The sequence below is a fragment of the Helianthus annuus genome, chromosome 17 (assembly GCF_002127325.2).
Source record: "Helianthus annuus cultivar XRQ/B chromosome 17, HanXRQr2.0-SUNRISE, whole genome shotgun sequence".
NCBI classification, from domain to species: domain Eukaryota; kingdom Viridiplantae; phylum Streptophyta; class Magnoliopsida; order Asterales; family Asteraceae; genus Helianthus; species Helianthus annuus.
In genome coordinates this window covers 179693685-179837863 of record NC_035449.2, presented here as the reverse complement: position 1 = coordinate 179837863, position 144179 = coordinate 179693685, and the positions used below count along the sequence as shown (strand labels likewise).

General features: G+C 36.3%; 3 protein-coding genes, 4 long non-coding RNA genes and 1 other non-coding gene across 8 annotated transcripts; 4 read left to right on the top strand and 4 right to left on the bottom strand.

The window, feature by feature from the left end:
- Positions 1 to 59240: 59240 nt before the first annotated feature.
- On the top strand, positions 59241 to 60233 carry LOC110923544. Its single transcript, XR_002584150.2, has 3 exons — positions 59241 to 59569; positions 60003 to 60109; positions 60203 to 60233. It is a non-coding gene; the product is annotated as an uncharacterized LOC110923544 (long non-coding RNA).
- A 4671-nt stretch (positions 60234 to 64904) lies between these two features.
- On the bottom strand, positions 64905 to 67060 carry LOC110922911. Its single transcript, XR_002583563.2, has 3 exons — positions 66989 to 67060; positions 66422 to 66488; positions 64905 to 65091 (listed from the first exon to the last, which is right to left on the bottom strand). It is a non-coding gene; the product is annotated as an uncharacterized LOC110922911 (long non-coding RNA).
- Positions 67061 to 71229: 4169 nt separating this feature from the next.
- LOC110923120 lies at positions 71230 to 73471 on the bottom strand. The gene is made up of 3 exons (XR_002583755.2): positions 73330 to 73471; positions 72764 to 72830; positions 71230 to 71433 (listed from the first exon to the last, which is right to left on the bottom strand). It is a non-coding gene; the product is annotated as an uncharacterized LOC110923120 (long non-coding RNA).
- Positions 73472 to 75037: 1566 nt separating this feature from the next.
- On the top strand, positions 75038 to 76329 carry LOC110925304. Its single transcript, XM_022169260.1, has 2 exons — positions 75038 to 75715; positions 76306 to 76329. The coding sequence occupies exons 1-2, from the start codon at positions 75038 to 75040 to the stop codon at positions 76327 to 76329; spliced, it is 702 nt and encodes a 233-aa protein (XP_022024952.1).
- A 1128-nt stretch (positions 76330 to 77457) lies between these two features.
- Positions 77458 to 78140, top strand: LOC110921863. Its single transcript, XR_002582701.2, has 3 exons — positions 77458 to 77616; positions 77698 to 77776; positions 77849 to 78140. It is a non-coding gene; the product is annotated as an uncharacterized LOC110921863 (long non-coding RNA).
- A 2061-nt stretch (positions 78141 to 80201) lies between these two features.
- On the top strand, positions 80202 to 88699 carry LOC110926315. The gene is made up of 10 exons (XM_022170063.2): positions 80202 to 80847; positions 84006 to 84143; positions 84334 to 84522; positions 85151 to 85288; positions 85379 to 85500; positions 86269 to 86401; positions 86961 to 87090; positions 87184 to 87263; positions 88029 to 88163; positions 88252 to 88699. Exons 1-10 carry the CDS (start codon positions 80392 to 80394, stop codon positions 88486 to 88488), a joined length of 1758 nt encoding a protein of 585 aa, XP_022025755.1. The 5' UTR covers positions 80202 to 80391; the 3' UTR covers positions 88489 to 88699.
- Positions 88700 to 89568: 869 nt separating this feature from the next.
- On the bottom strand, positions 89569 to 103416 carry LOC110926316 (phosphoglucomutase, cytoplasmic). Its single transcript, XM_022170064.2, has 18 exons — positions 103262 to 103416; positions 103072 to 103170; positions 99740 to 99877; positions 98258 to 98371; positions 98121 to 98183; positions 97907 to 98026; positions 97233 to 97333; positions 97086 to 97145; positions 96902 to 97001; positions 94929 to 95083; positions 94739 to 94834; positions 93596 to 93659; positions 93431 to 93512; positions 91791 to 91966; positions 91189 to 91265; positions 90840 to 90972; positions 90621 to 90737; positions 89569 to 89846 (listed from the first exon to the last, which is right to left on the bottom strand). The coding sequence occupies exons 2-18, from the start codon at positions 103150 to 103152 to the stop codon at positions 89775 to 89777; spliced, it is 1749 nt and encodes a 582-aa protein (XP_022025756.1). The 5' UTR covers positions 103153 to 103170; positions 103262 to 103416; the 3' UTR covers positions 89569 to 89774.
- Positions 103417 to 119529: 16113 nt separating this feature from the next.
- Positions 119530 to 119636, bottom strand: LOC118489572. The gene has a single exon (XR_004887594.1). It is a non-coding gene; the product is annotated as a small nucleolar RNA R71 (small nucleolar RNA).
- Positions 119637 to 144179: the final 24543 nt, after the last annotated feature.

Genomic DNA, 144179 nt, shown 5'->3' with positions numbered 1-144179 from the left:
TTCCACGGTGCTTCTTCCCTGATCTTCGTGAGGTATCATCCTCACGTTTTCTCTTCTCAGCCTCCTTGTTCCTTAGTGTCCTCAGACGGACAACGTCTAAGGTAAGAGACAAGGAAAGGTCAGTAACTGACCTGAAGGTCGTCGGCCGAGAGGCCTTTACACTCGCCTTTATTGCGGGCTCCAAGCCCCCAATAAAACGGGCGATTCTTCGGGGTTCTGGTGTCACAAGGTATGGGACCAGACGAGACATTGTATTGAAACTCGTCAGATATGCCTGGCAGTCCAGGTTCGTCATCACCAGTGACACAAAGTCAGCCTCGATCTTCTCAACCTCATGCTGAGGGCAGTAGTTTTCCTTAATGAGAGCAATAAATTCCTCCCATGTCATCTTGTACAAAGCAGACTTACCCGATGCCTGCACCAACGCTCTCCACCACGCCAGGGCCTCGCCCTTGAATGATTGGGACACATACTTCACCACATCCCTCGCTGCACACCCGCTGATGTCCACAATAGTGTCCATCTCATCTAGCCAGGTGATACAATCCACGGCACCTTTCTCCCCTGTAAATTCCCGGGGCTTACAAGATACAAAGTATTTGTAAGTGCAACCCTTAGCATTTGATGCATCAGTATATTCTCTATCGCGATGAACGCTGTTCTCAGTGGACGAGTGTTTGTCGTCATCTTTCTTGGGTTGAGAGGGTGGTTTGGAGTGTGTCTTTGGTTTAGAGGGTGGTTTTGACACGGTTCTGCCTTGGGACTCAGTATATTGACGATTAGAGCTGCCTGAACAGCATTGTCAATTAGAGCCTTCAGTTGTGCGCCTGTCAAATGCACTGGCGTATTGTCGTAGTCATCTTCATTAGTATGGCTATTCTCTCCGTTGGGATCCGCCATTGTAACTTGAATCTGTTACAGAAGGTAACAAAATTTTATTCAGGAGATTATTATATAATTGTCTTTTATGACAATTTGTCGACCATGGTACAGAGACCATATTTGGTTAACTTATTATTTCATTACATATTAGGATTTGAATATATCCTATTTCAGCTATATAAATAGTATTGGCGGCATAAAGCCTAATCACGAGGATGTTTTATAATTTTTGCCGAGATTTCTGAGAATCAAAGGCATAGAGATTTGAACCGTAGTTATTTTATCTCTTTCTGACAGAGAGTCATAGACTACCACTGCCTTTTGTCTTTATAAGACAATTATTACGGCCCATAGGCACTACACCTCTAATGGATGTTTTTTAATATGGTTGGCCCGTAGGCACTACATCTCTAGTGGATGTTTTAATAAGGTTGGCCCGTAGGCACTACATCACTAATGGATGTTTTTTATAAGGTTGGCCCGTAGGCACTACATCACTAATGGATGTTTTAATAATACTGGCCCGTAGGCACTACATCACTAATGGATGTTTTAATAATACTGGCCCGTAGGCACTACATCACTAATGGATGTTTTAATAATACTGGCCCGTAGGCACTACATCACTAATGGATGTTTTAATAATACTGGCCCGTAGGCACTACATCACTAATGGATGTTTTTATTAATATTGATCACCTTCATTGGTGATTTAACCCACGATTTATAAATCATTTAGTGGGGTTTTGAAATCCTTAAAGGATTATTGTATAAGAATGATGTGCGTGATTTTAACGAATCACATCTGCCATGATTGTTAACATGCGTACAGAGGTTAACAGGGAATCAGAATCTTTTCAACTAGGTCGTACCATCTTGACTGGATCTTAAAAGACACCAAGCTAGGTTTCACCTTTTAAGATTCTTTATATAGGCAGATTAATATAAAAGGAATGGTTTTGATTTATTTTGTACATATTAAAACAAAACTCATAACATACATTCCAAAATCTCAAATACAATTACATATTGCCCTAAACGGGTCTTTCAAATAGTACATACCTCCATAGAGGTTTAAAAATAAGTGACAAGTCCACGCAGGGACTAATACAAGATAAGTGTCCATGTAAGGACTTAAAAGATAAGTCCACGTAGGGACTGAAATACGATAAGTGTCCACGCAGGGACTTATTTCAAAGTAGAAATTACATTAGTACCACTATTAAGGGCTAGTGGTCACGTTTCTTCTTTTTGCCCTTTAGTAGGTTCGCCAAGCCTTTGAGAAATCCTCGGTGGCTTTTCTTCTCTTCCTCGAACTCTCTCTCCACACGATCTAGTCGATGGAGTATTTCTTCCTGTTCAGGAGGAGAGAAACGTGGCTGTGACGCTTGATGCGGAACTGGAGGTCTGGGAGGTATTGGATACCCATGAGCTGAGTAGTCCGGTGGTCCCATGTTTCCATGTGCTCCGTTAGGGTAGCGCGCATTATATCTTGCCGACACCACATATGGGTCGAGCTCATAGCCGTAGTTGTATTGTGCTTGTGATGGTTCGAACGGGTTGTAAGCCGTTGGACCCGTATAAGCAGGTATGGGTTGGTCATACCCAAATGGTGGCGAATTTTGTGCAGCTGGTGCGGAGTTCGCCTCCTGTATAGGACTTGAAGGTCCTTCTTCTTGTAGTGGCGGATAGTGGCTACTACTAGAATGTCGAGGAGTGCTGAAGTGGATACCCCCTCCTCCTCGTGTAGACATACGAGCATTCGTCCTCCTACGCCTTGGCGGATCAGGTATTACTGGTTGCGCCGGTGGCGGAGGTGGTGGCGTAACTGCCTCAAAGCGTGAATCCTCAGAGGGATCCTGTGGATGTCGCGGTTGTTGAGATGTCTGTTGGGGTGGCGTGTAGTACCACTCATGTCGGTCAAACAACGCTTGGAAACTGTCTGGTCCCTGATAGGGTGTGCCATGGAAGGATGACCCATCAGAGACTTCTATCGGATGCGTGGGCGTACCACGAGCTGGTTCAGTAGGATCCTCATCTTCCTCCATGGGATCTTCAGAAAAGTGGTCTTGTGGCCCTAGTGGAACAAAACCTGAAGGTTCCTGTATGTAGTCAGCCGGATTAAACTGACCTATGTAGTATGGAGTAGGGTTGTCATAATTCCGGGTCGATACCGAACGTTGTAGAGGTATGAAGGAAGGTTGTGGGTTGTTGGGATCATTCTCTGAGTTCGGTCCAAAGGAGTGCCGATAAGATGGCATCGAGCTGTGTGAGGTGGAATGCCTCGCGGGTTCGTAGAGATCTCTTCGTCGTTGTGGTTCTTCGCTCCTTGTCATTGAAGGATGTCTTGTACCAGATGGTCCAGCTTCGTTATCGTGATGTGTCACGATTTCTCCTCTGCCTCTTCTTCCCCTTCCTCTTCCTCGGAATATAACAGGTGGCATTTTCCTGCTCCAAAACTTATTAAAAATTGAATTGAAAATAAAGACAAAAAGGAGTATTAATCCGAATTTGTCCTAAGTTCTTGTCTAGACTCAAGTATGTGCAATTGTGTCATTGAGATTAAACACATTTAGGATAGTGTTTAACTCGCTCAATGTTGGCTCTGATACCAACCTGTCACACCCCGATTTCCACGTGTCTCACCGGTGGGCCCGGTGGGGGATTACCGTGACGATGTTGGGGCAACATTATAGTCAAACCACACAATTATATAATGCACAGCGGAAGCTTAAGATAAATATATAAACTTCAACCTCTGGTTGTAATATCAAATGTATTACAGAAGTTGAATATATCCATAGCGGATCAAAAAGTAATAAATATTGTTCATTCAGATGCAGCATCGAGTTTGCGAGACTATGTACGATGCTTAGGACGCCTAAACCAGCCCATTTCGTATAGTACCTGCACTTAATCTTTTTGGGGAAAATACGTCAGTTTACACTGGTAAATACATTCAACTGACACATTTGAAAATGTTTATTAAAAATTGATTTGAATGCACAAGGCACAAACTCTTTTATAACTTGGGAAAATTATAATAAAATCTTGTGAACGTTTTACATGTTCTTTTATGCGTTCAGTAGCCCGGGTCGTGCCGGGTTAAAGATTTATAGACACACCACATTGCGTAAAACCGTAGTATAAAAACCAACGGCTACGTCTTTTAGTTTAATGTCGACACTTTATACCGGGTGTACGCCTACACCGGGATGTCGATGGTCGTGGCCATTTCGTAAAATGATGCCGAGGATATCCGGGACAACGGTCATTAAACCCCCCAAAGGCTTTTAAGCAACAAAACTGTTTAAATGAGCCGATCATATTATTTAATTAACCACCTAAGCGATGGAAGAATATAATGCTCAATCAAGCGGTATTAATATACCGTAACCCAAGCCCATATAGGGGAAATAAGTTAAAGTATTTACCTTTGCAAGTATATTTCCTTAATTTGGATTAAATCACCGATAGCTTTTACTGGGGCTCCTAATCTGGAACGAAGGTTTTAATTAACCTCTTAGAATCCTAACGAGTCTTTATAATGGCCGTAGCCTAGACCGGTTGGTTCCGATATATATAGATATGGTTTAATCGCGTGAAAAGGCGAAAACCGAGAATGGAGTGTGATTCTGACCCAACAAGTTCAGAGACTTGTTTTATATGGGTTTACGGTTCACACTCTGGAATTTGGGGTTCAAATAATATAATTTGACCCGTATCGGCTAATTTATGAAAACTAGTTTCATAAGCCGAACCGTGCGCGCAATAGGCGAAACGGTTAACCATGAGAGTCGTACGCTTATTTCCTAAGTCAATATGCCTTAAATGGGTTGTGGTATCAGTAGGATACCTTCCGCAACGCCCGTAACGAGTTTAAGTTAATATTATGCCCCGTAGGGGCTTTTCGGTCATTTTAAAGACTTTTAAAGAGCTTTTCGAGTTCTACAGGAAATCTGAGTTTCCCGAACAGTTTATAAAGTCTAAAATACTTTATTTATTATTTAAAATCAGTAGCAACTGGAATCGGGTCAAAAGACCTTGTAGAACTCATGTTTTGGCCGAAAAGGGCATATTCGGTATTTACCGAACCGTAGCCATAACCGCAGGTTATGAGCAAGGTAAAAATTATTAAAAATCTTTAAAATTCCCAAAATATTATTTTAATATAGTGGGTAAAAGTTTTGGTGACGAAATCTTGGTTTAGATAGGTGTTATGCTAATTGCGCCGTTAATTACTAAAGTTTACTTTAAATGCGTCATTTAGCATAACTCTCATTCTAGACCTCGGATTGACGTGAAGCTTTAAGGACATGCTTATAATTTAATAAGCAAGGTTCTGGTCCGTTCACGCGTCCGAATTACTCGTTCTAATTTCAAAAGGCCATTACGGTCAACTTTTAGGCGAATGACGGAAATACGTAAAAGACTCGGATAACTCATGAACCGATCACAGAGGTTCATACCAACATGTGACCTGGTCCTAAGAGAGTCCTAAGGCATATCTATACCTCACTAAAACGGGTCAGAACTGAAGTCAATGCAAAAGTCAAACTTTTGCGACATTCGGCTCCGAACCGGTTCAATATAGCAAATGATCGATTCAAACGAGCGCAAACATGTTTATATACTTAATATCATATTTTACGAGTGTCAAAACAGGTTTCATAACATATACATTACAGATTATGCATAAATCGCTAAAATAGCTTTCTGTTGACTTTTTAACCGCACGTTTGACTCGATATTTGACATAGTTAGAGTGGTGATTAGGGGGAACCCTTTTAGGGGTTTATTACGCTCATTGATACCAACTTATAACCACCTTTGATTCGTCATAAGACAGAACCATTATGGATTTAATTTAAAGTCAAACCGTATTTACGACGGTTTGTTTTCTAGCTATTTACTAAGCATAAACTGAATTATAAATGATCTAGGCAACTTACAGAAGTTGAGAGCTGATTATAGAGCAGAGAAGAGGACTTGAGGGCTCTTGCAATGACCAGAGATGTGTGTTTTTGGTGTTGTGAATGTTATGTGCATAATGTGGCTATTTATAGCCAATGCCAAGCATCTATGATCATTACAAACACCTACAACAGTCCAGAGATGATGGGTAGGTGTCCCAGAGGGCTATGGGTCGAGTAGGGGGCGCCCATGCCTCATTTATTGGAGATTGATCGTTCATAATGCTCAAAAGTCAAGAAAACACCAACTTTCTGCATCTGGGCGTCTCACGCGACCCGCATGAGAGTTCCCATGCACTTTTACGCGGGTCGCCTGAGTTTAAGAAATCAGACGCGTAATTGAGGTGGCTCGCGATCCGCCTACACTTAGGCTATTACTTAACGCGGGTCGCGAGAGGTTTGTTTTTCAGATTTTTAAAATCTTTTGTCATGATTACGAAATCCTGGTAATTAATAACGAAATCTTTCGTAATGATTTACCTGACCTTTCGGGTTTGAAGGGGTAACTTTGCGGTTTGGCCCTCGGTTATTTACCGATAGGGGCCTTGTGTTATTTACCCGTATTTATTAAGTCCCCCGGTTAGTTTATTAGTTTATTGGAAAGTCTTAACTTTCACTGTTGATGCTTTTAACCCTTCTCATACGAGTTTGAGTATAACTCTCTCGTTTTAAGACGGAACTTCGCGGAATTTATACAGTATATTCTTAGTGAGCGTATAATACTGTTACGAAGCCTTGGGAACGTTAAAGGGTCACTCAGAGGTATAATTAAACATGTTGACACAGTTAACCCCTGTAGCTCGTAATCTCTCACTTTCTTCCGCGTTCCGCTTCCGTACGATCTATGTTTTATTTGTTTGAAGGTACAAGCGTTATTTAGGGTTACTATACAGTATATTTACCCTAGTTGACATTTATAACCCTCGAATTTATGTACTTTCAAGGTTTGTCAAAATTAGTCCTTTATTTATTATAGATGCCACGTGTAATCAAATGACACGTGTTAACACATCATTGGACACAAAAATTCGAGGTGTTACACAATGATACCATTTACATTTCATAATCATGGTGTAAGACACACACATACATAAGTACATGATCAACTAATTACATATATGCACATGTATCATCAATTCAACTCATACTAACATATTCATGATTCTATGGTTGACAATCATATTCAAAGCTAGAATTTTGACATAATCTCAACACCATTCTTTACTAGTAAGTCCATAAGTTATCCATTTAGTACACATACCAATCCAAATTACTATTAAGCCACTAATCCATCATATGATGTGCACCTCATTATTCAAGCCTAGAATACAAGTTCTAATTCATAATTTCACCCAATCATTCCATCAACTAGACCTTCTTATGAAATCCTTCTACAATTTATCTTCTCATGATTAATTATTATCAATCATGTCATTATCAACTCTACACATGTTCATCCGGTGTTGAGCATACAATTTCACATACTAGCTTGTACGAGGCATTTCATCAAACACTTGGTGTGCGTACACCATTTAATGCACAACGTACAACTAATTCATGCATAATATTACAAGTTCATGTCAAAATCATCAAGTTCCACTAGAATCATATAATTCTCATAATATACCCAAATTAACTAACAATTACTCATTACATACAACATCATACATAAACTTTACACAACAATTAAACATGCATGATTATCCATATCATCGTCTTCACTATCACAAGTGGGTTTCATCTCTAATCATCTAATTAACCTAAACCATGTGTAATCTATGCTCTATATCATGATATTAATACATTCTCATGCTCAATTTCATACAAATTCGTGGATTGATCAAAACTCACTTCATATCAAAATCACCAAATCAAAAATTACAACTTACCAAGTGATTTTTAGGGCTAGATGACTAAGAATTCGGGTACATGCATTAGATTTGGGTTGAATTCCCCTTTCAATTTGAGCAAATAAGCTTGATCTAGGGTTTGGCTCCTTTGGGAGCTTCTGATCGATCTAGAACACACACGAATGTGTGTTTGTGTGTGTTGTTAGTTTCTTATAATATCCCAACTTTCCTTTTAACCCACATTAGTCCCTCATGATTGTTAATTAAACATAGTTGGCCCCATTGTTTTCCACTCTCAATCTATAGCCAACACTATCTAACCAAGTTAGGTAACTTGGTTGTTAGTGAAATAACCCACTTAACCAATAGATCCTACTTACTTATGCCAACCTAATAAAATGTCCAAATAAAATATTTAGACCCGAGTTTTGGGGCGTTACAATACTACATTGTATATGGTATTCTTAAAAAAACTAAGGAAGTTTTTATTTAAAAAATAAATAAATATTTTTTTAGAAAACTTTGTTAAACCCATAAACAAATGTATAAAAAATTGTAAAAAAAAACTTAACCAATACGACCCGTATAGACCTCTACGACTCGTATAGGTCCAGTCAAATAGACAAAATCTGACATATCAGTCTTTATTGGAAATGAAAAGGTAATACGACCCGTATAGGCCTATACGACTCGTATTAAATGTGTTGATTTAAGAAGTCAGGTGTGCCAATAATACGAACTTTCAAATTGATCCTACGCACATAGCCAGCCACCTATGTAGGAATCAACACAAAAAAAAAAAAGAAACTTCAATTAATGTCTCATTAAATTTGTAAATTAAGTCCACCTCAATAATTGTAAATTTTAAGTGTTAACCTGTTGACAAAATTTAACACAGTTTAAATATGATCTAGTTATTAGTCAATGGATATAATTGTTGTTATTAATAAAACATAACTTTCAATGAAAACTAATAAAAAAAACTATTTAAATTGTAGAAGATTTTTTTTTAACGGTGATTTTCTTTTTGAGTGACTCAATGTCACACCGTCTAATCGGCGGCCCTAGCCAAGTCTGCCCAGACTTACGTTGTCTTAACCAGGCCCGCGCTGGGTTGGCCAGACTTGGTTACGGCGTTCCCCCGGAAACCGTACTGCCTCCACACGAGTTGCCTCGCTGAAGTAACAGCCGGATGAAAACCGGGGTGCGGCTCAGGATATCCGTTGAATGACAAAGCCGGTGTTGTATAGTGACGGTGGTGACGATGTCGACGGTGAAGAGATTAAGCAGCGGCTCTAGGGTTTTGTAGACGGGCGACGGCGGTGGTGGAGCTAAGGTTTAGTTGGTTGCCAACAATGGTTGTTGTTTATGTGAAGGTGAAGAAAATAATCGTTGGATCTAAATTGGTTTTCCTTTGTTTATTGAAAGCAATAAAGATTAAACTAGAAAAAGAGTAAACAAAGCTTGTCAAAGAAGGCTGAAGGTGGGGCGTCGGCGGCCAGCCGGCTGCCCCGCTGGTAACGTTTTCAGATGGTTGTTTCTTGTGCCCCGATACCAAATTGAGACTTATAAAGTGATTGTATTTGATTAGGTTGTGATTTAGTGTTACAATGGTGTGGTGTGGTTCATACAAACCACGTATTACATAAAGTCCCTACGCTATAACTAAGGTTGAGGGTGTGGTTTAAAACCCCTAGGGGTTTTATAATGTCACGTCAGATTCACGTCAGCACCATATCACATAGGGGGCTTTAAAACCATTCCCCTTGACTTGCATGCAATGGTTTAAACCCCAATATTAAACAAAATAATAAAAATATATTAGAAAGGAAAAGATTTGATTGGTTGAAAAATTGGCCCCACCTGCACACCTCCTTTAGCGCTCGTTACTGGGTTGACGGAGCTTCGATGGCGCCCCCATTTTGGCGCACAGGGGACGGGGTGGGGGCGCTATAGGGCGCCAACAAAGCTGATGTGGCCTGGGGCGGTATACCACACCCCCTGGCCTAATAACATTTGGTCTAATAGTATGAATATGCAAGACACTTTGTTAGTGCTTATACCTGTTGGGTTGTGGAGGATTTGACTAGTAGGGGTGTTCTTTGTTACACTCCTTCTGCATCTAGCAGGGGTGTTATGTGTTATACTCCTTCTGCAGCTAGCAGGAGTTTCTCTGTTAATGTAGTAAAGTCAACAACCCTAATTGTAATCCCTATATATACTTCTTATTCATGTCTGTAAACCTGGTGAGCACCTAATAAAGAAGAGAACTAGTTGTGGGAGTGGATGTAGGTCAGATTAGACCGAACCACTATAAATCTTGTGTTCTTGTTCTTGTGATTTAGAGTGTGTGAGTGTGTGTGCTTGCTGCAGATTGTTCTTGTGCTTGTGTGAATGGTGTTCTTTTTCCTAACAACTGGTATCAGAGCTCAGGCTCTTGATCGATTCACACAAACTAGGTAAGAGGTGAAGAAGAACACTTACCTGTTGAAGAACAAGCCGTGGTCTCGGGTTTCAGTCACATTCGCAGACATAGCATCTAGGGTTTCTGAACCAGCCGCCGCTAGCACAGCCGCCACCGCTGTCAGTTTCTAACTCCGATTAGGGCTCCGATTTGAAGACATCTTCAGCATATTGCGACTAGGGTTCGACAACCCAGCAGCCGTCGCCGCCGCCTAGGGTTACAAAATTGAAGGCCATCCTTGCTAGATATCTAGGGTTCCAAAATTGAAGACCTAGGGTTTCAATTCTGCACTTGAGTTGCTTGATTTTGTGGAAGTTTGTGGGAGCAGGTCGTAGGAAGAAGAAAGAACTGGGCGTTCTTTTTTTTCTTTGTTTCTTTAAGAGAAAATCAGCTTTCTCTTATTTGCAAAATGGCCCCTCAACTTTGACCAAAGAGATAAGTACTGAGATACAAGTGCTAAACCGTCTGTTTGAAGATCAAAGAAACTTGAATCGGGTGTTTTCTGTTTGTATTTGTTTCAGTGTTGGTTTTCTATTTGTTTCGATTTCAGTTTCATTTTAGTCGTGCTTGTGTTATCATGGTAGAAGACGGGAAGGTGCAAATCGAAAAGTTTGACGGGAAAAAGTTTGGTTGGTGGAAGATGCAGATTGAAGCATTACTTTGTCAGAAGGACTTAGATGTAGTGCTTGAGGATGAAATGCCAGAAAAAATGGCACAAGCAGATTGGGATAGGATGGATAAGAAAGCCAGAGCAGTGATAACGCTTTCTCTATCGGAGAATGTTGCATTCAACCTCCAGAAGGAGACCTCAGCTAGAGGAATGATGGCAGCATTATCGAATATGTATGAGAAGCCTTCTGCAGCGAACAAGGTTTATCTTATTCGAGAGCTTGTGAAATACTAGGATGAGGGAAGGTGATTTAGTCACAGCGCACATCAATAACTTAAACTCGATATTGTCTCGGTTGGTGTATGTGAACATCAAGTTTGATGATGAGGTTCAAGCCCTATTGTTATTGTCCTCATTACCCGATAGTTGGTCCGGAACCGTAACTGCTGTTACGAGCTCTTCAGATACGAGCAAGTTTACGTTTGTGAAGATGCGGGATCTTATTCTGGGCGAAGACGTCCGAAGAAGAAATTCAGGTGGATCATCGGGTGATTTAATGCATGTTGGCAGAGGAAGGAAGAAAAACAGATGTAGTGGCAGCAAGAACAGAAAGAGGAGTCAGTCTAGGGCTCGAAATGATGTGACCTGTTGGAACTGTAAAGAGGTTGGACATTTCAAGAATCAATGTCCAAATGAAAAGAAAGAAGTTAATGCTGCAGTAGACCACTCAGATGATGAAGTTTTGATCTGTAATGTGGAGAGCAGTGTGGATTCCTGGATTATGGATTCGGGTGCTTCATTTCACGCTACCCACAGCAGTGATGTCACACCCCGATTTCCACGTGTATCACCGGTGGGCCCGGTGGGGGATTATCGTGACGTAGTTGGCAACAATATAGTCAAACCACAATATATAAATGCACAGCGGAAGCATAAAGATAAATATTATCCAACCATTTATTGTAATATCGATTGTATCACATATAGTTGAATAGTATCCACAGGAAGGATCAAAATAAATAAAAATGTTGTTCAACAGATAAGACATCAAGCTTGCGAGACTTCTTAAGATGCTAAGGAGCTATTGCCAGCCGATTTCGTGTAGTACCTGCACTTAATCTTTTTGGGGAAAATACGTCAGTTTACACTGGTAAATACATTCAACCGACACTTTTGTAAAATGTTTATTTAAAATTGATTTGAATGCACGAGGCACAAACTCTTTTATAACTTGGGAGAATTATTTAAAATTATAATCTTGTGAACGAATTACATGTTCCTTCTTTGCGTTCAGTAGCCCGGATCTAGTCCGGGTTAAAGATCAATAGACACACCACATTGCGTAAAACCGAGGTGGGTAAACCATCGGCTACATCTTTTAATAATATAGACATAATACCGGGTGTACGCCTACACCCGACTGTCAAGGTCGTGGCCATTTCTTCGAATGATGCCAAGGATATCCGGGACATGGTCATTAACCCCCCAAAGGCTTTTAAGTAACAAGACTGTTTAAATGAGCCGATCAAATTATTCAATTAACCACCTAAGCGATGGAAGATTTGATGCTCAATCAAGCGGTATTTTATATACCGTAACCCAAGCCCGTATAAGGGAAAATAAGTTAAAAGTATTTACCTTTGCAAGTATTGTCCTTAATCGATTAAATCACAGATATCTTTTACTGGGGCTCCTATTCTGGAACGAAGGTTTTAAAATAACCTATTAGAATCCTAACGGGTCTTTATATTAGCCGTAGCTTAGACCGGTCAGTTTCAAGGGATAGATACGGTATAATCGCGTGAAAGGCGAAAACCGAGAATGGAATGTGATTCTGACCCAACAAGTTTGAAGACTTGTTTTATATGGGTTTAATATTCACATTTTAGATTTTTTTGGGGTCAAGATAATATGGTTTGACCCGTTTCGGCTAATTTATGTAAACTAGTTACATAAGCCGAATTGTGCGCGCAATAGGCGCAACGGGTATCCGTAGGAGTCCTACACTGTTTTCCTAAGTCAATATACTTTAAAGGGGTTGTGGTATCAGTAGGATACCTTCCATAATGCCCGTAACAAGTTTTAGTTCATTATATGCCCCGTAGGGGTTTTCCAGTCATTTTAAAGACTTTTAAAGGGCTTTCTGAGTTCTACAGGAAACCTGAGTTTCCCGATCAGTTTAATAAGTCTAAAATACTTTATTTATTAATTAAAATCAGTAGCAACTGGAATCGGGTCAAAAGACCTTGTAGAACTCAAGTTTTGGCCGAAAAGGGCATATTCGGTATTTACCGAACCGTAGCCATAACTGCAGGTTATGAGCAGGTTAAAATTAATTAAAAATCTTTAAAAATCCCAAAATATTATTTTAGTACAGTGAGTAAAAGTTTTGGTGACGAAATCTTGGTTCAGGTAGGCGTTATGCTAATTGCGCCGTTTATTACAAAAGTTTCTTATAAATGCGCTATTTAGCATAATTCTCATTCTAGACCTCGGATTGGCGTGAAACTTTAGGGACATGCTTAGAATTTAGTAAGCAAGGTTATGGTCCCTTCACATGTCCGAAATACTCGTTTTATTTTAAAAAGGGCGTTACGGTCAACTTTTAAGTAATTAACGGAAATGCGTAAAAGACTCGGACAAACAACGAACCGGTCACAGAGGGTGATACCATCACGTGACCTGGTCCTAAGAAAGTCCTAAGGCATATCTACATTGCACTAAAACGGGTCAGAACTGAAGTCAAAGCAAAAGTCAAACTTTTGCGACATTCGGCTCCGAACCGGGTCAATATGGCAAATGGCCGAATCAAACGAGTTTAGACAAGTTTATATACTTAATATCATGTTTTATGAGTGTTCAAACAGGTTTCCTATCATCTATATTACAGATTATGCAAGAATCGCAAAAATGACTTTCTGTTGACTTTTTAAGTATACGTTTGACTCGACATTTGAACTAGTTAGAGTGGTGATCAGGGGGAACCCTTTTAGGGGTTTATTACCCACATAAATACCAACACATAACTACTTTCAATTCGAGATATGACTGAGCCATAGAAGACTAATCTCGAAGTCAAACCGTAATTACGACGGTTTGATTTTTAGCTAAATGCTAAGCAAAACTAAACCACAAAAGGGTTAGACAACTTACAGAAGGTTAGTGCACGACTTAGAATGATAGAGTAAAGCTTGAGAGCTCCAAGAATGATCAGAAGGTGAGTTTTTGAGGTGTGTTCTAATAGTGAACTATGAATGGCCTTTTATAGTGCAAGATGGGCCTTTAGATCATTACAACACATCCTATAAATGAGTATGGATCAATGGCAGGTGTCCTAAGGTGCTATGGGTCGAGCAGGGGACGCCCATACCTCTGGGAAACCCATTCATATATGTTTTACCGCTTTAAACAGCCAACAGCCAACTTTCTGTCGCTGGGCATCGCTTACGGACCGTATGGCTGGGGCCTTGCGGTCCGTAAGCTTGTGGCGGAGACAAGCTTAATCATTCACCCCTTTACGGTCCGTAAGGCAGGACCCTTGCGGTCCGTAAAGGTTGTTTTTAAATCTTTTTCAATCTTTTGTAATGATTAACAAAATCCTGGTATTTAGTAACGAAATCTTTGGTAATTAATAACCTGACCTTTCGGGTTTGAAGGGGTAACTTTGCGATTTGGCCCTCGGTTAATTACAATTAAGGGCCTCGTGCCTTTTACCAGTACTGTTAAGCCCCCGGTTAGTTTAATTATTATCCGAACAGCCTTAACTTTCATTGTTGACGCTTTTAACCCCTCTCATACGAATTTGATCATAACTTTCTCGTTTTAAAACGGAACTTCGCGGAATTTATATAGTACATTCTAGTGAGCGTGTTTTACTGTTACAAAGCCTTGGGTACGTCAAAGGGTCACTCAGAGGTATAATTAAACATGTTGACACAGTTAACCCCTGCAGCTTGTAATCTCACACTTTCTTCCGCGTTTCGCTTCCGTACGATCCATGATTTATTCGTTTGAAGGTTCAAACATCGTTTAGGGTTACTATACAGTATACTTACCCTTGTTTGATATTTATAACCCTCGAATTTACATACTTACAAGGTTTGTCAACTTTAGTCCTTTATATAATATTAAATGCCACGTGTAAACTCAAGACACGTGTCAATACATTATTGGACACAAAATTTTCGTGGTGTTACAAGTGAAGCACTACGGAATCTTAAAATTGGGGATTTTGGCAAGGTACGTGTCACACCCCTAATTTCCACGTGTCACCGGTGGGCCCGGTGGGGAGTATAGTGACGTAGTTGGCATCATCATAGACAAACAACACAATATATAAATGCACAGCGGAAGCAAAGATAGATTCCTTTCAACTTTAATAAAATGTAATATTAGATATCACTGATAGTTGAAACGGATCCACAGGCGGATCAAAATAAAATAAGATATTGTTCAACAGTTTTATTGTCATCCAAGCTTGCGAGACTTATTGTGGACGCTCTAGAAGACAGCCAACCTATTACGTGTAGTACCTGCACTTAACCTTTTGGGAAAATAGGTCAGTTTACACTGGTAAATACAAATTAACTGACTCATTTTGAAAAGATTGAAAATTTATTTAAATGCACATGGCATAAAATATTTTTATAACTTGGGATAATTATACAATATAATCTTGTAAGGGATTTATATGTTACTCCGCGTTCAGTAGCCCGATCCGTAGACCGGGTTAAAGATTAATAGACACACCACAATATAGAGTTATACACTGACGGGTGTACGCCTACACCCCGTGCTCAGGTCGTGGCCATCTCGTAAGATGATGCCAAGGATATCCGGGACATGGTCATTAACCCCCCAAAGGCTTCAAGCAATAAAACACCTTCAAAACAGGGTCATCTCAATAAATTTAACCACTATTCGATTAAAGAATTCGATGCCGGACCAAGCGGTATATTATATACCGTACCCCAAGCCCGTATAGGGAAAATAAGTTAAAAAGTATTTACCTTGGTAAGTATGAATCACAATTAGTAGGTATAACCTTATACGCCTAATATGGTTATATTACATACTATGCGTTAAAATGCTTAAAAAGGCGATTTAGAGCCGTTTCCGGGTTTTCAAAAGAAAGCTGCTATTTTTATATTTCCAGAATGCTCAAAATAATTTATTTAACAAATAAAATCAGTAGAAAAAGGTTTGGGGTCAAAAAGATTTATAAAACTCATTTTATGGCTTAAAAGGTCAAAACCGGTATTAACCGAATCGAACTTAGAGACCTATGATACGATCAGCCAAAAATTAAATAAAAATCTTCAAAAATCCCAAAATATTATATAACATCAGTTGGTAAAAAGTTTGGTACCAAAAAGTGGGCTTAAATAGGTTATATGCTAATTACGCCGTTTATTCAACATAAAGCTTTAGATTTACGATATCGGACATAACTCTAAATCTGGACCTCCAACTGATATCAAATTTTCGGTGCAAGTTTATAAATCAGTAATAAAGGTTTCTACTCTTTCACTTTTCCAAAAATCACGTTTTATAGCAAAAAGGGCAAAATATTCATATTTAAGCATAACCGGTAACCTGCATATGAATCGGACAAGTGTTGAATCAAGTTGTAAAATCTCAGAGAGTTGCACATAATTAAAAATGGTCCAAAATAAGCTCTAAGGCAGATCTCAAACATGCATGCACGGATCCGAATCGGGAGTCAAAGAAAAAGTCATTTTATAAGACTTTCGGTTCCGATCCGGGTTCAAACTGAAAATTTGTCGAGTTGATCATGATGAAACATATTCTTACATTATTTACAAAGTTATTTTGATGATCAAACAGGTTGCATGTGATCTATACTGTTAATTATGCTAACTTTTGCAAAAACCCATTCTGTTGACTTTTTAAGAAACGCTTTGACTCGACAATCATCATGCTTAGAGTGGGAATCTGAAAATACCCTTTTAAGGGTTTGTTACCCACATAAATACCTACTTGTAGGTACTTTCAATTCGAAAAATGACTGAGCGGATTTTAATTAATCGCAAAGTCAAATTTAAATTACGACGGATTGACTAATAGCTAATTAACTAAGCTAAAACGAAATCGAAAGGGTTATAAACACTTACAAGAGTCCTAATTGCAATTTGAGATCACTAGAAGGCCTGAGGTTGCTTAGAGAGCTTCAGAATTTATAATGCAAGTGGAGTAACAAGTGAACTCATCACCTATTTATACTTTTCGGGACTTCGTATGATCGCGACAAGTGTCGGGGACATGAAATCAGATTAGGACAGGTGTTAAACCACCTTTCAAAACCTGTGGGCAGCCCCTAGAATCAAGTTGATGGTATTAGAAACCAGTTTGCATGTGAAGACAGCTGGAAACAGGCTGTTATCTGCTGTTTGCAGGTCTGATCAGGCCATGCGGCCCGCGTAGAGGGCACAACAGACTCATGCGGCCCGCCTGACAGGTCTGGTCTGCACAAAACAGTTTCAAAATCGACAGGATTGGTCCCTGTCAGCTTATACGGCTATTTTAAGCACGTTCAAGGCCCGTTAACCTCGTATAAAGGCCCCACTATGATGTTTAAACTTAGGGGACGTAAAACACGTTCAAAAACATGTCAGATGTCGGTTCGTTTGGCCGTACGGTCACGTTATGCGTCGAATTACGACGAAACACGGACGGGCGCTAAAAACGAACCAAACGACGCGACGAAAGGAAATTTATCATGGCGATCACTAAAATAAAATATTTTAGTGCTTACATAAATTTTTGGGTGTCCGGGGATATTCAGAATGCGAGATATGCGCAAAAGTGCAAACTTGTGCACTTTTTGACACTTTTAGTCCCTACATGACCTTAAAGTTTATTTTTGCGCACCAAACACCTCTAAGCCTGAATATAAGCTATAGAAATGATAATTAGGGCATTTTTAACTCATGGACACTTTCCGGAAGGTCCGTTACCATGCGAATCGACATACTTTTACAGTTTGACGCAATTAGTCCTTAAATTGCGCAAAGTAGCGCGAAATGCCGTTTAATGTTATTCAAGCCTTCCATTACCCATATTCATCCTTACCAAGCATATACTTAAATATTAATACGCTCTCGCTCGCTTAGATGGTCACCGAAAGGCATAGATTCAAAAGTTGACGCTTTAGGCCCCTCTATTGCGCAAACTTGCGCATTACAACATCTAATAGCATTTAAGCCTCATCTAATCCATATTAGCCATTCTTGAAAGTATTATTAAACATCACGATGCTTCGGGTTCGCTAAAAGGTCATTCAGAGGTATAATTAAACATATTGACACTTTTAGCCCCTCTAACTTGCAAAGTTGCGCGTAACTTTACTTATAGGCATAAAAACCTTAGATGGCCATTATTTGGCATTCCCGAGAGTATAATTAAATATTATTAAGCTCCCGTTTTGTTAGAAGGTCACTCAGAGGTAAGAATTAACATGTTGACGCTTTTAACCCCTTTATTGCGCAAACTTTCAATTAATTACGCAAACGACTACACTTATTCATCAAGTGGCACATTTGTGAATATAAACATCGTGAGAGGTTATTTGGAAACTTATTTTAGGTATGCTAACACTTCCAGTCCTTTTATTATCAAAGTTTTCGATTTTTCAAAAAATTAGTCCCTTAAATTCAACATTGGACTTTATTAGGGTTTATTACACGTGTCAATATATCATTGGACGTGATTTTACGAGGTGTTACAGTACGCCTTGCAAATGATGAAGTCTTAGATGTCACAGGCATGGATGATATTGACTTAGTTACTCCAGTCAGATCTACGTGGACTTTAAGAGACGTGAGAATTATTCCAGGCTTGAATAGGTTTCAGCTCATAAGTTATTTGATCTTGATATATTCGATTACTTCGAATGATTTCATATATTCAGAGCTTACTAGCCTGACAATTAACAGATTGGCACACCTTTCCAGGGTGATATCTTTTGTTGAACTTATTTCTTAATACGAACTTAGGAGGTTTGCTATCTCCATTAATCTCTGATTCTATGCCGGATGCTGGCAACTTATAGATGATTATGGGTTTGCACGATCTTATCCGTTGTTTCCAAGGCAACTTTCAGATCCTGATAATTGGACTTACCAATTTTCTGTCTAGCAATAGATGCTTAACATCTTATCTATACAAGGTCTCTCAAGGAGCAGCCTTGATACTTATATAACAACTATTACAGAAAAGCTTATCTTAAGGTGAGATGGTTATTCCAATCACTGCTTAAAACTAATCTTAAGGGATAGCTAATCCCTTCAGTCAGTCGAATAAATCGACGATCCTGGGCGGCTGATGGAAATTCTTAATTGTTGCCTAATTAGGGTTGCGATAATCAATGCATAAGCAAAATGAACCGTCTTTCTTAATTAACTATATCGAATTCTTAGAATGTAGGGTTAGGCTATATGAATCCTTTATTTTCAAAACTTATTTAATTGGGTTTTGATTCTTCCAATAATGGCACCAGCCGTCTTGGAGATTTCATGAGAATACAACCCTAAATGGGATATAAATCTTAATTCTACCTGCCTCTCAGGAGGTAAACAGGGTAATCACGATACAATGAGGTTACAGAGATTTTCCAAATCTCAGACTCTAGTTCATCTGTCATATGCTGTGTCAGATAAATGACACATTTATGTCACAAGTCCATGAATTCCTTAATCTGGAACATTTACTTTGGCAATTCCATTCTGGATATCTTCCTTGAATACCATTAGTTGACTTTAGTACCATATGACCATCGGAATATCTTTGTAGTCCCATGCATTAAACCTCCATACTGATCAGGCATGGAAGTAATCTATGGAACATATTAAGATACATCAATCCTCATATGGCGCTTTTATCATACCGTCTGGTTTTCGCAATCGATCGAGTTCAAGGAGATGTCGACTATATATGCTGACGTACTTCTTCTAGAGAGAGGATACTTCTAGAATTCCATAATTAGAGATTTCTAACAGGAACAGAATAATTGGTTCTTATAACTTCACCTGTAAGTTTTACCTTACACTTAATATCTAGGGTTCTTACGGTAAAATTTCTAAAAGTTTGCTAAGCTTAAAATCTTATGAGAGACTTAGCAGTTCCTGAATCCAAACGTAACCCTTATCCAAAAGAGTCACTATAAGGGTTTATCTAGCGTCATTATTAATGTGAACTGCCTCTAATTATTCATCAGGAAGGTTAAACGCCTCCATTCTTAATCCTTTTAAACTTAGCTATAAGATCTTTGACATTTTGTAGGGCAGTTTCGACCTTGACTGGTTATTCCTTAATCTATAAAACGTGAGTAGCTGAGGTGGATCCATAATGGATTCATAGTAAGCAGGCTTTGAAACCTTAATGTGCCCTCTTATTGCTGATGCTAAATCACAATATATATATATAGTGCTTTATGCTTAAATTCTAGGTTAACCGAATAAGAGCACTATTTCAACCAATGAATCAATGTTTGCAACCTACTGCCGATAGTTTATAGCTCTTATGGGGGTCGGAAAAATTCTTATTCCATCTTTTCCACTTCGCAAAGCGGATACCAGGTTTTTCTAATAAGGTCCTTAAAATTTGGACCATCCCATACTGTATAAGGGGACTCTATTAGCGTCCTCACAACTCGAGGGTATTACCACCGAATGATTGTAACGCACACCTTACCGCGTGCTTTCCAGCATAACCACTGATATATCTAATGGTTTTTACTTCTTTCAACAATTCCTTGCAATCAATGGCCCCATTTTACTATTGAAGTCTCTTGACTTCCAAGATACGAAGTACTTTTTAAGTACATCCTAAAGAACGGCTCCTTGCCACATATGATTATATTTGGGTCATTCTTCGGAGTACGAATAAAACTCTTATTTTGAGTAGCGACATGTGTTTTAGAGTAAACAACACTTGGCTCCTTGAATCATCTCATGTGTTTTCTCATAACCTTTCTAACAATTGCGTTAACTTGGTTTTGGAGATTAACTCTGAGGTTCACTCTCGATGCACCGTTAACATTTGTCGCATCTCTAGCATTGCAACGGTTGTTTGTCTTATATGAGTTTTCCATACTCGAATCTTTTGGTATTAAATACCAAATGTGACAATTCGTGTGCATTTCAACAGCTAGTCATTGCTCTGATGACTTATCATACATTAACCATGGTACTATTAAACCATATAAACATTCTTAAGGAGTGTTATTTGATCGAACATCGATCATATTCAGCCTAAGACACAAAAGGATCATTAATGGCCTTTAGGGTTTTGACCGAGTCCATTACCCTTTTAACAGGGGATTAAAATGTCCCAGCTGTCTTTGGCATATAGATGATTTTAGATAGCTCGAAGGCTTGCCATAATGGCTTTCTAAAATATGAAACATTAGTCTGTCAGGAAGGACATAAATAATCATATGGCACGAAGGCCTTGTTGCATAGGACGTTATAAGATATGGCAACAAATGCCAGTCATAGAGGACATTAATTTATAATCCGTAATCTTATTAGATTAGGGGTTTTAAGATTTGAATCTAGTTCTTCACCGTTGGACAGGGAGTCATAGGCTACCATTGTCGTTGTCTTGAAAGGCGATTTATTTTGGCACATGGGCAAATCCTAGGACATCATTAATGGATGTTCACATATATACATATATATATATATATATATATATATATATATATATAATTATCATCATTGAGTATATCAGTCATGATCTTATCGACCTCATAGACCTTAAGGCTTGGGCATTGCCCATCACCTTCGACGATGTACCATAATGGTCATATTTGACAATATCTCTAATGGACAATATAATATATAACCCGTGGGTGATATAGGTCTTATCGGTGATTCAGGATAATGCCACGAAGGGTAGTACAATAAACACACTTATATATAGGAAGTACCAGCAGCGTATCCACCATGTGTTTATTGTATTACTCTAGTTTTGTTATCTAAATCACCGTCAAGATGCATATAATCATAACCTTTGAGTCGGATAGTACTTCTTGAAATCCCCTTATGAAGATAGGAAGGCCCAAGACTGTACTTCAAATATCCTATAAAATAATATGATCATCGTATCAGATGATATTAGTCAGGATCGCACTGATCTTATAGACTGTTAGGGTTGGGTATAACCCACCACTTTGAACAGGGGATCATAAAGTCCACCACTAACTTTGTCTTATCTCAAAATAGAACCAAGTATAGCCCATAGGCTTTTCATCACTAGGGATGTTAATATTATGGTGACCGTACTGATGATACTGGTCAGGATCGCATTGATCATATAGACTATGGGATTTGGGCATAGCTCACCCCCTTGGGCAAAGAATTATAAAAGATTACAATTGCCTTGCACTATTGGACAATATATTATATCCCGTAGGCAAAATATCACTAAGGGATGTTAAATAACATGATCATCATATTAGATGATATTAGTCATGATCGCATTGATCTTATAGACTATTATGTTTGGACCTAGTCCAATATTTTTAGACAGGGAGTCGTAGACCACAACCGTCGTGTTGTCTTATTGGACAACAGGTTTAGCCCGCAGGCACTTCATTACTAACGGATGTTTATAATATGATCATCTTATAGGATGACATAAGCCATGATTTCTAATTACTAGGCCAGACAAGAGAATTGGAAGAATCCAATATAAGGATGACTGTTGTGATTTTTCGAATCACATTTGTCAAGAGTGCTAACACGTTCTTAGGTGTTAACAAGGATCTGAATCCCTTGAGTAGATTTCACCATCTTGGCCACGTAGGCTAGGTCTCACCTTTAAGATTCTTTTTTTTTTAAATGCATACCGACAGGGAAAGAAGGATATTTATTTTATTCAGGATTTTTGTCATAAACCCTAATTTATAAGTTAATAATAGCACAAATGGCCTAGTCGCGTAGACAAGTTAGATTTATAAGCCATGATTTCAGAGAATCGTGGCATTAAGGTTTGAATCAAAGTTCATTACCTTTTCCTGACAGGGAGCTGTAGGCTACCACTGCCTTTAGTCTTATACGACATCAACTATAGCCCGTAGGCACTTCCCTTATAAGGGATGTTTATTACGGGATTACCCCTTAGGGAAATTCATTAATCATGGTAAGCAGAGACCATATTTGTTTTATTTATCAATCGTATTTAAGATTTCTATAATAATTTATCCTAATTATAAAACAATAACAGTTTTATTTGTGGCACAAAAGGCCTAGTCACATGGACAATTTAATTTATAAGTTATGATTTCAGGGAATCAAAACATGAAGGTTTGAACCTAGTTCATTACCTTTCTCTGACAGGGAGTTATCGCTACCACTGTCCTTTGGCTCATATGGAAATAAGCAGGGCCCTTAGGCACTATATTACCACGTATGGTAAAAGTATGATCATCTTAATTGATAGAGATCATAAGATTGGGTTAGGAATCTTTAGAAAGATCCTTTTATAAAAAGTGACGTGTGTGATTTTAATGGATTATGTCTGCCAAGAGTGTTAACATGTTTTCAGACGTTAACAGGGATACGAATCTTTTAAACAGGTCTTACCATCTTGGCCCGGTCTTATAATTGACCTGAAGGCTAGGTTTCACTCTTAAGATTCTTAGTTTATAATTAACGCAGAACAATTTTAAATTGAAATGTTAATAAGGATCTGAATCTAAATTGAGGAACTGCCATCTTGGCCGGGTCTTAATATGACACGAGGCTAGGCCTTTGTCCTTTTAGATTTTGCCATTTTATTATAATGGTAGATCTTGCAAAAGGAGTGTTATTTTAATTTATTTCATATATTATATTCATATATATTGAATAAATGAAATTTGATAAAGCATTCCAATGATTCTAAAAATACTGAATTGCCCAAAAAGGGACTTAAAAGAAATGATGTTGTCCTCAAAGAGACTGAAAGATAAAAATGTCCTTACAAGGACTTACTAAGGAAACGAACTTCAGCAAAATGAGTTTCTTCTTTATTTCATTTCTGAATGCCTTCTTATCGGTTGTACATTAATCCTAGTCGCAATACGAAGCTCGGCCTTTCCTGGGCTTCAAATGGGGAGAAATTTCACTACAGCTCCTTGCTTGGCGACATGTTAAAACATATATAATTGAAAGTAACAATCCTCTGAATAGAGTCGAGAGTATTCCTATGTTAAGTCTAGACTCGGAAGGTCAAAGAATGTGCTATCGTGTCATTGAGATTAAACATAAAAAGCTAGTGTTTAATTCACTCAATGTTGGCTCTGATACCAACCTGTCACACCCCTAATTTCCACGTGTCACCGATGGGCCCGGTGGGGAGTATAGTGACGTAGTTGGCATCATCATAGACAAACAACACAATATATAAATGCACAGCGGAAGCAAAGATAGATTCATTTCAACTTTAATAAAATGTAATATTAGATATCACTGATAGTTGAAACGGATCCACAGGCGGATCAAAATAAAATAAGATATTGTTCAACAGTTTTATTGTCATCCAAGCTTGCGAGACTTATTGTGGACGCTCTAGAAGACAGCCAGCCTATTACGTGTAGTACCTGCACTTAACCTTTTGGGAAAATACGTCAGTTTACACTGGTAAATACAAATTAACTGACTCATTTTGAAAAGATTGAAAATTTATTTAAATGCACATGACATAAAATATTTTTATAACTTGGGATAATTATACAATGTAATCTTGTAAAGGGATTTATATGTTACTCCGCGTTCAGTAGCCCGATCCGTAGACCGGGTTAAAGATTAATAGACACACCACAATATAGAGTTATACACTGACGGGTGTACGCCTACACCCCGTGCTCAGGTCGTGGCCATCTGATAAGATGATGCCAAGGATATCCGGGACATGGTCATTAACCCCCCAAAGGCTTCAAGCAATAAAACACCTTCAAAACAGGGTCATCTCAATAAATTTAACCACTATTCGATTAAAGAATTCGATGCCGGACCAAGCGGTATATTATATACCGTACCCCAAGCCCGTATAGGGAAAATAAGTTAAAAAGTATTTACCTTGGTAAGTATGAATCACAATTAGCAAGTGAAGGTAGCTTTTACTGGGCCTCCTATTCTGGAACAAAGGTTTATAACAACCTATTAGATTCCTAACGGGTCTTTATTTAAGCCTAAGCCTAGACCGGTTAGTTTTAAGGACGAAACGGTTCAAGCGCACGATTAAGCGAAGACCGGATAGAATGTGATTTAGACCCGACAAGTTTGAATACTTGTATAATTTGGGTATGCTAAATACATTCTGGATTTTGAGACAAAAATGATAATGTTTGACCCGTTTCGGTCAATTTATGCAAACTAGTTACATAAACCGAACCGAACGCTAAAAGAGCGTTACGGGTAACCATATGAGTCATATGCAAGTTTCCTGAGATAATATGCTTTAAATATGTTATAATATTAGTAAGATAACTTCTATTTTGCCTCATACGGATTTAAACTCAATTTATGCCTCATAAGGGCATTTTGGTCATTTAAAAGATTATAAAAGAGTTAAATTGGAAATCTGAGTTACAGGTCTGATTTATACAGTAAATATACTTAATTTGACATATTATAACAGTAGGGTATGACCCATATACAAAACTTATCATTTAAAATCGAACTATGCACCTTAGGGGTATTTTGGTAATTTCACAAGGACTTAAACGGTCAAAACTGGAAACCTGAGTTCAAAAACTTATACTTACTGTTATTTTATAAAAATATGTTAAAAACATCAGTAGGTATAACCTTATACGCCTAATATGGTTATATTACATACTATGCGTTAAAATGCTTAAAAAGGCGATTTAGAGCCGTTTCCGGCTTTTCAAAAGAAAGCTGATATTTTTATATTTCCAGAATGCTCAAAATAATTTATTTAACAAATAAAATCAGTAGAAAAAGGTTTGGGGTCAAAAAGATTTATAAAACTCATTTTATGGCTTAAAAGGTCAAAACCGGTATTAACCGAATCGAACTTAGAGACCTATGATACGATCAGCCAAAAATTAAATAAAAATCTTCAAAAATCCCAAAATATTATATAACATCAGTTGGTAAAAAGTTTGGTACCAAAAAGTGGGCTTAAATAGGTTATATGCTAATTACGCCGTTTATTCAACATAAAGCTTTAGATTTACGATATCGGACATAACTCTAAATCTGGACCTCCAACTGATATCAAATTTTCGGTGCAAGTTTATAAATCAGTAATAAAGGTTTCTACTCTTTCACTTTTCCAAAAATCACGTTTTATAGCAAAAAGGGCAAAATATTCATATTTAAGCATAACCGGTAACCTGCATATGAATCGGACAAGTGTTGAATCAAGTTGTAAAATCTCAGAGAGTTGCACATAATTAAAAATGGTCCAAAATAAGCTCTAAGGCAGATCTCAAACATGCATGCACGGATCCGAATCGGGAGTCAAAGAAAAAGTCATTTTATAAGACTTTCGGTTCCGATCCGGGTTCAAACTGAAAATTTGTCGAGTTGATCATGATGAAACATATTCTTACATTATTTACAAAGTTATTTTGATGATCAAACAGGTTGCATGTGATCTATACTGTTAATTATGCTAACTTTTGCAAAAACCCATTCTGTTGACTTTTTAAGAAACGCTTTGGCTCGACAATCATCATGCTTAGAGTGGGAATCTGAAAATACCCTTTTAAGGGTTTGTTACCCACATAAATACCTACTTGTAGGTACTTTCAATTCGAAAAATGACTGAGCGGATTTTAATTAATCGCAAAGTCAAATTTAAATTACGACGGATTGACTAATAGCTAATTAACTAAGCTAAAACGAAATCGAAAGGGTTATAAACACTTACAAGAGTCCTAATTGCAATTTGAGATCACTAGAAGGCCTGAGGTTGCTTAGAGAGCTTCAGAATTTATAATGCAAGTGGAGTAACAAGTGAACTCATCACCTATTTATACTTTTCGGGACTTCGTATGATCGCGACAAGTGTCGGGGACATGAAATCAGATTAGGACAGGTGTTAAACCACCTTTCAAAACCTGTGGGCAGCCCCTAGAATCAAGTTGATGGTATTAGAAACCAGTTTGCATGTGAAGACAGCTGGAAACAGGCTGTTATCTGCTGTTTGCAGGTCTGATCAGGCCATGCAGCCCGCGTAGAGGGCACAGCAGACTCATGCGGCCCGCCTGACAGGTCTGGTCTGCACAAAACAGTTTCAAAATCGACAGGATTGGTCCCTGTCAGCTTATACGGCTATTTTAAGCACGTTCAAGGCCCGTTAACCTCGTATAAAGGCCCCACTATGATGTTTAAACTTAGGGGACGTAAAACACGTTCAAAAACATGTCGGATGTCGGTTCGTTTGGCCGTACGGTCACGTTATGCGTCGAATTACGACGAAACACGGACGGGCGCTAAAAACGAACCAAACGACGCGACGAAAGGAAATTTATCATGGCGATCAGTAAAATAAAATATTTTAGTGCTTACATAAATTTTTGGGTGTCCGGGGATATTCAGAATGCGAGATATGCGCAAAAGTGCAAACTTGTGCACTTTTTGACACTTTTAGTCCCTACATGACCTTAAAGTTTATTTTTGCGCACCAAACACCTCTAAGCCTGAATATAAGCTATAGAAATGATAATTAGGGCATGTTTAACTCATGGACACATTCCGGAAGGTCCGTTACCATGCGAATCGACATACTTTTACAGTTTGACGCAATTAGTCCTTAAATTGCGCAAAGTAGCGCGAAATGCCGTTTAATGTTATTCAAGCCTTCCATGACCCATATTCATCCTTACCAAGCATATACTTAAATATTAATACGCTCTCGCTCGCTTAGATGGTCACCGAAAGGCATAGATTCAAAAGTTGACGCTTTAGGCCCCTCTATTGCGCAAACTTGTGCATTACAACATCTAATAGCATTTAAGCCTCATCTAATCCATATTAGACATTCTTGAAAGTATTATTAAACATCACGATGCTTCGGGTTCGCTAAAAGGTCATTCAGAGGTATAATTAAACATATTGACACTTTTAGCCCCTCTAACTTGCAAAGTTGCGCGTAACTTTACTTATAGGCATAAAAACCTTAGATGGCCATTATTTGGCATTCCCGAGAGTATAATTAAATATTATTAAGCTTCCGGTTTGTTAGAAGGTCACTCAGAGGTAAGAATTAACATGTTGACGCTTTTAACCCCTTTATTGCGCAAACTTTCAATTAATTACGCAAACGACTACACTTATTCATCAAGTGGCACATTTGTGAATATAAACATCGCGAGAGGTTATTTGGAAACTTATTTTAGGTATGCTAACACTTCCAGTGTAATGCTCTGCATTTTCGAACCCTTCTTGTTTTAGCAAGTCATGTTGTACTTTCCATATTTAGACACTTGTACTCTCTTTGTAATCTACTTTCGTTTCATTAGTAATTCGAGACTATTATGAAAACGAAGCTATTTTATTCATGTTTGTGTTAGACTTATGTGCAATGTTCACGTTTGAACGATATATTATCATAGACTCCCGATTCGTTATTTCGCTTAATGCTCGTTAAACAAGTTGAAACTCGTAAAATAATGAAACTCGAAAGTTTCATGAAGCTAATCGTTAAAAATCTTTTATCCTTATAAATATGGTTATTTATAAATTGTTTAGTTAATTAAATTAATTAATTTTACAATTTAAAAAAAAAGTTTATTTTTATAATAATCTAGTTAGACTCGTTAGATTTTAAAGTTAGTAAACTAACCTAGTTAGTTTGTTTCATAAAGTTAGTTTTCTTACTAAACAAAATAACCCAACATTAGTTTTAATTAAAGTCTAGGGATTTTTTGAGTAATTAACCGAAACTTTAAACTACAGGGGTTGTTTATGTATTTCCTGAAAGTTTCATGTGGGAAACTAAAAGAAATTAATTCAAAAAAAATAGATGCAGACCCCAGGACTCGAACCCGGGTCTGTACCCTCACACACACGCGCATTAACCAGCTGAGCTGGGACTCCTCATTGAACAATATCAGCCCAGTAAAATATATATCAACTCGTTAAAATGACCTGATTCACAGCCCAGCGCGGACAGACTCGTTTTGGGCGGGTTTTTGGTGAGTTTTTGAGTTTTAAATCATGTTTTAACATTAATTACTCAACCACAACCTAACCTAAACCTTCTCCTATAAATACCACACTAATCCAAGTCCTAAACACTTTACAAACACTCTCTAATCTCTCCAAAACACTCTCAAATTCAAGCTCAAAGCTGCATTTTCGGGCAGATTGATACTCTTGCACTAAAAGTCGTATAACTTGCTCATTTCTTAACGAAATTACTTGATTCTTTTTCCTACTTGCTTGGTTAATCATGTAGTTTGATTCCTTGACTTCTCCTTGGAGAAATCAGACCTGGAATTGCTCCGAAATTGACCAAAAACTTTCTGTTTTGTTTCAAACTTATGCAAACTTCATCCAACTTGTGTGAAACACATCTCAAACCAATGTTCTAATGCTTACAACCTTTCTTATGGTTGGTTAGGCTTAAAAACATGGTTGAGACATCTAAATCAGAGGTTAAAACCTCATAAACTTTCTGTTTTTAATTAGGGTTTTACCCACAAGTAGTGTACAAGTGTGAAACTTGTTGAATGTGAGATGGTTGGATTAGCTTGGGCTATCCTTCATAAGAATCCACTCATTACTTGATGTTTTGATATAGATTAGTTGTTGTTAATACCTTGATACTTGTACGTTCACGACCCTCCTTGTTGTTTATAACAACAAGTGTAGTGGTGAACAATAGAGGTGCCTAAATGGAAGCTTGTTCTTCCTACCTCATGTATGTATTCTATGACACAAAGAGGTACCTAAATGGAGACATTAATCTCCTACCTCATGCTTGAATCATAAGACTTGTAAACTATATAATATCTAAGTTATTCTATATGTATACATCTAAGTAACCAAGACTTGATGATGACTTAATAGTTATTTGTTAAGTGGATGTTACATCATCTATGACCATGCCCTTGTTACGACTCTAATGGATCTTAGAATCCATGAAATCATACCAACTCTTTTGAGTTTCAATAGTGTCAAGAACAAGAGTTATGTGTACAAGATGATTATTTTCACCTATGTTACTTTCTATATATTTTAAAAACTCCGAATCTATAATCTTCCGTTATACGCCAAACTCACACACCTACGTTTCCTTGTGTAGAAGGACAAGGTGCTCCGAACTAATTCATCTACAAACTTGCTCTCGGAACTTCAAGTCACCACTTGTAAACCGTGAGTATACTCGAACCCATTTCTACTTTTAACACTTTGGGTGCAACATGTATTCTATATTAAACGCACACGACACTTGAAACTTATTTGAAACTTACTCTATCCATTTAAACATGAAACATGAAACTTGTGAATCTTGAGACTTTTTGTGCAATGTGAACGTTTAATTCTTGTGTGTAGTTCCGCCTTAACAATAGTAGCGCTATAGGAGTAATGCACCTCCCCGTTAGTCTTTGGGGTATTGTTAGGAGGAGACATAACAACCTCCCGTTAAACTTTGGGTTAGGTACTTTAAACGCATTGGGAAACTTGGGCTATCACTTGGACTACGTAAACTAGCACGTTGAAACTATTTTGTTATGTTCATGTTGGATATGAGTTTTTATTCTATTATGCTATGTAAACAAACTTGTATACTCGCTCTTTGCTTTTGCATTAAAACTCTATTTTAATACATGTTGCAGGTTGATTATTGAAGTATGGATGATTCATGAAACAAGTTTAGGGTGGACTAGATACACACCTAGATTAATCTATCATTTCGTTTGTTATGTTATGTTATGAAACAAAGTTGTTATTTCCTTTTGAATTATGTATGACATTTAGTTTTGAAATGAAATTTGAATTTAAATTAATTATTGTCACATAGTGTTATGACGTTTTGAGCAATCTACACACTTCGTCTCATCCCGATGTTTCCGCCATCGGTTGGGGTGTGACAGATTGGTATCAGAGCCATAACTATAGGGAATTAGGAAAATTGCCATGCTTTTGCCCTAATCTATAGTTCTAGGAATTTTGTCTCTTATTTGTTGTTTAAAACTTTGTACTCTACCATGCATGCTCCCTAGCTATACTTTTGATTAAATTTATGTGCCTTTCCTAAGGCTAACACGAATACACTTATGCTATTTTTATACTCTTGTAACACCAACGAGAAGAATTTACCAAAATAGGCGTGAAACCCACAATTTGGTAAACGACTCTCATTCTACCTTTAATCTATTTTTGCACGAAATTTCACCATTAAGCTAGGAGTGACATCCACAACTTAATGGTAATTTCCATTTCAACTCTAGTGGACCCTCGTCAAAGTGTCAAAATTTATTTTGGCCGACGAGTACCAACCACATTTAGGGTACGAAATCGTCAAGTTAGGGGTGAAACCCGCATCTTGTCGATTAAGTCCCATTCCTTGATTTTTATTCTCGCCAAAGTCCCGAATGTTTCAATCATTTAGAGATGTGTAGTAACCGGAAGGGTAAGGTACCGTTAATCGCTTCTCGACGAGAGTATCTTACTTATAGGCCAAAGCACAATATCTCTAATTCGAAAGAACTTTCGACCCACTTTGGAATAGTCGACGTTTCTCTACCCGAAACACTCCAATGTTTTATTGAGCCTCTCTTTTATGTATCTCAATTTATATGTGATTTTTATACTTGAACGTTCGTTCATTTCAAAATGTCGTTTTAAACATTTCGCACGCTATCGCAATCACGAACAATAATAATTCTTCTCGAACAAACTAAATTTACAATGCTTTCCTTATTCATGTTATGCTATGTGAAACCCATGATTATACTATGTGAGACGTCTTAATCTTTTATGTTATACATCTCGAGTTGAACCTTTTATGCTATATGACATTTTATGCCATGTGAATCAAGTGAACCCTTTATGCTATGTGACACCTTATGCTATATGATCAATTTCATTTTCTTAAACAAACATTATGACCAAGTCTCACCTATTCCCTCTTTTCGAATTCAAATTATTTTTTAAATTTCACTTTTACGCATATATCGTACAAATACTTTATCATACATTTATACATTATTCATATACATGATTTCCCATAATTTTACTTATACCCCTTGTAACAATAAATGGAGACATATCATCAAGGTAGGAGTGATTTCCTTACCTTGACGACTAACTCCTTTTCTTTTCCCATCTTACAACGACCTCGCCAACGAATTAGGGGTGATTCCCTTACTGAGGTGATCGTTACCAGTATTTTCCTTAATAGTCTATATTACGTAAACATGATCACGTTTATACCTAAATCGTTTATCATTAGCCAAATCTCTATCTACTTCAGCATGCATTGTTTACATGAACGAATTCCTTATCCTACAATATATTTTTTATATAGCTCACACACAAAATTCTTAACCTATACCATAAACGCTTATTCCTCGATTTTCAAAATTTACGAAATGCTACTTATCAACCTAGTTGGTTTAATAAATCCATTGCCCACGAAATTTTGTATTCAACGTAACTATTGAAAAAAAAAGACTCATCTTATGTCCTTAAACTAGAGATCTCTATTTTCAGTTAGGAACCAAACCAAATTTTTTTTACGCACACCTATGAAATACTACCAATTTTGTTCGATCATTTACTAAAAATTTCTTTCAAAATCAGTAAAATGTTTTATTAAAAACGCTTTTTCAACAATCACTAAAATCGTATACCAAAATCCTTTTCATAAGAATCAACGTTGTCACAAAAATCGCTAAACTTCGAATTTCTTCTTTAATGCAAAATTATTTAAACGATGCAAACTTATGTACTTCTAGAACCTTTTCAACCATTATTCAAAACGTCAATTTAATTTAAAATGTATAGGCAAGGAAACTTCATAAGAACCAACCATCTTCAACGAATGTAAATCCTTTTTAAAACAAGAGTAGCAATTCCTTTCTTTCACAAAGTATAACACACATAACCAATATATATTTTATACTCTCTTTACATTTGTGAACTAGATTCTATATTTCATGTCAACTTAATCTATTTTGATTTTAATTAAACTTCACGCTTTGCTCAAACAACTATACATGCATACTATCTTACGTGTTTTAGTTTATATCTCACGACAAATCCGCATATACCCCTCATTCTGTTTATATACTCAAAACTTCTCGGCCTTTTAGATGCTTAAATTCGTATATTACGGTTAATACCACATACAAAATTATTACTTATTACACTCATATCCATATTCGTATTTATACATCTTACGCTTACACATTTATGTTTATTTTCATAATCATATACATATTCATACACTTTATATTATACTCATGTTCACAAATTATACATTTACGCCATACTTATGTCCAAGTTTATATTCATAATAATACAATTATACTTACACTCACAATTACGTTTACGCTAATATTCGTATTCGTGTTTATACTCATATATCCTACTTGTACTTGTACCTATACAACTATGCTTAAACTTATATTGACACCCATATATTTTCCTCATACCAATACAATTATGTTTATACTTAAATTCATAGTTATACTCGCATTTATACGATTTATGTTAGACTCGTACTTATATATATACTCTCATTTATACGATTTACGTTTATGTTCACATTCATTCGTTTATGCTCAAATTTGTACTCACATTTATACTCATTCTTCATACACGCTATGCTTATACTTGTACTCATACTCCTGGCATGCGTTTTGTGTTTATGCTCTCGTGCGTGTTCGTATTTAAACTTATACTATGCTCATGCTTTTACACAAAATTTATACTTTCGCACCTATACGCGAGCGAAACCCTAGGGATTCGCTTACTTTGTTATACTATTTGGAACACAAGCGTACTTATATGCTACATTTCTATACACTCGCAATCTTATTTTCAAAATTATGCATACCTTGATTCATACGCAACTAGTACAAGATATGCGGATCATGCGACGATTGGTATAATCGCGGGTGCACACGGGGTTATAGTAATGGTCGTATGAGAACCATGGAGCGTACTACTGTGTTTGGTAAGGCATAGAACGTAACATTGCACGAAATATGAAACATATGCAACGTGATCAAAACATGGTGGATACGCCGCTGGTACTTCCTATATATAAGTGTTTTCACCATGTTACCAAAATTTCATAAAACGTGCTATGAGAAATTCAGTGTTTTACAGATCATTTAGACCTGTTATAACCTTAGACAACTCACAAACGCATTATATCCGATTAACCATGACGAGACCTCATCTTTTCCCTACGTATTCCTAAATTTCGGGACGAAATTTCCTAAAGGAGGGGAGACTGTAACGCTCCGCATTTTCGAACCCTTCTTGTTTTAGCAAGTCATGTTGTACTTTCCATATTTAGACACTTGTACTCTCTTTGTAATCTACTTTCGTTTCATTAGTAATTCGAGACTATTATGAAAACATAAGCTATTTTATTCATGTTTGTGTTAGACTTATGTGCAATGTTCACGTTTGAACGATATATTATCATAGACTCCGGATTCGTTATTTCGCTTAATGCTCGTTAAACAAGTTGAAACTCGTAAAATAATGAAACTCGAAAGTTTCATGAAGCTAATCGTTAAAAATCTTTTATCCTTATAAATATGGTTATTTATAAATTGTTTAGTTAATTAAATTAATTAATTTTACAATTTAAAAAAAAAGTTTATTTTTATAATAATCTAGTTAGACTCGTTAGATTTTAAAGTTAGTAAACTAACCTAGTTAGTTTGTTTCATAAAGTTAGTTTTCTTACTAAACAAAATAACCCAACATTAGTTTTAATTAAAGTCTAGGGATTTTTTGAGTAATTAACCGAAACTTTAAACTACAGGGGTTGTTTATGTATTTCCTGAAAGTTTCATGTGGGAAACTAAAAGAAATTAATTCAAAAAAAATAGATGCAGACCCCAGGACTCGAACCCGGGTCTGTACCCTCACACACACGCGCATTAACCAGCTGAGCTGGGACTCCTCATTGAACAATATCAGCCCTGTAAAATATATATCAACTCGTTAAAATGACCTGATTCACAGCCCAGCGCGGACAGACTCGTTTTGGGCGGGTTTTTGGTGAGTTTTTGAGTTTTAAATCATGTTTTAACATTAATTACTCAACCACAACCTAACCTAAACCTTCTCCTATAAATACCACACTAATCCAAGTCCTAAACACTTTACAAACACTCTCTAATCTCTCCAAAACACTCTCAAATTCAAGCTCAAAGCTGCATTTTCGGGCAGATTGATACTCTTGCACTAAAAGTGGTATAACTTGCTCATTTCTTAACGAAATTACTTGATTCTTTTTCCTACTTGCTTGGTTAATCATGTAGTTTGATTCCTTGACTTCTCCTTGGAGAAATCAGACCTGGAATTGCTCCGAAATTGACCAAAAACTTTCTGTTTTGTTTCAAACTTATGCAAACTTCATCCAACTTGTGTGAAACACATCTCAAACCAATGTTCTAATGCTTACAACCTTTCTTATGGTTGGTTAGGCTTAAAAACATGGTTGAGACATCTAAATCAGAGGTTAAAACCTCATAAACTTTCTGTTTTTAATTAGGGTTTTACCCACAAGTAGTGTACAAGTGTGAAACTTGTTGAATGTGAGATGGTTGGATTAGCTTGGGCTATCCTTCATAAGAATCCACTCATTACTTGATGTTTTGATATAGATTAGTTGTTGTTAATACCTTGATACTTGTACGTTCATGACCCTCCTTGTTGTTTATAACAACAAGTGTAGTGGTGAACAATAGAGGTGCCTAAATGGAAGCTTGTTCTTCCTACCTCATGTATGTATTCTATGACACAAAGAGGTACCTAAATGGAGACATTAATCTCCTACCTCATGCTTGAATCATAAGACTTGTAAACTATATAATATCTAAGTTATTCTATATGTATACATCTAAGTAACCAAGACTTGATGATGACTTAATAGTTATTTGTTAAGTGGATGTTACATCATCTATGACCATGCCCTTGTTACGACTCTAATGGATCTTAGAATCCATGAAATCATACCAACTCTTTTGAGTTTCAATAGTGTCAAGAACAAGAGTTATGTGTACAAGATGATTATTTTCACCTATGTTACTTTCTATATATTTTAAAAACTCCGAATCTATAATCTTCCGTTATACGCCAAACTCACACACCTACGTTTCCTTGTGTAGAAGGACAAGGTGCTCCGAACTAATTCATCTACAAACTTGCTCTCGGAACTTCAAGTCACCACTTGTAAACCGTGAGTATACTCGAACCCATTTCTACTTTTAACACTTTGGGTGCAACATGTATTCTATATTAAACGCACACGACACTTGAAACTTATTTGAAACTTACTCTATCCATTTAAACATGAAACATGAAACTTGTGAATCTTGAGACTTTTTGTGCAATGTGAACGTTTAATTCTTGTGTGTAGTTCCGCCTTAACAATAGTAGCGCTATAGGAGTAATGCACCTCCCCGTTAGTCTTTGGGGTATTGTTAGGAGGAGACATAACAACCTCCCGTTAAACTTTGGGTTAGGTACTTTAAACGCATTGGGAAACTTGGGCTATCACTTGGACTACGTAAACTAGCACGTTGAAACTATTTTGTTATGTTCATGTTGGATATGAGTTTTTATTCTATTATGCTATGTAAACAAACTTGTATACTCGCTCTTTGCTTTTGCATTAAAACTCTATTTTAATACATGTTGCAGGTTGATTATTGAAGTATGGATGATTCATGAAACAAGTTTAGGGTGGACTAGATACACACCTAGATTAATCTATCATTTCGTTTGTTATGTTATGTTATGAAACAAAGTTGTTATTTCCTTTTGAATTATGTATGACATTTAGTTTTGAAATGAAATTTGAATTTAAATTAATTATTGTCACATTGTGTTATGACGTTTTGAGCAATCTACACACTTCGTCTCATCCCGATGTTTCCGCCATCGGTTGGGGTGTGACAGATTGGTATCAGAGCCATAACTATAGGGAATTAGGAAAATTGCCATGCTTTTGCCCTAATCTATAGTTCTAGGAATTTTGTCTCTTATTTGTTGTTTAAAACTTTGTACTCTACCATGCATGCTCCCTAGCTATACTTTTGATTAAATTTATGTGCCTTTCCTAAGGCTAACACGAATACACTTATGCTATTTTTATACTCTTGTAACACCAACGAGAAGAATTTACCAAAATAGGCGTAAAACCCACAATTTGGTAAACGACTCTCATTCTACCTTTAATCTATTTTTGCACGAAATTTCACCATTAAGCTAGGAGTGACATCCACAACTTAATGGTAATTTCCATTTCAACTCTAGTGGACCCTCGTCAAAGTGTCAAAATTTATTTTGGCCGACGAGTACCAACCACATTTAGGGTACGAAATCGTCAAGTTAGGGGTGAAACCCGCATCTTGTCGATTAAGTCCCATTCCTTGATTTTTATTCTCGCCAAAGTCCCGAATGTTTCAATCATTTAGAGATGTGTAGTAACCGGAAGGGTAAGGTACCGTTAATCGCTTCTCGACGAGAGTATCTTACTTATAGGCCAAAGCACAATATCTCTAATTCGAAAGAACTTTCGACCCACTTTGGAATAGTCGACGTTTCTCTACCCGAAACACTCCAATGTTTTATTGAGCCTCTCTTTTATGTATCTCAATTTATATGTGATTTTTATACTTGAACGTTCGTTCATTTCAAAATGTCGTTTTAAACATTTCGCACGCTATCGCAATCACGAACAATAATAATTCTTCTCGAACAAACTAAATTTACAATGCTTTCCTTATTCATGTTATGCTATGTGAAACCCATGATTATACTATGTGAGACGTCTTAATCTTTTATGTTATACATCTCGAGTTGAACCTTTTATGCTATATGACATTTTATGCCATGTGAATCAAGTGAACCCTTTATGCTATGTGACACCTTATGCTATATGATCAATTTCATTTTCTTAAACAAACATTATGACCAAGTCTCACCTATTCCCTCTTTTCGAATTCAAATTATTTTTTAAATTTCACTTTTACGCATATATCGTACAAATACTTTATCATACATTTATACATTATTCATATACATGATTTCCCATAATTTTACTTATACCCCTTGTAACAATAAATGGAGACATATCATCAAGGTAGGAGTGATTTCCTTACCTTGACGACTAACTCCTTTTCTTTTCCCATCTTACAACGACCTCGCCAACGAATTAGGGGTGATTCCCTTACTGAGGTGATCGTTACCAGTATTTTCCTTAATAGTCTATATTACGTAAACATGATCACGTTTATACCTAAATCGTTTATCATTAGCCAAATCTCTATCTACTTCAGCATGCATTGTTTACATGAACGAATTCCTTATCCTACAATATATTTTTTTTTATATAGCTCACACACAAAATTCTTAACCTATACCATAAACGCTTATTCCTCGATTTTCAAAATTTACGAAATGCTACTTATCAACCTAGTTGGTTTAATAAATCCATTGCCCACGAAATTTTGTATTCAACGTAACTATTGAAAAAAAAAGACTCATCTTATGTCCTTAAACTAGAGATCTCTATTTTCAGTTAGGAACCAAACCAAATTTTTTTTACGCACACCTATGAAATACTACCAATTTTGTTCGATCATTTACTAAAAATTTCTTTCAAAATCAGTAAAATGTTTTATTAAAAACGCTTTTTCAACAATCACTAAAATCGTATACCAAAATCCTTTTCATAAGAATCAACGTTGTCACAAAAATCGCTAAACTTCGAATTTCTTCTTTAATGCAAAATTATTTAAACGATGCAAACTTATGTACTTCTAGAACCTTTTCAACCATTATTCAAAACGTCAATTTAATTTAAAATGTATAGGCAAGGAAACTTCATAAGAACCAACCATCTTCAACGAATGTAAATCCTTTTTAAAACAAGAGTAGCAATTCCTTTCTTTCACAAAGTATAACACACATAACCAATATATATTTTATACTCTCTTTACATTTGTGAACTAGATTCTATATTTCATGTCAACTTAATCTATTTTGATTTTAATTAAACTTCACGCTTTGCTCAAACAACTATACATGCATACTATCTTACGTGTTTTAGTTTATATCTCACGACAAATCCGCATATACCCCTCATTCTGTTTATATACTCAAAACTTCTCGGCCTTTTAGATGCTTAAATTCGTATATTACGGTTAATACCACATACAAAATTATTACTTATTACACTCATATCCATATTCGTATTTATACATCTTACGCTTACACATTTATGTTTATTTTCATAATCATATACATATTCATACACTTTATATTATACTCATGTTCACAAATTATACATTTACGCCATACTTATGTCCAAGTTTATATTCATAATAATACAATTATACTTACACTCACAATTACGTTTACGCTAATATTCGTATTCGTGTTTATACTCATATATCCTACTTGTACTTGTACCTATACAACTATGCTTAAACTTATATTGACACCCATATATTTTCCTCATACCAATACAATTATGTTTATACTTAAATTCATAGTTATACTCGCATTTATACGATTTATGTTAGACTCGTACTTATATATATACTCTCATTTATACGATTTACGTTTATGTTCACATTCATTCGTTTATGCTCAAATTTGTACTCACATTTATACTCATTCTTCATACACGCTATGCTTATACTTGTACTCATACTCCTGGCATGCGTTTTGTGTTTATGCTCTCGTGCGTGTTCGTATTTAAACTTATACTATGCTCATGCTTTTACACAAAATTTATACTTTCGCACCTATACGCGAGCGAAACCCTAGGGATTCGCTTACTTTGTTATACTATTTGGAACACAAGCGTACTTATATGCTACATTTCTATACACTCGCAATCTTATTTTCAAAATTATGCATACCTTGATTCATACGCAACTAGTACAAGATATGCGGATCATGCGACGATTGGTATAATCGCGGGTGCACACGGGGTTATAGTAATGGTCGTATGAGAACCATGGAGCGTACTACTGTGTTTGGTAAGGCATAGAACGTAACATTGCACGAAATATGAAACATATGCAACGTGATCAAAACATGGTGGATACGCCGCTGGTACTTCCTATATATAAGTGTTTTCACCATGTTACCAAAATTTCATAAAACGTGCTATGAGAAATTCAGTGTTTTACAGATCATTTAGACCTGTTATAACCTTAGACAACTCACAAACGCATTATATCCGATTAACCATGACGAGACCTCATCTTTTCCCTACGTATTCCTAAATTTCGGGACGAAATTTCCTAAAGGAGGGGAGACTGTAACGCTCCGCATTTTCGAACCCTTCTTGTTTTAGCAAGTCATGTTGTACTTTCCATATTTAGACACTTGTACTCTCTTTGTAATCTACTTTCTTTTCATTAGTAATTCGAGACTATTATGAAAACGAAGCTATTTTATTCATGTTTGTGTTAGACTTATGTGCAATGTTCACGTTTGAACGATATATTATCATAGACTCCCGATTCGTTATTTCGCTTAATGCTCGTTAAACAAGTTGAAACTCGTAAAATAATGAAACTCGAAAGTTTCATGAAGCTAATCGTTAAAAATCTTTTATCCTTATAAATATGGTTATTTATAAATTGTTTAGTTAATTAAATTAATTAATTTTACAATTTAAAAAAAAAGTTTATTTTTATAATAATCTAGTTAGACTCGTTAGATTTTAAAGTTAGTAAACTAACCTAGTTAGTTTGTTTCATAAAGTTAGTTTTCTTACTAAACAAAATAACCCAACATTAGTTTTAATTAAAGTCTAGGGATTTTTTGAGTAATTAACCGAAACTTTAAACTACAGGGGTTGTTTATGTATTTCCTGAAAGTTTCATGTGGGAAACTAAAAGAAATTAATTCAAAAAAAATAGATGCAGACCCCAGGACTCGAACCCGGGTCTGTACCCTCACACACACGCGCATTAACCAGCTGAGCTGGGACTCCTCATTGAACAATATCAGCCCTGTAAAATATATATCAACTCGTTAAAATGACCTGATTCACAGCCCAGCGCGGACAGACTCGTTTTGGGCGGGTTTTTGGTGAGTTTTTGAGTTTTAAATCATGTTTTAACATTAATTACTCAACCACAACCTAACCTAAACCTTCTCCTATAAATACCACACTAATCCAAGTCCTAAACACTTTACAAACACTCTCTAATCTCTCCAAAACACTCTCAAATTCAAGCTCAAAGCTGCATTTTCGGGCAGATTGATACTCTTGCACTAAAAGTGGTATAACTTGCTCATTTCTTAACGAAATTACTTGATTCTTTTTCCTACTTGCTTGGTTAATCATGTAGTTTGATTCCTTGACTTCTCCTTGGAGAAATCAGACCTGGAATTGCTCCGAAATTGACCAAAAACTTTCTGTTTTGTTTCAAACTTATGCAAACTTCATCCAACTTGTGTGAAACACATCTCAAACCAATGTTCTAATGCTTACAACCTTTCTTATGGTTGGTTAGGCTTAAAAACATGGTTGAGACATCTAAATCAGAGGTTAAAACCTCATAAACTTTCTGTTTTTAATTAGGGTTTTACCCACAAGTAGTGTACAAGTGTGAAACTTGTTGAATGTGAGATGGTTGGATTAGCTTGGGCTATCCTTCATAAGAATCCACTCATTACTTGATGTTTTGATATAGATTAGTTGTTGTTAATACCTTGATACTTGTACGTTCATGACCCTCCTTGTTGTTTATAACAACAAGTGTAGTGGTGAACAATAGAGGTGCCTAAATGGAAGCTTGTTCTTCCTACCTCATGTATGTATTCTATGACACAAAGAGGTACCTAAATGGAGACATTAATCTCCTACCTCATGCTTGAATCATAAGACTTGTAAACTATATAATATCTAAGTTATTCTATATGTATACATCTAAGTAACCAAGACTTGATGATGACTTAATAGTTATTTGTTAAGTGGACGTTACATCATCTATGACCATGCCCTTGTTACGACTCTAATGGATCTTAGAATCCATGAAATCATACCAACTCTTTTGAGTTTCAATAGTGTCAAGAACAAGAGTTATGTGTACAAGATGATTATTTTCACCTATGTTACTTTCTATATATTTTAAAAACTCCGAATCTATAATCTTCCGTTATACGCCAAACTCACACACCTACGTTTCCTTGTGTAGAAGGACAAGGTGCTCCGAACTAATTCATCTACAAACTTGCTCTCGGAACTTCAAGTCACCACTTGTAAACCGTGAGTATACTCGAACCCATTTCTACTTTTAACACTTTGGGTGCAACATGTATTCTATATTAAACGCACACGACACTTGAAACTTATTTGAAACTTACTCTATCCATTTAAACATGAAACATGAAACTTGTGAATCTTGAGACTTTTTGTGCAATGTGAACGTTTAATTCTTGTGTGTAGTTCCGCCTTAACAATAGTAGCGCTATAGGAGTAATGCACCTCCCCGTTAGTCTTTGGGGTATTGTTAGGAGGAGACATAACAACCTCCCGTTAAACTTTGGGTTAGGTACTTTAAACGCATTGGGAAACTTGGGCTATCACTTGGACTACGTAAACTAGCACGTTGAAACTATTTTGTTATGTTCATGTTGGATATGAGTTTTTATTCTATTATGCTATGTAAACAAACTTGTATACTCGCTCTTTGCTTTTGCATTAAAACTCTATTTTAATACATGTTGCAGGTTGATTATTGAAGTATGGATGATTCATGAAACAAGTTTAGGGTGGACTAGATACACACCTAGATTAATCTATCATTTCGTTTGTTATGTTATGTTATGAAACAAAGTTGTTATTTCCTTTTGAATTATGTATGACATTTAGTTTTGAAATGAAATTTGAATTTAAATTAATTATTGTCACATAGTGTTATGACGTTTTGAGCAATCTACACACTTCGTCTCATCCCGATGTTTCCGCCATCGGTTGGGGTGTGACATCCAGTCCTTTTATTATCAAAGTTTTCAATTTTTCGAAAAATTAGTCCCTTAAATTCAACATTGGACTTTATTAGGGTTTATTACACGTGTCAATATATCATTGGACGTGATTTGACGAGGTGTTACAGTACGCCTTGCAAATGATGAAGTCTTAGATGTCACAGGCATGGATGATATTGACTTAGTTACTCCAGTCAGATCTACGTGGACTTTAAGAGACGTGAGAATTATTCCAGGCTTGAAGAAAATGCTTATTTCAGTCGGGCAGCTGGATGATCAGGGTCACGAGGTTAAGTTCGGTAGTGGACAGTGGAAGGTAATTAAGGGAAATTTAGTAGTTGCACGTGGCAAGAAGAGAGGCTCGTTGTACATGGTCAGTGTACCGCCTGAGGGAGAGGTTCTCCCAGTTCAGAAGAAGACCAAAATCCGGTTCACAGAATCTCGTGGGCAGAAGAAGGTTTGCTTTGCAGATGGCAAACCCAGAGTCACAGGTCAGATTCAGGTTGAACGTGCTAGAAAAGGTTCAGTAAAACCAGTCAGGGGCATTCGTGGCAGTGGGAGCACGGGTTGTGCTTCAGTCAGAGTTACCAGACGACAGTGGGTTAAGAGAACCAGTATTCCAGCTGTCAAAGTCTCTCCAGTTGATTATCTGCTTTATTCGGAGAGTGTTTGTTCTCAGGATGTTCCAGGATCGGGCAGTTCGTGTCAGTGGGAGTCGATAGGGACAGAGAACGAGTCACGAGTAGTGACTGGTGAGTTGAAGCTCAGTGGGAGCTTCAACGGGCCTTCAGGTTAACCGATGAGAAGGCCGCCCACAACTAGTGAAGATGAAGAGTTTACAGAGGTACTTTTGAATATGAAGTTGCATGGAGTGCAGTTTGAAGTTGTCAAAGCCTCCAAGTGGGAGATTGTTGGGTTGTGGAGGATTTGACTAGTAGGGGTGTTCTTTGTTACACTCCTTCTGCAGCTAGCAAGAGTTTCTCTGTTAATGTAGTAAAGTCAACAACCCTAATTGTAACCCATATATATACTTCTTATTCATGTCTGTAAACCTGGTGAGCACCTAATAAAGAAGAGAACTAGTTGTGGGAGTGGATGTAGGTCAGATTAGACCGAACCACTATAAATCTTGTGTTCTTGTTCTTGTGATTTAGAGTGTGTGAGTGTGTGTGCTTGCTGCAGATTGTTCTTGTGCTTGTGTGAATCGTGTTCTTGGTCCTAACAATACCTATGTATGAGCTCGGTACCGTACTGGTACCAGCACCGAGAGTACCGATTCCGAAAATTGCAAAAAATGAATATATCGGTACCTAAAGTGCTTTGTATGGTATGGTTCAATACTGTTACTGCTTCGATTTCGATACCGAGTATCATTTTCTCATCCCTACTTGTACTAGTATACTTGGACTGGAAGGTACTCCTGATCGTTTATGATTATGGAACCTATAATTCCTACTAAAACTGGATTTTTGGAAAATAAAAAATGACCTAAAAGAATTAATTACCATCTGCCAAATCAATGAGAGGGGCAATTGGGCAAATATTACTCTCAAAATTGAAGAACTTTCTTGTTTCCGCTAAATGTCATACTAGTATTCAAGAATTAGGTTAAAAAAATAATGAACGATTTGATTATGTTAACTCCGGATCGATATATTTTGGGTGAGTGAAGTTGAATTTTAGAAGTGTTGTGGAAATTATATAGACAAGTTGATGGCTATGGTATAACCACACAATGTCATTCACAAATCATAAGTTATAACCCTATAACTATTAGGTAACAACTGAATAAAAGTGAAATTGAATGTGATATCAACAAACATAGCAAGAAAAACAGATGTTTAAATAGAGGATGCGGCACTTTTGTTTGATTAACATAAGTCACTAAATTAAAAGAAAAAAATTAGCACTCATTTTACAAACTATAAAACATAAGAAAAAAATAACTTTAGAGTCATGGTGTATGTAATAAAAATACATGCGCTACGCAATGGTGTTTTGGTATAGCACTGATATTTGGTATAATAATCTAAGGAAATATGTTAAAGAAAATATCTACACGTAATTTACACCGATGAAAAATGATAGAAAAATTTACATCAGACAGTATCGTTATGGCACGTAAGCCTTAAAGAAATATTTGTTTAAAACATAATACAAAATGCAAAACACATATGGCACGTAAGCCTTAAAGAAATATTTGTTTAAAACATAATACAAAATGCAAAACACAATCTTTAATATATTATTTAAAAACTGGTTGTGGGTGTTGGTTGCAGGTTTCAAACTCTCGACCTCTAAGCACAGAGGCGGACCTAGCATATAAGAAGGGGCAACCTTCACTACGGCTTGGCGCTCCGGCGGTAGTATAAAATTAGTGTAAATTTTGGAAAAATTTGACGTTTTTTTTATAAAACGTTACGGCTTGACGGATTTTCTAGATCCGCCACTATCTAAGCACACGACAAACACTTCAACTAGGTGGGCTAGAGTCATACTTGTTTATCAACCAGGTAAGCTAGAGTCATACTTGTTTATTACTATGCAAACTTTATTTATATCCATTAAAATATCAAGAAAAGTAGAAAAAGGAAGAGTAAAAATGCCAAGATCGTTCTTGAGGCTTAGACATATTTGTTTGTTCCATCCAAAACATTCTCTCTCTCTTGCAACTGAACACCTGGGGTTTGCAACTTATTGTCATTTCACCAACTGCAAACCCCCATCATCCATCGACAACCACCCACCATTTTCTTAGTCACCGAGCACCAATGTGAAAATCAATGGAACTCTAACCCTTTACTTTCATTGAAACTCCATGTCTTGTAAATAATGATTGATTTCATTAACAATGTGATAGATTTGACATTCGTGGTGGTTTGGTAGTGATGGTAGGGGTGGTGTGGTGTTCCAGAAAGAGAGATAGTTGTGAGAGAGAGAGAGGCCGTTCAGAAAAAAAGGTTGTGTGAGAGAGAGAGATAGGATTATGTGTGTGTATTTTTTTATAAATATAGCTTGTACCAAGCTTTGATTCGTTGTACCTTAGTTAAAAGGACAAAAACGGGCCTCACCTTAATAGAATAAACAAACGGAGTTAACGATTTGGATGGAAATAATAATAAATTGCCAACCTCTGGTGTCCAGTTGAGATAAAAAGATGTTGAATGGGGCATGCAAATTTGTCCAAACCTAAAGGACGAGTTTGACATTTTACTAAAAAAAAGAAAGAAAAATTTAGTGGAGTCTAAGTGGATCAATGAAACAAATACAACCATACCCGTCATGTTTCATGATTTATCATATAACAATCAAATAGCCATGCTAACTCAAAACACATAGAAGTATATCAAATAAAAATATGTTATTTCGATTAAGACAAGATACAACCATACCCGTCATGTTTCATGATTTATTTTATTATATAACATATAATAATAATATTTGTGTGTTGTAATGATTGATTTTCTTATATGGGTGCCATAATGTTTTCTAAGGGGAGAAAGAAATATCTTTTAGGATAATATTGGATTTTCAATATTTATATAGTTTTATAAGAGAAAATTAAGAATTGTAGTATCTTATGCGGTATAGAAAAAGCACTTTGGTCAAAAGCAAAACAACCCAAACACGTGAAGGTTATGTTGCTATTGCAAATTAACTAGATGTAACAATCCGCGCGTTGCGGCAGGGAGGCATAGAGAGTTTTATTGGTATCCTATTATGTTCGTTACTGTACTTGTAAAAAAAACATAATGGTATCCTATTATGTTCATTATGTAAGATTAAATATATTACGTATTAATATTTAATCTATAGCCATCTTAATCATTTACATTATAGAGATCAAAATATATTAGAACCTATTATTTAATTAGTTGGTAATTGTTGATGGACCATATTACCCTTAGTAACTAATTAGGTTTCCTCCTGGGTGCTTATATAAGGAGAGTTATGTGGAGGTTTAGGGGTTACTCAGTTACACAATTCACACACCCCATAAGCCATAACATCATCACGAAACCTCCTCTCCATAACCGATACCCCTTTTCGGTTCTCTAAGTCCCCATCATCAGTCAGCACCCTAAGGAGGAACCAGATCAAGATGACAGGCATGTCGAACTCTATTACTGGATTCTCCTCTGCACTATCTGCTGTGACAGGTATGATTTGTATTGTTTTCCTTCATGCACAAACAGAACTGAACCAACATGTGGTATCAGAGCATATGTTGATTAGTCAGTTCTGTTTTCGTATCCATAATTCTGGGATTGAAACTTGGAAAACGGAATTTTTCTTTAAAAACCGTATGACCTTAACAGCCGGTTTCGAGTCATAAGAATCGACTCGAAATCATGATTTCGATGAAAAGATTAATTGTTTTGTTCACCGAATTAACTGGATTATAATTTTAGCCGAAATCTGTTTAGTAAAACTATTAAAATTCAGGTTTCGGGTTCCAGAATTTTATTTTTTATGATTAGGGTTCATCATGTTCATGTGAAAATTCGAAAATTCTGTTATGATTTGGAATGATTTAGGATTAATGGGTGTTTTTTCCATGTTTGATCTAATTCTATCTTTTAATTTTTATTCGAAACTGTTATTAGATAAACAGTTATTATTTTCGAAATATGTTGATAAAATTAGATCACTTTAAAACAGGAAATAATATCCCATAATCCCTTAGATTTCGAATTTTCAGTTATGTCATCACAATTAACAGCTGTAACGGGAAGTTTCGAGAACATGAGGTTGCTACTCGCAACCATGAGGTTGCTACTCGCAACCATGAGGTTGCTACTCGCAACCATAACGTCATTAGTCGAGACCATGAGGTTGCTACTCGCAACCATAACGTCATGACTCGCAACCATGAGGTTGCTACTCGCAACCATAACGTCATCCCTCGCAACCGAGGTTGCGACTCGCAACCATAACGTGAGTAGTCGAAACCGTAGTTGCGACTCGCAACCATAACGTGAGTAGTCGAAACCGTAGTTGCGACTCGCAACCATAACGTCATTAGTCGAAATCGTGGTTGCGACTCGAAATCTCATTATTTTAAGCTGTTTAAATGTGAACTAAGGAAAAATCTCATTAGTTCGATCCGCGCTAACGGGTGGTTTGCTATTAAATTATTGGTTTTTGTAATTATTTAGTTAATTAATGAGGATCAAATAATGTTTTACAGAAACCAAAATGGCTTTACTTGAATGAGCTTCTGATGCATCATTTCTGGCCAAAGCTGACTTGATGCATCTACTTATCATCCAAGTATTACGAAAAGCTATGTTGTGTGTGCATCATAAGCATGAATGTCTTTATTTCTGGCCAAAGCTGATCTAATTCATTCATAGATGGCATATTCAACAAGTGCATAACTAAAGTGTTTGTCTCAATTTCTGGCCAAAGCTGATTTGTTACAACCACTTTGCACATATGCTTAAATGATTACACTTCTGGCCAAAGCTGTTTTGTCTTCGTTTAAGTAGAATTTTAAGTAGTCTATTATTTTGATGTTAGTAATAGACGTATCACAACCTCTTCACATAATGATCCTTATATTAATGATCCTCAATTAATTTTTGTGATCATTTTGTCTGCCTTATTCTTAGTACCCATAATTTTACTCACTATAATTTTTCTTCTATAAATCTATATCTCATCCACTCTAATTCCTAAGCCTAAAATGTTTTGCTTTATTTAAAGTTTCTATAAGAATTAGCTCTTAAATTAAATCCTTGATTATCTCTTAAGACACGATGATCCTTATTGCTCTCTTCTGATAAGGCACTACAGAAGAAAAGTAGAGCATGATGATTAGGATAAATCGAACATGATGTCTCTTATGATAATCAAGAACTCTCTAATATAATTGCTATCACTAAAGTTATTCCAGATTAATTTTTTCCTAAGACTAATCTATAATTGTGGAATAATTACAAGAACTCCTAAGGTGCATGTCTTCATTTGACTAATTATAAATTATATGGTTAAGTGGTATATGTGAATATATTATAATGTACAATACCATGACCCATAAAGTTAAGGGCTTACGCATGGAAATAAGTACATTTTCCAGTACATTACATACTAAGTTTTCATTTGTACAATTTGATGCATTATAAATCAACTATAACACTCAAAAGTACCAAAGTATAACGAGTGTGTTGATAAGCAACATATGTACATAGAAATAAATGTTTGAAACTGGAAAATAAGATGTTATTCACCTTACAACCACTAAAACCTTAAGAGAGGATTGTTCTAAAGTCCATAGACAAATTACAAGTGCTAATCCCAACGTTAAGGTTCTTCAAGGGAAAATCTCACTGCATAATTATGTCATTAGACTAGGCATAAGCAACGAGACTATCCATTATTCTAAAGAACAGTTGGATAAATTGATTAGATAGTAACTTACTAATGATATTTAAGTCTGATAATTTTAATATTCCAATTAACACATGATTAGTTGACTCTAGTTCCATACGTTTCCTTACCAGAACTCGACAAATAACTAACATGAGAGTTAGTGACAAAATTAAATGTCAAGACTATAAGAACCATAATGAAGACTCTTCCAACAACGCTTTTCGATACCTTATATATTCTGAAGATTAATCAGAATATAGTATCATAATTAAGCAATGTTATGAAGGTTGTGAGGTTTGCATAGTCAACATAAAGTCACACTTATCTTAAACTCTCCTCTTATTTGTTCTAAATATCTGGATAGAAACATTACTAAGATGAAACTAGATGATACCTTATTTTTCACAACTTTTGTCATCATGCTAATGAGAATTTGACAAAAGGAAAATGAGACTTATAAATTTCATCCATTAGAACCAAAATTCATGAGAAATCATAACATGGTTAATGAGGATGATTTTTTCATCTAATCTCATTTTCAGTGATTCTAAATCATGACGTTACAGCCCTAAATATTACTTGGCTTAAGGAATAAGTATGGGTCCATCATAAGTCATTCATTGACATTCGTGGAACTTATTCCAAATGGAATATTCAGACATAATTCATTTATCATTTGAAAGACTATCAACTTGTATCTAAATTTTGTCGCATATGGCCTACGGTCTTAGAAGAACTCTATTCATATATGTAGTTAATCAGATTTCTATTAAATATGTCCTTAAAGTTTCTTATGATATCTGGACATTAAAGAAATCAAATAAAGTCTAACGTATATGTGATAGGTTCCCACGTCACGTAGCTCATTGAAACTTCTCTTGTAGCATTCTAGAGATATTAAAGATCAGTGGGAGCATTAAGTGTCTTAATAATGACTTGCAATAGTTGCAAGAGATGGGGATTGAAAATTTTAAATTTCCACCTCTTGTACAAGACATCGCTCCATCACGACACTGTTCAATCAAACCTTATCTCCTTAAATCTAATGCTACTCTTACAAAAGTTTCATTGTTGCTTAATTGTGGGCGCACTTAGATTTCTTGCCTAAACTAACGTAATCCTCAACAAGAGAAACTACAACGACTAATGTCATTAATTTGTTTTCTTTATTAGAATTTGTTGGTCGTTAAGTATTGACCCTAAGCATGCTGAGTTCCTAAAGATTTCTAAGGTTAGTGGGAGCAGTCAAAGTCCTTATTATGACTTGCAAGGAATACAAGAGGCGGGGGGAAGAGTGTCATTAAATTCACTCCGAATTTAACTCCGATTACACCTCTTGTACACTATACTGCACCAACTCTTACAAACTTAGAATGAAAATGATAGCAACCTAACCAAGAGCTAATCCATAAAATTGAAACTTCTAATGAACCCAATAATCAACTCAGGAGGTCATCTAGGTTTAAAAGCCTACTAACTTTGATGATTACATAACCTCCCTAATTGAAGTTGAAATGGATTTTGGAAATGCTTACTGATCCTATCTCTTCAAATTAAGCCATTAGTGTAAATCAATCATTTGAATGGAATAAAACAGTTTTCTAGTAAAACTGACTTTGTGTGTTCTTATAACGTTTGGGATTTGATTAAGTTACCTAAGAGTGTTCATGACTAAACCAAATCCTAATATAAGCGTTAAGACACTCAAAAGCATGATTGATTGTCAAAGGTTGTACTCAGGAAGAGATAAGTTATTAAAGACTCTTTTTTTTTGCATATCTAACAAAAGATTTCTTTAAGGATCATCACTGTTCTAGTAGCTTATAATAGTTTTAAGCTACATTAGATGAGCATTAAAACGATTTTCCCTAATAAATGGCTGACACATTTACATGTTCATTAGATAACAACCTAAAGTTTCAAACTGAAGGTTAAAGAACACTTTATTTGTAAGCCAATAATATCCATGTATGGGTTAATGCAAACATCATAATGTGATGAAAAGCTAACGTAATTATTTTCATCAAGAATCAAGTGGATTAATGTACCTACCTCAAGATGAGTGGGAGCAACTAAAATAAACTTGTCTATATAGATGACATTCTTTGACAAGCATATGTTACATAAGTCAAAGCATTGTGAACACAAACTTTGATATAATAAAACTCAGAGATATCTCTTACGTGATTGATATCATAACATACTGAGATAGACCCAATGGGATATTAGTTTCGTTCCATAAGTTTAACATTAAATGGGTCCTTACATATGTAACAATCAATATTGCTCTCCTATAGAGGATAATAGGATAAATGAGATTATTTATTTACGCTTCATTAATTAGAAGCCTTATGTAAGTTTAAGTCTATACTCGTTTAGATATTACTCATATTGCAACACACTAGATATGTCTAGATTAATGTGTAGCATCTAATGGAGTATTACAATATCTTTAAAAGAAACGAGAGACTACAATTTAAAGAAGAAGTGAGAATTAAAACCGGTTTATTACTCTAACTTTGAGATATTCAAAGATTATAAAAATGCAGTTTCGGGTATATCTTTATGTCAGCAGACAAAACCTATTTCATGGAGGAGTCATAATGCACTGATATTAACAACCTAAGTTATAACGACATAACATGGTCACTAAATGTTGTTGGAAATTTAATCAGTGGACTCATAAGTTTATTAACTCCATATAATGTTTTGAAGAATTAGTGTGATAAAGTCAGCTACCATAACTCCTTGAACAGTAACAGTTCAAGAGGTGCTGCATTAAATTTCGATACGCAATTAATTATTCGTTTATGAACGAATTGAGGAAACTAAGTTTTGTATCGAATACATTCATGATATGCTTAAGGATCCTATAACTGAAGGGCTATTACCCATAAGTCTTACTAAGAGAGCTCATAGACGGGTATTAATTAATGGCCATGCGCAACCGCATATCGTACTATGAATGACTAAGTATTAGTTAATTTTCCTCAAGTTTGATTTTGTATGTCTGTTAGAATATGTTCAACCGGTATAATGGCATATAGACAAATAAAAGTTACAAATCAAACAAAGGGCTCACGCGTATTTTGATCATGATGATTAGGTTTTAAATTAAGGCTATAGTATGATTAATGGGGGTCCTGAGTCGCATAATGATTCAACGGCTGTATTTTTCTGCTATAGTACTTGTTTAAGGCTAAAATGAGTGTTAACTCCTGATCAGGCTTATCTAATACTCATAGTAAATGATTACTCGGCTAAGTGGGAGAATGTAAGATTAAATATATTACGTATTAATATTTAATCTATAGCCATCTTAATCATTTACATTATAGAGATCAAAATATATTAGAACCTATTATTTAATTAGTTGGTAATTGTTGATGGACCATATTACCCTTAGTAACTAATTAGGTTTCCTCCTGGGTGCTTATATAAGGAGAGTTATGTGGAGGTTTAGGGGTTACTCAGTTACACAATTCACACACCCCATAAGCCATAACATCATCACGAAACCTCCTCTCCATAACCGATACCCCTTTTCGGTTCTCTAAGTCCCCATCATCAGTCAGCACCCTAAGGAGGAACCAGATCAAGATGACAGGCATGTCGAACTCTATTACTGGATTCTCCTCTGCACTATCTGCTGTGACAGGTATGATTTGTATTGTTTTCCTTCATGCACAAACAGAACTGAACCAACACATTACGATACTTGCAAAAAAACATGACGTTAATAAAAGAGAAACCTAAAAGTTAAACACAACAAAACCGCAAAGATAACAAAACGGAAACGTCAAAAATAGAAAGTTTTCTTGAAACCCATTTTTAGTTAAAAGAGTAAAATGCACGGATAGTCCCTGTGGTTTGGTGAAATTTCACCTTTAGTCCCCAATTTTTCAAAATTACACTCTTAGTCCCTATGGTTTGACAAGTTGTTACTCAGATAGTCCCCAAAGCGGATGAAGGTTACTCGGATAGTCCCTGTGGTTTGACAAGTTGTTACTCGGATAGTCCATGTGGTTTGACAAGTTGTTACTCGGATAGTCCTTGTCATTTCACGCTCACTTAACCAGAAAAACTAACCTTCATCCGCTTTGAGAACTATCCGAGTAACAACTTGTCAAATATTAGGGACTAAGAGTGTAATTTTAAAAAGTCGGGGACTAAAGGTGAAATTTCACCAAACCACAGGGACTATCCGTGCATTTTACTCTAGTTAAAAACACACTTCATATTTGAAGAATACTATCTGCCTGAAAAACATTACCAGCTCCATCTTAGGTTTGTTCACATTTCTTGATCCAATACAGCATGATAAAGTAATTGTTTTATTTAAACCTCATTTTAGGTCTCATTTTGAAGCCGTATACTTTTAGACAAGAGATGCGTTCTTCTAAAGCAACAATTGTTTGATGCATCCTGTGTGGAGCTCATGCCCAAAATTTAATGCTCCCAAATCAACTCCATTCTTGTATTCTTCTTAATAAAACATCAAAATTTACACCAAACGGACCAAACTAACATTTTCGTCGAGAATAAAAAGTATAAAATAATAGGGATACCTGACTTATGCAGCAACGTTCGACATTTAGGTCAACTGATACACTCGCGTACCTTTTTTTTCACCACTGGTAGAATTCCACTTTCTATATGAGGAGACTTGGGTTATCCATCTAGCCTTAAACTCTTGTCAAGTACCCATAAGAATCACCATGTTACGAATCCAAACTCTACTTTTCCACTTGCACTTGCAATAAACTTTAAAGCATGAGGTGCTTCCGTTTGGTTTTCCCTAAAGTATGAGTGATAAAACCACTTATACTAATACACTAAAATAAACAACTATAAGCCCCTATTTCACTCATCACAAACAAAATTAACCTCATAATAATCATCAACTAAGGCAAGTCAACCCTAAAATGTAAATCAAAAGTAAAAAACCTAATCTAAGTACTACTCAGATGAACTTTATCAAATCAAATGGTTTTCAATTTGTCAACAACAAACAAAATCATTCAAAAACAAATTCAACTTCCATATCTCGTTCTTTTTTTCTCCAGATTTAAGCAAAATTTCAACATAAATAAAACACGGTATAGAAAAATGATTAATAGTTCTAACAATAGTACAAAATATGTACAAACCTTGAGGGATTACTCGATTGGGAAGACGATTTGTAGCGGCGACGCTTCACACCTATCAGCGGCTGCTGAAGAGTAGTGGGAAATCGGTGAAATTTCAAGGGTAACTAAACATCAGTTAGTGAAAGGGGAATAGACCTTCATGATTTCGATTTGGAGCGGCAAAGAAAAAATTGTTGACAGAGAAAATAGACAGGGTTTTGGGAAGAAGAGACGATGAGGTGTTTTGGGGGAAGAAGAAGAAGAGATAATGCAGTGTTGGACACGTGTTTAAGACCTGGTACGTGGTATATTGAAGATACGACGTCTTTTTTAGTCATTCGCATCATTAACTTGTACACCCAAGTATACATACATTTGCCAGAAAAGAGTTTATGCAAAAGGTAGAACTTCCATTACAACAACTTGTTGCAAATATATAGTATATAATAACATGATTAGGTTATTTCTCTTTGTTTATCAAGTTTCATTATTTGAAAGGTATTAATACAAGTGTGTAAAACTTTGATTCGAATACTATTTACATGTAACTATTACATAAATAACATAAAAAACAACAATGCATAACGTTAAGTATAGCCCCATTGGTCCAACAACCAATCTAACAAGAATCCAAAGGGCTAAATTAAAGTTGAATAATATGATCTATAATACTTCAAAACTGAAAATGCTATAACTTTAACTATCTATCTCTCTCTTCACCTCCCACATAGAGTATCATGTAAACCTAACGCAATTGGAATAAAAATAAATAAATGTCCAAGTAAATAAGATAAAGTAGACAATAAAAGCTTGAAAGAATAAAATGACAATATAATATAAATGTAACAAATATCAAAATCAACAAAATAATAGATACGAACATGTATTATATTTAACATAAATACTAATACGCCAACAAATATAAAATAACCATTACCTAGAGCCAATGTATAGTAATAATAGTAATAGTATATTATTAGTACTTAGGTTGCAAGCAAATATACTAATACAAGATGGGGTGCGTACACACACACTAGCAGGTCGATAAACACATAACTATACATCCATATAATAGTTTATACACGTCATAATATAAAGATAAATAATGTGTGAAGTATCCTTCTAGTGCTAAAATGAAAACACATGTGATCTTAAACCATCACATTAGTTGGATGTCATGCCATTAATGCATCAATAACATGTTTAGGGACCCACCCCAATCATGGACATACCAGGGTTACAAAGTACATATATTATACACTAAAGACATATCAAACTTATTGTATATGGTAACATGCAACAATGATTAGAACCCTAATAATGCCTACTGTGTGCTAGGTTAAATACCAAGAGAACCATAAAGTTGAATACCAAATAAGAGGTTACAAGACGTACATGATGTTCGAGACGCAAAATTCAAAAAGTCGTTATGATATTCGTACTTAAAAGCGTAAGAAATCAAAAGCATTACCTTAAATAGTGATCGAAACAGCGAAATGATTTTGTCTTAGCGATCATGAGGTCCTAGAAGACTAGAACACAATTGTATTTTAACTTGGACGCACTTAATTTGACATGTGGTACTTGGTTTATTCATTTAGTTATGTTTGGTAACGAATTTGGAGGTGTTGAACAAACATTTATTGTTATATAGTAGATTCAATAACATTATGTTATATTTATGGGTTGGTAAATTTCTAAAGTTTAATGGGTTTAAATTTGCCAATATACGTGAATTTGACTTTAGAATACACTACTTTGAGGTGCCAAAATCTGGCGTCAGCCATAGCAAGCTGACGTTAGGAAACAATAAGTAGCGTCATCGACTCTGGCTGCTTTTCAGCCAATGGATTTCATGGAAACTGCAAAATTTGACTAATTAAGATGGGGGGTTTTACCCCAATTCAAAAACAACCAGTTCTTGAACTATTTTTGGGAGCATTGGAGGCTTGGAGAACACAATTCTTTCACCCAATTGAAGATCCTAAACTGAATATGAAATCCAAGACTATGCGTGGCTAATCCTTTCTAGTCATTCCAAGGTGTAGGGTTTTGTAAAATTTTAGGTTTTTCTTATATAGTCTATTCTTTGAGAAAGAATTCTCGTAATCATTTGGTTGAAACAACACGAATCTTGTGATTTGCTACTGTTATGAATGTGAGTGTAGTATGTCTATCGCTTGCGTCAATCACAAAACGTAGCTGGAACGGATGAATCAAGACATGGTACAACATTGAAAAAGTCTAAGTATGAAGCAAAGGTAGCTTCGTACGAGGCCACCAGCCTCGTACGAAGCCACCACATCATGCTTGGTTCGAACCTAGGAATCTATATATAGGTGTCTTGGGTTCTCACGAAGGATAACTTTTCACATTTTGAGGCGAAGCTCTGTCAGTTTGGTTTCGTGGTGTAAACTGTATCAGATCTTAATATAAACCAGTTATATTTACATCTCTGTGTTCATTTCACACCCCGTGATTGGATTCCGCACATTTCACGTGTCAATACACATTCAAGGTCAAGGAATTCATCAAGATCCTAAATTCACAATGAACTCACATTGTTAAAAACTTTCCTGCATTTATTGACCTCGTAAATTAATACTTGCTATGATTCTTGATTTGTATTAGGGTTTGGTTATTGTTCTTAATCTATATTGCATATATTTGTCAAGATTCATATTGTGAAAGTTTTTCTTGCACCATTTGCATATGTTATACATGTATTAATGTTTTTTTTTTTTTGAGAAATTGGATAAACAAACCTAATCGACTAGTTGTGATTATTACTTGAACTTATCGCTATGATAGATAATACTTATTTGCTTTTTAAAGTTGAAACTCATGTGTGATATATTTACAATCATTGTTTTTATCCATAATTATTTTGTTGCCATTTCTTGTTGTGAATTTACAATCAAAACCATTCTTCAAGTGCTCGAAAAACATAATTATTGTCATGGAGTTTTATAGTTTTAATTGAACCAATATGTTGGTTCCTCTTTGTCAATCAACCATCTAAACAAAACTTGCAAATTTCATAATTGGATTTAACTTCATAAGTGACCTTAATTAACCAAGTTTAATAACCGACCACAAACTCTTCGTGGTTCGACACCCTTCTTACCACCAACAAATCAATTTAAGGTACCAAGTAACACATTTTAACTCTATCTTTGATTGGTCCTTCGACACCCGATCATATACCAATTTTAACAATTTCCAAATATCACATGTTCTTGCATATTCATTTATCTCACTTTTGCACTTAAAAACTTAGAAAGAAGGGAGTGGAGTCATGAGGGTTAGGGGTGGGATGCCATGAGGGTGTCATGAGGGTAAGGTGGGCTGAGGTGGAAGGTGAGCCATGGTGGTAAATCACGGTGTTGGTTTTGGGTATGAGAAGAAACAAGAAAGGGAAAAGGAAAGCATGAGGGTGCTCGTGATAGACGTTGATGTGGCAAGCGGGACACCACCCCACCCTCTCTGGGACCACAATGGGTATACCCCGGATGGACGCTTCGTATGAGCCACTCACCCTAATTTACATAAGATAATATAGTGTTTTTATAAAAATTAAATTTTATTAGTATAATGATAAATTAAATTAGCACTATATATTATTAATTAAGCTAGACATATACGACCCCTCATATACTTGTGTTAAACTAGCCCCTAATAATCAATTAAATACATACAAACACAAATTTATTCATAAACAAAATTTTCAGGACCTCATAAGCAATTAAAAACGTAAATATGAACTGGAAACAAAATCAATAATTAAGCCGTTTAAATATTTATTTATAAACATATAACGACCAAAAAATGACCTAAGACTAAGATGTAGAGTGCAACCCCTCTCCAAATGGAATGTTTCCATTGGCTGGTTGTAGGCCTAAAAAATGGGATCCACTCCACACCTTGATTCTCGCGCCCGCCAACACACTCACAAACAGACCTTTGAAGCCTTTTGACGACCCCGACAGCGTTAAAGGCACTGTTGACTGATGTGAAGGTGGGATGACACTCTACACCCCAACTTAACAGATTACTAAAATATCTGTGTGTGTTAAACACAAGTTATCATCAACTTGATTTACTATAAAACAATTGATTGATAATAATAAATCAAACTAACAACTAAATCAATACTAAAAATAAAGAATTGGTCTGATAAACTATCTTAGAAAATATGGAACAGGGCCGTCCCCGAAAATCCGTCAATTTTTTGGCTCTGGACGACTAAAAAATATGGGCCCCTAAAATAAGAGCTTAATACCTCACAAAAAGTGAATAATACAACGCTATTTGCCTCAACAACAACGTTTTTAGAACCAGACCAGTCATCGAACGTGAAATCATAGGTTACTTTACTTTGTTTAATTTTAACACAAATTTTATTTAGGGTAAACCTATTTGATAAGTAATAAATATCTGAAATTTTAGTTGACTCTGTAATTGTCTTAGCCCAATACTGGATTGTAGAAATATATAATAGCAAATTGTATATTTTCTGTAAACATGTCTCATTCACAAAACTAGGGGGCTGAATAGCGAATACAAACAAAAAACAAAAAGAAGCGGGAACTACAAAGATGAATTAAACTAAAATAAAGATTGCTACATACAAATCTCGAATGTGTGACCTTTGGATTGTCATGAAAAGGATTTTCCAACTGCACCAGCAATTATTATATATATTAAAGAACAACTCAACTTCACTGTAGCTCAATTTGGGAGATACAGAACTAGAGTAGCTACAGTGCTACAACCTGTTTTCCTAATTATACTAACCCACCTCCTTACTTCCTTTTTCCTTTTTCCCTAATCCACCGCATTTCCCTTAGGGTTTACACTTGCTTCAGCCAACCACTCAATCAGGCGTGCACAACCGATCAGAGTACTAGCAGCTGCGTAAATCGGTGATCGGAACAACAGCAACAACGGAGATAAGCAAAACATTTGACGCTGCGTTTTTTAAGTTTCGGTGCGCAAATCAGTGATCCGAACAACACCAGTTCGGAACAACAGCATGGTGGCAACAATAAGTTCAAATTCAGTTGTGTTGGTTTCGAATTAGATGCGGTTTGTGGTTTGTTTCTGAAGTTTGACCTAATTTGATGTGGATTTTGTTTTTTTTTGTTTTTTTTTTTGGTTTTGTTGAGATGTTGTTTTGATGTTTGAATTATTGGTGGATTCTTTAGTAGTTAATTAGTAGAATGAGCTTGATTAGGTTTTAGGTTAGTGAAACAGTTTGAAGTTAGGACAATTAGAGCTTTAATTAAAGCTATACTATGCACATATACAGAATTACAGATATGTTTAGTTTCATTTGCCTTGACTAGCATTGAGGTTTCAAATTATTATTAGTAATTGATAGATTTTTTATTCTTCTTGTAGTTGAGACATTATATTACAAGTTCCATATTACAAGTTCCATCATTACTCTTCTTCCATATGGAACATGGAGTTCAGATGAGCATTTTTTTTATTGAACTAGCTGTGTATTTGTCTGTAGCATTAACAAGATCGAGGATTGCAAGTAGCCGCAGTTGATGCACTACTGGATATAGATCTACCTCACTCTATAAAGACGTCTTTTATGTTCATCACCTCGATATGCAGGTTCCCATCCTTACTTTTTGAGCTCATGATTTCCCTTTCGTTTGTTTTTTAGTTTTGCTAATCGCTTTTGGTTTGTCTTTGTACGCAAACCAGTGATCGGTACAACAGCAACAACGGAGACAAGCAAAAATAAAGATGCCTTCGGTACGTACCTACAACCCCAACACACTACCCGATTTGGGGTACCTGAATAGGTGACGGTAGTGTTACCGATTCTGGTTCCCTACCCGAAATCCAAATCGGCAATCGGTGCCCCCAGCTTTAATTTATATCGCGTTTCACTTAGGGTTTACCCATGCTTCAGCCAACCACTCAATCAGACGTGCACAACTGATCAGAGTACTAGCAGCTGTACAAACCAGTGATCGGAACAACAGCAACAACAGAGACAAGCAAAAATAAAGACCTCTTCCGTACGTACCTACAACCCCAACACACTACCCGATTTGGGGTACCTGAATAGGTGACGGTGGTGTTACCGATTCTGGTTCCCTACCCGAAACCCAACTCGGCAATCGGTGCCACCCCAGCTTTAATTTATTTTGAATCTTATAATACTTTTATGTATAAATGTTGGGTGTAAAACCATTAGGTTTACTACAGAATAACTGATGCAATAATTAGTTTATATGTAGTGATTATATGTGCCATGTTAGAAATAATTAGCCAACTATAATTACATTTTGAAAATATGGGAATGCAGTCATAGGTGGCGTCTGATGGACAACTTTATCTTGTATTATATTAATGACTGATAATCATATTTTATAATATGTTATACAGGTTTGGTTTGGTTATGAAGTGAAAACCGCTTGGTTACAGAGGTGAAAACTCTTCAGTTGCTGGTAGCAGACGCTAAAATTGAATCTGGTTTTGCGTGTTCTGGTGACAATGAAGCCGCAGTTGATGCACTACTGGATATAGATCTACCTCACTCTATAAAGACGTCTTTTATGTTCATCACCCTCGATATGCAGGTTCCCATCCTTACTTTTTGAGCTCATGATTTCCCTTTCGTTTGCTTTTTACTTTTGCGCTTTTGGTTTGTCTTTGTAACCATAATGTTAATTGTTGTCGTTGTCGTTGTGGTGCTTTGAGTGCTGTTGTTAATGGTTGTTTTAAGTTTTTGTGTATCATCTTATCATTGGTCCTATCCTACATGAAAGTTGTAGTTTGATTATTCATTATTTCATTGGCTATCTTTTTTGTTACTTTGGCATCATCTTTCCTAACATTTTTTCTGACTTATTTTGTTTCATGGTCTAATATAATGCTACCTAGATGTACACCTTCTAAGCGAAGGCCAATCGGTACTGATGGTGTCATGGTGATGATAGTGAACCATCAGTTGGCCATCATTCACGTAGGCTGTCGCGCATTTTAGCAAGTGTTGCAGGTGGAACGTCTAATGCAGGTACATCATCTTCACAGTCAACAAGTGGTCCTTCTAAGAAAAGGCCAATCAATACCGATGGTCATGTTGGTGAACCATCAGTTGGCCATCATTCACGTAGACTATCGCGTCTTTTAGCAAGTGTCGCAGGTGAAACGTTTAATGTAGGTACATCGTCGTCATTGTCAACAAGTGGTCCTTCTAAGCAAAGCCCAATCAGTACTGATGGCCATGTTGGTGAACCCTCAGTTGGCCATAATTCACGTAGGTTGTCGCATCTTTAAGCGAGTGTTGCAGGTGAAACCTCTAATGCAGGCACATTATCTTCACAGTCAACAAGTACTTTTCAGTCAACTGGCGATGAAGCAACACCGCCATCGGAATACCTTGATGGGGGTGATTGCGAATATGCGTGTGAGTATTGTGGTGCTTTATTTTGGTTTGCGGAAAGACTTTTGTCTACACCTCGAAATCAAAGGCCCAAATACAATGTATGTTGTCAAGGTGGAACTATTCGCCTTCCCTTTCCACTTGAACCACCTGCTGCCATTAGAGAGTTGTTTACCGATACTCGGTTCATGGAAAATATACGGGCGTACAACAATATGTTTTCGATGACATCTTTTGGTGCTGATATTGATGACACCGTTAACGACGGTCGTGGCCCATATGTTTTCGATGACATCTTTTGGTCAAGTTCAAAGTAATAGCATGACGGGTATTTAGCGGGTGGTTATTTGGGAATAATTCGCCTAAGGAACTAGCATTTTGTGCATATCACATACCATACCCTTATACGTGAGGTTTTGAGCCACTTTTATATCATAGATTTACATATACATCTTTCTTTGTTTGAGTGGACCATTAGTCGCGTATTCTAGAACTTGCAACTTTTGATACGTTCGAGACCATAGACCGAATACAAGCACAAGAATGATTAAGGCATTAGGTAAACCTTTTCCTTTTACACCATTTATATATCCTTACCCAAAAATTATCCCTTAGTAGCCAATTTGAGCCTAACCCTTTCGTTTGACCACCCTTTAGCCCATAACCTTAAACCTTTTTGTTTTTAACTCGTGTGATGGAAATTCGATTATAGGAGTCAAGTTTGTATAGTTGTTTGTTTGTTTGCATATAAAAAAAAGAGAAATCAGAAAATGTTACGAAAAAAGAATAGAAAATTGTTGAGAAAAGAACAAAAATATATGTTCTTAGTTTGAGAAATAAAAGGCGAAAACTTGTTGCCTTCTAGTTTGATTTTGGTAGTTAGTTATGCATAGAATAATTGCTTTGTAATAAAATCGAGTTTTCATCACCTTATCCACTTTAAATATCCTATTCCCTACCCATAGCCTAGCCCCGTTTCAACCCTTACAAAGACCTTATGACTTGTGCTTAGTACTCGTGATCGGTGGTGGAGAATGATTGAGTTACAAGCCTATGCAGGTACGTGTTCTAATCGGTTTTGAGCGTTTAGTTGTTGAAGTGCTAATACATTATGAAAATTAGTCAATTTATAAACCGATGGAGAGAACATTGTGAGGGATGTGCATGAATTGTTCGTTTCACGGGCGGGTTAATCTTGGATAACTATTTTATATGTGAATGCTCACTTTACCGTTAAATATATTGAAAATTGTAAAGAGTTTGAACTTTAGTATGACAATTGACCTTAACCTTCGTCTCGGGAATGGGGAGTGTATTCATTGTTCGACCCACGTGAAAGTGAAAAACAGATTTGCTTGAGGGCAAGCAAAAGACAAGTGTGGGGATGTGATACGTGGTCGAATAACGGTGCTTGTATATGTTTAAGTTTGGGTTTTTACTCGACTTTTAATCCTGAAAAACCTACTTTTAATTAGTTTTGTGTTTTGCAGGTTTAACGAAGTTTAAGGTGCTTTTCGGGAGCTTTACGAGCCATCGGGATGAAAAATGGACAATCGGGACGCGTTACTGATCAAATGGAAGTGCAAAATGGAAAATTGGAGATTTGAAGCTGGAGAGGTCGTCGCCGACGGGCTCTAGGCCGTCCGGGACGGGCTCTAGAAACTCCCGTCAGCCAACTTTGCCCGTAACCAGTCAAACAAGCCGTCGCAGAAAATCAGCAAATCTAGAGGGCGTCGTCGATGGGGTCTGGGCCGTCGGCGACGGGCTCCCGTTTGTTCAATCGCGAAACTTGTGTTTTCTTGATCTTTTGATGAGTTTAAACGGTTCTTGAGCCATAAATTCGACAGTTACACATTATTTTGAGTTGAAAATCATTCTTGGAGCCATAATTGAAGATCATATTCATCACCATTCCATCTCTTATCAACAACATCACCCGAATCATCGAGATCATCACCATCATTCACAATCATCAATCCATCCTTAACCCTAATCATCCATACATCATTTCTATCATCATCATCATTCACCAAAACCCTCAACATCCATCACTTCCCCATCATTCAAGCTTCAAGATGATTCAAGACAAGTTCCAATCATCCGGTGTTCAAGCTTCTTCAACCATGAGCGGCTAATCACCTTGGTTTCACCCCGGTATAGGTAGTTGTTTAACTTAGGGTTTTGAATTGTTTCATGCTTCAACTTTGTGACAAATTGTGTTTGATTTTTGAAATCATTGACAATAGTTTACATTTGTTTCGTATTCGTAACTTGTCGAACGATGTTAAAAGTTATGACTTTACGAAATGGTTATGTGTAGTTATGCATTGTCGTGGTTAGGTTTTACTTGTGTTGATTACAAAGTGCATTCTTGTCCATTTTTCGAAACGTTGATAGTTATTGGCACCTAAGTCACGATACACTAAATCCGCTAATCGTATGCAATTGAGTTGAATCTAAAAACTTGTAGAAACCCTAGGTTGGCAATTACCGAAACCGGGCGTGAACACTTTTTATTATTATTGTTTAGTAATCAAGTTTTCTTGCAATCGTTAATCATTAGGCTTTATTCAATTAAACCAATTCACTTAGTTTAAATTCACATCTTTCAACAAAACAAAAATATAAGAATATCATAGCAAGCTTCATAATTTGTGACACTTTTTGATAATTCAATCGAATCCATTCGCAAACCACATACTCCTCGTGGTTCGACCCCTTGCTACCACTAACTATTTGTTAAGGGTAATTTGGGCATATAAATATTATATTTGACCGGAGCGCGACACTCCGATCAGCTTCAATGCCCACATAAATGTTGAGTATTGTGGTTGGAACATGATGATTAAGTATCTTTTCAAGTATATATCTGTAACACCCTTAATATTTAGACGGAATTTAACTAAGTATTTATATTAAATAAATACTAATCAGGGTTTACAAAAAAAAAACTTTCGTGTTTAAAGACCAAACCTACTTGTTGTAGTACTCAAAACAAACATATTAGTGCATAACAAGTTTAAAGTTAATCCTTACTAGTCAGCTAACAACTAGTTTGAAGGATTCAAAACACGATTAACAAAACATTTACAACATGATTAAAGTCAAGACAAGATTTAGTTTAGTGCGGAAGCTTCAAAATACGTGTTCGGTTCCTTACAATGTACTTGATCATCATCCGAGAGGTCCTCATCCATACCTAGGGTCAAACACTAAAAACATTAGTTTGACATTAATATGTTACATATAAACGAATTTCGACATCGAAAATTAACAAATAAAATACAAATTTTCTGGGTTCCACCGTAACTTACGGTGACTACCGTAAGTTACGGTAGACCTTAAGTGTCTCTGGTTCTGCCGTAACACAGGAGCGACTCACCGTAATATTTTGATCTCCACCGTAAATTACGGTGTATACCGTAATTTACGGTGGACACTGGGAATTTACCATTCAACTATTTTGTGGATTTCTCTCAAATCCGAATACCGTTTTAGGCCATTTCTTTTCATGTATGTCTGTAAATTCTTTACGGACATGTTCTTTTCAACTATCGTACCAACAATCGACTCACCGATCATACGGCTAAAAGTTTCTATACTACCAATTATTCAACCCATTCTAACTATAAGTGTTTATTTCCAATTTCTTATTCCAAACCTTTAGGTGCCGTTACCCAAGTTCCCGGGCTTGTACATCTTGGTGTGTTTACGTTATTCATAGTTTCATGTTTCCTTGGAACTGAAAGCTCGTTTTTCTCGGAATTCATCATTCCGTTTCAAACGACTCATTTTATTTATCTTTAGTGTTTAACCCGATATCACGGGTTCATAACTTAAATTAACATAACCAATTCATTGGTGTGGTACCATCCATTACCTAGCGAGGTATGAAACTTTCAAGTCTCTACCCACTTGATTCCTTTACAAGCCTCATTTTGACCCGTTTGGCTATCTAGTGAAGACCATCACTTTATTGACAAGCCAAACCTGATTTTAATTCTTTATTTTGACCCGTTTGATGGTCTAGTGAACTTCGCCACTTTAACGACGCATCAAACGCATCCATTCCACTACGACATCATTTATACACTAAAACCAAACATCTTTACATAATGTAACGAGACTAAAGTCACGCACTTGCATAATTCATCAACGTTGGTTTCTAGCCATAATTACCCATTCCCGGGCTTGTTAATCTTAGCGTATCACTACCATTCCATGGTTTACGCTTTTGACCCCATTTAACTAGTGATGTTTAAGTCATTTCAAACACTAATAATTCGACCATTATTTAACCCGTTTGGTTTGTCGAGTGAGTTACATCACTTCATTGACGTTCCAACACGGCTATTTTAAACAATATCATCAACAACATATTTATTTAACTATTTTGACCCGTTTGGTTGTTGAGTGAGTTACATCATTTCATTGACATACCAAACATAATCATTTTCACTATATCATTATTAAACATATCTAAGACTAGGTTTATCTACGTAAGTGTAACGAGACGACAAGTCACGTACCTTTAAAGCACCCTCTTCAAACGCGTATCTCCGCCGGCTTGTCCACTTGACGATCCGGATTCCTTACCTAACGAGTTCAATTCGACCTGTTTAGAACTCTTTTCTTAGCATATATCGCATAATTTGCCGAAACTTACAATTATGCGTTTTAACTCAAATTTCAAGTTTCTAAGCCTTCTTTGAGGCATTTTTACAAACACCTTAAGGGCATAATTTCTCAAAGCTTATGATCATGTTCATGGCTTGTTATTAGCCAATATTAGCATCTACTAAGCATGTTCATATCAATTTTCACATTGTCAATATCTGAATTCACTTCCTAGAATTCGAATTATACTTGAAAAACAATCTAATTCTAGTGTTTTACATGCTCCTACAAAACCCACCTATCACCTTCAATGGTGATTATGGTATTCACTAGAATTAAGCAAAATTTCAACAAGTAATTAACTAGGGTTTGTCCCTAGTCACTATTTCTTTCAAAACAACTAACATGCAACATCAATTCTTGAATTTCATGAATTCACTCAAAAATTTGGGTGAAGATTTTGCATTGAAATTACATACCTTATGATCCCTTTTTAGAGGAGATCACAATTTCGTGCTTGGAAATCGATTTGGAACTGAATTTGGTCTTCAGTTTGAGCAATTTACATGAAGTAGGGTTTGATGGGGGTTTCTTGGTCGCCCCCTGTGTTTTGTACGAACCAGACACACACTCAAAGTGTGTGTTTGGTATTTTTTTTTGTTTTAGTAATTCAAGTTTCAAACTTGACAACTTTAGCCCCCCATCAATTATTAAGTTAGATTTTCCATGTTATCAACCAAGTTTCTTGTTATAACTAGACTTATGACTAACTAGGTTATTTATTCCTAGCTAGTTTATATTTGTTTATTTTATACTTTATAATTTCAATATAAAGTATTATATTTTCGGGATGTTACAAGTCCACCCCCCTTAAAAGGGTTTCGTCCCCAAAACCTTCTTTAAGTAGTCCTTTGGTTTGGACCTAACCGTCTTAGTTTCGTTTTTTTTTTTTTTCAAGGCATTCCCTCTTGTCCGGCGTAAGGTTTTTATTCGTATTTACATGTTTGTCTTTTAGGCATATGTCCTTTTGGACTGTAACCTTTTATCATCTATTTCCTATCCTTGTCGCCTATTTGACCGAGTTGTCTTTAGACCGTCCAGTCACTGAGTCCGTCAGCATACTTACTTCACGCTAACCTTACATTGACAAGTGCTCTACATAAGTCACAACATCATTTTGACTATAACTTGCTTTATCGCCTTGACCAATTGGTCACATACCTCGTTATTTGGGTATACTATAATGCCGTCATCTGTATTTTGCGTGTTTATATTTTCACATCTAATAACTCGTATTATTACGTGGCTGTATTTTATATCCCTTTTGTGTCCGTGATCACATCACGTCATGTTTAGGTTTATGTCAGCTTTTCATTATTATGAATCTTCCTTTGAATACATCTTCTTACACCTATCGGCGTTAATACCTATATCCTTTAGTATTAACCCTTTCTCTAATTTCTCTCTCTCGGTATTTATAGGTGTTAGAACATCGTTTCTTTACTAAAACTGAATTTTAGTTTAATGCTTTTCCCTTTAACCATGTCGTTTAATCATATCAGAAATTGACAACAAGAATTATTCTTCTCCGTTATCATTTTACGCGGGAACTCATGACTGGCTCCCATGCTATACATTATCGACCTGCAGGTTCCTTTACTTAGCTTCGTAGGCTATTTTATTAGGTCTTCACCTTTTTTAGGGTGAGACCCTATAGTTTGTTCCGTTGTATTTGTGACCCGAAGGTCATTTTGGTCCCGTAGACCTTTACATTGTTTATAACCTGAAGGTTATGGTGATCTCATGGATCATCTTCTTTTCATATCTTTTTTTTAATGATATAAGTATACATATGGCGTTAAGGCACCCCCTTTTTATGTTTAGAATAAATAAATTTTTGCTTTCAAAAATTTATTTGACCTTGACCGTAGTTTAAAGCTATACTCATTTTCTTTCGGATTATCTTTCCGACTCTATGACTTCTTATGTCACCTTCGCGTTAGTTTATTTTACTCATACCGTTATTTGGTTTATGGCCCTATTTCCTTTCAACCCATTACCGGGTTCGTTATCTTAATGTTTTTAACACCCCGATTTTATTGGTTTGCCTTTTCCTTTCCATATTCTTTTACGACCTATCACATCGGTTCAGTAATATTTCGCACTTTCATTATTCGGGTTGCGATTACTTGGAATATCAAGTATTATACTTTATTCGGCCCGTCCAATATTAAAATAGTTGGACATAACTATCAAAATTTCTGTTTTGCGAAATTTCATCGTCTCTTAGTTATAGCTCTTAATCCGAGTCTTTTGACTTTTAATCTGGGTACCGTCTCTTGGTTTACGCATATATCCGTAGTCCTACCCATCTATCGGTTATTTTACCGAAGTCATTATTAGAGTCATCATTCTGACATGCATTAAAATTTCGTTTTGATTTATTCGGTGGTATTAGCGTAACCTGTCGCCTTTATTTCACCGACTCCTTAATTCTTCCATTTATTTTGTTTGACTTGTTCTGATGGACTTTATTACTTATAATAGTCAAACTTTCATCCTTGTGCCTTAGCATTCTTGTTTGTTAGTTTATAATTTTAATTACCTTGATTCTTATCCCTTCCCTTGGGCTTATTACCTTAATGTAATATGCTCCCATTATCCGGCTTCCGTTTACCTTTATTATCAAGCATTTTGCTTACTTGATTCCGAACACCACCTTTCTGTTGTTAGCGATCCTTAGGTCTATTTCTTTTGCTAATGTTCCGAAGGCCCATTTCTCAAGTCTTATTTGGTAAAACCACTGTCATGGTTATACGGCTTTTGGGGTTTACCCGTTCTTATTCTAACACTTTCATAAAGTTTATTTTACTAGGCTTTTATATAATCACATCCATTACTGCGATCACTGTTCTTCCTCATGAGGGTTCGATTAATAATGTATTACTTGGATGGTTACCCCTACCCAAGTTTCTAAATTTGCATTTATTGATACTTTATTATTCATAATAGCGAATAATACGTATCATTCATTTAACTTCTTTTTCGCGGATATTCTCGGTCCGAGTCTTAATTTCTTATCTTTAACCTTAATCCTATTGCAATAATAACAAAATTAATTCATTTAATTTTATTATTGTTTATCATTGCATTGCATGAAATTTATCCACATCATTGGTTGATGTAAATGACGCTCCTACGCGTTTTATTTAGTTCAGCCAAGTCTATAACCTTGTCTTCGCCATTTATTATTATTGCAATTTCCGAGTTCGAGTGTAATTACACTCCTTCCCAACACAAGGTTTATTCTCTTCATTAATTTCCCGGGTTCGAGTGTACACGCACTCCTTCCCATTGCAATATCTATCGAGATTACTTTTACCTCGATGCTCAACGTACAGTTTCAGCACCTCTTATAAACAATAGAACTTTTATTATTATCTATTTCTCTCTCTCTCTCTCTATATATATATATATATATATATATATACATATATATTTTAGCCTTGGTAATTTCGTTAAAACTAATGTAGGATGTTAAATAAATCGGTATAAAACAAACAATTTACTTGCACTCGCAATAATTAAAAATTCATACTGAAACTTAATCTACAAGAGTATACCTGAAACGACATCCGGTTCAGCTTTAGCCTCCGTGGCTGTTATATAAAACAACTTTGTCCTTGATTTCTGGGCATCAGACCTTGTGTCCGCTGTGTCCTTGGTTCTGAGCCTCTTTGGACAATTAGACTTTTTATGTCTTGGCTTACCGCATGTGCCCTTGTGAATTTTTCCACAAACTCTGCACTGATGTAACACACTTTTTGTAGCCCCCTTCTTGGGAGCTTTATTATACTTGGACTTCTTTACGGATCTTGGATTCATATCCAACACCCTCCTTTCTTCTATTTCTTGTAGTATGCTGTCTTTCAATTCAGCCATCATATCGTTCACCACCGGCACGATTGTGGTTTGTAAGCTATCAATATACTGTGATAGACTATTTTCTAGAGCTTTTCCGACCGTCTCGGAAATCTTAGCTTTCATTTGTTCAGTCAATTGAGATGTCGAATCATCTCCAGTTACTCCAGACATTTCTTTAACTGAAACATCCATCACGATTTATCAATAATTATTTCATTCATTTCCATCTTATTATACGGAAATTTATATTATTCTCACTTAGTCATAAATAATGTGTTATTCTTTTTTTTTTTTGGTTTGGTCAAGTATATATCTTGCCTTACCTTTCTTACTTAGTGCATTTCCCGGGTTCGAGCGTATTTATACACTCCCCCCATCTTTACGCCATCTTGAAACTGAAATGTTTACACTAATTGTTAAACATTTCATCTATGACATATGCGTCATTCATTTTGATCTAGCCAAATTCACCACTTGCTTAAATCATTTATGTTTAATGCACTGTTCCGGGTTTGAGTGTGTAAACACGCACTTCCCGTGCATATCAAATCAAATTTCCTTTTTCTAGTATTCTAGTAAGTCTACTAAAGCAATTAATTCTTACCGGACGATCGATCAAGCTCGAACCGAACACTTTGTTGACAACCTTAAGCTCTGATTACCAACTTGTAACACCCTTAATATTTAGACGGAATTTAACTAAGTATTTATATTAAATAAATACTAATCAGGGTTTACAAAAGAAAAAAACTTTCGTGTTTAAAGACCAAACCTACTTGTTGTAGTACTCAAAACAAACATAAGTTAATGCATAACAAGTTTAAAGTTAATCCTTACTAGTCAGCTAACAACTAGTTTGAAGGATTCAAAACACGATTAACAAAACATTTACAACATGATTAAAGTCAAGACAAGATTTAGTTTAGTGCGGAAGCTTCAAAATACGTGTTCGGTTCCTTACAATGTACTTGATCATCATCCGAGAGGTCCTCATCCATACCTAGGGTCAAACACTAAAAACATTAGTTTGATATTAATATGTTACATATAAACGAATTTCGACATAGAAAATTAACAAATAAAATACAAATTTTCTGGGTTCCACCGTAACTTACGGTGACTACCGTAAGTTACGGTAGACCTTAAGTGTCTCTGGTTCTGCCGTAACACAGGAGCGACTCACCGTAATATTTTGATCTCCACCGTAAATTACGGTGTATACCGTAATTTACGGTGGACACTGGGAATTTACCATTCAACTATTTTGTGGATTTCTCTCAAATCCGAATACCGTTTTAGGCCATTTCTTTTCATGTATGTCTGTAAATTCTTTACGGACATGTTCTTTTCAACTATCGTACCAACAATCGACTCACCGATCATACGGCTAAAAATTTCTATACTACCAATTATTCAACCCATTCTAACTATAAGTGTTTATTTCCAATTTCTTATTCCAAACCTTTAGGTGCCGTTACCCAAGTTCCCGGGCTTGTACATCTTGGTGTGTTTACGTTATTCATAGTTTCATGTTTCCTTGGAACTGAAAGCTCGTTTTTCTCGGAATTCATCATTCCGTTTCAAACGACTCATTTTATTTATCTTTAGTGTTTAACCCGATATCACGGGTTCATAACTTAAATTAACATAACTAATTCATTGGTGTGGTACCATCCATTACCTAGCGAGGTATGAAACTTTCAAGTCTCTACCCACTTGATTCCTTTACAAGCCTCATTTTGACCCGTTTGGCTATCTAGTGAAGACCATCACTTTATTGACAAGCCAAACCTGATTTCAATTCTTTATTTTGACCCGTTTGATGGTCTAGTGAACTTCGCCACTTTAACGACGCATCAAACGCATCCATTCCACTACGACATCATTTATACACTAAAACCAAACATCTTTACATAATGTAACGAGACTAAAGTCACGCACTTGCATAATTCATCAACGTTGGTTTCTAGCCATAATTACCCATTCACGGGCTTGTTAATCTTAGCGTATCACTACCATTCAATGGTTTACGCTTTTGACCCCATTTAACTAGTGATGTTTAAGTCATTTCAAACACTAATAATTCGACCATTATTTAACCCGTTTGGTTTGTCGAGTGAGTTACACCACTTCATTGACGTTCCAACACGGCTATTTTAAACAATATCATCAACAACATATTTATTTAACTATTTTGACCCGTTTGGTTGTCGAGTGAGTTACATCACTTCATTGACATACCAAACATAATCATTTTCACTATATCATTATTAAACATATCTAAGACTAGGTTTATCTACGTAAGTGTAACGAGACGACAAGTCACGTACCTTTAAAGCACCCTCTTCAAACGCGTATCTCCGCCGGCTTGTCCACTTGACGATCCGAATTCCTTACCTAAGGAGTTCAATTCGACCTGTTTAGAACTCTTTTCTTAGCATATATCGCATAATTTGCCGAAACTTACAATTATGCGTTTTAACTCAAATTTCAAGTTTCTAAGCCTTCTTTGAGGCATTTTTACAAACACCTTAAGGGCATAATTCTCAAAGCTTATGATCATGTTCATGGCTTGTTATTAGCCAATATTAGCATCTACTAAGCATGTTCATATCAATTTTCACATTGTCAATATCTGAATTCACTTCCTAGAATTCGAATTATACTTGAAAAACAATCTAATTCTAGTGTTTTACATGCTCCTACAAAACCCACCTATCACCTTCAATGGTGATTATGGTATTCACTAGAATTAAGCAAAATTTCAACAAGTAATTAACTAGGGTTTGTCCCTAGTCACTATTTCTTTCAAAACAACTAACATGCAACATCAATTCTTGAATTTCATGAATTCACTCAAAAATTTGGGTGAAGATTTTGCATTGAAATTACACACCTTATGATCCCTTTTTAGAGGAGATCATAATTTCGTGCTTGGAAATCGATTTGGAACTGAATTTGGTCTTCAATTTGAGCAATTTACATGAAGTAGGGTTTGATGGGGGTTTCTTGGTCGCCCCCTGTGTTTTGTACGAACCAGACACACACTCAAAGTGTGTGTTTGGTATTTTTTTTTGTTTTAGTAATTCAAGTTTCAAACTTGACAACTTTAGCCCCCCATCAATTATTAAGTTAGATTTTCCATGTTATCAACCAAGTTTCTTGTTATAACTAGACTTATGACTAACTAGGTTATTTATTCCTAGCTAGTTTATATTTGTTTATTTTATACTTTATAATTTCAATATAAAGTATTATATTTTCGGGATGTTACAATATCTAAAGGTGTTGATCGTGTTAAGTTTGCAGTTACCAAGGCTGATGACCAACCAACTAACACCCCAATCCAACCAACTCCTCCGGTAAATGAAATAAATTTTTTTGTTGATGCCCGCTTTATATGCCCACATGAGGCGGCTTGGAGGATACTTAGGTTTCCTATACATAGCAGAAATCCATCCGTGCAAATTCTGGCCGTGCACCTAGAAGACATGCAAAATGTCACATTTCGAGAAACCATGCGCTTACATACCATTTGTAAGCAACCCTGCATTTGGGAAAACAACCTTAACAGAATGGTTACGTAATAACCAGACAGAATCCGACGGCCGTGATCTTCGTTGTATTGATTATGTTTCAAGATATTGGTGGCATTTATCAGCTAAAGCTTGGATTCGCAGATTATCAAGTAAGACGCCAGCGATAGGTAGACTCATATATATACATCTAACATGTGGCGAACTGTTTTATCTAAGGATGTTATTATGTCATCAAAGGGGTTGCAGGTCTTTTGCTGAAATACGTACTGTTTCTGGTGTCACACACATGACTTACCGCGCAGCGTGTGAAAGCATGGGTCTTGTAGGTGATGATAGGGAATGGGAAATGGCATTCGTAGAGGCGTCAAATTGGGCAACATCTGCTGAAATGAGATCTCTATTCAGCCATATGCTTCTTGTTTGTAACATAGCAAGACCTGCAGTTCTATGGGAAGGGCATTGGAGAAAAATGTCAGATGATATACTCCTAAATCAGAATAGAAGCACAAATCAACTCAATAGATGTATCAATGACTTCGACTTGCAACAATATGTTTTGTCCGAAATTGAGCAATTGCTTAATTCGAGCACACCATCTGCGTCTCTTTCAAATTATTGCCTTCCTATGCCGTGTACTGCTCTCCTTGCTTCGATGAAAAACCGTTTGTTAATGGAAGAGAAATGTTATGACATGGATGCCTTGAATGCACAACATTCTCAATTGCACTCATTGTTAAATGCTGATCAGCTCCAAGTTTATGATATTGTCATGAATTCATATGAAAGAAAGTCTCAGAAATTATTGTTTGTCTATGGTCATGGTGGTACAGGTAAAACATTCTTATGGAAAACAATAATTTCAGCGTTTAGATCTGTAGGTAGAATCGTTTTAGCGGTTGCGGCATCAGGAATTGCTTCACTTCTATTACCATCTGGTTGAACCACTCACTCATGCTTCAAGATACCAATAGAACTGACAGATCAATCAGTTTGTGATATAAAAAAAACACTCAGCTATGTGAGCTTCTCAAGGAAACATCTTTGATAATTTGGGATGAAGCACCAATGAGTGACCGCAGATGTTTTGAATCTTTAGACAGGACACTGAGAGATGTTCTAGGGGAAACAATGAAGCTATTTGGGGGCAAATCTATACTACTTGGTGGAGATTTCAGACAAACACTTCCGGTGAAACCAAAAGCATCGCGTTCCGAGATTATAGACTCTACGTTGCCTAGATCATATTTATGGGACAACTTTACAGTTTGCAGGTTGAACGAGAACATGCGAGTAGCGACAAGTACACAAAATTCACAAGACACACAAGTTATTTCGCATTTTGCCTCATGGTTGCTAAGTGTGGGAGATGGTGTGGTCGGTCAACCAGATGTCGATGACCCTTGCAACGCACACATCATTCAAATTCTGCCAAAATTTCTAATACATCCAGAACACAATGGGCTTGATTCTTTAATTCGCTTCATCTATGACGACACCGTTTTTACCAACCCATCGGCGGAAAACCTATCTGACAGAGCAATCGTTTGTCCAAGGAACGACACAGCTGAACAAATCAATGAATTGGTACTTAAACTGACACCCGGAGAATGTACATCATATATTAGTGTTGACCCAATGATCCCACATGCACAAAATAGAGGTGACATAGACATTTTGTATCCTCAGGAATATTTAAATCAGCTAAATTTCAACGGACTTCCACCACATAAGCTTAATCTAAAGGTAAATACTCCAGTTATTTTACTACGTAATATAAATCAAACTTCTGGCTTATGTAATGGCACCAGACTTTTGATATCCCAACTGTTGCCAAGAATAATCGAAGCACACGTAATCACCGGAACAACTGTTGGTCATCGTGTATATATACCTAAAATTAACTTTGTTCATAATAGCATAGACTTACCTTTTGTGTTTATAAGACGTCAATTTCCAGTAAAAACATGCTATGCAATGACCATAAATAAAAGCCAAGGACAATCTTTAAAAAAAATTGGAGTTTATCTACCAGAACCTGTTTTTACACACGGTCAACTGTATGTCGCCCTTTCACGAGCAACCTCACCTGACTCGCTAAAGGTCCTCATCGAGCCCACTGAAGATGGCCGAACAAACCAAACCAAAAATATAGTTTTCTCTGATTTCATGAATGAAGTCAACAACAGTGAGGTTACTATACAACTCAATATCACTATAGTACTTTTGTTGTTAATATGATCATTCATGATGAAATTATAGATGATTTTACCTTGAATCTTGATTTTACCTTTTAATGTTTCACCATTAACTTCGGATTTTTTTGTTATTTATAGCTTTTGTTAAAAATATACTGCTAGCAACATACATTCTAACACGTGATGTTTAATGAACAGGTCAGAAATATTGTCACTTGAGCAATCAAACCCATGAAAATGCTTTAGTACGTGCACAAAAGCTTTTGAAAAAATAAATGCTACAGAGGATGATATGTTGAAGAATGGCATTTAACACAAACAAGAATTACGACCCGCCGCAATGCGGCGGGGATTCTTTAGTTATAACTAAGTCGATTTACGACGCGCATGTTATGTTGAACCTTTCAAACGGGAAAAAATAGACGATGTAAAAACGTTCACCCACACATGTACGTTGCGTCGTGTTAACTCGCAAAATTTAGAACGAAACATAAAAACGTTAAACCAAAGACGCACGTTTCGATGTGTTTAGTCACAAAATTTTTGAACGAAGCATAAAGCGAAAAAATTTGCGGAAAATAAAAATTATAAAGGACCAAAGTTGAAAGTAAAAAAAGTTGTGAGGATAGATTGCAAAAGATAAAAAGTTTTATGTTAAAAGTAAAAAACAGATAGTTTTGCGTTAAAGGTAATTTATGAAATACATTTGAGTGAAAAGTTAAAAAATCATTTTTTTAAAAAACCCTCAAAGCCAAGGTTACGACAATCATATGCATAACCATATGAAATACATTTGAGTGAAAAGTTAAAAAATCATTTTTTTTTTAAAAACCCTCAAAGCCAAGGTTACAACAACCATATGGATAACCATTTTTTCTTTGGAAAACTCTCAAAGACAAGATTACAACAAATAAGTAAAAAAAATCAAAGTGGTTAAATCGCAAAAGATGGAAACTTTTGAATTAGAAGTGAAAAATCAAATTAATCAAAGGGGTTAAATTGTATAAGATGAAAACTTTTGAATTAGAAGTGAAAAATAAAATTAATCAAAGGGGTTAAATTAACAAAGATTAAAACTATAAACTTAAATTGTCAAAGATTAAAACTTTAAGGTTAAAAATGAAACAAAGATTAAAACTTTAAATTTAAATTGTGAAAGATTAAAACCTTAGGGTTAAAAAGGAAAATTTCAATTTTTTTTGAAAATCTCCCAAAGCCAATTGTACAACCTTGATATGCATAAGTTTGTTGCTTCTTTATAAGGTTATAATATGCAACAGTAAAAAACCTGGTAAGTTCTCTTTTAGCACACATCCTACGATACTTCTCTCTTACAAAAACAAGTTATTAGATGATTAGGTTTGGTCTGCTCCATTTCGCATTTTTTGGTACCGGCTTTACTAGAGTTGTTTTGACACACTGGATGATGACATACAACGGGTGTCAAAGGTACTAAAAGAGGAAGCTTTTCATAATTAACATTAATAAAAGATACAATCTCGGGTAATTGTTCTGTCACCACACATGCAGGTCAACAAGTCAATGTACAATAGCTTTTTGCAACAAAGAGAGGCGTAAATAGAAATGGAAGCAATTCTATTTACAAAAGGTATTTGTGGAGAATGAGAACCGACCCATTTTGACCTGTTTCGACTTATTGTTTTTGTTACCAAATATGCAGGTAAACAAGCCATTGTCCAGTCGCTCTTTGCAACAAAAAAAAGGCGAGAATCCAAATACCAGCTTCATTATAGTTGTTTCAACAAGTTGGGTGATGACATACAACGGGTATGAAAGAAAGCTTTTCATGACCTTGAAATTCTATCACACTAACAAGCCCTCGCTAACACGCCACTTATTTACAGTTATTGAATTATGCATTACCTTCATGGGTTTAGGTTTTTTGACAATTTTAGAAGAATATACACATAAAAGTGGACGTATTGTGGGAAAGGGTTGTGCAACTTTGCTTCTGGTAAGTTTCCACTTATTTTTCCTAGACTGTTTACAAAACTGATTTCCTTTACTGTTATATAATAGAAGATACAGCTTCGAGTTACAATTTCTGCCACCACATATGCAGGAAACAACTCATTACACGGTCGCTTTTTGCAACAAAGAGAAGCAAATCCAAGTCCTAGCAGTTTATAGTCTTGTGACAGGGTAATGTCGAAAGTAGGCAAAAACCCAAATGTACACCACAAACAAAACCATGCTCACATCGATATAATGAATAAAAAAATTTTAGTTGTCAAACTTATGACGACACGTCCCGCTTCAAACCCGCCGCGTAGCGCGGGCAACAACACTAGTTTTTTTTTTTGTATAGCAACATAGATGTATTTACTAAATATACTATTTAAATATATATATAGTTATTTTTATTAATTTTCGGGCCCCTAGGAAGATTGGGCCCTGGGTCGTCGCCCATCTAGCACCTCCCTTGGGCCGGCTCTGATATAGAATATAAAATTAACAATAAAATATTATTTAATTGAATATAAATAAATATATGATACAATGAAACCAACATTAATCAATAAATTATACAACAAACTTTATAAACATCTCACTCTTTTTTTTACAAATTTGATTTTAATAATCTTACATTTTCTCAATTGGTTAGTAATAATCCTAACCGAAAATATTCTTACTAACAGTCCCTATTTTCTAACTTTTTTTTTATCATTGGACATTCGTTAAAAAACTTAACCCAATTAGTTTTTTTCGCTAACGTAGATAGCTTTCTTGTTGACATAGCTAGTTTTTCACTAATGTAGATGCTAGCATAGACATATGAGAGGTGGAAAAAAATATTTTATTTTGTTTTTTTCGACGTGGACATAAAAAATTATTTTTCACCTCATATGTCCATGTCATCAAACAACTAGTTTTTTTAATGGGAGTCATTTTAAAAAGAGTTAATTGTCATTTTCGTCCCTATGAGTTGGTGAAAAATGACACTTCAGTAAAAAAAAATCACGTCAGTTCCGTCGTCAACATTTTTAAAAGGTGTCACTTCAGTCCAAAAAGATAACGACTTACATCAATTCCGGAGTTTTTTCTCATATTGGTGTTGGTGGATAAAATATTTACTAAAATGGTGTTGTTGCAAAAGTATTTACCAAAATAGTGTTTTTGAATATTTATTTGTTTATCACTCCTAACCTCATTGGATAATTCAAATTCTTTGAATAACTATAAATTTAATCATGGTATTATGTCTCTTATCTAACTTAATTTCTTTAAGAATCTTAAAAAAAACCTAGTTTTTTTTTTATATAAATCAAGTTCAGATTTTTTAGTCACTCATTTGTTGTTAACTTTTTTTATAAATCAAGTTTCAAGGTCTGAGTTACACGATATTTATTCCCTCTATTAAAATAAGATAAATAAAATTTACTATTTAAGGTAAATAAAAATGCTTTTCTTTATTTTTTTACAATGTAATAGTTAATTAATATTTTTTATCAAGTTTGTGTGTTAACTATCCCACTAATATGGATGTGGATACCTGTAATGTCGTACCTTGACAAAAAATAATGCAACAAAATTAATAGGCTGTATAGAAGAAAAAAAACACGAATAATATGCTGAAAACGAATTTTTTAATTGTTTTTACGCAAGTCATATCAACCAGAGTTCTTATATAATAATATTTAGTTTTTTTTATTAATTATATAATTATGATGGTATAAGTGTGTATAAATAAAGTTCTTGGATCACACGAAGGTTTTTTTTAGATAAATAGGTTTGATAAAAAAAAATAAGCTTTTTTAAGATTAAAAAAATAAGTTAAGTGAAAGACACAATACCATGATTAAATTAATAGGTATTCAAATTATTAGAATTATCCAATGAGTTTAGGAATGAGAAACAAAAGAATCTATTAAAAATACTATTTTGATAAGTACTTTTCCACCAACACCATTTTGATAAATAATTTACCCACCAACACTGTTACGGGAAAAAACTCATCGATTCTGTCCTCAACGTTTTTAACGGTGCCTTATGTTTTATCCATTCCGTAGTACCATAGTACCATACCGTGTGTCAATTCCCATTCCTGTCCTCCATACCCATTCCCATTCCCAATCAAAATCCCAAACACCCTGATATCACCTACCAACATTTATCGACCGCCATTGCAAGTCAGACTTGGACTCTAAACTCTCACCTACAAAACCTTACTCTCCTCCAGATCCCGATCTCATCTTCTCTAACATGGAGTTCGAATCAACCACCAGCACCATTGCCGAACAACACAACAACGATCACGGATGGCAGAAGGTCACATACGCCAAGAAAAAACGCAAAAATCCGGTGCCGTTGAACTCCGTTTCCAACGGATCCGTAATCTCCAACAATAATAACAATAATGATAATGTATTCAGTGTTATTGAGAAGAAATCGGAAGAACGACGGAAGGTTATCGAAGCTCAGAGATCATCCTCAGCGGTTTATGATGATGATTCGCAGGTTAGATCGTCGAAGACGAAGAAGAACTATTCGGATTATGAGGATAGTGATGAGGAAGTTGTTGAGAATAGGTTAGATGTGAATAATGATGTGGAGAAGAAGAAGAAGATGAAGAAGGTGAAGAAACCTAAGGTTACGATGGCGGAAGCGGTTGCGAAGATTGATGTGGATGAATTGGCGAGTTTTCTGGTGGATATTACGGTGAGTTTGGAGATAATGTTTTAAGTATTTCATGATTTGATGTGATTAGTTATGATTTGTTTGAAGCATTTGCAGAATTTACAGGTCTAGGTTTAGATTATTGTTGATATAGTTAGATGTGACGGTTAGTGAATTGCATAGATTATGTTTTTATGATTTGTTGAAGTTTTATGAAGAATTTATAGCTCTAGGATGAAGTTATTGTTGATATTGATAGATGTGACCGTGAGTGAATAGCTTAGATGTTGTTTTCACAATTCAATTTAATGATATACTGTAACTTGTTCTAGTGTTAGGTTCAAATTTGTTGAAATTTTCAGATTATATAGCTCTAGGATGAATTTTTTGTTGATGTGATGTGATTAGTTATGATTTGTTTGAAGCATTTGTAGAATTTACAGGTCTAGGTTTAAGATTATTGTCGATATAGTTAGATTGTGACGGTTAGTGAATTGCATAGATTATGTTTTTATGATTTGTTGAAGTTTGATGAAGAATTTATAGCTCTAGGATGAAGTTATTGTTGATATTGATAGATGTGACCGTGAGTGAATAGCTTAGATGTTGTTTTTCACAATTCAATTTAATGATATAATGTAACTTGTTCTAGTGTTAGGTTTAAATTTGTTGAAACATTCAGATTATATAGCTCTAGGATGAAATTTTGTTGATGTGGTTGTAGATTATTATTGTTGATATTGTTGGATGTTCATGTGACTGAGTGAATTGCTTCGATGTTGTTTCTACAATTCAGTTCGTTGTTACTATGCTATTTCATTGTTAGTTATGATTTGTTGAAAATTTTAAGAATTCATAGCTCTAGGATGAAGTTAATGTTGATTTTGTTGTGGATTGTTGTTGATATTGTTGGATGTGACTGAGTGAATTGCTTAGATTATGTTTTTATAATTTAATGCTCCGATGTGATAGTTTTCGTTATTAGTTAAACTTTGTTGAAATATTTGCAGAACTTATAGCTGTAGGATGAAATTATTGTTGGATGTGAGTATGTGACTGTGAGTAATTGCTTAGATGTTTCTACAATTCAATTCAATGATATGTTATTAGTTGAAATTTTATAGAATTTATAGCTGTAGGATGAAGTTTTTGTTGATATTGTTGAACGTGACAGTGAGTGACCTGCTTAGATGTTGTTTTCACAATTTAATTCAGTGACATGCTATGTTTTATTTTATTGTTAGGTTCAAATATGTTGAAATTTTTTCACAAATTATAGCTGTAGGATGAAATTATTGTTGATATAGATGGTTGTGATGGTGAGTGAATTGCTTAGATGGTGTTTCTACGATTCAATTCAATGCGGGGGGGAGGGGGGGGGGATATTCCACGGTCCTCCCAACCGCCGAGGTGATCCCACCTCGCAGACCGCCACCCAGTAAGCCTGAGTCTGGGGGTAAATCCGCTACCGTAGGGGCATTGGGAACGAGCAAGACTCGAACCCGCCACCTCCGGGTTAGAATGCGGGCTGGTGGCCATTGGGCTGACACCCAATGGTTAATTCAATTCAATGCTCTGCTATGATTTATTTCATCATCAGTTAAAATTTGTTAAAACATTTTCAGAATTTACAGCTCTAGGATAGATATATTGTTGATATTGTTGCCTGTGAGGGCGAGTGAATTGCTCAGAGGTTTCTACAATTCAGTTCAATGATATGAGGTGATTTGTTTAGTTATTAAGTTTAAATTTGTTGAGATATTTGCCAAGTTTATAGCTCTAGGATGGAGTCATTGTTGATTGTTGGATGTGACGATGAGTGAATTGCTTAGACGTTTCTACAATTCAGTTCAATGATATGCTATGATTTATTTCATTATTAGTTGAAATTTGTTCGGAGTTTATAGCTCTAGGATGAAATTATTGTTGATGTGGTTGTAGATTATTGTTGATATTGTTGGATGTGACAGTGAGTGAATTTCTTAGATGTTGTTTTCGCAATTTAATTCATTTTTCTGCTATGATTTACTTCATTAATAGTTATGATTTGTTGAAATTTGTTCGGAGTTTATAGCTGTAGGATGAAATTATTGTTGATGTGGTTGTGTAGATTATTGATGGATGTGACTGAGTGAATTGCTTAGATGTTTTTATAATTCAATGATCTGATGTGATTTGTTTAAATATTAGTTATTATTTGTTGAAAATTTTTCAGAGTTTAAAGCTCGAGGATGAAATTATTGTTGATCTTGTTGTAGATTAATGTTGATATTGTTGGATGTGACAGTGATTATTTGTTGAAAATTTTTCTGAGTTTAAAGCTCTAGGATGAAATTATTGTTGATCTTGTTGTTGATTAATGTTGATATTTTTGGATGTGACAGTGAGTGAATTGCGGGGATTTATTTCATTATTAATTGAAATTTGTTGAAACTTTTTAAATATTTATAGCTCTAGAACAAAATTATAGTTGATATTTCTAGATGTGACCGTGAGTGAATTGCTTAGATGTTGTTTTCACAATTCAGTTTAATGATATGGTATAATTAATTTAGTGTTAGGTTCAAATTTGTTGAGGTTTTTTTTTTTTTTTTTCAGTATATAGCTCTCAGATGAAATTATTGTTAATGTGGTTGTAGATTATTGTTGATATTGTTGGATGTGACTGAGTGAATTGCTTAGATGTTTTTATATTCAATGATCTGATGTGATTTGTTGATTTTTTTTTTCATAATTTATAGCTCTAGGATGAAGTTATTGTTGATGTGGTTGTAGATTTACTGATTTAGATTATTGTTGATATTGTTAGATGTGACAGTGAGTGAATTGCTTGGATGTTTCTACAATTCAATTCAATGCTATGCTATGATTTATTTCGTTATTGATTGAAATTCGTTGAAACTTGTTGGATATTGTTAGATGCGACCGTGAGTGAATTGCTTAGAGGTTTTTACAAATCAGTTCAATGCTGTGCTATGATTTATTTCATTATTCGGTTATATTTTGTTAAACATTATTCAAATTTATAGCTGTTGGATATAGATTATGCTTACAGCTTCATTATCATCTTACAAGATATGCAACTGAATCAGAAGAGAAGCTTATTAGTTTTAGTTTCGAGAACCTTTTAAGTTTGATTCAATTATGCAACTTGAAATACTAGAAATTAATATTTATAACACATGTATACGTGTTTGCAGACTTCATTTGAGGACCAACAAGATATACAGTTGATGCGATTTGCTGACTATTTTGGTCGTGCATTCGCTAGTGTGACTGCTTCACAATTTCCTTGGGTGAAGTTGTTCAGAGAATCTCCTGTTGCAAAGGTCGCTGATGTAAGTCCTCTTCTTGAATCTGTGCATATAAATTAAAAAAAAACATAATAGAATTTAAACTTATGCTGCCAAGTCATTGTGCATTTGTGCCTATGATTGTGGCTTTTACTAATATATATGATGATACCGACATACCGTGATAAAAAGAGTTCAAAAACTAAACTATTCAAACTGTTTCTTGTAAGTGCAGAATCCTGTGTCACATATTCCTGAAGCTGTTTACAAGACATCAGTTGACTGGATCAACAAACGATCTATGGAAGCCCTTGGTTCTTTTTTCCTTTGGTCTTTAGACAACATTCTTGCTGACCTGGCAAGCCAATTAGGCGGTGCAAAGGGATCGAAGAAAGGGGCCCAAAAAACATCCTCAAAATCTCAAGTAAGATCAGGGAAATCTCTTGATGTTTCTTTATCAACTTAACTAGATTCCTCTCCCCCCCCCCCCCCCCCCCCCCCTTGCATTGCGTTGGGGGCGTAAAACCATGACAAAGAGCACCAATGCCCCACCACCGCCAACAACCACCACACTGAAGTTCCGGCGTGTTAATGCAAAGAAATTAGACCGAAACGTAAAACATAGAAAATAATCACTAAGTCGATTTAGGACCCCTCACATTGTGACGAACCTGTCAAACGGGGAAAAATAGACGACGTAAAAACGTTTAACCAAACACATGTTGCGCCATGTTAACTCGCAAAATTTAGAACGATTGTAAAACAAAACATAAAATCGTTGAAATTTACGAGATATGAAAAGTATAGGGGACCATAGTTGAAAGTAAAAAAATTGCGAGGTTAAACCGGAAAAGATGAAAATTTTTGGGTTAAGTAAAAATCAAGTAGTTTTGGTTAAAAGTGTAATATCAATTTTATTTGTAACCCCCCCCCCCCCCCAAGCATGGGGTACAACATCTCTATGCACCAAAATGTTGCTAATTTATAGTATGTAGATATTTACAACATGCAGTAAGATTTAACTTGTTTTCATTCCTGTAAATTCTTAACAGGTGGGTCTGTTTGTAGTATTAGCAATGGTGTTACGCAGAAAACCTGATGTGCTAGTTACCGCATTACCTACTTTAAATGAAACACTAAAGCATCTAGGACAAGACAAGCTTCCGGTGATTGTGTGGATGGTAACACAAGTGAGTTAACTCAACAACATTGATTGTTCATGAGCAACACATTTTTATTTCTGATTTCATAATGTAATAATATAAAGTTTAAATATGCAGGCATCACAAGGGGACCTTGCTGTCGGGTTATACTTGTGGTCACATTTGATATTGCCAATAGTTGGGACCAAACTGGGCTCCAATCCACAAACTCGGGATCTAATATTACAATTAGTGGAAAGGTTTTTACCTTTTAGTTGACTTTATTTTTCTAACATCCATTATAAATGTGGTAAAATAGACGGGTTGGGTAACATACTAATGGGTCATAATGGGTTTGGGTCAAATAATCGTTATGTGCGAGTCAAAAGTCAAAACACGTCGGGCCGGTATCCAGTGATTTTTTGGCATTTCAAGTGTAACAAGATATTTAAATTTGGAGTAAAATGTCATTTTCGTCCCTGAGGTTTGGCCAGTTTTGCGACTTTCGTCCAAATGTTTGTTTTTTCGCATCTGGATCCAAAAGGTTTGAAATCTTGCCGTTTTCATCCGGCTTGTTAACTCCATCCATTTTTCTCTTCGTTAAGTCAGGGGTATTTCCGTCTTTTAACCTACTTTATTTTGTTTTGAAAACTTGTACATTATCCTAAATGCTTGTACATAAAGTGAAAAACACCTTCGACCAATATTTTCAAGTAGATAGGATTAATTTCTGAAATTTACAGGTTTTGGTCAAGAATCTGGCCGGAATCGCTAGACTGCCACCAATTTTTGGCCAATTAGGACTGGATTTGACCACTGTTGACAGCCTACTGATTAATTGGCCGATTAGATAAAAAATTACTTGGTGAACCTCCGACTAGCGATTAATCGACGACTAATCCGAGGCTAGTCGGGATTTTTACAACCATGTTTCCATGTAAATGTGTTGAAATTGGCACATCTAATCCGCTAGTTTCCCCTGAGACTTTGAAACATGTGACATATTGTTTTACTTGTTGTGTTCGTAGGATTCTCTCTGCTCCAAAGGCTGAAACTATATTAGTAAATGGTGCTGTTCGTAAGGGTGAGCGTTTATTGCCACCATCAGCACTTGACTTGTTATTGAGAGTCACCTTCCCTTCATCATCAGCTCGGGTCAAGGTGAGACTTCTGTAGGGTAAAATGGTCATTTACTTACATTCAGAGTGTTCATTTAGTAGAAAAGTCGCAAAAAGGGTAAAATGACCATTTACTATTGGCACTTGAACTGCTATTGTGTGCCACCATATCTTCAGTAGTAATTCCTGTAAAAGGGTAAAATGGGCATTTACTATTGTTCAGACTGTTTATTCGGCTTATAAATCAAATGTCAAATGAAATCTTTGGCTAAACGATAAAAAAACACACAAACAATAACCACAAAAGGGGCTCATTTTAGCGTAGATAGGACTGCTCATTATAGCAAAGCTGCAAAGGGTAAATGGTGCATTTTAGCACCACCTCACTCACTATTCACAAGCATGAACTTTTTTTATACATATAATGAAACAAGATAACACACTTGGATGACCTTATTGAAAAAGGTTGAATACTCGGGTGGCCTCTACATGCGTTATCCCGTTATCTTGAAAAAATGGACAAAAAAAGAAAAAAAAGTGTTTTTGGGTAAACCCATATCGGTAGTGATAATATTATTTAGCTTCTGGTTGGTGTTGTATAGGCAACCGAAAGGTTTGAAGCGGTGTATCCTACACTCAAGAAGGTGGCTCTTGCTGGTTCCCCTGGAAGCAAAGCCATGAAACAAGTCTCTCAACAAATTATGACTGTTTCGTTAAAAGCTTCCGGAGAAGGTACTTTATTAAAATATATAAATTTCTAATTTTAAAGAATATATGTATATATTAAAACGTAATTTGTTGATTATTGTTCTTTGGAAATGTTAGGCGTTCCTGAGCTATCCCATGAAGCATCAAGCATTTTTATCTGGTGCTTGACTCAAAACCCTGATTGCTGCAAGCAATGGGTAAGTTTCGATTCTTTTTTTTTTAAATCTAGACATTGGTATTTATATTTGAGCAATTTTCGATCACTTGTGGGTTCGTTATACATTGGGTCTAATCGGTTTATACGAATCAAAATGGGCCACTCTTGTAAAACTTGATAATTTGAAACTAGGGGTGTGCACGGTTCGGTTCAGTTTTAAGGCAACACCGAACCAAAATGTTCGGTTTTTCGGTTTTGGCAATGGTTCGGTTCGGTTTTTTAGAATAAAATTACGCAAGATTCAAAAATATAAAGTATAATCCAAGATTGAAGAATCTTTCTTGGGTGTTTACATTTATGTTAATATATTTAACCTTTTGAATTAACATTGTTCACATAAACCTAACCTTCTAATCTATATTTATGTGTCTCCAAAGTTTTTATTAAGACATTTTCTTTTATAATACTTCAAAAATCATTTGTGTGGTTTGGTTTTTTCGGTTTGGTTAAATCAGTTTTTCGGTTTCCATTTGGTTATTTCGGTTTTCCGCTCAACAATAGTGTTTGTAACCACCACTTAGCTGGTGAACCTATTTTGATGACATTTTTAAAGCGACCCATATCAACCCGGCACAGTTTTGGTTAGAACCTGTTTTGACCCAAACCAAATTAAACTTTTTTAAACGGCCCAGTTGACCGGACCCGACTCACATGTTTTACATTTTCATTAAAAATGACTATTTCGTTTGTGTTGGATTATATCTATAACTAAATATCATTCGTTCTTAAATATAAATACGTGCAGGATAATTTCTATTTAGATAATCTAAAAGCAAGCATCGTTATTTTGAGAAGGCTCAACGAACAATGGAAGGAGCTCTCTCTTAACCCTCCTTCTCTCGAGGCCCTAACCGCAACTCTCATGAGTTTAAAGCGAAAGGTATCATGTCGAAGCGGGTCGGGTCGACCCGGAAACACTTTTGTCCGTTTTCCCCAAGTTATATGATTTTTATTTATTTATTTTTTAGAACGAAAAGGCGATGACCGATGGAGATAACTCTGGCGATCAAGCGCTCTACAAGGAAGCTGATAAACACTGTAAGGTGTTATTGAAACGGTTATCACGCGGGTCAGGGTGCTTGAAAGCTACGATGTTCCTCGTTGTGGCCCTTGGTGTGGGGGCCGCATTTCTGCCGCTAACCTCCTTGGAGCCGTTGGATTGGAACAAATTGTTTGATGTTTTAAACACCAAACAGTTCCATTAAGAATTTAAGATTGATGATGATGAAGGACTAACATACACAGTGTCTGCTAAGCAGGAAAGGTTAAAATTGCGTTTTAATAAAAAAAAGAATGAGAGCTAATAGTTTTACCATTATGCCCTTAGAAATGATGATGTCATATTGGTTTTAATTTTATTTTATTAAGGTAACGGGATTTTAAATTTTATGATATTTGGGACTTTTTTGTCATTTATATCTTTCTATTGTTTATTTGAGTATGCGAGCCAAGCTCAAGCTTGACCCATTTTACACTTTTCCATGTGTAAAATTCGAAGTTTAAATTACAAATGAACAAATGGTTATAAATATATAAGAACATACTTATATTTACATAAAAAAATAACCAACTCTTGACAAGCATCTCCAAATTGGGGTGCGCTTCTCGCGGCCAAAAATCATGAACGCGTGAACACACAAAAAATGTAGTTAGTTATTCAGTGTAATGAAAATCAGACTGGTGATTAAACAAGTCGTTCTAAAGGTTCACGGGTTGAACCGGTCAAACCAACCAAGAAAACCAGGTGCATTCATATATGTGACTACTGTCCTAGGTTGCTCGCACACCACGAACATATAATAAAAATAAGTCTTTCTCGTGACATTGTAAATATGATTCATTTTTATATATATTTTGTGTAGGATTTTAACCGGTTAGACCTGTTTTTTTTCTGGTTTGCTTACACTAGAGGTGCACAAAAAAAACCGGGTCCGGACCCGACCCATGGTTACAGCCCAGTTCCAGACCCGGGTTTTAGAAAAAGGAACCAAACCGGCCCGACCCGGAACCGATTCCATCTGTACCCGGTCAAAACCCGGACCCGAACTGGCCAAAACTCGAAAAAAAAACCTAGCCAAACTGGTCAAAAACCCGAACGTGTTGACCAAACCCGACCCGGTTAAATAAAAAACCCAGTTTGGGCACCTCTACTTACAACCAGCCGGTTCAAAGAAATCCCGTCAACTTTTAAAATCACTTGCAGACTGAGTATATGGCTCTGATTCGGGTCCAATACGGTACGCTTCCTGTTCGGTTTTATTATATTCAAAATGAAAAACAGTAAATTGGTGTTGGCAAAAGATTCTCAAGGTCTGACTGAATGATTAACACAACAAAACTTTGTAAATCATCAAAGCATTCAACAAACTGATGCCTGTGAAAGTAACAAGCAAGAACCGCACCACTGAAAGTCAACTTTATTGCTATAAAACACGAAAAAATACATACGGTATTGATCACAGGCTCATAGCAGCAGCATGTGTATATATATCTATGTGATCACAGTAGGTGCAGAACGGCCGGTGAATTCTTGCATCTTTGACAGCTTTAGTGCAACATCAACCTGTAGTCAAACGTATCGGTGGTCATCCCTCGGTCAACAAACTCATAGTAGAATATTATATTGATTTTAGACATTTACATAATTTTTATTTTATGGGGATCATCAGATTGAAGGTTATGTGAGATAAGTAGTACCCGCTAGTGCCCGAGTTTAAAATAAGCTCGATAAATAAACGAGCCCGAACTTCATATACAAGCATATTATTTCCATAAACACTTAATAACTTTTGTTTAATATGATTAATATATATTGTAAAATAAAATAATTACACATACAACTCTGATAAAACAAAAACTATATAAAAAATTAAAAACAAATAGATATGTATATAATTAAAATAACTAATAAAAAAAATAAACGAGTTGAGCTCAAGCTTTGGATGTAGAGCTAGAAATAAGCCAAGCTCGAGCTCTGCTAAGCTAACGAGCCGAAGCCCGAGCTTGTTTACAACCTTATTTCCTTGTATGTAATATAAATATGCTCAAAACTTGGTATTATATCATATTTAACCAATAAAAAATCATTATAACAAATATACTAATTTTCAAATTTATGACATTTATTATAGCTTTCCCTTAAAACTTTAAGATATGAGAGTTTAGATTGTAAGAAGAAAAAGAAGGGTATAATAGTCATATTACAAAATTGTACTTAATAAAACAAGTACACTTAAAATGTAATATATTTTGAGTGGATAAATATGATATTATGCACGTTTTCAAGGGTATATACGAGATTGTCCCTAAAAATGAAAAGAAAAATAAAAAAGTTTACCAAAGGAGCAAGTGCTTCTTGAGAATCTCTTCCGGTTTTGGACGAATCTTTTTCGTACTGCTCAATGTAAAGACGAATTGTGGCACCTTCTGACCCGGTCCCAGATAAACGGAAAACCTACAACACACATTTACACACTCAGAAAAATTCAAAAGTTTTGCCTATTTTATATTTTATTTTACATAAATAAAGTGAATAAATAACTCAATCAACACTGACCAAACGTGACCCGTCTTCGAATAAATAACGAATTCCTTGATTTTTAGAGACTGAACCATCAACCGGATCTTTGTATTCAAATTCATCGGCAGCGACGACATCTGCCACATCTGATCGTATACCCTTTAAGGTACTGCATAGATACATAGCTCAAGTTAACAACTAAAACAGTTTCCATTATACGAGCCAGCTCAGCTCGGCTCCAAATGCTCTACCGAGCTGAAATTCGACTTGTTTACAATCGAGCCGGCTCATATCAGCTCGAGCTATTTAAACAACCCTAACAAAGATAGATAAAAATGTAACAATTTTTTTTTATCAACAAGCATCAAGTAATCAAGAAATTTACGTGTTAATATCACTGATAGAGGATTGCAGCTTGACTAAGTGAGCCATTACGTCCTTTGCAGCACCCGCATCGACGTTCTTCAGAGGAACAAAATAATTCTCATCAATGTAAATGTCTATTGCAATTTTCTTTTATTTTAATTAGAGTCAAATGCCATTTTCATCCCCAAGGTTTGGCCAGTTTTGCGACTTTCGTCTAAAGGTTTGTTTTTCCGCATCTGGATCCCAAAAGTTTGAAATCTTGCCATTTTCATCCTGCTCGTTAACTCCATCCATTTTTCTCCGTTAAGTCAGAGATATTCCCGTCTGTTTTGCTAACTTAAAGAGCAATTTGGTCTTTTTCACTTCATGTAAAAAGACCGAATTGCCTCTAGAGTTAACAAAAAAAAAACAGAAATACCCCTGATTTTAACCGAGAAAAATGGATGGAGTTAACGAGCCGGATGAAAATGACAAGATTTCAAACTTACTGGATCCAAATGCAGAAAAACAAACCTTTGGACGAAAGTCGCAAAACTGGCCAAACCTCAAGGACAAAAATGGCATTTTACTCTTATTTTAGTTATGTTTTTGTTTTATCATAATTTGGGAAGTAAAAACTACCTCATAATCATAGCGAGTATAATAGTGACGGCCAAAAGTCGCCCAGTGTTGCTTCACAATATCTTCAACGGTCACAAGTTTCCCGCCATCGAGATTGTCCTTGTTTTTATGAGCCAGAATGGATAACCAAGCCAACACAGCCCAGATTCCGTCTTTTTCACGAATATGGTCCGACCCTGTGTAATAAAAATGAAAACAAATTATTATAACTAGTATATTGGACCTGCGCTTTGCAGCGTAACTGTTAAACCGAACGAAAAGTAAACGTAAAAACGTTAAATCACGCCATTAAACGGGCAAAATAGACGCAAAAACTCGATCAAAACATAAAACATAGAAAAAAATAAATAAGTCAACTTGGATCCGTGTGTTGCGATGGGGCCGTTAAACGGGCAAAATAGACGCAAAAACGTTGAACCACACACGCGCATTGCAGTGTGCTCACTCGCAAAATTTAGACCGAAATGTAAAACAAAAGAATTGTAAAAGATGAAAAGTAGAGACCAAAGTTGAAAGCGGAAAAGTGTTTGGGTTAAGAATGAAAAGCACTTCGTGACAAATTTGTAAAAGATGAAAAGCATATGGGTTAAAAGTAAACAAATGAATAATAAAAGGCGTTGAACCATGCACGCGCGTTGCGGCGTGTTAACTCGCAAAATTAGACCGAAACGTAAAACATAAAAAAGAATAACTAATTTGACTTCATAGTTATCAATAGCGAATATAGACAAATAGCGACGGGGTACCTATATGCTACGTAGCGATAGCGACGAAACAACGCCCGCTATTTCGTGTTTAGCGATAAGGTAGTTAAAAATTTAAGAAATAAAAAATAGCTATTTATAATTTTATATATATAATGTTAATTTTATACTTTTTATGTATAAATTTTGAAGTTTCGGGACCAAATGTAAACTAGTGATGATAGAGGTGGTTAGATGTTAAAATACACAAACTAGTTTTACACTTTTATGTAAATTTTTACAAGTTTTAGAGACTATATGTTAACTAGTGAAAAGATAGAGGGGTTAAAGGTTAAAATCCAAAAAGTTATTTAACCCTAAAAAGTTAAAACACAGAACAAGCAGCCGCTCTTCTTCAGCCACTCTTCTTCTTCTTCCTGGCTTCCGGCAGGTTTTCGGCAGAAATTACAGCACCGGAGCCGGAATTTGTCGTTGGAATCCCGCTATAATCACGCTATTGAGTCGCTAAGTAACATATTGCGAGATATGGTCGATTCGCTACGAAGCGCGCGATAGCGAATGCTATCTTCGCTATCGATAACTATGGTCAACTTAGGACCTACACGTTGCGACGGGGCCGTTAAACCATAATAAAATATTTTGTGACCAAAGTTGAAAGTGGAAACGTGTTGGAGTTTAAAATGAAAATGTTGGGGTTAAAAATGAAAATCTTTGTGACAAACTTGTAAAGGTTGAAAAGAATAAGGGTTAAAAGGTAAAAAAATAATAATGAATAGTATAAGGGTTAAACATGGAAGGTTGAAAAGTAAAAGGGTTAAAAGAGAAAAAAAAAGGAATAATGATTTTGTGAGGGGAGAAGATTTTGGTAAATAATATATAGTTAATATGCAACTGAAAGTTTCTTTGTATTCACAAAGGAAAAAAAAAATAGTTTACCTGTTCCAAAACTTTCTTCACCACAAATTGAACATAAACCAGCATCCATCAAGTTACCAAAGAATTTCCAGCCAGTTGGTACCTAAAAAAATTGAAATTTAGTGAGTTTACTACAGAAAACGGTCTAAATCCGTACTTATAATTAAACTGTATGTACATGAATACCTCGAAAAACTTAAGGCTCAGACTATTAGCTACAACATCAAGAGCAGCAGATGTTGGCATGCTCCTACAGGCAAACAAGTTACAGATAAAAATCAGAATTTGTTTCCATCGGACTCGGATGTACACAACTTAGTAATTGCATGATGGTATGACGATATAAAAAATTGAGTCAACTTTCGTTTTGCTCCCTGTGGTTTGGTCATTTTAACGGTTTTGCTCCAATAGTTTAAAAATAGCCATTTTCCTCCCTGATCTTTCGAGTTTGTCACCAGTTTGCTCCCTGGCTCTAACTCAGTTAGAACATTCAATTAAAAGTAGGGGTATTTCGGTAGTTTACTCCCTGGCTCTAACTCAATTAAAACGTTTAGTTAAAAGTCGCGGTAGTCGTGGTCGGCAGATGGTAGTTGCAGGTGGTGGTGAATGGTTGTGGATGGTGGTTGGAAAGATGGGAGATCAGAAAAGAATTACTTATATACATGTAAATAAACAAGTTATAGGTTTATTTAGGTGAAAAGACTTACATGCCCTTGCTTTTATCTATAAAATTACCAAAATTCCCTTCTAGTTAATGGATTTTTTGGATGGAGTTAGAGGCGGGGAGCAAAATGATGATAAGTCAGAAAAATCAGGGAAGAAAATGGCTAATTTTAAACTATTGGGGCAAAACCGTTAAAATGACCAAATCACAGGGAGCAAAATGGAAGTTAACTCTAAAAAACTCCTACACAAATATGAAAATTTGGAATGATCGCCATAATATATGTACTATAAATATGCTATTTTGTCACATCAACCAACTTTGGCCCCTCAACTTTGGCATTAACCAACTTTAGCCCCTCAACTTTAATATTGACATGTTTAGCACCTTAACTAAAACAACTTTAGCCCCTCAACTTTAATAATAGACATTTTTAGCCCATCAACTTTAATAATAGACATGTTTAGCCCCTCAACTTCAACAATGACATGTTTAGTCCATTAACTAAAACATCAAACAACTTAAACTCTCGCGATTTGCTTATTTTTATCTACGTTTCGAACCCGCTACAGAGCGCGAGTGGTAACCCACTAGTTTTATATAAAAGAAGTGAAGCACGCCACAATTCGTTGAATTAAGAAAGTTATATATAAACAAAGAGTAACCTGGCAACACCCTTCAATCCAGATGAAAAGTAGGGAATGGCTTGAACAGCATTGGCAGCAATGATGGCAACAGAATCCGAAGGTGTAACAAAAAACCTAAAACCGTAAAAAAAAAGTTTATCAGCTAAGACTTCCAAGAGGTAAATAGATAACCGTAGTAGTTCATATTTTGCATCAAGTAGGATTTTACCTTTTACCAAGGATCATGTTCCTATCAGCATCACCGTCAGCAGCAGCACCAAACTCTGGTGGGTTACTATCAGCATTATTACCCAATCCCATTCTTGCTACCAACTCTTTTGCATAGGTTAGATTAGGATCGGGATGTCCACCACCAAAGTCTTCCTGCTTGCATCAAAAGTTCAGTGGGATAAAAAAGTAGAACACAAATTTAGATAGGGAGGGTCGAGCGAGTTGGGTAACGGGTCAATGGGTTGTTTTAGTGTTGGATGAAATGATCAGGGTCAGTCCAGGTTAGCAGCAAACATCTTTTATCTCATTTTCTAAAATCTTCCATAAATAATTAACAATTCAAGTGTGTATATAAAGAGTAAGGTTATCGTACAAATGAGCTTAACATACTAAAAGTGAGAAGTGAAGGAGGGATTTTTTTTTCCCATCTTGTCAAGCACATATTTTAGTCCTAGAATCTAAAAAATATTCGTGTACACTAGTAGAGTAAATATGTAATTACTCTGGTGGAATTACACATAATTACTCTACTAGAGTAAATACGCGATTTTGTTTTTTACATTTTGCAACTAAACATCATGCTTAAGTAGATGGAAAACAAAAAAAAAAAAAAAAAAAAAAAAAAAAACAAAATCTTCCTTCACTTCTCATGTTTGGTATGTTAAGACCCATTTGTATTTGATTTTTACCCTATATATAAATATAGGGGGAGGTTCATTTGAGAAGAAAATTAAATTGAGAAGAAAAAGAATAAAGGGTACGATTGTAAAACATTAAATAGTTTTTCTCTTATCTTATTTATTATTATCTTTGACTAATTAATTAGTCATAAATACTATAATCCTCCACACAAAATTTTTTTGCCTACACACAACAAAATTTATCCTATACGTTTTGAAATTTATCCTAAACATATTGAAAATTATCCTACACATCTCGTAATTCATCCTACACACCTCGTAATTTATCCTACATTTTAAATTAATTTTTTTTCTTCTTTAAAAAATATTTTTTTTAAATAAGTTACAAATTTAATGTAGGAGTTAATTACTGTTTTCGTCCTTGTGGTTTGTCAAAAATCACTATTTCAGTTCATTAGTTTAAAAATTGCGATTTCAGTCCCTGTGGTTTCACTTTCGTAACCATTTCAGTCCATGTGGTTTCACTTTCGTAACCATTTCAATCCATTATTCTGTTAAGTACAGGGACTGAAATGGTTACGAGGTGGACTGAAATGGTTACGAAAGTGAAACCACAGAGACTGAAATCGCAATTTTTAAACTAATGGACTGAAATAGTGATTTTTGACAAACCACAGGGACAAAAACAGTAATTAACTCTTTAATGTCGTTAGCTATTAAAAAGGAAGACTACCAATTAATGATCTATCTAAGTTTACCAATATACCCTTACACTAATATTAAATACAAAAATCAAATGAAGTAAAATGAAGGATTCTTATTGGTTGAAATTTCTTCTTTTTTATTCTTACAAAAAATTTCTTCTCATTTGAACCCTGCACTATAAATATAATCCACATTCTTAAATAAGACCAGTTTGACTCGTTCAAACCATTTAACAAGTTCCCCTTTTAGCTAATCATTTTTAATTTGACCTGTTAACACAACCAAAATCAACCCGTTTGTATTTAAACGGGCCCAAACTGTCAACTTTAGCTAAAATTTAAGAACAAAATGAGACGATTAGATAAGTAGAAATAGTTGTAGATTTTTTGAATGGGTCAGAGTGGCCAGGTTGGGTTGACCTACAAACACTTTTTTGTCCATTTTAAAAAAACATTTACTAAACATTTAATGTAAGCAATAAAAGTAGACTTTGGGCAATCGTCAACCCGGTTGACTTGTTCAACCTATTTAATCAGTTCCCTTTCTTAATTAAGTTTTTTATTTATTGACCCTTGTAACTAAAATCAAAGAACAAATAAGATTGGATTAGACGAGCAGAAATAACCTTAGGAACACAGTTCAATAACGAGCTCTCCTTTGCACCAAGCTCTTCAACAAACATACGTTTAGCATAAGCTCCACCAACTCCATGAAGTGCATCAAAACTATAAATCACAGCATAATTAGCATTAACAGAATATCGAATAAACACAAATAATAGAAAACGATAAAAGTGTGCGAGTACGCACCAGAAACTAAATTGTGGAGATGTAATTAACTTTTGGATGGACTGGAAGTCAAAGATTGACCTGAAAAAAACTCACTTAACCATTAGTGGAATGCAGCATTGATGTTTAAGTTTTAACTCATTCTTTTTATCATGAATTATAGCATACTTCATCAATTTCACATAGTCACTTGCTGAGTCAAAGACATCAACATCAAATTGACCGTTAGGACCAGAAAAGTTTGAAATCCCAGTTACTGAGATATCCACCTGTATAAGCATATCAAGAATGTTATCAATCTGGTGCATACAATATAGAGTAAATTGCATTTTACGTCCTTTAAGTTTGAGCCAGATTACAACCTTTGTCCTTTAACTAACGAAATTACACCGGAAGTCCTTTATGTTAATGTTTCTCATTAGGTGGTGTCCTTTTGCCCTAACCCAGTTAATTTTCTTCTGTTAACTCTTAACACATGTCACTCGTATGAGGTCATAATGGTCATTTTCACTTAATAACTACCACAAATTTAAACAAAAATAATAGTATATATTAACAACAAAATAAGTGAAAATGACCATTATGCCCTCATGTGGGTGGCATGTGTTAAGAGTTAACTAAAAAATTAACTGGGTTAGGGAAAAAGGACACCGCCTGATGAGAAACAGTAGCATAAAGGACACTGCCTGATGAGAAACAGTAGCATAAAGGACATCCAGTGTAATTTCGTTCGTTAAAGAACAACACCTGTAATTTGGCTCAAACTTAAAGGACGTAAAATGCAATTTACTCTAATATATCTTTTTTTATTAATTTACTTATAGCTTGACGACTTAGATTACATCAGGTAGGCCTTCTGCAATAAAATACTCCTTTATTGTTTTTGTGTTCTCAAAGATTTTATCAGTAATTCCTTCGGGTGCTGGCCCACCATTTCCCATATTGTATTTAATTCCAAAATCCTGAAAAAATGGGCATGAAAATATAAATTGATTTAATTCCACTGTTTATATCATGTTCATGGTTTTGCTGCTTATAAGCATATTTACAACATACCTCATTGGGCCCACCAGGGTTGTGACTAGCTGTCAATATGAATGCCCCATTTGCTTTGGAACCCTAAAACATTAGAAGTGTTAATGTTAAGCTACGTTACCATTTGGTAGAGAGGAATTTAAAACGGATAAGCTTACATCGGCCCCAATTCGTTCCCTTACAACTGCTGATACAGCAGGTGTGGATAAAAGTCCATTTTGGCCAACCCAAACGCGTCTTACACCATTTGCAGCTGCCATTTTGATTATAATCTGCAGTTTTTGAGATTATATAAGTTCACTAGGAAAAAGAAAACAAGTAAACAGCTATGTGGTTCCAGCATTAGTAATATTACAATTACGTTACATGAACAGTAATTTGACTTTTTTTTAGTCTTTTTTGTGTTTTTATATTTTTGTATACTTTACCCCTCAACTTTCAACATTGACACTTACAACCCCTTAAGGGTTTCTAAAGACTTTGTAATCGAGTTTTACTTTATGTACGTGTCGGTATAAATTCAAGTTGATTTACGTTTCGACGTAAATTTTTCCCGGAAATGAGTTGGGTCAAATATAATATGTTCTTATCCTATTATTATTATGTACATTTTCAGTTGGTCTACGTTTTGAGTTTTGACGTAATTTTTTTTTCCGGAAATGAGTCGGGTTAGATACAATACGTTTTCGTGCTTATTTTTATGTACATTTTCAATTGGTCTACGTTTTGACGTAAATTTTGTTCGGAAACGAGTCGGGTCAAATATAATATGTTTACATTAGACGGTATACATTCGAGTTGCTTTACGTTTCGACACCGTCGCAACGCGCCGTACCATTCTTTAACTTAAAAAAACGATTTTCTTACATGCGTATTTTTATGCATGTGTCGGTATAAATTCAAGTCGGTTTACGTTTCGACGTAAATTTTCTTCGGAAATATGTCTAGTCAAATATAATACGTTTTCATGCTTATTTATATACATGTTCAGTTGGTCTACGTTTTGACATAATTTTTATTCAGAAACCAGTCGGGTAAAATATAATATGTTTTCATTAGATGGAATAAATTCGAGGTACTTTACGCATGGTTGCAAAAGTCGCTAGGCGCTCCCTAGTCGGTCGACCGGGGAGTTGAGAGTACTCGGTCTAGGCGGAGAGTACTCGGAGAGTACTCGGACATGTTAAATTACAAAGAAATTACTTTTTGGAGGTTATCTATATGTCAAATAGCATAAATTAACTAATATTTATAACAAAATACGTGAAAATGATATTCATTTTTAATATGATGGGCATAGAAATTATGTTTTATTATTATTTAAGTCAAACTAGACCCGAGTTGACCTACTAGATCCAATTCTGGCCGAAGTTGACCGCGTTTGACCGACTCCGAGTAATTAGGCGGAGTCGAAGAAAGTCGCCTCGGCAGCCTACCTTGTAGCGACTACTCGGAGAGTACTCGGCCTTGGAAACCTTGTTTTACAACCATGACTTTACGTTTAAACACCGCGGCAACGTGCGGGGCAATTTACTAGTTGTTAAACAATACTGGTTTTTCCTCGTTTTAGAGAGAAATTTCCAGAAGTAATTCTAAGATTAAATGTTAGAAAGTTAATTCAAAAAGTTTTACATAATCACCTGGATTGCATCCTTTGAGTAGTACCGTCCATCACCCGAAACAACAAGTGTAGAACCTTTAACGTTCTCTGCAGAAAGGGCATCGAATGTCGATTGAACGAAATTATGCAAGTAATGTGGTTGGGTGAATACTTTAACCTGAAAATTTAAAGCAACAAAAATTTACTATTACAGTCGTGCTGGCTGCTAAAAAAACTAATGACACCTATAATGCCCGATGTGGGCTACTGTATGGGCATGGGGCAGTGGACCCTTTTAAGTTTTAACTATATTTAAGTACTACATAAATATGGATATAAAAAATACCACATCTCCATTCAAATTTGTCACTAATTTAAGTGATCTACATCTAGACTCGTGATTGATGTAAGCAGATGTCGATCGTATAACTATGGTTGTATCCTACATTCCTACATATTTGATATCCAGAGTTTTTGCTAGTATATATTAATTCATAACAGTAAAGAAGGATGCATATTTAATATACGTCAAGGTATGTTTATGTTATGGTAAAAGAACAACACTAATGCACGTTTCTTATTACATAACACATTCTTTAGCCAACTATTACTAGCGTATTATTTGTCTAATCATCTTGAAATACGAATCAACGTAAAGGAAAAAAGAATACCCACATTTGTCTATCTTAGCATCTATTAAAGAAGTTTTACATTTATTTATAAACCCTACACTAGACAATTCGGATGGAAGTTTAGAGATATATGACTTGTACAAGCTACAGCACCTTCTACAAAGGCATTTGGTCGACTCATATAACAAAATATTTGACTCTCAAAGATTTTTCACCTGTGTTGTTGTCTGGGTTTTTTTAAAAAAAAACACGTAACTTTGTCTATTTCACTAAAGAACTTGCCAAGTTACATCAAAACAGAAGGTAGATGGGCAACAAGCTGCGCCACCACCCCTTTCTGAATTGCAAACCCTAACCTTCCAAAGACAAACCCCTGCCCCCCCCCCCCCCCCCCCCCCCCCCCGGGGCTGAACAATTGTTGTGGATGACCCGTTGGATCCTGGTCAAGAAGTGGACTATTGGCTCTACTTCAATGTGAAACCTTTAACATGAAAATATTTTCCTATGGAAGACGCATAACTCAGCTTTTTTAGTTTACACTGGACTCTAGACACATCTCTAATCCTAATTTCTAATTAATCTATAGCCTTAAGGAAGCTTATTCTAATTTTAATTGCTTATTATCTAAGAACCTATGTGGAGTGACTGTGTTACACTGTTACCTAGCATAGTTGTTAATGGCGAATAGCGACAAATAGCGATAAGATACCTATATGCTACATAGCGAATAGCGATAAATAGCGGGTGGCTATTTTATAAATAGCGATACACTAGAAAAAAGAATTTCAAAAATTTTAGATGTATATTATATCAAAATACCTGGTATATATGCTATTTTACATGTGTTTTTAACAAAAACCTAAAATCCACCTATTTTATAGCTATATCTAATTGCTATTTATATTTAAAAAATAAATAAATAAATAAAGTGTCCCTATTCTCGCTATTCATCGCTACAACCCAAATAGCGACACTGGACCTATACGCTACGTAGCGCGCTATAGCGATCGCTACGATCGCTATTGACAACTATGTTACCTAGACATACTCCATTGATCCTTAGTTGCAACAAACACTTGTGTGGCATGCAACTTTAGGAGCTTCTTTGTCCATCTGATGATAGTCTTGTTTTCTACAAACTGTTTTTTTATAGGACTGTTGATTCGGAAAAAAAAGTATGCATATGTAAAAGAAAACTGACACAATGTTCATCAAAATGGGACATACATAAAATAACTACTAAAAATGTTTTAAAGAAGAACATTATAGGAAATTTGAAGCCAACTGCTGAAATGCACTGCCTTATTGTCTTAAACCATCAATGAATATCCAGTACCAAGTTACTGAATAAATATCTTAGGACTACAAGAAATGACACTTTCTGTAAAGCTACCTTTGCCCCATAATCAAAGTCAGCTTTATCAATTTGGAAATTTAATCATAACATTTTCTGAATTTAAAATTTGGCATAAAACAGTTTACTACAAACAACCATAAACAAAACAAAGTGGACTCTTCTATTGGAAGGAAGCACTATGAACTTTCCAGTCCATTAAAACTGTCACTTCATTTTCAAATCAAACCAACTTTTCCCTAATTCAAATCCAACACACATCATCATCATACAGATCTGTGCAAAATAACACATATGAATACAGATCCATCATATCACACACCACAATCTAAATGTACGATCTGGAGCAAACATAAACACAATCCGATCTCACTTTAAACACGCATCAACATAACTAAAAACTATAACACTAACACAATAAACGTCATAACACCACAATCTAAATGTACGATCTGGAGCAAACATAAACACAATCCGATCTCACTTTAAACACGCATCAACATAACTAAAAACTATAACACTAACACAATAAACGTCATAACACCACAATCTAAATGTACGATCTGGAGCAAACATAAACACAATCCGATCTCACTTTAAACACGCATCAACATAACTAAAAACTATAACACTAACACAATAAACGTCATAACACCACAATCTAAATGTACGATCTGGAATAAACATAAACACAACCCGATCTCACTTCAGCACTAAAAAGTATAACATTAACACTATCAACATCAAAACATCACAATCTAAATGTACGATCTGAAATAAACATAAGCACAATCCGATCTCACTTTAAACACGCATCAACAACACTAAAAACTATAACACTAACACAATCAACATCAAAACACCACAATCTAAATGTACGATCCGGAACGAAGATCAACACAATCCGATCTCACTTTAAACACGCATCAACAGCACTAAAGTATTATAACACTGACACAATCAATATCAAAACACCACAATCTAAATGTACGAGCTGGAACAAACATAAACACAGTCCAATCTCACTTTAAACACGCATCAACAGCACTAAAAACTATAACACTAACAGAATCAACATCAAAACACCACAATCTAAATGTACGATTTGTAACAAACACGAACACAATCTGATCTCGCGTTAAATACGCATCAACAACAGTAACAATTATAACACAATCAACATCAAAACACCACAATCTAAATGTACGATCTGTAACAATCAAAAACACAATCCGATCTCGTTTCAATTTTCAAACACGCATCAATATCACTAAAAACTTATAACACAATCAACAGCACAAAATTCAAATAAAAAGCTACGGATCTACGTAAAAAAAACGAAATCTAATCATATGAAATACAAATTAGGGCAAACAGCAAACTAACCTTCTTCCTGAGTCCAGATGTACCAGGCTTCTGGCCTTCAATTGGCGATGTTTCGACGCGATTGACGGTGAAATTCGCCATTGCTGTTGAGCTTTTTTCCTGTGATGTTAATGATTATAACACGATCGAGCTATACATATAGTAGATGTGTGTGTGTGTGTGAGAGAGAGAGAGGGAGAGAGAGGCTTACAGAGAGATTAAGGAAGGTTGGCGAGAAGATGAAGAGAGTGAGTGATGGTTATGGAGAGAGTGAGATATACGGAAACACGTGGCGGGGGATTTTCTATTATTTGCAACCGCTCGTCGATACAGAACGGTTCACACGCTCATCTTGTCCGTTGGATCTGAGAGACCGGTTAAAGTGAATAAGTATGTTGGTTTGGTCGGTTTGAGATTCAAACGGTTCGGTTCAAAGTTCAGGTTTTGCAATTTAGTGGTTTTGGCGGTTTGGTTCGATTTAAAACTTGGGGTATACGGTGTGGACACACGCCCGCTTCCTCATCAAGGCTTTAACGCCTGGCACACCGCGCCGAGAAGCCAAAAGGGGCCGCTATAGTTGGTTCCTTAGACTACGGGGTGTGGGGCTCGTCCCTGGGCCGGCGAGCTCCGTCCACACCGCCCCCTCTGGGTCGACACGTCGCCAACGTCGGCCTCCTGCCGCCTGTGACACTCCACACTTCTCTTCTTTGTACTAACACACAAGCGCGCGAGGCGCGCACACACACATATATATTAAGGTCCATCCCTTTAAGGCTCATCCCCACATCCACTTATGTGGACGCCTACATCGCGGATCATCCTTTGAGAACTACCATCCTTCACACCCAATAACCTTATAGCCTTTAACGGGTGTTATAGGCAAACATATATAGAGAGAGAGAAAGAGAGATGAGGGTGAGATTGAGAGATAGAGAGATTTTCTTTGTTTATATTATCTTTAACCAATCACGTGGTGTTATCTCAACACCTTTTTCAGTAAATATACACCGTGTTTGTTAAATGGTAGGTTAGTTAAAACTCCACCGTCTACATAGCAATGAGGTGAGAGTTTAACTAGACCCTTCTAGTTAAATTACTGATGTGTGTAAAATGCAACATATAAATTACATCAAATGAGACATAAAACTAACCCTTTTTTTGGTACTAATGTTGGAAAAAGTGTGCTTTTGTCTTTCTTTTGTATTTTCAGGACCGAATGAGCTTAAATGAACAAAAGGAACAAATATGCAGCAAAAACTAACATAAATACAAAGAAAAGGAATAAACGTGGCATGCCCGGCCCCTCGACAGCATCTCCACAAGCAAAAACAAGAAACAGAAGGCTGACCACGACTCATGCCCACTGGACACATGGGCATGGTCAGGTGTATGCAGAAAGGGACAAAGCTATAGAAGCTTCTACGCCCACCACGGGGGCGTGCCCAGCTCAGCACGGGGCGTGGTCAACGCTAAGATTCGCAAAATCTTGCAAATCATAATAGTACAGATACACTTCTGCACACGGCGCCGTGCCCAGTGAACATGGGGCCATGTAGAGCCTAATACAGACAATTGCAATTAATGAAGGAAGAGAAAGAGACTGGCCACGGGGGCGTGTCCAGCGGACACGGGGCCGTGGCTGGGCTTCTGTTCAGGCTATAAATAGGGGTGCTTGGTTCACTTCAAAGGCATCCCTTGGCAAACCACCTCTCTCCCACTTTGCCACCACTCCACCACCACTACAACACCCACATCCACCACCATCATTCACCATCTACCTTAGAGTGTGTGTAGTAGTCTCGGGATCCAAGATTGATCATAAGAGTTCTTTTCAATCAACGGCAATGTTTGGCTAAGTCTCTTACATCACTTTGTGAAGACAAGCATTTAATGTATTACTTTTGATTTTTAATCTTTTCGCACTTTTTATTTGGTTTTGTATTAATGACTTTAATATCTAGTTTCTTATGTTGAAGGTGAAACTTCCTTATCATTTGCCTGTGGTGTCTTGGCATAACTTTACTGTCTATATAAAGTAAAAGATTTTCACCATTCATATCTCTACAGTCTATATAAAGATATGTTGGCTACCTGGTCGGGGGTTAAGGGAATGGTTTGGTAAGGTTCTTGCCTTGTTCAGTGTATAGATCCTGCAAGGACCTGGGTCAAGCTTACTAGGACCTCCTTCAATACCCACTGGTATGGATGGCGGGGGTACGAATGGTTTGATCCCCTCATATGTAAACTACTATTAATACATTAAACCGGCTACTTGAGATTGTATCACTGCTGACTCAAACCACTTAGTCGAGAGTAACGTCACCTTCAAAAGAGGGGCTACCATTTTTCGCATTAACAACTTAATTAATTATCTTCCAATATTCCGACCTTTTGGGATTGTATCCTTGCTGACTCAAACCACTGGGTTGAGGGTAACGTCACCTTCAAAAGAGGGGCCTACTACTATAACTAATATAATCTCCTAAAAAGTGCAAAAGTGCATAAATTATCAAAGGATACATTAAAGGCGAGTCGGATCCAAGTGATTCATCTTGTCTATCTGTTTTATTTTATTTTTATTTTCAGCATTTTAGTTTTTATTTTTCATACTTAAAACCTATCCAAAAATTTTAGTTTGATTAGACGTTGAGGATAAACCGGTACTAAAAGCTCTTGTGTCATTGGACGACCTCGTTATCTTATCAACGCTATACTACGCTCACGATGGGTGCACTTGCCCATCAGCCCATGTGTGTGTTTAGTGTTAGTAGAATATCGTGTTTTATAAATTTAAAACTTGACTAAGGTGTAAAATGGGCTTAAAATATCAATAAAAACATAACACACCTTACACACACCAAGTTTTTGGCGCCGTTGCCGGGAACACAAGGATTTTAAGAAAGTTAGGAATCAACGGCCTAATATTTTTTTTCTTATTTTTCTGTTTTTTTTTTTTTAGATTTTTCAACTTCTACAGACTTCAGCACGGGGTCGTACCCACTGAACACGCCCCTGTGCCCAATCTTTGGTACTGGTAATCCTGTTTTAAGTCAGACAGTAGCTGTCACACCCCGATATTTCCACGTAATTACCGGTGGGCCCGGTGGGGAGTATCGTGACGTAGTTGATATTATCGTAGTCAAATAATCATAGTTTAATGCACAGCAGAAGTCTAAAGTAATAATACAAATCGAATTGAAAGTATAATAAAATTTTACACAACGGTTGTAAGTGGATCCACAGGTGGATCTAAAATAGAAAGAAATATTGTTCAACAGACTTTAAGTATTAAAAGCTTGCAAGACTCTTTATTTAATACTCAGGAGTTTCCAGCCCATTTCGTGTAGTACTTGCAGTTAATCTTTTTGAAAAATACGTCATTTTACACTGGTAAATACAATTAACTGACTATTTTGAAAAGTGTTTATAAAAATTGGTTTGGATGCACAAGGCATAAAATCTTTTATAACTTGGGAAAATTATTTAAAATAATCTTGTATACAGGTTTATATGTTTGTCGTCCGTTTAGGGCCCGGTTAGAAGAGCCGGGACAAGGTTAATAGACACACCACTAGTATAGGCCCACAAGAAGTTTCCTCACGAGTGAGATACCGTTTTACATACGCAACTGTCAGGTGTATGACTACACCCCATGCTTAAGTCGTGGCCATTTCTAATGAATGAGCCGATGATATCCAGGACACGGTCATTAACCCCCCAAAGACTTTGTAGCAAACAAAACAGATTAAAACGGGTTATCTCAATGATTTAACCACTAATCGATTAAATATTCAATACCTGACCAAACGGTAATAATTTACTATATCCGAAGCCCGTATAAGGGAAAATAAGTTAAAAGTATTTACCTGAGCTAAAAATGAAATTTTTATTCTCAGTCGTATTTCAAATTAGCAAGTACAAGTAGCTTTTACTGGGCTCCTAATCTGGAACGAAGGTTTTAATAACCTATTAGGTTCCTAACGGGTCTTATTTAAGTTATAACTTAGACCGGTTAGTTTTTAAGAAAGGTTTCAAAACGCAAGATTAAGCGAAGACTGGATTAGAATGTGATTTAGACCCGACAAGTATGAAGACTTGTATATAATGGGTAAACTAAACACATTCTGGATTTTGAAGTAAAAATGATAAGGTTTGACCCGTTTCGGTTAATTTATGCAAACTAGTTACATAAACCGTACCGAACGCGTATATGCATAATGGGTAACCGGATGAGTCATATACAAGTCCCATAAGTTATTATGCTTAAAATATGTTGTGATATCAGTAGGATATCTTCCATTATGCCCAAAACGAATTTAAAACCAATTTAAGCCCCGTAAGGGTATTTTGGTCATTTTAAAGTTTATAAAAGAGGTTAAATAGCAAACTGAGGTTCTGGTCTGAAAACCTTCTGTAAAATTATTTATTTTATGTTGTTATACCAGCAAGATATCATACATATGTGTGTTTAATCATTTATGGCCAACTATGCACCGTAGGGGCATTTTGGTCATTTCACATATGCTTTCAAGGTTAAATTTGAAAATCTGAGTTCAAGACTTATACGTACTGTTAAAGTATAAAAATTTATTTTTAAAATCAGTAGGTAACAAGTCTTAGGTGCTAAATATGGTTTTAACCATACTATGCGCCTAAATCGCATAAAAGTCGATATTTGACGATATATAGTATGTTTAATGAAATATGAGAATTTGATCAGTCTTAACTACCTAAAATATTTTATTTAATATATAAAATCAGTATAAAAAGGTTTGGTATCAAAATGATATGTAAAACTCATTTTATTAACGAAAAGGGCATTATCGTCAATTACCGAATTTATGCTAGAACTCTATGCTATGATCAGTATAAAATTTGACAAAAATTTCCAAAAATCCCTAAATATTATATTTTAACAGTGGGTAGGAATTTTGGTACCAAAAATTGAGTTCAAATATGATTCATGCCAAAAATGCCATTTAATTAACAAAAAGCTTTTGATTTACGATATCTTGCATAACTTTTATTTCAGACCAGAAACGGATGTCAAATTTTTAGGACATACTTATATATCAGTAATACAACTTTTTGTCCTCTCACATTTTCAAAAATCTCGTTTTAATGATAAAAGGGCATAATGGTCCATTTTAAGCATTTAACGGTAACATGCAAATGAATCAGATTTCTATGGAACCATATAGTATAATCTCAGAGGGTTATACTAACATGTAATGTTGTCCCAAAGGAACCCTAAGGCATAACTAAACTAAGCTAAATCGGGTCAGAACTGAAAGTCAAAGCAAAAGTTTACTTTTGCGACTTTCGGTTACGAACCGAGCCTAAACTCAGAATTGTCAGGTTGAACATGCTTAAACATGTTCTTATATTATTTACCAAGTTGTTTAAGTGATAAAATGTATTTTATAGCTTCTACATTATCAGTTATAATTTATTTTGCAAAAACTGACTCGTTTGACTTTTCTGTTATGTAGTTTGACCCGACAATTGACTGAGATAACGTGATAATTAGAAGGTGCTCTTTTAAGGGTTTAACACCTACATAATTACCAACACATAGCCACTTTCAATACGAATAATGGCTGGACCGTTAGTGATTAATCACAAAGTCAAAGCAGAATTACGCTAACTTTGACTTTCGGTCATTAAGCTAATAAAACCTTAACTACAGAAGCTAAGAACGCTTACAATGGTCCTTAGCACAAATTTTATACTTTAGAAAGCTTCCTTGAACACCACGATGCTTCAGAGAGTGAGTTTGAGAGTGAAATTTGAATTGTGCAACAACAATGAGCAACCAAGGCCTCTATTTATAGTGAATGAGGGTGAATTGAGATGATTCCATGTGTCCCCAAATGTTATATGATGCTTCCAGGTGTTAAAATGGTAATTCAAAACCGTCAACATGCAGCTGAATCTAAAACAGGTTGCAGAAAATCAGAAAAGATCTTCAGGTTGCATGCTTGGGCACCTGGCAGTTCTGCTGAAAAACAGTCCCGCCCGCGTGTCACGCCAAGTGCAGGTAAACCCTGCGTGACGCGCGGGAGAGTGCAATTTCAAAAGTTTTTGTTTGTTTGCATGATCAGTCCCTGCAGTTTCTGAACGCGAATAACTGGCTTTTTTCAGCATGCATGGTCAACATAATCAGGTCTGGGGTGTTCTAGGGAGTGGGAACATGCATTTGTAAGTCTTGGATGCTTTAAAAATGTCCCTCGATTGAAGAATTGCTACTTTTACACTTTTAACCCTTATTCTTGAAAATTGCAATTTACATCACAATTTTGAACTGGAATATTATGAAATCTTTATCAGATATTCATGAGGGTATATTAATACATTACAAAGCTTTGGGAATGTTAAAAGGTCATTCAGAGGTAAGAATTAACATGTTGACACTTTTAACCCCTATGTTTTGTAACTTTTGATTTTTAAGCACAAACGGCTTCTTGTGTCCGCCAAATTTTTAATTACGATTACAAACATTATATGAGGTCATTCAGAGGCATAGGTTTGGCATGTTGACGTTTTTAATCCTTCTATTTATATCTTTCCATTGTTTGGCAGTTTTAGTCCCTCAAGTTATCTTTTAACATGATCAGGGTTTATGACACGTGTCACCACTGTATTGGACATGATTTTGCGAGGTGTTACAGTAGCTAAACACGGGGCCGTGCCCACTAAACACGCCCCCGTGCCCAAGCTTCAGTTACTGAAAATTGAACTGTAAGATCCCGACGGTTGGTAATTTCTGACACAAACATGAGTGATAATGATTATTTTTACTTTCGCTACTCTTATGGTGCGTGGTGTCAATATGTGGTGGATCTCATAAAGATTTGAAATGTTATCTTTTAAATTACACTCCCCACTATATAGACCCATCGTTTCCCTGTAACCTTAAGATAGGCGAAAGTAAAAACGATCCCTATCTCTCCCACGAATGCTCTCAATCAACTCTTCTAGATGATATGATTCTCGAAGAATTATTTCAAATGGAAGAAGTAATTCTCCAATTGATAAAAGAACTTGAGATGGAAATAAGTTATCCATCCCAAGACGACGATCAAGGAGAATTATTGAGATCGCATTCGGAACATACCAACATAGTCGATCCCGAAAGCACCTCTAACTCTTGTGAGGACATGAGCGATAGTCGTCCCTGTGTCGATTGTGTCGTGAAGGACTCTCCATCGGTCTTCGCCGATGCGTTCATAGACCTGAGTGATTCGACATATACCTTCTTTAACGAGAGCCTGGATAAGGGGAATAAAGGTTGGTTTCGCCCACCGGTATTTAGTTTAGGTTTTACCCTTTCCGATAACCTCTTGCGTTCTTGTCTAAAGCTAGGGAAACTAAGATACCTCAGGCACTTCGGTGTTGTTCCGTCCAGTAAGGAACCGCCCGATCTGGACAAATTCCTTAAAAATAAAGCAGACTCTCTAGCCACGGGGCGGTGTCCAGGTCAACACGCCCCGTGCTCACCTAAAAATTAACCACGGGGTCGTGTCCAGGACAACACGCCTCGTGCTCAAGATACGGACAAAATGTGTCAGAGTTTGTGTAACAACCCATGTTACGAAAGTCAAAGTCAAAGTCAAGGTCAAAGGAAGAAAAGATTGCTAATTGCGATCTGTCACTCCTTGCTTAACTACTGATTGGACTTTCTTGACTTGTAATCGAATCTTTTATTTTAATCGCTTTAGTTGTATTACGTGGAGTATCTGTGAATAATCGAAGTTTTTATTGCATGTTTTATCGCTTTATCGTTTATCGCATCGCAATCGCATCCGCAACCCGAATTATGTGTTCTGGATATTGTTTTACGTGTGTGTGTGCCTTTTTGTATTACCTGTGCATGTTTAGTTATGTTTTGTGGTGATTAATCGAAACGCAATCGCAACCCTATCGCCATCGCAGTTTAATCGCAAACGCTAAACACAAGTTATTTATGATGATTGTATGTTAGATATAGCGAGGGTAGACTAAGTTAATTGTAATTATTGTCTAAAAATACAACGTATCGCGTACTCGCTTAAATGCTTCGCAACGCTCAACACGCGAAACGAAACGCCGAAACTCAACTCGTTGAACCACCTCGGTCGAATGGCCATCCGATTGGATTGCCATCCGATCGAGGCGCCATCCGATCGGTGATCCTATCTGACACTTGCACTCTTTCCCTTTTTGGCAACCTATAAATACTCCTGTCACATCATTTGTGATGTGACAGCTCCCTCACTCGATCAGCAGCGTTCCAGACCACCTTTCTCTCGATTTTTCGCGATTCTTGTAAGTCTTCAACTCAAATCTCATACTTCTATGATCTACACACACTTTTTCATCATTTTCACCTTTGAATCTTAACTTTTAACCGTGAAATCAGTGGATTTGAGGTGTTCTAGGATGATGTCATCATGGAGTTCTTATGAACTTCAAGATTTGGCTTCATTCCACCAAGAACAACTTAGATCTGAAAGATTTCCACATGAATAAAATAATGTTTCGCACAGATCTAAACATTTTCAAACTTAATAGGATTGAAAGATGCTTTTCAACTTTCTTTCAACTCTTTTACACTCAATGCACTCAAAACCGATCGAATCGGAGCTCGTTCTGATCTTCCTCTCATTCTTAGTGAAGTGTTGGTTCAAGATCTGATTTCTATCTAAGAGACAACTGATTCCGGGTTAAACATGAACAACCATCACGAACAGTTAACTAATTGGACTAGGGTGATTCCTGTTCGATCGAATCACTTGGGTCTTGATAGGGTTTCTGTTGTTTAATGCGTTATCATATCGTCTCGAGCAAACCGCAAAACCTTCAAAACTTAACAAATCTTCAAGTTGCAAAACGATCAGATCGCGGGACGAATTGCCGTCCGATCGGATTGCCATCCGATCGAACCGCAATCCGATCGGATTGCACTTGGACCTCAACACTTAAACAATTTTCAACATGTTTAATGCATAGTCAGTTCTAACGGATTGCCATCCGATCGATTGACCATCCGATCGAGTGACAATCCTGCTGTGAACTTGTTCTCTGGGAAATGTCTCGCCGAACGGATCGCCATCCGATCGAACTGCCGTTCGATCGAATGACCTGAAAGGTAGAGATACTTCACTGTTTTCAAAATGCTACAACGAAAACTGTAAAGCCATCATACATAAACACATCCTTACCAAACGAATGTCAATCCGACCGAATAGCCATCTGATCGGATGACCATCCGAATGGATTGACACCCGATCGAATGACTATCCGATCGGATTACCGTTCGGCACTTGGTCACTTTTCACCGTTTTACGCACCGTTCTTCGCTTATGCTATCATTAACTGTTCAGGCTAATCTCTTAGTGCTCCCTTAGTGTTTACTTGTTAAGCAGGGTTGTGAGTATACTCGATCCCTTTTTGCTTTATGCACTTTTGGTGTTACATACGTTATCTATATTCAAGTCACATCGACACACAACGCAAACACTTTTATACGCTAACCGTTACTGCATGTTATATGTGTTACTCGATGAATGCTTGTATGTTATATTTACACAGTGATTGTTGTCTGTCTCCTTAGCAACAATAGTACTATAGTTTGGACTCAGCACCTGTCGTGGACAGGGGTTGTTAAGGTTATTACTTCACGTGTCACAGTGGTGATATGTGTTGCGCATTCTACAACTCGCAGTCATGTCTGTGCATATTTCATTGTCGATAACCTACTAGCTTTCACTTTGCTACATGTTACATGTTGGTTATGCGTAAACGATTTCGAACTTTATTATATTATCAAACTTGTATGCTCACCTTTACACTATGTGTATTGACCGTTATTTTAACGTATGTGACAGGTGCTTAGGATGCTTGCTTGCTATTTGATGGAATCAAGTTAGGATGGAGTCTAGAAACAAACAAAAACAATTTATTTATTTTGAATCTGAGTTGTTGGAACATGTTATTTGTCTTTGAGATATCTATGTCTGTAATAATTAGTTTATTTAATGGGTTACGGTATGGGACATAATATTAACTATCCGGTAATTTATTTGTGAGTAAATTACAAAAATCGTCCTTTATGTTTACACTGGATTGCAAAGTATACCCTTTGTCTTTAAAGTTGACGGGATTCATACTTTATGTTTGCAAAACCTTACACACTATGTCCTTTAGCCCTAACTCAGTTAAATTTTAATGTTAAATCAGGGCATATTGGTAATTTTACTCATTTATTTAAATATATTTAATAAATAAAACTTAAAAAATAAAACATTTATATATATATATATATATATATATATATATATATATATATATATATAGGGAGCCGCTAAAATAGGAAACACCTCCAGTTGTAATAACCACGAGAACTGATATTAACCAATTAGAGGTAGCCACCTCACTGGGCATTTTGGTAAATTACCCCAAACTGACACCTGCCTTTTTCAGTTAATTTCAATCCTCTCTCTCTTCTCTTACAAAAGTCAGAGAAGTCCAATCTTCTCTTTCTCTTTAAATTACCCAAACTGATATCTCATGAAGCAACTTTCTCTTTCTTAATTTCAAACTTCTCTTTCAATCTTCTTCGTTAATTCACCTACACCCATTTTGAAACAACTTTCTCTTTCTTAAAACACAGTGCACACACATAAATGATGAACGATGATGAGTGAGAAGGTGGTTGTTGTTGGTGACCGGAGGTGAGAAGGGTGGGTGGTGGGCCGGCGGCTGGGTGATGGTTCTAACAGTGGGTTAGTGGCTGGTGGTGGCGGTTCGACGGCTGGGTGGGGGGCCGGCGGCAGCGCCGCCATGAGCGGCGGAGGTCCCGGTCGCCCTCCCGACGAGTTGATGCTCTGGTCGACTTTGGAGGTTATGGGTTTAGTTGGTTCAAGACTGGTGGTGGCGGTTCGACGACTGGGTGGTGGGCCGGCGGAGGTCCCGGTCTCCTCCCGACGAGTTGATGCTCTGGTCGACTTTGGAGGTTATGGTTTTTAGTTGGTTCAAGACTAGTTCATGAGTTCCTTGACCTGTGTTGTTGATTTCTCTAGTATTTTTTTGGCCTGTGTTTTTGATTTTTCTGGGTTTAGTATGTTGGGGATTTTGATCTTGATATTTGTTTTGATTTGGTATGTTGGGGATTTTCATATTTTGGCCTGTGTTCTTGATGTTTGTTTTGATTTGGTATGTTGGGGATTTTGATCTGTGGGTTTTGATATGGTTGATTAGGGCGGCGATGATGAAAAAAACGTAGATTTAGATGACGATGGCGCGGCAAGGACGGCGGAGGGTAGGTTTTTTTAACCTGCAACCCCACTTCTGCAGCCTTTTTATTATCGGATAATCTAAGCCAAAACCCGTTTTATTTTCGAGACACACTTTGTTTTGATGTTTTTTATTTTTCCCCCCTAGTCGATGATGATAACGATATATCTGAGACACCTCCCGAGTATGCGATTTCTGGGTGCGTTCGTTTTTGCGTAAAAAAGTTTTTGTAAAAAAAAAGTTAAACCGTAAACTTTTTAACGTAAAAACGTAAAACGTAAAACGTAAAACGTAAAAAGTTTTACGTAAAACGTAAAATTTTTTATGTAAAATGTAAATAGTTTTACGTAAAACGTAAAAAAGTTCTACGTAAATGTAACACGTAAAACGTAAAAACGGCGATTGAAAAAGCCCGACGTGCAAAAACTGACGCGTAAAACGTAAAAACGTAAAAAACGTAAAACGTAAAAAGTTTAGCGCAAAACGTAAAATGTAAAACGTATAAAAAAATCTTTTAAAAAAATCTGAATTTTAAAATGCTTTCAATAAAAAAATTATGTTTCAAAAATAAAAACTAAATATAATAATAAAAAACAATAAAGACAAACCGACAAAATAGAGTCTTTTTACTAAATTACCCTTTTGGATTAAAATATTAAAAACATAATAAGACAAAAAGTATTTAATATTTTTTTTAGTTACTTTTAATCTCATCCATTGATCTTGAAGATCTAATGGCTAGGAACTCGTTCTCGCGGTTCTTACAACTGGAGGTGGTTTTCATTTTAGCGGTCCCCTATATATATATATATATATATATATATATATATATATATATATATATATATATATATATATATATATATATACTGATTACTTTCTCTCTCTCTCCTCCTTGTCTCTCTCTCAATCACACCACCACCATCACCACCGCATGCGCACCACCACCACTGCACCACCATCACCACTACACATCCACTACCGTAAACACCTTCACCCCTGCTGCACAACCGCTGCACCTCCACCACCGACGGCCGACCCCTGCTGCACAACCCCCACCACCGCCCAACCACCGCCATCCCTTAACCCCAACCTACATATTCAGACTGGAAGATATCCTACGCGTTTTGACTCATAAAATCCCTGTTTTGACCAACCAATTCCGTTAGTTCCAACGAGTCCGAAACATAATTCGATAACTCTGGATTTCTAATTTCAAAGTGCGTGATTTGCCATGTTTTAGGATCTGTTTTTCTTTTATGCAAGCATTCCAAGATTACACAAGTTATTCCATGATATTAACTGGAAATTCGATTTTAAAATGAAAATGAAAAATCGGTATTATATTCTAATAATTCTTTAATATAGCTTTCCATGAAGTTGAGTTTAATTACCAACTCAGAACCCAATTTCGCATAATTTATCAAACCCCAAATGCTTTCAATTGTGCTTTTCCTGTGATCCATGACCCGTTGAAGATCGCCGGAAAACGCTAGCTCCGACCAAGTTAAACCTTCTCTGCGTAATAGCTAATCGGTAAATTTCATGTTTCCATTTTGATTAGATATTGTCCAGAATAAAATCCATCTGCCTAATTGCGTTCTTTTTTGTAACATTGTGTGATTAATGTTGGACAAAGGAATTAGGGTTCTTTAGATTGTAGTTTGGCCATTCGGGATGAATGTCCACCGGGTGGTGGTAGGAAGGGGTGGCAAGTCGGCTGATGGTGGCAGAAAGGGAGTGGCAAGTGGGCGGTGGTGGTGGGGAAAGGGGGTGGCTGGGGGTGGTAGGAATGGGTGGGGATATTTAGAGAGAGAAAGGTTTCTTTGTTATATAAATATAAATATATAATATATAATTTCTTTCAAACATAATTGTTTTATTTATTAATTTTTATATTGATTTTAGTATTTAGGGTAAAATGACTAAAATACACTTATGTGGGGTCTATTTGATCAGATTTAACCATGAAAACTAACTGAGTTAGGGATAAAGGACATAACATGCAAGGGTTTGCAAACATCGAGTACATTTTTTGTATTTTTTGAAGACAAGGGACACACTTTGCAATCCAGTATAAACATTGTCACACCCCAACCGATGGCGGAATCATCGGGGTGCGGCACTGAGCGAAACGGATTGTCCAGAAGTTTCCATAACAATTATCATTACCAATTAATTTAAATTAACATGTCCCATACCATGCCTTAAAAAGTAAGCAACGTATTACAGACAAAATCCAGGCAAATAGTTCTATTCCGACAACTCAGATTTTACAAAAATTGCCCAATTGTTTATCTGCTTCTAGAGTCTCCTGTTTTCAGATCTACAGATAACTATTTGTTGGGCTCTAGAAGCTTATTCTAGCTTCGCTTTCCTAGCAGATAAGCATCCTAATTACCTGTCACATACGTTAAAATAAAAATCAATACACATAGTGTAAAGGTGAGCATACAAGTTTGATAATAACATATAGAGTTCGAAATAGTTTACGCATAACTAGCACGTACACAGAGGAAACGAAGCATGTTAATCATCGACACGGATCTATCGATACCAATGACTGCGGGTTGACTGCCCAAGGCAGTTCGCAATACATGATCACCACTGTAATTCATGCAAGTAATTGTCCCTAACAACTGATATGCGCAAAATATAACATATAAATTATATCAAATGTGGCATAAAACTAACCCTTTTTTAGTACTAATGTTGGAAAAAGTGTGTTGTTTATCTTCCTTTTGTATTTTCAGAATTAAATGAGCTTAAATTAACAAAAGAAGTAAAAAGACAGCAAAATCTAACATAAATACAAGAAAAGGAGCTAAAGTGGAATGCCCGACCCCTCAACAACATTTTCCCAAGCAAAACCAAGAAAACAGAAGACTGAACACGCCCCGTGCTCAGCGAGCACGGGGCCGTGCCCAAGAAGCAGCAGAAAAGACAAACCTTTAGAAGCTTCTATTGCCCACCACGGGGTCGTGCCCAGCGGACACGGGGGCGTGGTCAGACTCCTGCAGGCGCATTTATTGTAATTGCGAATTACAATTAATGAGGAGAGAGACAAGGATGGACACGAGGCCGTGCCCGAGATTCTGTTCAGCCTATAAATAGGAGTGCTTGGAGACATTTCAACTCATCCCTTGGCACACCACCTCTCTCACACTTCACCCACCACCACCATAACACCATCATCCACCACCATCATCCATTGTCCATCATAGAGTGTGTGAGTTGTCTCGGGATCCAAGATTGATCGTAAGAGTTCTTGACAATCAAAGGCCATGTTTGCCTAAGTCTCTTACATCACTTGGTGAAGACAAGTGTTTAGTGTAATACTTTTTATTTTTAATCTTTTGCACTTTTTAATTGGTTTTGTATTAATGACTTTAATTACTAGTTTCTTATGTTGAAGGTGATTCTTCCTTATCGTTTGTCCGTGGTGTCTTGGCATTATTTTACTGTCTATATAAAATAAAAGATTTTCACCATTCATATCTCCACGGTCTATATGGTGGTATGTTGGCTACCTGGTCGGGGGTTAAGGGAACGGTTTGGTAAGAGTCTTGCCGTTGTTCAGCGTTTAGAGATCCTGCAAGGGACCTGGGTCAAATTTAGTAGGACCTCCTTCAATACCCAAAGGTATTGGATGGCAGGGGTCCAAACTCTTTGATCCCCTCATAAGTTAACTACTATTAAAACTTTAACCCAGCTACTTAGGACTGTATCCCTGCTGACTCAGACTACGTAGCTGAGGGTAACGTCACCTTCAAAAGAGGGGCCTACCACATTATGCATTAATAACTTAATTAATTATCTTTCAATAATCCAACCCTTTAGGATTGTATCCTTGCTGACTCAAACTACTGGGTTGAGGGTAACGTCGCCTTCAAAAGAGGGGCCTACTACAATAACTAAGATAATCTCTTAAATAAGTGCAAAAGTGCGAAAATAATCAAAGGTTACACTAACACACGAGTCGGATCCAAGTGATTCATCTTGTCTATCTGTTTTTGTTTTTATTTTTATTTTCAGCATTTTAGTTAGTTTTATTTTCTTAGTTTAAAAATCTTTTTCTAACATTTTTGGTTTGATTAGACGTTGAGGATAAGCCGGTACTAAAAGCTCTTGTGTCCTTGGACGACCTCGGTATCTTACCAACACTATACTACGTCCACGATGGGTGCACTTGCCCATATGTGTGTTTAGTGTTAGTAAATATCCTGTTTTATAAATTTAAAACTTGGCTAAAAAGTGTAGAAGGGCTTAAAATATATACCTAAAATATATAACACTTCACGCACATCAAGTTTTTTGGCGCCGTTGCCGGGGACACAAGGATTTTAAGAAAGTTAGGAATCAACGGCCTAATCAGTTTTTTTATTTTCTTTTTATTTTTTTTAGATTTTCTTAAATTTTTCAGCTTCTGCAGAGCTCAGCACGGGCCGTGCCTGGTCGGACACGGGCCGTGCCCAACATCGGTACTGGCAGTTTTTATTTTCCGAGTTACAGAAGGCTGAGCACGGGGCCGTGTCGGTGCAGCACGGGGCCGTATCCAACTTTCCAGTAACAGGGTTCCGGAAAACAATCGCTGCAACTCCGACCACGGGTCGTGCTCACCGAGCACGGGGCCGTGGTGAACTTTCTAACCAACATTTCTTTTTGTTTTTGTTGTAGGACTTGGAACCAGACGCCACCTCTACGTAGTGTATGAGCTCCAGTTCTAATAAAGACATAAAAGAACCTCTAGAAGAACCCGAACGCTTTCTCAGAAAAAGACTAAAAGCTAAAAACCAAGAGAAGGTTTCGGGGGACCCACTTCCAATGGCGGACCAACGTACCCTCATGGATTACCTACGCGCCACCATAGGTAATCTCGGCGCCGCTATCAATGCACCGAATGTCGAAGCCAACAACTTCGAACTTCGGCCACATTTGATACAGATGCTTCAAAACTCTACAACCTTTCATGGGCTTGTGGACGAGGATCCCCACCTACATATCACTAATTTCTTAGAAATATGTGATACCTTTCGGATCAATGGAGCATCAAATGACGCCATCCGCCTTCGAATGTTTCCATTCTCACTAAAAGACCGAGCAAAAGCTTGGCTTAACACCCTCCCAGTTGGTTCGGTAAACACCTGGGATGAACTAGCCAAAAAATTTCTATATAAGTATTTCCCTCCCGCTAAAACGGCTAAATTAATGACTGAAATTAATACATACTCGCAAGACGAGGGGGAATCCTTATATGAAACTTGGGAAAGGTTCAAGGAGCTATTACGAAAGTGTCCTCATCACGGTCTTGCGGTGTGGCAACAAGTATCCACTTTCTATAATGGATTGTTGCCACATACTAGACAAACACTTAACTCTAGCTCCGGGGGACTTTTAGGTAATCGTCGCCCGCAGGAAATATATAATCAAATTGAGGAAATTGCTCAAACCAATTTTCAATGGCACACTCCCCGAGGCAATAAATCCATTGCCCTGGGCGCCTATAAGGTTGATGAAAGCACTTCTTTACAAGCCCAAATCGAGGCCCTTTCTTCAAAAATTAAAAAAGTTAGAAATGACAAAAAAAGTCTCGGTTATGGCTTGTGAAGGGTGTGGTGGGCCACATGAAAATTGGAGTTGTATGAAAGAAACAGATGATCAACCAGAATCGGTAAACTACATTGATAATAGACCTAGGCCGTCGGGTCCCCCAACGGGCACCTACAACCAAGGATGGCGTAACCACCCTAACCTTGGTTGGAGAGAACCCGACAATAGTAGTAACCAACAAAACCAAAATCAACGAACAAACTTTCAACAACCAAGAAATGAGTCACAAAATTTTCCTCAACAACAAGGTGGACGAGAAAGGCTTGAAGATACTGTATCTCGCCTCATCTCCGACACTGAAAATGAAAAACTCGGATAGATTTCTACAATTAGAATCAAATTTTAGAAATCAACAAGCTAGTATACAAAACATCGAAAAACAAATAAATCAACTAGCTCAAAATTCCTCCGAGAAACCGCAAGGCGCATTACCAAGTAATACCGAAACAAACCCGAAGGCACAAGTTTATCTCATAACACTACGGAACCGTACCGTAGGTCTCGAGGAAGGCCCACCGCCTACTGAGGAGATCGCAACACCGCCCCAACAAGAGAAAGTTTCTCCTCCCTCACCAGAACCCACCAAGGCTCCTCCGGTTCCGTACCCCGGTAGGTTAATCCGCCAAAAGACCAATGAGCAATTCACAAAATTCGAAAGTCTACTAAAACAATTGCATGTCAACATTCCTTTTATTGACGTCCTAACCCAAATGCCTAAATATTCAAAATTCATGAGGGACTTCCTAACTTATAAAAGGAAAATTGAATCATTGCATGTCACACCCCGACCACGAAGAACATACAAATCGTGGCGGAAACATCGGGGAGTGTTGTAACAGAATTTATTGTTTCAAATCCATGGCAAATGAAGTTTCGTTTTATTAATCAAATATGATAGTATACATTGTTTAAACAAGAACCAAGGAGTACATAACATAAATTAACTAGTTCTTGTCTCGTTTTAAGTCACTAAGGCACAGGTCCGCCTAAGTATGTCTTGATAAGTCCTATGCATCATCTCCTGAAAACACATGTGAAAATAGGTACGTCAGCATAAAAATGCCTGTGAGATACATTGGTTTTGTGAAAACGGAATTCATGACTTAAGTTTGAGAAAACCTTTAGTCATGAACCTTGTATTTTGCTTTGTCTTGTAAATCATTTGAAAAACGATAGGATCAGATGATATGTATAAATAAGAGAACACTGTGTGGTTAAATGGATAACCATGTAAAATGAGTTTGTATAAGATAAGTCGTTTGTAAATCAATGTCTCGTGAAAAGTGTGTTATTTGTATAAAATGTCATATGTCTCAAATTGAAATGATTCAAATAACGCTACGATAGGTAATACCATACAAACACTTATATATAGGAAGTACCAGCGGCGTATCCACCATGCTTGTATCGTATTACACACGCCTCGTTACTTAGATCACTTACTCAAACCAAACCATCAAGATGTAATGTTTAATGATTGTAGAAATGTTTATGTATAGTCAAATGTCTATTGTCAAATGTAAATCATGTCAACAGATACAACTGGTTCACATGGTTCAAAGGTTACGAACGGTTCATATAATCAAAGGGTTAAAACGGTTCACATAGTCAAACGGTTACAACGGTTCAAAATGTAATATAATGTGTTCATATGCTGGATGAGCATACGCAACAGAAATGTAATGAGAAACAATGTACTAAGTATGCACACAATGGGCGTACGCAGCATGAAATGTATTGTAGAGTGATGTACTAAGTATGCACACAATGGGCGTACGTAGCATGAAATGTATTGTAAAGTGATGTACTAAGTATGCACACAATGGGCGTACGTAGCATGAAATGTATTGTAAAGTGATGTACTAAGTATGCACACAATGGGCATACATAGTATAAAATGTAGTGAAATGTGATGTACTAAATATGCACACAATGGGCGTACGTAGCATGAGATGGATTGTAAAGTGATGTATTAGGTATGCACACAATGGGCGTACGTAGCATGAAATGTATTGTAAAGTGATGTACTAGGTATGCACACAATGGGCGTACGTAGCATGAAATGTATTGTAAAGTGATGTACTAAGTATGCACACAATGGGCGTACATAGCATTGAATGTATTGTAAATCGATTGTACTAAGTATGCACACAATGGACATACATAGCATAAACACAATGAAATCATGTACTATATATGTACTAACGAACATAATAAGCATATGATATGAAAACATTGAAAGCACGAAAGTAACAAGTAGGCACATGTGTTCCACCTCAAAACAGTTTGGAAAACAGTAAAAGAGGGGTTCAATATACTCACCTGAGATTGCTTTGAAGTCTTTGTATAATAACCAATAATGCTAGAGATCACGGAATATCAAACGGCACCTAATAGGTAGCTATATCAATATACCGGACCAAAATCGGAAGGATCAGATAGTATGCGGGTTCGTAAACCAAACGAGTATGGAGACTCGTGTAATATGGTTTAACAAAGCCTACATACTAAAATGAAACCTAACCTAAGTGCTTACGACCCATTACGACCCGTTTAGGTAGCTTATGCTATCTTAACGCGTCGTTCGCGTAGAACGCGTTTGGAACGCCTAACATCGTGGCCATAAGGTATAACCTCGGAAGGTTATAGCTATGGTCACCTAATGTGTTTGGTCGGATCCTAATGATCGACCAAATGGGTCGGGTTCGAAAGTATAAGCGATGGTTTAGATCGCTTACCTTACGACCCTAAATAAGAACTAAACTAAAAGTGACGAGCTAAGCATGTTAGAACATGCTTAACTAAGTTTAGAAAACAGGTTTGGCATCAAAACAAACGGCTTTGATGCTCACGAGTAGTTTGGTTACAAAATACGCAAGAATGCGCATTTTGGCCGAAACTACGACTCGTCACTGAGCCTAGATAACGTGGTAATCAGTAGGTATAGTCACTACGGACTATAACCATCGTGATCACGCTCATGTTATGAAGTTCTATTGAACTTCGTGTTGACCATAGGCTGGTTAACGCATAAAGTCAAACAAAACGTCGACTTTTGGACTCGAAAAGCGAATAAAAGGACGAAAGAACACTTACGAAGGGTCCCCGAAAGCTAATCTCGATCCAGGAGCTCAGGTATGAAGCAAAGGTCTCAACTTAGAGCTTTAGATCAGATTTTGTGGGTTTTTAGCAAAAGGGGGGGGGTATTTATAGGAAAAGCAAGACGTTAGGATCGTTTCTTGAATATCGTGTCACGATCCAAGCCGTACACTTGTCGCAAAGTTGTGGTGGCTCATAATGACCCTTAGCTCCTGAGATTGTGAAAGGGCATTGCCCTTTGGAGTGTTTGAAAGGCCAAGTTCAGCCAAGAAAACAAGTTTCTGCATCTGCAGGGGCCATGCGGCCTGCGTCAGGATATGCACAAAACTCAGGCGGGCCACCTGGGCATGCCTGATCTGCACAATTTTTCAGAAATGGCAGTTTTGGTCCCTGTTGCATGTTTAAGCCATTTCCGACACTTCTAAGGCCCGTAAAGCCAACTTTAAGGCCCTAAAATGATGCCTAAAATTGTGGACATGAAACATGCTCGAAAATATGTCGGGTGTTGGTTTGTTTGGCCGTACGAATGCGATGTTCGGTTAATTACGATGGAATGCGCATAAGCGCGAAAAACGATCCAAATGACGTGACGAATGGATTTTTCTCATGCCAAACACTAAGGCATAATATAAGGATGCTTACATAAATTTTTGGATGTCCGAATGTATTCAGAACGTAAGTTATGCGCGAAAGTGCAAACTTGTGCACTTTTTGACACTTTTAGCCCCTGAATGATCCAAAAGTTTGTTTTAGGATACCAAACCCCTCAAAGCCTATTTCTAAGCTATGTAAAGGATATTTATGGTATTTTTAACTTATGGACATGTTCCGGAATGCTCGTTACAGTTCAGATTGGCATACTTTCGCAGTTTGTCAAGTTTAGTCCCTGTAAGCGAATTAACTTGTTTTTGCCATACCAAAGCCTTCAAAACTTATTTCTAAGTTATGTAAAGGTTATTTAAGGTATGTTAAGTATATGTTGATGTTCCGGAGTATTTGTCGCATTAAACTAAGTACGTTTACGCACCAGTTTGCGTATAATTCTCCAGAAAGCGATGTAGAGTTTGAAATTGAACAAGAATTGATATGTGCAAAAGATACACATATTTATACAAGATCTCAAGTATGAAATACAATATTTCATCGGCTTGGTATTTGTTTGATGGTCGCGGTGACACAGGTGTCACAGTCTCCCCTACTTTAGGAAATTTCGTCCCGAAATTTATTCATAGGAGTCTATTTGTGACTCTATCAAATAACCATCAGCGATATGCAAAGTAATATCCTGTCATTTCCTTAACGGTCATTCTTCAGAAACGAAAATGAACAGACGGAGTCATTTTCCTCAACGAGTATTCTTCAGAAATGGGAATGACGGAATAAGGAAACGAATGTTCATTTCCTCAACGGACAAATCTTCAGAAACGAAAAACAAACAGACGGAGTCATTTTCAATGGTTGCTTCATCAGAAATGGAAATGAAGGATTACACAACGGATATTGATTTCCTCAACGGATAAATCTTCAGAAACGAAAATGAACTAACGGAGTCATTTTCAACGGTTGCTTCATCAGAGTTGGAAATGAAAGATTACACAACGGATATTCATTTCCTCAACGGATAAATCTTCAGAAACGAAAATGAACTAACGGAGTCATTTTCAACGGTTGCTTCCTAAGAGTTGGAAATGAAGGATTTACACAACGGATATTCATTTCTTCAACGGATAGATCTTCAAAAGCGAAAATGAACTAACGGAGTCATTTTCAACGGTTGCTTCATCAGAGTTGGAAATGAATAGGGTTAACTCTAGACACATGACAGAACTTGCTGTGATTTCTGTGCACTAAATTCCATAATTATGTATGCATCCATAATTACGTAATCCCTTGCACAGTCCACACAGTTTGTTTTGTAATGTTTTGGGGAAGGATATTAAACTTGTGATGAGGGTGACTAGACTTCCATCGGGTCCTTTTAATTAGATCGACAAGGGATCTTCTTAGTTAGGCCACCAAGGAGTCCTTTCAGCTATATCATCACATGATATCCCTAACCAGATTTTTGGATCAATCTGTTTAACTAGACCACTCAAGGGGTCTAATTATGAAGTAGTACTTTATAATCCAAGGGACTTAACTGTAACGTAGAAGTCTATTGAGGATTTTTATGTAGTACCTTTGGGTATCCTACTATGAATCCTTTATACGAATGATATGGAAGATTCTACAAGGATTTGGGTAACATAATTTGGATCACACAACAATACATAAAGGAACACATAAGCACAAAGTCACATAATTGTTTAACTTGATTATAATTTGTTATTAACTTGTTATCGATTGAATACGGATATGGAAACCAGTCGATGGGCTACAATGTCCACTGGGATCTATCTGAGAAGATAGGAAGATCTCCCAAAATTTGATTTTTGATTACAAGGAATTACCACATTCGAATTAAGGTATACAACAATTAAGGACTTACGGGAAATCCTTAGGTACCCTATTAAGGATTTATAGTGGTACCTTGGGTATTCGTCATGTGTTGTAACTTGCGCCTTGTACCTCGTTTCCTTAGAAGAAACGGGTACTTAGGAATTTCGTGGAAAACACAAGAGATCATAGAATGGGAGAATTCTGGGGGTAGTTTGTTCTTTAAGGAATACGGTTCCTTGATTGTCGGTATTGTAAGGGATATGTTGTTTATACATGCAACCACACAAATACATTGCAATGTAAATAAAAGATTTATTTATAAACAACGATAACAACTGTTTCTTGGACCTTGACAACAAAAGAATACATAAAACGTGATTATTTCTAAACGATGTTGTCTTCTAGTTAGTCAGATGCTCATCCCTGTGCTGGATTTGCATTAGCAAGCTTTGGGCAATTTCTTCGGAAATGACCCATCTCACCACAGTTGAAACAAGAACCTGGTAGAAAACGACCTTGAGCAGGATTGTTGCCAGCTTGGTTTGGTGCAGCTGCAGCTGGGCAGACTCTTGCTGTGTGGCCTATAAGTCCACAAGTTTGGCATTTGCGGCACTGTACATTGGCGTGATGATGGAGGCTACATTGGTTGCACAAGGGTGCAGTTCCATTGTATGGTTTTCTAGCAGGGGGTTGAGCTGGTTGGTTGGGGACGGCTTGACCATTGTGAGCGACCACGGCGAAATTCTGAGAAGCCTTTCGCTTCTTTGACTTCTTAGGGGATTCAGTCTGTTCATCCATGGTCTTTGATTCCTCGATTGGGTTCGATTCCCCGACCAGTTTCTTGTCACCTTTTCGGAAAAGTTTACCTTTCCTGATCTTTGATTCAGTCAAGGTTGCAGATAGCTCAATGGCCTGTCTAATTGTAGTAGGGTTGCTACCAGTCACAATGTCTTATATTGAGTCAGGGAGGCCATCAATGTACATTTTGATTGCCTTATCCAAAGGTGTAACCATATCCGGGCATAACAAACTTAACTCTTCATAACGATCCGTGTAGGCTCGATGCTCACCGCTAACTTGCTTAAGATCGTCGAACTCCGTTTCCAAGGCCCTGATCTCGTGACGAGGACAAAATTCCTTCATCATCAGAGCTCGAAGCTCTTGCCATGTTTGAGCCAGTGCCACATCGGCACCCCTATCTCTAATCACACCATTCCACCATGTCAAAGCTCGTTTCTCAAAGATGCTAGATGCGAATTCTACCTTTCGCTCGTTTGGACATTGAACATGTCTGAAGGTGTTCTCTAAACTCTCGAACCATTGCAGAAGTGCAGTCGCTCCTTGAGTTCCAGAAAACTTTGATGGCTTAGCCGAGTTGAACGTCTTGAAGTTGCAGGGGGCATTATTGTTGTTGTTGGCTTGGTTCCATTGAGCAAAGAGGTTTGGGAATTGAGCAGCCATTTGCTGCGCAATGATTTCTGCCAGTTCGGCAGTCGCTATCTGGTTTTCGCGTCGAGGAGGCATTCTAAAAGAGAAACAAGAAAGAAAACAAATGAAATGGCATTAGGTAAGAATAGGATGTTACAATTACCGACCATAATCATGGTTGATGGTCATTTGTTTGAATCCACGAAGCAAACAACAACACCAAGGCTGAATCAAAGCAAATAGATCCTCATAGTGTATCGCGAAGACATGCTTGCCTATAAGTGGACACTCACCCCAAGAGTTCCCAGGTAAGAGTGACTGGTCCGATTATGTGGATTTGTACGAACACTCTAACCTTAGACAGAAAACCCACGGTACAGGCATTCACTCTTCCAGTTTGCACGTGTTCACACTATTTAGGACCCAACACTTTGACGAGAGTTTTGAAAATTCAAAGGGGTTCAAAACCTTATAACAGAGGGTTCAAAACCTAGTAATCAATCATCATAGAACAAATGATTATTTTTCAAAGCGGTTTTGAAATTTATGTTCTTGTTGTGGTCGTCGCCTAAGGATAGGTGACGGTATTTGTTTTATGACTAAACGCAAGTAAACTCGCGTTAGGGTCCTAGGAAGGTTATAGACTAGGTCAAAGCATTACTAATAACCTAATTCCCTATAACCATTGGCTCTGATACCAACTTTTCTGTCACACCTCGACCACGAAGAACATACAAATCGTTGCGGAAACATCGGGGAGTGTTGTAACAGAATTTATTGTTTTAAATCCATGGCAAATGAAGTTTTATTTTATTAATCAAATATGATAGTATACATTGTTTAAACAAGAACCAAGGAGTACATAACATAAATTAACTAGTTCTTGTCTCGTTTTAAGTCACTAAGGCACAGGTCCGCCTAAGTATGTCTTGATAAGTCCTATGCATCATCTCCTGAAAACACATGTGAAAATAGGTACGTCAGCATAAAAATGCCTGTGAGATACATTGGTTTTGTGAAAACGGAATTCATGACTTAAGTTTGAGAAAACGTTTAGTCATGAACCTTGTATTTTGCTTTGTCTTGTAAATCATTTGAAAAACGATAGGATCAGATGATATGTATAAATAAGAGAACACTGTGTGGTTAAATGGATAACCATGTAAAATGAGTTTGTATAAGATAAGTCGTTTGTAAATCAATGTCTCGTGAAAAGTGTGTTATTTGTATAAAATGTCATATGTCTCAAATCGAAATGGTTCAAATAACGCTACGATAGGTAATACCATACAAACACTTATATATAGGAAGTACCAGCGGCGTATCCACCATGCTTGTATCGTATTACACACGCCTCGTTACTTAGATCACTTACTCAAACCAAACCATCAAGATGTAATGTTTAATGATTGTAGAAATGTTTATGTATAGTCAAATGTCTATTGTCAAATGTAAATCATGTCAACAGATACAACTGGTTCACACGGTTCAAAGGTTACGAACGGTTCATATAATCAAAGGGTTAAAACGGTTCACATAGTCAAACGGTTACAACGGTTCAAAATGTAGTATAATGTGTTCATATGCTGGATGAGCATATGCAACAGAAATGTAATGAGAAACAATGTACTAAGTATGCACACAATGGGCGTACGTAGCATGAAATGTATTGTAGAGTGATGTACTAAGTATGCACACAATGGGCGTACGTAGCATGAAATGTATTGTAAAGTGATGTACTAAGTATGCACACAATGGGCGTACGTAGCATGAAATGTATTGTAAAGTGATGTACTAAGTATGCACACAATGGGCGTACATAGTATAAAATGTAGTGAAATGTGATGTACTAAGTATGCACACAATGGGCGTACATAGCATGAGATGGATTGTAAAGTGATGTACTAGGTATGCACACAATGGGCGTACGTAGCATGAAATGTATTGTAAAGTGATGTACTAGGTATGCACACAATGGGCGTACGTAGCATGAAATGTATTGTAAAGTGATGTACTAAGTATGCACACAATGGGCGTACATAGCATGAAATGTATTGTAAATCGATTGTACTAAGTATGCACACAATGGACATACATAGCATAAACACAATGAAATCATGTACTATATATGTACTAACGAACATAATAAGCATATGATATGAAAACATTGAAAGCACGAAAGTAACAAGTAGGCACATGTGTTCCACCCCAAAACAGTTTGGAAAACAGTAAAAGAGGGGTTCAACGTACTCACCTGAGATTGCTTTGAAGTCTTTGTATAATAACCAATAATGCTAGAGATCACGGAATATCAAACGGCACCTAATAGGTAGATATATCAATATACCGGACCAAAATCGGAAGGATCGGATAGTATGCGGGTTCGTAAACCAAACGAGTATGGAGACTTGTGTAATATGGTTTAACAAAGCCTACATACTAAAATGAAACCTAACCTAAGTGCTTACGAGCCATTACGACCCGTTTAGGTAGCTTATGCTATCTTAACGCGTCGTTCGCGTAGAACGCGTTTGGAACACCTAACATCGTGGCCATAAGGTATAACCTTGGAAGGTTATAGCTATGGTCACCTAATGTGTTTGGTCAGATCCTAATGATCGACCAAATGGGTCGGGTTCGAAAGTATAAGCGATGGTTTAGATCGCTTACCTTACGACCCTAAATAAGCACTAAACTAAAAGTGACGAGCTAAGCATGTTAGAACATGCTTAACTAAGTTTAGAAAACAGGTTTGGCATCAAAACAAATGGCTTTGATGCTCACGAGTAGTTTGGTTACAAAATACGCAAGAATGCGCATTTTGGCCGAAACTACGACTCGTCACTGAGCCTAGATAACGTGGTAATCAGTAGGTATAGTCACTACGGACTATAACCATCATGATCACGCTCACGTTATGAAGTTCTATTGAACTTCGTGTTGACCATAGGCTGGTCAACGCAGAAAGTCAAACAAAACGTTGACTTTCGGACTCGAAAAGCGAATAAAAGGACGAAAGAACACTTACGGAGGGTCCCCGAAAGCTAATCTCGATCCAGGAGCTCAGGTATGAAGCAAAGGCCTCAACTTAGAGCTTTAGATCAGATTTTGTGGGTTATTAGCAAAAGGGGGGGGGTATTTATAGGAAAAGCAAGACCGTTAGGATCGTTTCTTGAATATCGTGTCACGATCCAAGCCGTACACTTGTCGCAAAGTTGTGGTGGCTCATAATGACCCTTAGCTCCTGAGATTGTGAAAGGGCATTGCCTTTGGAGTGTTTGAAAGGCCAAGTTCAGCCAAGAAAACAAGTTTCTGCATCTGCAGGGGCCATGCGGCCCGCGTCAGGATATGCACAAAACTCAGGCGGGCCGCCTGGGCATGCCTGATCTGCACAATTTTTCAGAAATGGCAGTTTTGGTCCCTGTTGCATGTTTAAGCCATTTCCGACACTTCTAAGGCCCGTAAAGCCAACTTTAAGGCCCTAAAATGATTCCTAAACATTGTGGACATGAAACATTCTCGAAAATATGTCGGGTGTTGGTTCGTTTGGCCGTACGAATGCGATGTTCGGTTAATTACGACGAAATGCGCATAAGCGCGAAAAACGATCCAAATGACACGACGAATGGATTTTTCTCATGCCAAACACTAAGGCATAATATAAGGATGCTTACATAAATTTTTGGATGTCCGGATGTATTCAGAACGTAAGTTATGCGCGAAAGTGCAAACTTGTGCACTTTTTGACACTTTTAGCCCCTGAATGATCCAAAAGTTTGTTTTAGGATACCAAACCCCTCAAAGCCTATTTCTAAGCTATGTAAAGGATATTTATGGTATTTTTAACTTATGGACGTGTTCCGGAATGCTCGTTACAGTTCAGATTGGCATACTTTCGCAGTTTGTTAAGTTTAGTCCCTGTAAGCGAATTAACTTGTTTTTGCCATACCAAAGCCTTCAAAACTTATTTCTAAGTTATATAAAGGTTATTTAAGGTATGTTAAGTATATGTTGATGTTCTGGAGTATTTGTCGCATTAAACTGAGTACGTTTACGCACCAGTTTGCGTATAATTCTCCAGAAAGCGATGTAGAGTTTGAAATTGAACAAGAATTGATATGTGCAAAAGATACACATATTTATACAAGATCTCAAGTATGAAATACAATATTTCATCGGCTTGGTATTTGTTTGATGGTCGCGGTGACACAAGTGTCACATTGCAATTAGTTAACTTAGGCGAAGAATGCTCCGCCCTCGTGCTCAACAAACTTCCCCAAAAGAAGATTGATCCCGGAAGCTTCACACTTCCTTGCTCGATCGGGGACTCCCCCATTCGAAATCCGCTAGCTGACCTTGGGGCTAGCATCAACCTCATGCAGCATCAATGTTCAAAAGACTCGGCTTAGGCAAAACGAGTCCTACAAAAATGAGTATCCAGCTTGCTGATCGATCCGTCAAATTCCCGCAAGGTGTCGCTGAAAATCTACTAGTCAAGGTTGATAATTTCGTCTACCCGGCCGACTTTGTCATACTTGATATGGAAGAAGACACCGAAGTCCCCCTCATACTAGGAAGACCATTTCTAGCCACCGCACAAGCAGTGGTAGACATGAATGACGGAACACTCACTTTAAAATATGGTGATAAGGAAGTGAAGTTCGGGGTTGGGAAAAGAATAGAGGACGATGACCCGATCAACTACATGAAGGTTATTGATTCGAGTTTGGATGATGCTCTCTGACGGTGCAACATGGGAAGCAAAACATCCCGCTCGGAAAACATATAACCTCACCTTGGGTCTAGCCAAGGACCCTTATAAACGTTGCGCACTGTCACACCCCGATTTCCACGTGTATCACCGGTGGGCCCGGTGGGGGATTACCGTGACGTTGTTGGCAACAATATAGTCAAACCACACAATATATAAATGCACAGCGGAAGCATAAAGATAAATATATTTCAACTATTGAATGTAATATCCAAGTATCACTGTAACAGTCGGAAATTTCGACTTACTTTAACAATATTTATTATCAATAAAAGTTGGTATATTTTAACTTGGTAAATTCATAAGTAGTTAGAACAAAATTAATTATAAATTTCGTTAAAAATTAAATGTATTTATATTTATTAATTATATTAAGAGATTGATAAGTATGTATACTAATCAATTTTGAACGAACAATATGAGGGATATGAAGGTTTGTGAAATTCAAAATAACTAACAAAAATATATACCATAAAGTCTCTAACTATTGTTTTTTTTTTCAAATATATGTATCAAGTTGGTTAGACATGAAATAAGAATTTAAAAAGTCTTGTTTTAAAATAATACATATATATATATATATAGAAATTTTGTCATGATTAATATATTTCCTTTGTAACCTTCTGTAAAATAGGGAATTATGTTTCAATCAAATCCAAGCCTTATTTGATATATCGACCGATGTTACCTTGGTTCTTTTCTTCTCTTGAAACCCTTCAATCACATTATGGCCATGTCCTTTCTATTTCATTAAAAAAAACGCACACGATCGAGTTCGTCACAACGGAACCACCTTTGCCGCCGCACACCACGGTAGAACAACCTCTACCACCACGACCAGTTTGTCGCTCCGCCATGCACCGCCGCACATAACCGCCTTGTCATCATTTCAAATTCTGTGTGAACCAGCCACCGTAGTCATCGCTGCACCTCCTCCGCCTACCACTGGTTCAGTCAGTCGAGTTGCGATGCCATCAGCCAAACAAGAGCCAATCGTGTCGCTGGTTCGAACTACAATCGCCATTATTTTGTTTTAGCCTCACGCCATCAAGAACCGGTGACCTTTTCCAATGCCGTTAATCTCCGCAAAACTAACTTGGTTGCTCTCGTTGACTGTTTGAGGTAATGATTTGAATCCCGACTTTCGTTTGATCGATCAAAAATAACCACCGATTTGTTTCCGGCGACTGAGTCTGTATTAACTGAATCATTGCTAGTTAAACCTAATCTAGATTAAACTTAACAAACTGAAGTCTACTATATACGGGTTTGAACCTGGTTTGCGTATGTTCTGTTTGTTCATTTGCTTACTCGGCTGAAAAAAAAAATACACACATGATCAACTTTATGGGTAGCAAACTTACTTCACCAAATTGTTAGCTTTATTTAAACGAATGTTAAGATAATTTTTTTTATAGGTAGCATGACTTTTCATTCCTACATATTGTACTATCTAATAATGTTAAAATAACTTTACTAGGAAATTTCCATAGTGAATTCACGTTGAGAATTCAAATATTGGCCATCTTTGTATGTTGCCAAAAAGAATTTGTTACAAGTAAATGAAGATTTCATTTAAACAAATCGAACAGATAGTTAACATTTAGTAATTTCAATGGGAAAGTAAATGGATGTAGTAAATGACTAGACCTTACACTCCTAATATGATCATTGGAGTTTTAGATTTTCTTATATAAGTGAAATAGGTGTTGTTTTGTAAAAAGAAATTGTTTTATATATGTCTTTAAAATTAAGCAATTATTAACTAGTATGTGAAATTGGGATCTTATTTAGTTTTCTCTAAATTATTTTGAGTAAAGTGTTAAGAGTGAGATCCTTGTCGCCGGGAAATTTAAATAATACTATTAGGGATAATCAATTATGAAACTGATTTGGGGTATAACAGGAATATAGGTCCGCGTGTTGTTTGAGGACGATTTGATTTCTGTATTGCTTTCTTTTGCTAAAATTAAGGTACGGATTCTTTGGTCTTTTCATCATAGTATTTATCTTAATCAAATCTGTTACTTTGTGGTACGAATTCTATTCTCTTTTCATCGTAGTATAATTTCCAGCCCCTTATACGAGTGCGAAATCTTGGGTCTTGACATCGTAGTATAACTTTATTTTCGTTACTCTTTAATGCGGATCTTTGTCTTTGTTTTGAAGTTCGATTTTCATGGTTTGATACCTTTATCCGTTGATATGTGATACGTTATCTAAGTCAGTATTGTATTTGTCTGCTTGTTTGTTAGTGTTTTGTAGCATGCCATACCTCAGATTTGTACTCATGGTCGCATGTTCTTGTCGGTAATTAATTTTAGTTATCTGCAAATTATATATATGGCCTTAGTATTTGTACTCTGTCACCCAAGCATGTCTGGCTTGTCGTTTGGGCGTCAACGGCATGGCACTTATCGTGACAGTGCGTAATCAAAGTTCACGGCGTCTCTAGCTTGTGCTTGTGTAGCACCTTGGCCACTAGAGGCGTATAGATCGATCTTAGCTCTGAGTCTGAGTTTGTTTGTCTGGGGATGGAATAATGGGTGAACGCCACACTCACCATCTCATAGGTGCATGGACTAGCTAGCTGTGTACCAGTCTGTTCTGTTTATGGCTTTGGGTGCTTCAATGTTACACGACTTAGTTTGTTGATATATCTGTCGTGTAAGTTAGTATATGTTTCTGTATGTGAATATGTTCAGTATCTGTTCTGATATGTTTGATATGTTTTGTACGCATCTGATTATGCCTCCAATCATGTATGGGGTTATGCTTCCGATTATGTTCAGTATCTGTTCTGATATATGTACGCATATGGTTATGTTTCCGATCAGTATTGGGTTAGCTATTCTTCTGGCTATGTTCAGTGTCCGATTCTGTTATATATTAGCTATGTCTGCTTTGACTCAGTATCTGTACTGGTTTGTATCAGTTTCGTCTCAGTATCAGTCTTGATTAAGATTTAGATCCGGTGTTATGCGTTTAGTTTGTATCCGTCAGTACATGTATTCGGTATTTGATTCAATGTCTGTTCTATTCTTGTCGTTTGATCTGTCTTTATTTCGTGTCGGTTCTCTCAATCGGTTTAAGTAATTTCATTACAAAATAGTTATAAAAATAGTTATTTTGATTAAATAATAAACTTATGAATATTGATTAATTAAAGATATGAAGTTGAATCTAAACGTGTATTTAAAGATAATAGTTCGACAATTCTTTTCCTTTAGAGATCATGGGATTTTAAATGGTATTTATGGCTTAGCTATTCGTTTTGTTTCTATTTCCCATGTCGTTTTACGGAATGGTCGAAAGTGTTTCATTCGGAAATCCAGATTATTTAAATTATTCTATTTTTATAATATAACTTTTCAAAGTTAGAAAATTAGTTCTTTTTGTCCAATGATGATTTGCTATGAATATGATAACCTATTTTATTTTGATGAAGTTCAAACGCTCAATTTAAGAAAATAGCTTTGCCAAGTATCTTGTTTTAAAAATAATAGCATTATTAAATATTGTTTAAACTATTCTATAGTTATTAGTTTTTTTTATTTGTTCAAACGTTTCATTTACAAACGATAGGTTAGAAATTTTTATTGTTGTACGAATACTAGATTATTTAAATGATGTTTTAAAATAAGTTCGCTTATAAAGCTAAATTGTTCTAGGCATCATGGTCAGCGATGTATCAATCCCTACAACGGTTTTGTGTTTGGTTAGGTATCGGTCATGTGTATGGCTGACTTTTGTTTTCGTATCAGTTTCCGTTACAATTTCAGATCGGTTCGTGTATCAGTTTTTGCATCAGTCATGTGCCTCCATTTGTTTTCAGTGACCGTTTCAGTTCAGTCTCAGTTCTGTTCTGTTCTGTTGTGTTTTGCTTCCGCTGATATGGCTTTACTTGTACTGTTGATTTCTCCGTTACTGAGCAACTTTTGGCTCAGCCGTATTTTCTTTTTGTGTTTGTCTTATTTGTTTTACAGGTAATCTGGGATAATATGGGATTTCAGTGAGGAGCGTTAGGAAGTTGCTGACCAAGATTCTTTATTTCAGTAACGTAATAAAATGTAATTATCTTTTATTTAATGTTATGGATTGGTTTTTTTTTAGTTTTGATATCTGTAAGAGTGACACGTCAGCCCTATTCGGGTCGGGGTGTTACAATTATGGTATCAGAGCAAAGGCTCTTTCCTGTAGAAAACTTAAACTTTAAAAACTGAACCTGTGAGGTAATGGGTAGACGTTGGGTTAGGATTTTCCCTTTCGATAAATCTTCATATTCATCACTTTTTGGTCTTTGGAGCGATCTATTTGAGATACACCTGTCGTATTTGCTACTGTTATATTTTGTATCCCGGCTCCATAATTATTTGATCATCATTTTGGTTTCATCATCAAAGTCATGAATGACTCGGAACGTGGTCGATGACACGAACAAGGGGAGTGCGACATCGATTGTAGTCAAGTATGCGCCATAATGGTGTTGCTGCCATACATATTTCTAGAGGGCTTTCACATCGGTAATATGTATCCTAGCGAAAGCGATTCTTCAACTTTAGTTATCATCTCGTTAGTTCTTAGAATTATAACGTTTGACTATACCTTGTTTATCGTCACTTTGTCTGCCTTTCAATTTGAATAAGTTATCAAGATGCATGATGGGAGGACAGTTAGGGCACTTATGTAAGGTGATTGACAATTACGGTCATGAACGTAATTGTGAATTACAGGTACATACGTGCGCTTTTGGGATCCCTATTATGTGTGTTGGTGCCTATCCAAATCCATTGACGTCTTAGTACTCATATTTCCAACCTATTTGATTTGGTTTTGTTCGCACTTGAATTTAGTTTGATTCAGTACTCGTTTACCTTGGCGTGTTGGTAACTCTGTATTATTTAATTATGTATGATATAAGTTTACGCAATCTAATGATGTTTGTTTAGTATGTGTTAGATGCCTTAATTTTATAGAGAAAGACACTTACTCATCCTTGTAAATTCATGCAAAATAAAATTAAGTTAGTATTGTTGGCATCATTGTTACCAGTATATTATTAAATAATATACATGCTTCCGATGCACACTTGCTAAAATATAAACTTTTATTAATGTTATTGGAATTGGAATAACTTAGAATATAAGATGTAGAATATTAAATAATCCGTCCTTTTGAATAATCTAAAAATTTATCTCCAACTTCTAATTTCGAATTAATAAGATGTGGCATAGCATTAATTTTGAGAACGAAATTATATATATATAATTTTTTTTCTTTCGATGTGTTTTTGTAGTATCCTTGATATTTAATCTTGGCTAGTAAAATAATGATAAATAACAACATTATTTAAATTGAGTAATAACTATTAGTTGTAAATAAAATACTATCACTAATTAATTAAATGTATTCTAGCTTATTATGAGGCATACATGTGTTTTTTTTATGTTATCCAAACCTATTTGTATTTTAATGTATTTTATTTTTAATTATCTGAATCAACTATCTTTGAGTTCGAATTATGATATAGTATTATTCTTTGTCGTCAAACTTTTAGTTCTGAAGTTAAATCCTAAATTTTGAATCATATGACTTTGATACTATATGATCTGGATATAGATATTTGTAGGTGTTTTGTAAACTACTCTACTTAGCAATTTCGAGGACGAAATATTTTTTTTAGGGGGGTAAAGTTGTAACAGTCGGAAATTTCGACTTACTTTAACAATATTTATTATCAATAAAAGTTGGTATATTTTAACTTGGTAAATTCATAAGTAGTTAGAACAAAATTAATTATAAATTTCGTTAAAAATTAAATGTATTTATATTTATTAATTATATTAAGAGATTGATAAGTATGTATACTAATCAATTTTGAACGAACAATATGAGGGATATGAAGGTTTGTGAAATTCAAAATAACTAACAAAAATATATACCATAAAGTCTCTAACTATTGTTTTTTTTTTCAAATATATGTATCAAGTTGGTTAGACATGAAATAAGAATTTAAAAAGTCTTGTTTTAAAATAATACATATATATATATATATAGAAATTTTGTCATGATTAATATATTTCCTTTGTAACCTTCTGTAAAATAGGGAATTATGTTTCAATCAAATCCAAGCCTTATTTGATATATCGACCGATGTTACCTTGGTTCTTTTCTTCTCTTGAAACCCTTCAATCACATTATGGCCATGTCCTTTCTATTTCATTAAAAAAAAACGCACACGATCGAGTTCGTCACAACGGAACCACCTTTGCCGCCGCACACCACGGTAGAACAACCTCTACCACCACGACCAGTTTGTCGCTCCGCCATGCACCGCCGCACATAACCGCCTTGTCATCATTTCAAATTCTGTGTGAACCAGCCACCGTAGTCATCGCTGCACCTCCTCCGCCTACCACTGGTTCAGTCAGTCGAGTTGCGATGCCATCAGCCAAACAAGAGCCAATCGTGTCGCTGGTTCGAACTACAATCGCCATTATTTTGTTTTAGCCTCACGCCATCAAGAACCGGTGACCTTTTCCAATGCCGTTAATCTCCGCAAAACTAACTTGGTTGCTCTCGTTGACTGTTTGAGGTAATGATTTGAATCCCGACTTTCGTTTGATCGATCAAAAATAACCACCGATTTGTTTCCGGCGACTGAGTCTGTATTAACTGAATCATTGCTAGTTAAACCTAATCTAGATTAAACTTAACAAACTGAAGTCTACTATATACGGGTTTGAACCTGGTTTGCGTATGTTCTGTTTGTTCATTTGCTTACTCGGCTGAAAAAAAAAATACACACATGATCAACTTTATGGGTAGCAAACTTACTTCACCAAATTGTTAGCTTTATTTAAACGAATGTTAAGATAATTTTTTTTATAGGTAGCATGACTTTTCATTCCTACATATTGTACTATCTAATAATGTTAAAATAACTTTACTAGGAAATTTCCATAGTGAATTCACGTTGAGAATTCAAATATTGGCCATCTTTGTATGTTGCCAAAAAGAATTTGTTACAAGTAAATGAAGATTTCATTTAAACAAATCGAACAGATAGTTAACATTTAGTAATTTCAATGGGAAAGTAAATGGATGTAGTAAATGACTAGACCTTACACTCCTAATATGATCATTGGAGTTTTAGATTTTCTTATATAAGTGAAATAGGTGTTGTTTTGTAAAAAGAAATTGTTTTATATATGTCTTTAAAATTAAGCAATTATTAACTAGTATGTGAAATTGGGATCTTATTTAGTTTTCTCTAAATTATTTTGAGTAAAGTGTTAAGAGTGAGATCCTTGTCGCCGGGAAATTTAAATAATACTATTAGGGATAATCAATTATGAAACTGATTTGGGGTATAACAGGAATATAGGTCCGCGTGTTGTTTGAGGACGATTTGATTTCTGTATTGCTTTCTTTTGCTAAAATTAAGGTACGGATTCTTTGGTCTTTTCATCATAGTATTTATCTTAATCAAATCTGTTACTTTGTGGTACGAATTCTATTCTCTTTTCATCGTAGTATAATTTCCAGCCCCTTATACGAGTGCGAAATCTTGGGTCTTGACATCGTAGTATAACTTTATTTTCGTTACTCTTTAATGCGGATCTTTGTCTTTGTTTTGAAGTTCGATTTTCATGGTTTGATACCTTTATCCGTTGATATGTGATACGTTATCTAAGTCAGTATTGTATTTGTCTGCTTGTTTGTTAGTGTTTTGTAGCATGCCATACCTCAGATTTGTACTCATGGTCGCATGTTCTTGTCGGTAATTAATTTTAGTTATCTGCAAATTATATATATGGCCTTAGTATTTGTACTCTGTCACCCAAGCATGTCTGGCTTGTCGTTTGGGCGTCAACGGCATGGCACTTATCGTGACAGTGCGTAATCAAAGTTCACGGCGTCTCTAGCTTGTGCTTGTGTAGCACCTTGGCCACTAGAGGCGTATAGATCGATCTTAGCTCTGAGTCTGAGTTTGTTTGTCTGGGGATGGAATAATGGGTGAACGCCACACTCACCATCTCATAGGTGCATGGACTAGCTAGCTGTGTACCAGTCTGTTCTGTTTATGGCTTTGGGTGCTTCAATGTTACACGACTTAGTTTGTTGATATATCTGTCGTGTAAGTTAGTATATGTTTCTGTATGTGAATATGTTCAGTATCTGTTCTGATATGTTTGATATGTTTTGTACGCATCTGATTATGCCTCCAATCATGTATGGGGTTATGCTTCCGATTATGTTCAGTATCTGTTCTGATATATGTACGCATATGGTTATGTTTCCGATCAGTATTGGGTTAGCTATTCTTCTGGCTATGTTCAGTGTCCGATTCTGTTATATATTAGCTATGTCTGCTTTGACTCAGTATCTGTACTGGTTTGTATCAGTTTCGTCTCAGTATCAGTCTTGATTAAGATTTAGATCCGGTGTTATGCGTTTAGTTTGTATCCGTCAGTACATGTATTCGGTATTTGATTCAATGTCTGTTCTATTCTTGTCGTTTGATCTGTCTTTATTTCGTGTCGGTTCTCTCAATCGGTTTAAGTAATTTCATTACAAAATAGTTATAAAAATAGTTATTTTGATTAAATAATAAACTTATGAATATTGATTAATTAAAGATATGAAGTTGAATCTAAACGTGTATTTAAAGATAATAGTTCGACAATTCTTTTCCTTTAGAGATCATGGGATTTTAAATGGTATTTATGGCTTAGCTATTCGTTTTGTTTCTATTTCCCATGTCGTTTTACGGAATGGTCGAAAGTGTTTCATTCGGAAATCCAGATTATTTAAATTATTCTATTTTTATAATATAACTTTTCAAAGTTAGAAAATTAGTTCTTTTTGTCCAATGATGATTTGCTATGAATATGATAACCTATTTTATTTTGATGAAGTTCAAACGCTCAATTTAAGAAAATAGCTTTGCCAAGTATCTTGTTTTAAAAATAATAGCATTATTAAATATTGTTTAAACTATTCTATAGTTATTAGTTTTTTTTATTTGTTCAAACGTTTCATTTACAAACGATAGGTTAGAAATTTTTATTGTTGTACGAATACTAGATTATTTAAATGATGTTTTAAAATAAGTTCGCTTATAAAGCTAAATTGTTCTAGGCATCATGGTCAGCGATGTATCAATCCCTACAACGGTTTTGTGTTTGGTTAGGTATCGGTCATGTGTATGGCTGACTTTTGTTTTCGTATCAGTTTCCGTTACAATTTCAGATCGGTTCGTGTATCAGTTTTTGCATCAGTCATGTGCCTCCATTTGTTTTCAGTGACCGTTTCAGTTCAGTCTCAGTTCTGTTCTGTTCTGTTGTGTTTTGCTTCCGCTGATATGGCTTTACTTGTACTGTTGATTTCTCCGTTACTGAGCAACTTTTGGCTCAGCCGTATTTTCTTTTTGTGTTTGTCTTATTTGTTTTACAGGTAATCTGGGATAATATGGGATTTCAGTGAGGAGCGTTAGGAAGTTGCTGACCAAGATTCTTTATTTCAGTAACGTAATAAAATGTAATTATCTTTTATTTAATGTTATGGATTGGTTTTTTTTTAGTTTTGATATCTGTAAGAGTGACACGTCAGCCCTATTCGGGTCGGGGTGTTACAATCACAATCGTCGAAATATAATCCACAGGGGATCAAAATAAGATAGAAAAATAATTGTTCAACAGATATTGGCATCCCAAGTTTGCAAGACTCTAACGATGCTAAGGAGTGGCCAGCCTATTACGTGTAGAACCTGCATTAATCTTTTTGGGGAAATACGACAGTTTACACTGGTAAATACATTCAACCGACACTTTTGTAAAAATTTTAATAAAATTGATTTGAATGCACATGGCACAAACTCTTTATAACTTGGGATAATTTATAATTAAATCTTGTAAAAGAATTACATGTTCACTATGCGTTCGGTTGCCCGGGTCGTACCGGGTTTAAGGTTAATAGACACGCCACAAAGCATAAAGCTGTGGCGGGAAAAACCAACGGTTATACCTTTAATTAATATAGACACAATGCCGGGTGTACGCCTACACCCGCGTGTCGAGGTCGTGGCCATTTCGTAAAATGATGCCAAGGATATCCGGGACATGGTCATTAAGCTCCCAAAGGCGTAAAGCCAACAAAACCAATTTTTAAACGGGTCACATTGAAATCACCCGACTACTAATGGGTTGGGGTCAATTGCCCGACCAAGCGGTATTTTAAATACCGTAACCCAAGCCCGTATAACGGAAAATAAGTTAAAAGTATTTACCTAAGCAAGTAATATCCTTAATAAACAAATGCAAGTTTCTTTTACTGGTCTCCTACTCTGGAACGAAGGTTTAAACAACCTGTTAGAATCCTAACGGGTCTTTAATTTAGCCTCAGCTTAGACCGGTCAGTTTCAAAGGATAAATACGGTTTAGTCGCGTGAAAGGCGAAAACCGGGAATGGAATGTGGTTTGGACCCAACAAGTTTGAAGACTTGTTTTATATGGGTATAACAACCACACCCTGGATTTTGAGGTCAAAACAATAAGGTTTGACCCGTTTCGGCTAGTTTATGTAAACTAGTTACATAAACCGAACCGTGCGCGCAAAAGGCGTAACAGGTAACCGTAAGAGTCCTACACAAGTTTCCTAAGTTAATATGCTTTAAAGAGGTTGTGGTATCAGTAGGATACCTTCCATAATGCCCGTAACGAGTTTAAATCCTTTATATGCCCCGTAGGGGTATTTTGGTCATTTTAAAGATTATAAAAGAGGTTTCCGAGTTCTACAGGAAATCTGAGTTTTCCGAACAGTTTATAAAGTCCAAAATACTCTATTTATTATTTAAAATCAGTAGCAACTGGAATCGGGTCAAAATACTTTGTAGAGCTCAAGTTATGTCCAAAAAGGGTATATTCGGTATTTACCGAACCGATGCCATAACCGCGGGTTATGAGCAGGTTAAAAATGATTAAAAATCTTTAAAAATCTCAAAATATTATTTTACATCAGTGTATAGAAGGTTTGGTGTCGAAATCTGGGTTTAGATAGGCGTTATGCTAATTGCGCCGTTTAATTACTAAAGTTTCCGTAATTGCGCTATCTAGCATAACTCCCATTCTAGACCTCGGATTAATGTGAAATTTTAGGGACATTCTTAGAAATCAATAACTAAGATTATTGTCCTTTCACGTGTCCAAAATTCTTGTTTTAAGGTGAAAAGGGCGTTACGGTCAACTTTTAAGCATTTAGCGGAAATGTGCTAAAGACTCGGACAAACAACGAACCGGTCACAGAGGGTTATACCATCATGTAACCTGGTCCTAAGAGAGTCCTAAGGCATATCTAAATCATACCATAACGGGTCAGAACTGAAGTCAAAGCAAAAGTCAAAGTTTTGCGACTTTCAGTTCCGAACCGGGTCAAAACAGAAAATGGCCGGATCAAACAAGCTTAGACTAGTTAATATACTTATTATCATGTTATATGAGTGTTAAAACAGGTTACACGCTATCTACATTACTGATTATGCATAAAATCGCAAAATAGCATTCTGTTGACTTTTTTCTAAGCAAGTTTGACTCGACATTTGGACTAGTTAGAGTGGGAATTAGAGGGTGACCTTTTAGGGGTTTAAAGCCCACATGATTACCAACATATAACTACCTTTGATTCGACAAACCACTGGACCATTTGTGATTTATCGTAAAGTCAATCGTTAATTACGACGGATTGACTTTCAAGCTATAACTATGCAAAAAAACTAAACCACAAAGGATTAGGCATACTTACAGAAGTCTAGTGAATGACCAGAGATGCTAAGAGAGGATTGTTGTGCTCCAGAAAGCTCCAGGAGTGAAGAATGAAGGTGTGGTTACAATGTGCACAACTTATGGCCTTTTATAGTGAAAATTGGTGCATTAGATCATGACAACAAGGTCTATAATTGATCATGGATGTTCAACAACTGTCTCTGAGTGTTAGGGGACGTGTAGGGGGCGCCCATGCTGCCATAATTGCATCCAAGGTCGGTTAAAATAGCAAACAGTGAACCTATGCACGTTTTCTGCAACTGGGGCCTTGACGCGGCCCGCGTTAAGGATCAGGCTACCTTTACCCGGGTCGCCTGGATCCTATTGTCAGTAAACGAATCTGCACATGGCTCGCGCCCACGTAAGATCACTCAGATCTTTAACGCGGCCCGCCTGAGGCTTGATTTCCAAGATTTTCAAATCTTTTGCCATTATTGCCCTGGCATTTCGGTTTCGAAGGGGTAACTTTGCGTTTTAGGGCCTCGTTTATTTACGAATAAGGGCCTCGGAATTTTTACCCAACTTATTAACCCTTGGTTAATTTATTATTACCCGAAAAGTCTTATCTTTCAATGTTTGACGCTTTTAACCCTTCCTAACGAATTCGATCATAACTTTCTCGTTTTGAATCAGAACTTCGCGAAATTTATATCGCGCATTCTAGTGAGTATAATTTACCATTA

Bases quoted from the DNA above. Each gene is read 5' to 3' on its own strand.
- LOC110926315 (XM_022170063.2), top strand. From the start codon at position 80,392: ATGGAGTTCGAATCAACCACCAGCACCATTGCCGAACAACACAACAAC. The intron at 84,144-84,333 runs GTAAGTCCTCTT...TTGTAAGTGCAG, and splicing joins CTGTTGCAAAGGTCGCTGAT to AATCCTGTGTCACATATTCC. The intron at 88,164-88,251 runs GTATCATGTCGA...TTTATTTTTTAG, and splicing joins TCATGAGTTTAAAGCGAAAG to AACGAAAAGGCGATGACCGA.
- LOC110925304 (XM_022169260.1), top strand. From the start codon at position 75,038: ATGAGTGACCGCAGATGTTTTGAATCTTTAGACAGGACACTGAGAGAT. The intron at 75,716-76,305 runs GTAAATACTCCA...TGTTATTTATAG, and splicing joins CACATAAGCTTAATCTAAAG to CTTTTGTTAAAAATATACTG.
- LOC110926316 (XM_022170064.2), bottom strand. From the start codon at position 103,152: ATGGCGAATTTCACCGTCAATCGCGTCGAAACATCGCCAATTGAAGGC. The intron at 93,660-94,738 runs GTTACTCTTTGT...GTTTGCCTGTAG, and splicing joins GGATTGAAGGGTGTTGCCAG to GAGCATGCCAACATCTGCTG. The intron at 90,973-91,188 runs GTAAATTTCTTG...GTATCTATGCAG, and splicing joins TCTATCAGTGATATTAACAC to TACCTTAAAGGGTATACGAT.